The following is a 144,179-nucleotide window of genomic DNA, read 5'->3' as shown; positions in this document are numbered from 1 at the left end:
CTTTCATACCACGACACCATGTCATACACTGACCACCTCTCCGCTTTTTCCAACCAGTCCCAGTGTCGGCAAATTATGCATGATGTGTAATTCTCTGGGACGACATTCGTAGAACATGTCCAAGCCACCGAAGTCTGTGTTTCAAGATGGTGACACCAAGTGCATTATCGTCTCTGTGCCCTAACACACGATGCCGAACCTCTGCATTACTAACATGGTGTTGCCACTGGATGTCAGCAATCCTTCGGAGACCGATGATCGAACACAGAGAGTCGTCTAACATCCTCAACTCAGAGAGGTCAGGTTTCACAAGCATAAAGCGAAACTGCTCTCACCGATGCGTTGTAGATCCCACCTTTTAAAGCCAGACTAACAACACGAAGGCACAAAACATGGCCCAGATTGGCATATGCCGCTCTGGCTTTCACCATACGTGCAGTGATCTCATCACTCACGCCACCACCAGCACTTATGCAGCTATCCAGATACACGAACTTATCGACTACTTCTACCTGCCCACCACTCAGGGTGAGTACAGGATTAGAATCCTGCCAGTCTTGTAGAAGTACATTGCACTTCGAAGGTGCAAAGCACATATCATACCTACGGACATTGATTGCCAACTGATTAATGGCGGATTGTATGGCTTGGGCATTATCGCGTACTCAATGTCGAGAAGTCTTTCTCCAGGCAACAGATCCACACCACCATTACTTACATCCATCAGAGCTGTTTCCAGAATGTCATCGATGGCAAAATTGAAGAGGAATGGTGAGATTCGGCAACCCTGTCTAACCCCACTTGCTCGAATGGAACAATGGAGAAAGGTGGTTGTATGCCCTCACTCTGCCTGAGTTGTTTGTATATAGGGCCTTTAGGGTGTTAATGAACTTCTCAGGCACACCCTTCTTCAATAGACAATCCCAGAGAACAGTCCTGTTCAACGAGTCGAAGGCAACCCTAATGTCCAGAAACACTACGATTGTTGGCCTTTGATAAGTATGACGGTGTTCTGACATTTGGCGGAGGGTGAAGATATGATCAATACATCCTCGACCGGAACGAAACCCAGCCTGCTCCTCGCGAGTCAATCTTTCTCGGGTTTTGAACAACCTACGAAGTATGACGGAAGCCAATAGCTTGGAGGCAATCGGAAGTAGACTTATCGCCTGATAGTTGTTACAGGAACGACGTGAACCCTTTTTAAAGATAGGGACAACTATCGACTCATTCCGTGACGTTGATACAATCTCGAGCTCCCAGACCTTTGTAAACAACGTCGTCAGTTCCTTAGTCACAAAGTCACCACCATCTTTAAAAAGAGCCGGAGGCAAGTCATCAGGGCCAGACTTCTTGCTGCCAGTGGCTCGGATGAGTTGGAAGAGCTTCCGGTAATTACCAGATACAGCTGCTGCTTCCAGCTCATTATCACGCTCCGACCACCAGGCTTCTCGGTCCTTACGCAAGCTTTGCCCAATTTCCTTACGTAACATCCTTCGTTTATGGTCAAACTCACGGTCACCCGGAGTAGACCGACGGGCTTCAATGAGTTGTAAGGAGCCCGAAGAAACCCAGCGCAACCAGCTTGCTAACATCAATCCGTTGATGATGGTCACTTCGTTGTCCACTGAAAAGTAAGGTAAGATTGGTACACACCAGAGCATGATCACAGTCCAGATAGGTACTCCAAAAGGAGCGGCAGTCTTGTACACAACCACGAGAGCGGTAGCTGATCGCGATGTGATCAATCTGAGTCCAGGCTTGAGATGCAGAGGGAGGACGCCAGGTGGCACATCGGCGATGACTGTGCCGAAAGTTAGTGCTGGCCAGAAACAGGATGTGGTCTGTGCAAAGTTGCAGTAGACGGTCCCCGTTATCTGACCTGCGCACGTAAAACAAGCTTTTCGAAGCGACAGATGGAGAGCGAATTTGTAGTACTTCACCAGAGTCTTGAATACGGGTCTCGGATAGACAACAAACATCAATATTAAGACTTTCCAAAGACTTAGCCAGCCCTATCTGTTGTCCGACCTGCATAAGTGTGCGAACGTTGAAGGCAGCCAGTTTGATTGGTGCACGTGGTTTCAGAAAAACTGCTTCAGTACTCATATTCAGTGGAAACATGCAATTTTCAACCGGACTGTGACTCGAAAACGTTTAGATACAGTCGAATTTCCACCAAAGACGAGCCACTGTATATGTATAGAAGAGGGTGAACAATGTGGTAAATAATAATGATAATAATAACAATAGTGATAATAACAATAATAATAGTAATAGTAATAGTAATAGTGATAATGATGATGATAAGAATAATAATAATAGTAATAATAATGACAACAATAGTAATGAAAATAATTTGAATCATTTGATTGTTATTCGAAGCGAGAAAAGTAGTTTCCGTAGATATAGAAAATTCATCATTTGCGTGTGGGCTGCGATACTGCCCGGGTGCCCAGACCTAAGCAGGTGGTTTTCTTAGGGGTCCACACCCCGAGCCTTTGACCTAAAGGTCTGATCCACAAGGCAGTGGAGCATCGTAAGGAGATGCAATCCCATGGTAGCCGGTGACCAACGATTGGTTCATACGCCATTTGTTTCCGCAGGATACTGGAGCCCATGTGCACCATTGGTTTGGGATCCGGTTAAAGGGCCGGACATTCGCTTTTCGTCCTCTCGTTTTTGTGAACAACACCCCCGCCACTAGAAGGCAGTGAGTAGGATTTCCCTGGCAGAGGCTGTATACGCGTGGCCATGTGAGAGTATTTCGAGAGGGGGCGGGCCCACCCCACTATCGGCCCTACCAGGGCATTCGGGGGCTATTTGGAACATGAGCATCCCAGAATACCAAAAAAGAAAGGGGCTCTAATAGCTTCGATAATAAAAGGAAGACAGCCAATTGTATATCACAATACTGTTTCTAGCACTATAAAAAAATCTGTATCAATTTGATCTTGCCTGTAAACTGGCATGCCTCATGTAACAAACTGTTATTTGAGAATAAATTATTATTATTATTATTATTATTAATACTGATAAGGAGCCGGCAATACCCGGCATCTTTTGCTTCTAGAAGATAGTTATACAGGAATATGGAGGACGGAGCAGCCACGTTCCTACGATCTTGCTCGGCAGCACACCTGTCCAAGAGTTTATCGGTGTTGGTGATTTCATAGCGCCCGGTGAGATTGTCTATAACCCCGAGATGCCCAGTTGGAGTCATCTGTAGGATATCAACCACCTACATAGAGTACGATGATCTCAATCCAGAGAGATAATCACGCTTTGTTTGTCTCAGACGCATTCAAACCTTGTTTTATGAGACCTTAATCTTCCTAAAGTCAATCCCTCTGAACGAAAACACACTGGAAGTGAAAACTCCAAGGATGCTCGGTTTTCAACCCTATTGAAGATTTGAAATTATTCGAAATTTCGAAGTAAGCAACTCGCTGGAGAGACAGTCAGATGCCATCACGCTCAGATTGGAAACTAGGAAATAGGAATTCCCAATAGACAACCTCTCAACACTGTCTCCTATGAGTAAAAAGAACACACCGACATAGCCTTCAATTTTACGGCAAAACTGAACTAAAACATTCCACAGACAAGTGTTGAAATTTGAAACGGTCAAATGTATAACTTCACAGGAAAACATACGACACTTTAATTTAGACGCTCGTTGGTAATTCTTACTGCACACAACTTTATGTGATAAAAAACAGTCTGTCATGCGAACGGTTCTAGAAAATTACAAAAAAGTACAGTCATCAAACATCAAAAATTCGAATGCTAAAATGCAAAAAGCATTACTTGGCGGGATATAAAAGCACATATAGGCAGTTTAGACCAGCATGGAACAGATCCAAAACGACAATAAAGCTAAACGAAAAATTTGTTTTCAGTCCGAAATGCCTATTCTGACAGGCTGAAACTGGAGTTCCTTAGTCGCTAAGTTCTAGAGGCCCAACCAGCAGCGGTGGCGATTACAACGGAAACTACAGCACCTAAAAGAACACTTTCCGTGGTTCAGATATGTTTCATTCTGCTATAATGATGGAAGCAGCTTCAATGTTGGCAACACCGCTTAGCATGGTGCTCTCACATTAGCTAAGCCGGGGCACATTACCAGAAAACTGGAAGCTGGCTTACATCAAACAAATTTTCAAAGGAGGTCGACTCAGCGAACCTTCAAGATGCCGACCAGGAGCAGTTCTCACAATACCCCTAAAAATTACGGAGTCTCTGATATGTGATGGTATACACGACCATTTATAATCGTTTCAAAAAGAGCAGTGATTTTTGTACTTGTTGTGATTATACTTGCTTTGGGTACTTATTGCACTGAAAAGCATTCTTGGTCTACTTTAACTAAAAGTACTTTGGTTAAAGTTTGAAATTTTTTTGCTAAATTTTGTCCTAGGTACCCTTTTTTACTCCTAGGCTAACACTTGTGTTCACATTGTGATCATTGTGTGTTTTTAAACCTTTTAACTCGAATTACAATGGTTGGTAAGACTCATAAATGTGGGCAGCCAAATTGTTTGTTCCCCGTTGAAGAGGGAATGCAGTGTGACGATTGTAGAAAGTGGTACCACGAAATGTGTACACGCCTGAGTCCAACGGCTTACAAAGGATGCTCGAAGCCTAACTCGCATTGGCTTTGTATGTTCTGCTGTACGGATAAAAAGGGGGGCTATGGGCCTTTTGGCTTTGGGCTGCAAGAAAAACGATGACGGAAGCACTGATAACAAGCGCGCTGACGGTGAAGAATGTGTCAGTGTAGTAGGTGCTGCTACTGGACCCGTTAAACACCTGACTGCAGTTGACGGGAACGTGAAGTCTCCGTTGACATTAACGAGGAATGAAGGGTCGCTTGGTATTGACATCGGCAGTCATACTTTTCTAGTCGAAATAGAAGATCCGGATAAAACTGTCACCGTTCCACATAGTCCAGGTGTGGCTGTCGTGAGTAGTGACAAATGGACTTCAGTAAGGAGAAAAAGAATTGGGGAAGAAAAAGGCTGTGGGCAAAACGCAGCTGGTCAGCAAGGCATTGGAAGAGATGTTATCAGAAGAAAAATCCTCACTGCGTGAAAAGACAGATCTCCCTGAGAGATCAGTCATTTTTCACAATATATGAGAATCTTTAAATACAGAACCAAAGGCAAGATTTGAACACGATCTCAATCACATTAATACACCATTAAATAAACTACTTCCAGATACAGTTTCAGGAGTTAGTATTTGTAAGCTTTATAGAATAGAAAAAAAGGTGGATTCCGAAAGTCCTCAGAAAAACCGCCTCCTAAAGGTTACATTCAACACGGTGGAAGAAATGAACCTGATTCTAAGTAATTCACGTAAAGTGATTGGATCTGGAATATAATAATAATAATAATATATATATATATTTATGCATGCGCAGGCATACGCCATTTTTACGGGCATGATCTATAAATTACAACACTTGTTGGTTCACAAAATGCTTCGCAACTTATTAAGTTTATAGTTGTTATAAAGTGTTCTCGTAGGGCGCTTGCTGTAAACCGTGACTTTGAGGAGACACGTGCGTCAAGTTTGTTCCAGACGTCAGAATTTTCATAGCTGTGCTCTCAGAGCATATTTCTGAAGAGGGAAAAAAAGAAAAACAGAAGAGCAGAAAGGCACTTGGATATGAACGCCAAACGTTGCTTAACATTGTGTAGTAGAACGGACAGAGGTATAATAAATTAGAATAAATTCATATTATATCTTATTAGAGTGAAATGAAGTCAGAGAATGTAGTAATAAAGAACAATGAGTTGCGTCGTTCAACGAGTTGTAGTAAGCTCAAATGAAGGAAAGGAAGTCAAGGCTGGTACAAGGAAAGAGGTTTATTAGAAGGGTGTGTATATAGAGGGTGAAGTGTTAAGAATTTTAATGACTATATCTTTTGTTGTCTAACTTTTTCCTTTTTTGTTTATCCGATGCCAGCCACACAATCCTAGTGTAAAAGTCCGAGTTAGCATGTAATAGGTTGTCTTAGTAGAATAGCTAATCCAGCATAATATTGGAAGCATGTGTCTGAGTGGTGAGCGTAGGAAGACAATCTATATCTCAGATTGACTGTCTTACTCTCAATTATAAAGAGCCTGGTACATACAAAATGTTCTGTCCCCACAAACACGGGTGGATTGAAGTTATCGCCCTCACCATCAATGCTTGCTGGTCAGTAACTCCACCCTCCCTTCTTTTGTGATGTTAGGCTCATTTAAGCTTATTTTTGTATATACGTCATACCTCACACAATCCTCTGTTTCACAACTTGTTGGAAAGCACTATTTCTATAAGTACCATTTTACAAGCTTATCAGGCAGTTACAAGCTATGGACTGTGGGTAAGGCGTCGATGCAGTGCTTTTGTTGACTATAGTATAAAGTATAGTTTGCCAATCAGAGTATAAACATTAAGAAGGGTATAATGTAGGATGGTTGTTTATTAAAGCAGGCGGAAAAAGTATACAAGTATATGAGTTGTGGATAAGGGAACGAGTGGAGAAGTAATATTAATTGCTAGTCAACATAGTGTGCAGAAGAGTAAAAAGTTAATACAGGATAAACAGGTAGAAACTCATGGTAACTTGATGCTGATGTTATTTTGTGTTGTTCTAACCAGTTGATTGGTAACAGGCTCCATAGATGCAAGACCACTGGTAGTAGGCAGCCGATTGTGCGGTCCTCTTGACTTTTTAGGGTGGTAGTGAGTGTCCCTTAGCGACCGAGTTTAGTTGAACAGTATCGATAGGTTCAGTGAGTTACCTGTCTACTTCAAGTGAAAAAATGGGTGGAAAAAGTAATTAGTACAACTGCAAAGTAGGAAAACTAAGGCAAACTGAACTTGAAGTCCATTTCGGCCTAAACATGGAGAGAGCCTATGATGTCTGAGTGGGGCGCAGATGTGTTCGTACGTGCAAGATCAGTGCAAGTGAGGGCTTGATCAAGCAGTTTTACAAACGTATGTAATTCATCTGCCATGCGAATTTCGGATGGAAGACCGTTCCATATTATTGCATACTTGGTGAGGAAGAAGTTTTCCCGAGTTTTTGATCTGCATTTCTCAACCTTGACCGTAGATACTTTGTTTCGAAGTTCGTATTCATGTGAATCTCGGGCAAGAACTATCTTACATGTTGAATAAGTAAGGTTTTTGAGTAGTTTGAAGTAGAGAATCAAATTAGACCTAAGCCTTATCTCCCAAAGGAATGCTATTCCTATGATTTGGCATCGAGACCTGTAGTCAATGACTGAGTCGGTCCTAAGTATTTTGCGGGTGAAGTCTCGTTGTATTCTTTCCACCTTTAGTATATCAGGTAGGCGTAGGTTGGAAAACAAGAACGAGCAGTATTCAATGATAGGTGTTACACCAACTTTGTAAAGAAGGATTTTAGATTCATTTTGATAGAAATTACGGAGAATGAAGCCATGCGATTTCAGCATTTTAGATGCTTTGGCTGAGATGTGTTCAGAGAAATTAAGACTGTGTGAGTAATGTACCCCTAGGTCAGTTACTGATACCAGTCTGGGCAGTGTGATTGCTAATTGTTAGTTTTATTTTAAGAGACGTGTTTCCTATGTATAGCCAGCCGCATTCATACATGTTGAGATCTTACCTCCAGCGTTTGCACCAGTCGGCTACCATGTTGAGTTCATGTTGGATTGTTTGCATAGTACTACTTAAATCGCAAACGTCAGTTTTATAGATGACTTTTAAGTCATCGGCATAGAGATAGGTCTTACCTGTGCTAAAGCACTTGCATATATTGTTGATGAAGATTATAAAGAGCAGTGGGCCCAAGACACTTCCCTGCACAACACCACTGGTTACTGGTCGAGGTGTAGATGTTTTAGAGCTAATCTTGGTTATTTGATATCTGTTCGTAAGGAAAGACTTGATCCGTTGCAAAAGGGGATTTATAATTGCAACTGACTTCAGTCTGTTGATTAGAAGATTATGAGATACTTTATCAAAGGCTTTCTTAATATCGAAGTATAGTATAATAACTAGTTTATTCTGATCGCGTATACGAGTAACCTCGTCAAAGAAGTCTATCAGGCATGTACTGCACGACCTTGTCCTAATGAAGCCGTGTTGTGACTGGTCTATTAGATCTTCCTCAAGTAGGTGATCAGATAGTTGATTTTGTATCACTTTTTCCATTATGCGTGATATGACTGGAGTGATATTTATAGGTCTGTAGTTTTCAACCAAATTTCTCGGTCCGGATTTGTGTTTGAGAATAACATACGTTGCCTTCCAGGTTTCCGGATATGTACCTGTCTCTAAAGATAATGTGTATATTTTGAGTAGTAGCGTCTGTATGTCCGGCATTGACATTTTATAAAGGATTGAAGGGATGTCATCGGCACCAGAACTCGCATTTGGTTTAAGGGTTTTAATGACGGTATGTATACTCCTAATGTCGAAGTTTATGGTACTAAGATACCTTTTACCGATGCGCTTAATGTCGATATCTGAAGCATGAGATGTATTCCCATTAAGGGACAACCATTCACTTAATAGTTTACATATGACGGTTTGGTCATTATACGTCACTCCATCGTGCAATAAGGAGTGAATGTTGTGGTCTGCGTTCTTCTTTATACGTTTCGTGAGGAGACGACATAGGGCTTGTGCTTTAGATGCAGCAGCGAGCGCAGAACGTTCCTCTACCTGTTTATGCTTATTGTGTTGACTTTGTACCCCTTCAAGTACAGAGTATATCTGGTTCAGGGCACTGAAGTCTTTTGATATATAGTACGTCCTTTTCAGTTTTCGCAGTTTAGACCTAGTCTTTTGGTTTTTTTAAAACCGATTTTAGAGGGTACAGTAGTGTCTAGTGCAAATTTGGTAGTGGTATTGAATATTTCTAATGTTTCTAAGAGGTTATCACTGGTAAAGATACTGCTACAGTCAGAGTGCTTTATTAGAAATCGAAAGTTTTCCCAGTCAGCGTTTGCATAGTCTCTATATTGGAAACGCGTATTTAATGTCTTTAATTTGTTGCATATGGCAACAATCGGAAGAGTGCAGAGGACTATCTTATGATCGCTGTTGTGAAACTTTTAGCCGACCACCATTGATGTTGGTGTGACATTATGACAGAATATCAAGTCAAGAATGTCGTGATTTTGTGTAGGCATGTGTACATGTTGTTGCCAACCGTGTATGTCAAAGGACTTAAGTATGCTTTCAAAGCACAATGGGCCAGAATGTGTCGTCCAGTTGGTGGTAAGAGGGTTGAAATCACCACATACAATTTTGTAAGTGAAGTCAAGCAAGGCAGCCTGAGCAAATGACTCACTTATGATAGTGTCAGTAAAACTAGGGGTGTTAGGTGCTCGATATATGCATCCGATCAGTATTTTACATTCATGAGTGTGCACAGTGAGCCATATCGATTCAGGAAGTTTGATGAGGACGTGGTCGCTATAGATTTCCGCTCTCAATTTTTTTGTTACATAAACAAGACAACCACCACCCTTCTTGGTGACTCGATCACAGCGGAAGAGCTCATAGGTGTCTACTTGTAGAAATGTGTCTGTGGTATCGGAGGACAGCCAACTTTCCGTTATCAAAACAAGTGAGGGGTTGTTTAAAAGCAATAGGGTGCGTAGGTAAGTCATCTTACTTTGTACAGATCTAGCGTTGATTAACATGTGTCAGGTACGGTGACTGTTTGTCTAGAAGAAGGGTATTGTGTAAACCGAGTGGTTTGTCTGTTTTGCCCTGAGAAAAGGAAGAATTGGGAGCGTTGACTCCATATTGATGAGTGTTTAGTTTATTACCATTAGGGTTAATGCAAGAAGGGTAGTCGGATGTGGTTTTGGTGAAAGAAGTATGTCTAAGAGTGGAAGGTAGAGTCGAATGATTAGGTAATGTGTCCGGGGAATGATCAGGGGGTTCAGTCAAGGAGTTTTCAAGACTAGAAACAGTTATCGAAGTTGAGTAGGATGTGCTACTCCCCATTAAATCGGAGTATATAGATGGTTTCAGAATAGTGGGATTGTCGCCTTCAACATTTGGAGACCCCATAGCAGTAATGTTGAGGGGGATAGAGAGAAAAAAGGATGAGATAGTGTGCATGTCGAATTAGGGGGGACTAAACGTTGTATTGGGTGGCTTGACTTGGATAGTACCTAGAATCTGTAGGTGGGTTCCCAAGTAGGCCAGCGTTATGGCTTCCTCGTGTGCGGTGGGCAATTTTAGTCCTATTGTGGTCAGTTGGGGAGGTTGTATGTTTCTGGTAAGGAATGAAGGGATGCCTGTTACTGTTGCCAAGAGAGAGGTTTCTGTTGTGTATAGTTGTGTGCTGGTCCATGGAGCTTACAAGGTTCACACAATATGACTTATGGGTATCACGTGAAGGTGTGGTTCTTGTCGAGTGTCGTTTCACATTAGGATGAGTGGGTATTGCCAGTTCACCATGTTTGTTGTAAGGCATTCTATTGCTATGAGGTGTATGTTTTGGGTTAGGGGTGCTGGAGAATTGGTGGGTTCTTACAGAGAGTTTGGTATTATTTCGTACAGCGGTGTCTGAGCGTCTGTAGCTGTTAGTGCAATTCCTGGGAGGATTATTTTTATGCTTTTTATCGAGGCCGCTAGGGCAATACTTGGACGCTATTGAGGCATAAGTGGATTGGCATTTTGGGGTAACTGAGTGTTTGGGCTGATGGTGAGCGGTTGCAGCTGCTTTATGTGCGGCCTTGTTCTTAGGAATAATAGCAGCATCCGACGTGCTTCCGTTTTTTGGAGGGGCAGTGTATGGTGTTTTAGGATTAGTGCAGTGACAAGAGCTGTAGCTGCCGCGGCTAAGTAGGCTGGGTTGATCAATTTGTGTTCCATTGCAGATTCGACGCTGGATAGCGGTCCTGTCATGAATGATTCTAATCTTTTTAAATGTTGGAATACGCCTCAGTAATGACTGACTATTGAGGAGGTGATTAGCTTCAGTGGTACTACAAAACTGAAATAGAATGGGAAAAGAGGCTTTAGTGTGTGCTTTACGCAATCTTCTTGTTACGCACCAAGATTGCGACAATCCACATTCTTGTAGTAGAGTATTTTTAGCAATCTTTACGTTCGCACTGTCAGGTATATTATACACAATGACATTCTGCATACACTGGAGTCTTTTCAGCACTTCAGTTGATATGTGGTCAATTACTTTTTCATTTTTTCATAATTTATAATACCACGTGAAAAAAGTTACAACCTTCAAAAGCGCGCGTGATTAGGTTATATGTCTGTGAGGATCTCAGCCTAGCTGATCGTATTAAGAGACGAGCTGCAGAAGCGGAAATAAATGAGCGCCGCCAAAACGGTGAAAGAAACCTCGTTCTTAAGGGTTTTCAAATTGTAAAAGTTCGGAGCAAAACGATCCCCAAGCCACTCTGGGTGGCAAGGGAAAGCTCTCCACAGACTTAAAGATATGCTACACAAATGCTCGCAGCCTCCTAAATAAAATGGCGGAGCTCAAGTCAGTGGTGGATAAAGAAAAACCGGGCATTATTGCTGTCTCGGAAACTTGGTTAACGTCAGAAGTATTAGATAGTGAAACCCAGTTGACTGGTTTCATAACCAGTAGGGCTGATAGACTAAACCGAAGGGAAGGCAGGGTTATTATGTACACGAAAAGTACCCTAACCATAAGATTAGCTGAGACAGTAGCACATGTTTCAGGGACATGTGAACTGTTAAGATGTAAGTTGAAATGCCGACAGCAAGATATTGAAGTATTTGTAGTATATCGCAGTCCAGAATGTGTAGCAGATGATATTCTCCTTAGTAAATTTAAGTCCTGGTGTAACAACGGTAAGTCGTGTAGTAGGCGACTTTAATGCACCATATATAAACTGGGTTAACTTAGAAGTAGGGTCATCGATATCGTCGTTCGACTGCAAACTGTTAGAAACCTCGATTGGACTAGCATTATTCCAACACATTAGAGATCCCACAAGATACGACTTAAGAAACTCTTCTTCTCTTTTAGATTTAGTCTTCACACACGGTGATGACGTTGGTCAAATGGCTTTTCTCGCACCGCTTGGAAGAAGTGACCATGCAGTCATCTTATTCAAATTCATGGCTGAGATTGCTTGTCAAACAATTGCGCCGGCCCGTCCCAACATATGGAAGGCAGATATGCAGGCAATTAACTCCGCAACATCGGCTGAGAACGCTACAGATCGATAAGAAACGAGTGCACAACAAAAATTCGGGAAGCTCAAAGAAAATATGAAATGCAGCTTGCACAATCTGCACTCAAGCAGCCCAAGAGGATATTCTCGTACATAAACTACAGAACAAGGATTCATCACTGGATTCCCAACCTAATTAAAGTAGGAAGTGAATCTGAAATGATAGAGGAAGATCAGGAAAAAGCTGAGGTTATGGCTGACTATTTTGGGGCAGTTTTCACTCAGGAACCTCCTCTAGAGAAAGAACCAGACCCAATTACAGAGTCAACAAACCAGCTGCTCACCGTGGACTTCGACCAAAACGATGTGCTTAAGGCTCTTAGCACCCTAAACATGGAGAAGTCAACAGGACCAGATGAACTACACCCCAAAATCTTGAGACATATTGCCCAATATATCGCGGCACCACTGACCATGATATTTAATGTCACTTGACCAAGGTGTGTTACCTATGGACTGGAAGGACGCAATCGTCACTCCCATACATAAAACAGGTCCACGACAAGTTCCATCGAATTACTGACCCGTAAGTCTCGCCCGTGTTGTAATTAAAATACTGGAAAGAATAATCAAACGGACCATAACGGCATTCATGGAAACTTGCTGAACATGGCACAACATGGTTTTAGAAAGAGTCTATCCTGTACAACGAACCTTCTTATAGCTAGGAAGTTCTGGATTAATGCGCTAGACAACGGAAAGTCAGTGGATTTTGTCCACATAGATTTCAGTAAGGCTTTTGACAAGGTGCCAACTAATAGACTGCTATTGAAGTTGGAAAACCTTGGTATTGCCGGACCTCTTTTAAAATGGATTAAAGATTTCCTAGTAGGTCATAGACAAAAAGTAAGATTAAGTTCCAAGTGCTCCATCTGGAGATCAGTACTTAGTGGAGTACCCCAATGTTCCGTCCTAGGTCCTTTACTTTTTATATTGTACGTTAATGATCTTACAAGTATAGTACAGTCTCCAATGTTATTATACGCTGACGATGTAAAAATTTGGCGAGTAGTAACTGTAGACAAAGACGCGTTTACTCTTCAGGCGGACTTAAGTAATATGATAAACTGGTCTAAGGAGTGGCTGATGCCTTCCATTCCATCCAAAACCATCCGGAGCGCTGTAATATCACCACCCGTTGACAAATCGAAAGTGGGTTGGATCTTCTCAAGAGATTATCGTGATTATTTTTTCCTCCTAATTCTCGAAGGTCAGTTTCCTTGTTATTCAGCACCACGTTCTAGTTTTCACGATTTGTTGAATATAATCCAGATAGAACTAAATGAAAACATATCGGAAGTAATGAGCACAAACTAAGAGTGGTGAATAGATCTAACGCCTATTAATGCAGCGGATTGAACTATTTGCTTTTAGTTTTGACTTCGAGACTGTTTTATCCTCAGGCTTTTTTCACTGCTGATTACAGTCTATTGCTTTCTTTACTAAATGTAAATGCATTATACGAGCTTGCTAGGTCTCCAATTTTTCAGCTTCTATTCTCAGTTCTCTTCACTCACACTACTTTGCATGCTATGACTGAACAAAAAGTACCATCTGACCAAACTAACCCACAACAATAGCCCGCTCGTTTTAGTGTTTCCAATCGTAACCTTGAGTCCTCTTTCCCCTCTTATCATACATGTCGTTCGAGTAGGTTTTTCTGCGTAGAGTTTTTCTTTCCTTAGTTAAGATTGATAAACTTCTTGTACACTACTGATGTATATTGTAGAATCCAATTAGGTTTTGTTGCTAAACTGACATATGTCAACTGAAGGAAAGGTATCTTTTTTTCGCCCTATATATAGGATCAGAGTGAACTATTAAAATAGTTCACTTTCAAGGGGATGATGAAGAGAAGCAGTTTGTAGAAGCTGATCTTTATTCCTATGTCGTGTCGCTCTCTACATTTCGCTTTATTCACTCTTGGTTAGAGGTGCATCTCCTTTTGCACCTACCCTCTAATCAATACCTAATGTAAACAACACTTCTCAACTCTCGACTAATGGGAAGAAATCTTAGACTTCGGTTTTCTGATTGTCACAATATACATATTAAATATATGCGTTTTGAGTAGTTATGTTGACATGACAAAGTTTACCTAGTTTATAAGAAAATTGCAACAACGGTTGTTTCCAACTATTAAGTTATATAAATTTCCTATTTTTGTTTTTGTGTTTATTTACAAGCCACTTGTAAGTTGCAGATAAAGGTCTTAAAGAAAACCTAGTATCTTTATGATGTGACTCAGTATGTCTTTTGTACTCGCTATTGAATGCTGTATATATATAAATCTTTCAGCCCAATTTTCGACTCGCAAATTATTAGTCTCGTGCTCTTTGTATTAGGGCGTCTCAGTCTTCCTTCGGTTAATTATGTCTGACGTATCTTTGCTTTAAACAGTTGTTCTACTAAAACCATCAAGGATGGGTTTTCGTATAGGTACAAGAAAATGCTGGCAACAGTTCATATTCGAAATTTAGTGTCCTATTAATCGAAAGTTCTAATTATTGCTTGAATTGTTAGGATTTATGTTGACCTTAGTACTTGACATTTATATATTCTGTAAAAAGTGCATTGCATCCAATTCATGTTTGAGTCAGATAAAAAAGTTATAAAACGAAACTTTTCAGCTACGAATCTGCTCTTTCTTCACGAGAATCGGATGGGGTAGATAAGGAATTGCAGACATTCATACAAACGATACAACAAAGAGCGGAGTTTCAGAATCATGTCAATCATCTGACTTCTGTGTGTTGGGATAAGTGTGCTGTTGGATACCCGTCTTCGAAAATGGATGCGAAAAGAGCAAATTGTATCGAAAACTGTACAGAACGTTACTTGGACGTTTCAATGCTTCTTCGTAGTAGGTTTCAATCTATGTTGGCGAATTTGCAACAGTAACATGCTTTAACAAGTGAAATACTTTGCTTGTGATCATATTTGGACTCATGTACATAGTGTAGTAAATGTCTTTATTTTCTTCTAACCAGAAACCTTGTTTGTGTACTTAATTGCACTGGTCATGCAGACATTTGTTCGTATGTTTAATTGTAAAATCTAGTTATTAACTCATGTTTTACTTTTCTATATAAACGGAAGTTTATCTGATAAAAATATTCCCGTTTTTGTACTTCAAGTGGTAAATACCCTAACGCGGTATCACATTCAAAAATTAGTGAACAAAGGATGATTTTATCTTCAACACGCTGATTCCATTAAGCTTGTAGCCGTTAAATTAAGAGGATCTACCTGAGGTGCTTAGATACACTAGTACAACCTGAAACAAGAAAATATTGGGTCTTATTTGATTCGTTTCTAGTCTTCTATACCAGCTGATAAAACACAACAGGGAGACCTCAACTAGACACTTAAATACCGGCAGATAATGGTTTACAACAGATTTACTACTGTTGCCTAGATCTATACACGGCATAAACGTTGTTCTATTTTTTTTAGTAGATTTTCAGCCAGATACTGGCAAACTGCGAAAATCCTTCAATGTATTAAGATCGCGCTTAACATACGTAGGATGGTAATATTTAAAGGCAATATATTTACCTGTAGATATGCAAAGTCTGCTATATATTGCAAGTAGTTTGTTTTTATAAAAAGGAAGTAAATGCTTAGCGATGAATAACTCAGGAAAGCTTGAGAATCTTAAATAAATGAATACATGGAGCGCTGGTTTGGTAGTCAAGGCATTTTACTGAGTTCCTAAGTCACAGCTCTGTTCTACCTTCTTTGGTTTGGGCAGCTGGTAAGTATCATAACTGATGAACAAGTTAATTATATTTAGTATCTAGATATCAATCGACGTGTCTACCACCATATGAAAGCTGATAAACTACCACCGTTTAGTATTAGACATAAAATCAGTTATAGAAACCCAACGATATTACAAGTATAGACATTTTTTTTACATGTATATTGATTACAAGTAGTGTTCTCTTGAAATAAAGTGAGTTATGTACACCGATATAAAAGTAAGAGTTACTTGTTGTCTCAGAATTGTGACTGCGCAGATTTCTCTTCGCATCCAAATCGTTTCGAATTTTTGGTCAGTTTGTCATGTTCTCTCAGTAAGCAGAGCTATAAAAAACGAGGTAATAGCACAACATGAACGTGTTGCAAAAATGTTAAAGATGTGATAGGACACCAGGATCGTTTGTCAAATTTATGGAGACTGTTCAGTAGTTACATTTCAAATTATAAATCCAAATGATCCTTAAGAAACCTGCAGATTAAATTACTGGTAGCAGGTATCTAGGACTACTGTGAGAATCCAGATAAGGGTACTTAGTCTCTAGGAAATTAGCGATCCAGCGCAATCTCCTTGCTAGTGAGAGACATGACAACTATATGATTATTTTTCTCTTGGGTATCGGCGAACTTGAGTCATTAGAATGGTGAACTTCTAAAAAGCAGTAGGTCTAAGAATAGATCATTTGGATTTATTTTGGCCTCACAATAACTGGAAGGCTGTTTCGTACAACGCTGCACGACAGTACGCAAGATCCCGCTACCGACTGAACTCAAAACCGAGGTTTGAGTCTATCTACTCGAGTTGTAGATCACAGTCGAGATTTAGTAGTACACACTTCCAACTTCTGTCAGTTTCCTGATGTCAGCCCTTGTAAACAATATTCTGATTGCAGAAAATCTACACACCGTCCATCTTAATGGACGGATTGTTATTCAGAATGGTGCTCTTCAGGTTTTGCTAAATTACCTTTCACTGTAAATCAATAGTTGATTGGGATTATTACATATAATGGACTTACATTGATGTGCGTTAGCTGAAGGTTGTGTAGTCATATCTATCCACCTAAAATCAAAATTAATATGAAAATGTTGAAAAGTCAGTTAGTCTTATGTAACTTAGAATCTAGCATGTATGTCCATTGCTTTGAGTTACCATCATCACAGCGGGATAAAATTATCAAGACAAATCACGAAGAAGTAGAAAAATTAGGTATATAAAAAGATGGGAAAAGTATAAGGGGATCTCTGAACTCAGGTTCTGTAACAAGACAAAGAGTGAATACAACTGTACCATCACGAAAGGTTCTGAGGCATCATCCAAAGTCTAGCCATTGTTTACGATATCCCGAATCAGGTAGTTTACAACTCTCGACATAATGGTTTATATTCGTGTCGGCGGATTACCGGAGTTTTAGTAGGAGGATGTGGAGCTAAGCTATGTCGGGTGCAAAGAAGGTACCCGCCGAAGGTAATGGGAGATGGTCGCGCAAAGTCATGAATTGGTTGAAGTTATGCTATCACACCACTGGATCCGGGCTCAGTGAGCTGAAGGTCCTGGGTTCTGTTCCAGGTTGTGGGGTCTTACATACCCACTGCTCAGGAGTCGCATGCTTGAACGAAACGGCCGTCCAGGGCTTCAGTGGTGATCTAACTTAGATGGGTTTGTGATTTCAGTGAAGTCCAGAAATCTTCACGACCCTATACTGACAAGTTAAAAAGATTGTATTTGAGTAGTCAATATCTTTACACAGTCTGTCTAGATTTACACTAAAGACTAGAGAACTGGTTTCATAAAAGAAACGTATTGACTGACTTGTTTCGCAATGGTGATAAATCTTACATTATAGTAGTATTTAGGTCTGTTTTCATGCACGTTTGAAGCTATCATACTAAAAAGTCAGACTTATTCGATACAAGGAACAAAGTTAAAAATTGTAGTATTCTGCTGTGTAGTACAAACTACTGGTCATACAAGTTAGTACTTCGAACAACTTGTAGCTCTGGCTAACCGCATCTACGAAATAAAATACGCTGCAAACAAACTTAGCAAGTCTCTTCAATCTGTTCTTCCATGGTTCACAGCAAAAAGTCGAAAAATGAGAATTTCCAGCATCAGCCTTATCTGGAACATTGTTTTGTAGAGCGAAAGGTATTGCCAAGGATAATTTTAATGCGAAGTAAATGTGGTTATTTTATATGAGGAAATAATTCCAACATAATTAGAATGTGAATATTTTATCTGTTTTAGCTAGAGAACGAACTCAAGTTTCTCAGTATCATTAATCCTAATCATGATTCTTACTAGTTATGGGCGACCATTGCATAGATCATTAAATCCATAAATTTGTTCGGAAAATAGCATTATTATCTTTGCAAAACGATGCACCTTGTATTGTTTTAAGGATATTTTCGTGAGAAAAATATGATGGTCATAGGACCCAATTACTGATAAGATTTCATTTGTTCAAATATACGTTGGTTGCACATGTTTATACAGTGTAAACTCTTTAAGTCAATGTATCAATCTCTCACTGCACAATTTAACCTGTCCCCAACTTTTGTGAATAGTAATCGGGAAATACCATTAAAACGGTGCAATTACACATTTGCATAGCTTCTCTTATTGGTTTGTTATCGTGGCAGCTGACACCTACCTGTTGACCCTAGTTGGTTTCAACCATTTTTATTGACAAGAGAAATGGCATTTGCAAATATTGTATTCTAGGAATTCGGCTTTATGCAAAAAAGATGCCTTGTCACTTTTCATATACTTGTACACTAAAGCTAAAGAAGCTTGGGAACTAAAGAGCAACGAATGTCTTCATTCTCAAGCGAGTTTTCCCACTTGTGATAAACGTTGGCACTATATAACAACACTAACTGAATTTGAAAATATTAACTGTTAGATTCTGACTCAATGGTTAAATGGTATTGTTTTCAAAGACAAGATACTGAATATTCGAAAGTTAAGATAGTTATCAGATATTACGCAGCTATCAAATGAATTTTTATCGGATGTGTAAGTGAATACTCAATATATTTTATTCTAAACAAAACTCGAAAGATTTTCTAGATCACCACTTACATCATGATCTTTACAATCCTGAATAGGAATTTCTTTCTTAATATACAAACACCCATTATTTCCTGAAGTTTATTAAACACGGAGTTTTTGTGAAGTTAATTTAACTATTCATCCTTTTAGACTTCATGAAACTGTATAGTACAGAATAACATTGATGAAAAATAGAGCCTATTCCATGAATCATTTTTGTGTTAGAAATAGATTAAAAGCACTTAGAAGTCGATAAGTTCTCGAACGTTTCACCGTCTTATAATGATGAAAGATACTTTCATTATTCAGCTGGAAAATGTTATCAGCTACAGCTTCAAAAAATCAGTTTAAAATAATAATACAGCTGACTTTATTTTTAAGACAAATAAAATACTGCTGATCAAACAAAGGATATAAAATGTTTACTACGAAAACATACATGGTGTAATCGTCATAACTTACGTTTGCTCTGTTTTGCGCTTATGCTTCCTTTGTTTGCGAATAACAAATACAATAGTTAAAACCAAAAGAATAAGTCCAAAAATTGATACTAGAATAATACAGAAGAGAACATGATATTTACTATAAATCAGTAGGGTGATCGGTAAAATAAATTGTTTTAAAACATAGAATTTAAACTCAGTTAACTGAAGTAAACAATAATACATTGCATATCCCCATAGAAAGTGACTTGGATTGTGAGAATAACAAATATAGCGGTATTAAATACTAGTTATTTATTTTATTAGGTACTTCACTAGTATTCTTTGTTACAGTACCTCATAGCTGAGATAACAATAACAATGATGTATCCTTTGAAACGAAGATAAGTACTGAATTATTATTGTAGACTATGTGGCAATTCAGTAATATCTATATACTGGACCCACAAATCCCTGAGAATTGATACTCTATTTAAAAATTTATGTCCCACACAGTGGTTTTCTTAAGTTATGCTAATGATAACAACTGGATACTAGTTGTAGTAGTGTCCTGGTGATTGCAAAACACCCACTTTCTTGTAGGATTGCATTCAGAATAATTTACAATAGAAACTAGAAATAGGGTACATGAAACGAAGTTTGAACAAAGATTGATTAGTGCTCAAAATATCATGATATATAGCAGTATATATTACTACTGTACGTAATTAAATGAATATACTTTAAATAGGATTTCTCTGTTATACGTAAACTAATAGGAATTTGAAAAAGTCTGAATAATATGAATGTTATTCTGATTCACGATATGGGGTTTTTCTAAATTTTAAAGTATGAGTAAGTTGATACAGCTATATCTTGAAATGTTACGTGAATGTTTAACAGATTCAGTTATCAATGAGCTGAATAAGTCATTATGTAACCATCAAACGAATGATATATATATATATACGGTACATTACGGTCTTATTGTAACGAAGTTAGTATTTCAATTATAGTTTCCTGGACTGAATTATCGTTTATTACAACACAAACTTATCATATCAGGAGTTGAAATCTAATTTGTACTGTCCTTTTTACTGTCAGTTGTAGCTTTTTTATCCAAATAAAGAAGGTATAAAACAAACAGACAGAATTATTGAATGTCAGAATACTATGTTTAATTATTTATTTTAATTTCAACCCGTTACTTACTAGTTATAATAATTGCAAATAATGGAATAGGGATACCGTTGATTCTTCCAGTACCTATGTTGAATGGAAAAAATTCAAAAATTCGTCTAATCACTAACTTTTCTTATAGTCATATTGTGGATCTTAAATCTCAATATAATCTATTAGCCACTAATTAAGGGAAAGATTATGTATTAATTTTAAGTAGGATTTCTATCCATTTGACCTTGAATTGATTCAATGTAAACTTCTACCCAACATAACAATTTTTATTAACTGATACATCGTGATTTTTCGTTCACTTTAGCTTTATTAAGTATAATATTCAATGGTATTTCGCGTTCAAGTAATGGTTGTTCAGCTTGATAATTTCTATGATTAATAACCACTAAGTTGGATCAGTATAAACTTGGTTTTGATTTAAATCTTCTGGAGTCTTTACCAAAACAAATCTTCCTTACGAGACGTTTTTCTCTTCCATTGCGCAGGGAATTATTTATGGAACTCGTTTCGAATTGGAAGAATATCCAATAAAACTACACACCTAGCCAAATCCTACCAAGCTGAGTAGTTTCCAATTCTGTGAGTGAAATACAAAAAGAAATGATCGATCTTGGACGTAAACGTGAAATGTTAATAGACTACACAATTACGATCAGATTCACATAATTTAAGAGCTGTATACATTGTTTTTAATGGATCTGGATCAGTGGCAATCATTATACCAATTAGTTAAGAGGTAAGAAGGTTGAAGTCCGATCAAAATGAAGGGATATTTATTTGAACGGCTTGAAAAACATCATTTGCTCATTAACATTCATTCAACACCAAATAATATATACCAAGGTATTCACGGCAATCAATAATTAACAAACTTCAATTAACAAAGATCAACTTCAACATTTCGTTAAAGCTAATCTGAATATTAGAAGAATATATTTATTAGCAGTCGAACAATTCTCCACGAGTACACAGTTTAACATTTAAAACATTCCACTAGTTGATGACATAATCTTTAAGTCAGAAGTGATGTGAGAGTCATAAATGCGTAAAGTAGCATTTGATTAATTCAGTTGGCAAATTCTTAATATTTTTCACTCATATAATCAATAATGTGAGTACCTTTTTGATGAAGACCCATCGAAATTAATCTTTAAATATTCATAGAATAACTTGATTCGAACATATTTTTATTTTACAAACTGACTATAATCCATCCAACACTAAAAGATACTGATTAGAATTATGGGTTTTTTCATAACATCATTACGAATTTTATTAAGTAAACTATACTAGTAAAAAGATGAGAGAAATATTCACTACTATACTACACTTACACAAATAACCATTTTCATCGGATCCATCATGACAATTTGCAATTGTGTCACATGTCAGAGAATCGGGTATGCAATTAGTAGCCGCATCCCAACAACGAAATGTATCTGATGGACAGTTATATGATGGTCCTAAAACTGTTAATTCATGTCAATTATAAGAAGTTAACGAAGCGATTAATAATAAAATTTATATAACAATAACTGATAAGTAGTAAATTATCCTGTGAGATGAACTTCCTGCTGATGTAAAAAGTCAATGGAAAAATGTATTTAATTATGTAATTTTTTGTCAGTGGGACAAGTTATATGATGTCGTTATAGTGACAACTGAATGCACTGCTTTTAATTTTACACACGGGATTGGCAGTTCCTATTGGTCGAATAGAAGCAATTAATTTCATCCGTTTTTGTGGATAACCGGTTGAATCCCATCATATACTTTTGAAAAAAACCCATCATGATTAATATATAAGTTAGCAATTTACCTTTTATGACAAAAACATTTGGTTGCATGAAAATATACTAGATTTCAGACTGAAATCATTACACGGCTACCATACTACTTGAATGCAATAATACGTCAGGCATTATTCAAGCAATTATTAAGTTATAGTTTTATTCTGATCAAAAAGAGAAAATATAGGTGGATTTATTAAACTTCTATTCAGTATTTATCAGTATAGGATTGTGGAGATGGAGTTTTAATTGAGATTATGAATCCATCAATGTTAAACCACCAATTCAAGATATTGAGCAATCATCTTCCATTGTCTTCGGTGGGTAACTACCTCACAGTCGACATTGTTGAACTTCATACTCTAGTTAAGGTCTATAAACTTGAGACAAATAAAACGTAACTGAAAACGAATTTTCAACAAGATTCATTTTTCCGGGTGAAGGCTGACAAGTTTCGTACGGAATGGGGTGCTGGGGAGTGAAATTTATAAATTTCTACCCTTTCTATTTTTTCGAAATTTACTCATATGGTTCGATCTAACTTTCTTATTATGTGATCCAGACCAATTCAGGTAGTCTATATTTCCCTAATATCCCTCCTTTTTTTGATCGGTTAAGTTCTATGGATAATGCCTCATTTTCATTGGATGGTTCTAATCGAAATAAACAAATACGCCAGTAAATTATTATAATTAAGAATTTAGGAAATCAATTGGATGTCGATATAATCGTTTTGCTTATTATCAAAGCAATAGTACATATAATGAAATCACATAGACGCAAGTAGTGATAGTAAATAGCATGAAAGTGCGTTGTAATGTCACTTAAAATGAACTAAAGATATAAACATTGTTTACCAGTACAAAGAATTCATTTGATCCATTATGTTTAATAGTATTACTCTACTCAAAAGCAACATTTGAATGTGCTTGTACAAACGATTACTTCAAATACAATTTTTTATAACCATTATCAACTAATATCAAAGAATATATTGTCATATGGTTAAAATATCTTAATTTTCGAAACTCGAACTTTTATGCATTAATGACAGAGAGGTTTTAGGATTTGACAAACCTACTACGGAGTATTACTAAACTGTGAATGAAAGACTGATAATAATTACTAGAATTAAATGAAAAAGATTGCAAGAAATAATACTGTATGTTGTGACTTTTGGTCCGGCCTCTTATCACGTGATTAATCCACCAATCAAAATACGACTTATACAATCTTAGCACTGTGCCAAATCAATGACGTTCGACCGGTATGGGCAGCCCAGCGTCTTTATTGGTCCTATGTCCGCCTAGCCCGTCCACTTGAGTCCAGAACACCAATACCAGCTCCCGCTATGCGAATCGAATCATTTATTTCAGACATACTGGGTTTATATATCAACCAAACAGACCGCAACGCACCATAAAATAGGAAATAACATTCATACACAATAAAGCCAAAAAATGGCTGTGAACGTGGGAGGCAGTAGTCAATAAACTGAACATAGCTTAAGAACAGTAAATCGTACAATAATAAATCACAGGTCAAAATAAAGCTTACAATAAGAGGAATATAAATATACATAATCTAATTATTGAATAGTTATACCATAAGAATATATAAATAATATTAGTCCATTAATAATTCTCAGAAGTTATTCGTGATTTAATCTTCGCTCGGATATAACACTGTAGAACAAATATTTCAATAAAAAATAGTAATTTTCATTATCACCAGTCATTCAGACACTGAACTCAGTTTTTTCAGTTGTGTAGTTACTTCTAGATTCTCCCGCTAAGAAGAAATTTAAATATTACTTAAATATCAACTGAGTCACCAGAAATATAAATGAGATAGAAATAGGGGAGATCTAAAACTACTCAATTGTCAACTGTTGCACAGATAAAATATGCATAATGCCGAAATAGTGTAGTACAAGTTTTCAGTGGAGAATATACTTCATGCAAACGAATCTTGTGAAATTGGGAAGTTCATTCTAAATAAGTACAATTTTATAGTGATCATAGATACTAGTTTGCCTGAAAACAAATTAACCCAATCAACAATAGGTGAAAACTACCCCTTTTTAAGAGAGTTATCAATGAGACGTTCTTTACTTACACCATCTAAGCTAAGAACAATTAAATGATTCGAGCAAAACTAAAGGTCCTGGGTTCGAATACCGCATGCATGTTTGTGGATTCATACTGCTGAGGAGTCCCTTACTAAGACAAAACGGCCATCTAGTGCTTCTAGATTTTCAGTGGTTACCTAGCACTGATCGGTTCATGAATTCAATGAAACAATAGAAAGAATGTAGACGTTTCAGTAAAGGAAATGTTCTTTCAGACAATGGCATTTTTTAAACTGTACAAACGTAATTACACATAATTTTATCATGTGTAGTCTATAATAAAATATGATATTTACTTGTAGGGTGTTATAAATTTAATTACGAATTTAATATACAGTTCTCATTTCGTTATAACGCTGATTGAATCATGTAAGTGTAAATTATTCATCTAATGTTGCAGTAGAATGATTCATGTAATAAGTGCGTACTATTGTACGCACGAAGAAGATTTATGAAATTTACGAAATAAGACTCTTATTAATATGATAAAAAGTGTCTGGAAGTTCATATGCTTCTCATTAAAAAGTTCATGTTTTAGTGATCAGAATATTTAAAAAATTTATCCAAGTCAAATGATCCACGTTTTTTTTTATAACAACCAGACGAAATGACTCAGTAGCGACCTATGAAATAAGATGTTTTTCTTTTAAAAATTGCTAAAAGTTAAATAAATTTTGTTTAGGATTTTTGTGTCGAAAATCGATAATAAAATAGTGATGCGCAATTAGTTTAAAAATAATTTTAATGAATATTTTGTTATATGCGGACGAGAATAAATGAATGGCAACCGTCAGGAATTATTTATGGACTAATATTAACATATTTTCTTATTGTATAACCTATTAAGTAACTATATTATGTCCATAATTATATTCATTTTATCATAAGCTTTTATTTGACATATTAGTTACTGTTATACGATTTACTGTTCTCAAGTTCTTTTCAATCTATTAGTCACAGTTTCTCACAATCACAGCCTTTTTTTGTTCTTGTACAAATGTTATTTTCTATTTTACGGTGTGCTGTGGTCTGATTTACTTGTATATAAACCAAGTATGTTTGAAATATATGTGGTTCGATGGAACGGAGGCTGAGATTTGTGTTCTAAACTGGGTTAAACGAAAAGCTACTACCTCAAGAACCAATAAGAACTCAGAGGTGACTCTCGGCTGCTCCTGCTGACTTAGGCGTCATTGGTCCGGTCAGTAGGTTTGTGACTCTAATGAGCAACCGTATCGCGCGATATATTAACAGGGCTATACCAGTACACAGATCTTAGTTATGCAACTACAAAGATTCATAAATCAAAGTGTGCTGTGACTTTGCATTTTATGTTGCTTATTCAAATGATAAAAATGCTTATGACCTAGCTATCTGACTTCCTGATATGCTGATCGAAAGTGTAAGAAAAAATTGAAATAGCCTATTGATAGTGCGGTGAATACAGTAATGGAGTTGGTATATTTGTTGATAGTGGCTTAAAAAAGACAGGACTATGTGATTTACATTTATTTGTTGAAGGAGACTAATAATTTTAAACATACAAGGTTGGTGACTCGTCTTTAAAAGTCAAACTTCCTATTAAAAAAACCCCAGAAATTACGGAAATTTTTTCACTTTTTTACTATTTATTTGATAATCGAATATTCCCATAATATTATGTGGTAAACATTAAATGTAGAACAGTGTTTAACATTGAAGTTATAGATAGATGATCTGTTTTATTTAGGAATCAACAGCTAAATAAATATGCACCCGAAGTTCATGGTTCCAATGAGTCTCCAACCCTGTATCGAAAATAACAAAACACGGGGCGGTTATCATAAATTCCATTGCTAACTACTATCCAAAATCTAACCGAGATGTGAATGAAGGTAACGTGAGGGTATTTATCAAAATCTATAAGTCCTGAAACAAACTGAGTAATATGGTCCTGATTATTGACAACCGGAAAATCAAGTCCATGGAACTGATAACCTCTTAAAAGGGTTCAATGTTTACTATTTACTTGAAAAAATCAGAAGCTTGATTCCCTGATTCGAATCGCGTGAGAAGTACCTTGTCTGAAATAAAGCAAGTTCAGTTCTTTTAAATAAAAGTAAGTAGTTAGCGAAATAACCGTAAATCGAATTATACAACTTTTTGGTTTGTATATAAGTTAAATATTCAAACACTTTCGTAAAGATGTGATGATGATGTCCAGGTTGGTGTTAAAGCGTCGGTAAAAACAAACACTTCCACAAATAACAATCTATATAATTTTTTCCTTATTTGTCGTCCTTTCAAGCTGACTGGAAAGTGCATATACTGTCATCCTGATAAACCTGACAAATAACAATTAGACTTTAACTTATCCTATAACTTCATCAGTTCAATAATCACGTTGTAGCACACTCATTTTATATTTACGATTTGTTTTGATAAATCTAAAAACATGTTTATTTTCTAAGCATGAAAGAGTATGATTATTTTAACCATTTCACAAATAAAATACAGAAAGATGCAATTAATTATTTATTGGATAAAGCTAAGTGGATAAATTTACCATCAGTCTTCTAAATTGTGAGCTTAAAATTTCTTTCTACTTTTCATTCTGAGAATTCATTCTCTCTTCTCGATTAGTATTCTCAATAATAATTTTTAATACAATCGACACTACAAATGCTTCTACTACTTTCATATTCATTTTAATGATTTTATCTTGTCGTGATTACATGACGTAGCGAATTGAACATGATTAACATGCCTTCCGTGTTTTAAGTTACTTATGACTGACTGAGTGAAGAAAACCAATGATGGGGTATAAGGTATATGCGTAGTATCGAGTTGCATTAGAAGAGAGTTTTTACCTATTTATACTTAGAAGATAAAGAATGAAATGCTTAGATAAGTTATTTTAGAATTAGTCGAAACTATCTCTCTAATTAATGATCGATTCACAAACTCTATTATGTAAATAGATAACGAAATAGTTTAAATTACCGTATGATGATATTACAAATTGATAGGCAACATCTGATGCAGCAGAATTAGCTGGGTCAAATAAAATTTGTATTTTTAGATTTGATGATGATGTATGCACGACCTTATCTAGCATAGAAGGATAATTCGTACAGTTGGCTTGAAACTAAATACACACAAACACACAGAAAAAGAAGGGAAAGTATTTGGTCAAGGCACTGCCAAATAGATATTCAATATTAGATAAGTAATCTAGGCTATAGATGGTATGATTACATTTTGAGTTTTGGCTTGCCATGGGAAATAAGTATTTTTCATCTTCTTTGAAATTCGTCGGTTGTCTGTACCTTCGCCTCAGTGTTAATATTCACATTAAAGCTCGAGTTCAGTACCCATTGCTTCCAAACCCTACAAATTACCTGATAAAGCAAGATCAATTACTTCTCTGTATATGTACTTCTTCAGTTTTGTCTATTCATACGGCTCTTTGATGTTGCAGTATAGTTATTACTTTGAATCGCAGTATAGGATTCGTATTAATTCTTCGAACTCAAAACAAATTTCTCTATGTATTTAGATCTATTCGTTAGATCAACACCATAACTTTTATCAAGTTTGATCAACACTAAGCTATCAGTATTTAGTATTTTTAGAGTAGAGTCACAGAGTGCTTATTCACAGATTATGGATTGAAGGGATAGTCTTATGTTCAACCGATTAACCAAGTAGACCAGTTAAGACTTGAATCATAAATTATTGTTGTGTGAGCTCTGAATAAGATAGAATGTAGACTGTTTTTCTATGGTATCTTTACTGTAGAATTCGCAAGGGTAAGATGTAGAATCAAAGCGGAAGCTTTCATACTTATTTTTATTCAGATTTATAATAGCTTAATTAAACATGCTTCTATAGACTGTCAGAAAATGTTTCATATAGATCTATGCGTTGCTTTTGTTGTACTTGATTATAAATCTTGTAGAAAATAGACATATTTTCTTGAGGATAAAACTGTAAGGTCCTCAGTTGGATTACTGAATCGACTGGAATTTCGTTAAAGGGTAGATATCACTACATAATTTATAATGAAACTTGGAAATTCAGATTACATTTGTGAAACAAATGAGCGTTTTTGGCAAAACTTCCTTAATCAATTATCTGTCTTTTAAACAAACATCATATATTAAGGTATGTTTTGAAATGAAATTACCCTGAAACATGACCAATAAACAAGAATATAAGACCTGTAAAACTATTTTTGTTACCAGAATAAACACTTACAATTAACTTAGTATCATCAGGGACTTTCATTGGTATAATCATATTTACGTCACTATTATCAATTAGTTCATCTCTAACAGATGTGAATTCTTTGATCTGTATAACTGGACACGTTCCAAATTGGCTAGGTAATACTAATTTCGTAGGATAAATACTCAAATACTGATTTTGTTCTGACGGTTGGAAATAACACAGAGTTCTGCCGATTGCGCGTGTATGTGAAACCACTGCACCAAAGATAATGAATGGATTTTCTGGCAATCCAAAACAATCCTGTGTGTCAACTGTTTAGAAAAAAAATAACTTAAAGTAGATTTTTAAAAGCACTACTCTTGAAATTTATGGTAAACGTTGAATAGTTTTAGGGTTCTTTATTTGACTTTGTATATATTCTACGGAAATAAATTCCATCTAATAAATGAGCAGCAGTGATGTGAATTTTCGAGATAAGTTACTTCATCAACGTCCAACGGAAAATTATAATTTTCTTCGATTCCATAATATTTACAAAAATATAATTGTACGTACAAAATTAAAAATATTTCTTCATAATTACTAGATGTGTGGTAAAAATTCTTCAAACAACTTGATAGTGTCAACTGACAAACAATAAGTCATAAATGAATCATATTTCTATGAACCTTTAGGCGAGAAAATTCCTAACCGATACTTAAATATGGAGCTCATATGCACTACTTACATTAATTACTGTTTTGTACAACATAGGTGTGGTAAATTTACATTTAAACCTTAAATTCTTGGGTCAGTACACAGAAGAATTGTTACATATAAACGTTATCGATAGAAAATTCTAGGTCCATCAGTTAGATGTAGAAGTTACAGGCATCAAACCAACTAGATATCTTCACTAAAAATTGTTTCGTTTAATAAGTAACTAACTGACTTGTATCAAGTAAGGTAATTATGAACCACTGGTAATGAATGAACATTGCCATATGGCAGAACTTGACTACATCAACATATTTGTCAACATGATTTGGCCGTTCATATAAATTAAGACAAATAAACACCATACTTGATACTTTTTGTAAAGCAAATTAAACGATCGGAAAAGTTATCATGTGATTTTGAATAACTGGTCAATCTCATACTTAAATGAATTTATAATAGCAAACATATTTCTCTCATGAAATCAGACATATTAAAAACTTTTGGTGTATAACTGTATATTTTAGATTTCATTACAGGAAAATAGATTGATGTGCTTGATCACTATGAATCTTATGTTAGCAACAGCGCTGTAGTTTAGCGTCCTCTTAGAAACTTATACGAAACCAAATAACGATGAAAGCTGTAAAACCTTAAATACTCAGCGATAGCGCATTACGGTATGTTTGTTGATGCATTCACAGAATAATGATGATTTAGTCTAAACTAATATCTTGAACTAAGGTTTCTCAAAGCGAAACTCCGTTTCATAAACTAACAGCTTCCTAAATTTGAAACTGCAAACCTTATCTAATTTGTAGTGTATGAATCTCCCACTATTTCTAAAAATGAAGCTCCAAGAAAAAAGGAGCCAAGATAATAAATATAGGCATAATCCTTAATTTGGTTTGGTGAAATTTTTCGGATCCTCAACTAGAACTCATTCCCAGTAGGCAGATAAACTAAAAACTCCCTTGCTAGGAGTATTAAATATTTTGCAATACTTTACGTTTATGATATATACATAATTTGTGTGGGTTCTGCACAATGATTATCTGTCAGATCAGCAAATGCATCTTGATCTATCACTTTGCGGAGCAGATAGTTTTTTCAGCTAAATGAATAAAATATCCACTCATCACTTTGTTATCTCTTTTAGTAAAGATGCATTTAAAGTTTCATCTAAAGTAATCAGTAGGCATAACATAAACTTACTTTTGATTGTCTTCGACCTCACAGAATAAATCCACAGCAGAAAGGCATATATATAAGTGGACAGAAAGCTGTTCATTATGATAAGTCACGCATATATTCGAATTATAGGGCGAGATATCAATAATTAACGGAAATCATAGACTAAAAACCAATAAACACAAAGCAAAATGATTTGCAGCATAATTTAGCGAAAGAAACAATGAGAGAAGAAGACCAGCTGAAGCGGTAATTAATGGTTTCGAAATAAACAAACAATGGTTCAAGTGGCTTTCAATACTCATTGGCAAACATTCTGATTTACGAATTTGAACGGACCAGAGAAGTCATTAATCAGCATTTAGCATGCTTGTGAATAGTCAAAGAAATATTTTCCTTGTACCAATCTACCGTGTTCAACTTTTTTGATCATATGAATAGCAATAACCAGACGATTTTTACACGGTGGCTTTCGTGTTTCTCAGCTTTCTTATATAGAATTTCCTGGGTCTGATAAGTCAACCATAATTACACAAACACAAAAAAGCGTTTTATTACACTGGTTTATGATAACTATCTGACAAAATTAATCAGATTAAAATGCGTAATGTCAACCGGCGTCCAATTTGAGAAATACAGTGCAGTATTTCATTTACGAATACGAATTCTTGAACCAGTATTTTTCTTTAAAGGTGTACAAAGCACAGTAGGGAATAACTTGTGACAAGCGGTTCTTGGATCAAATAAATTTATTGGCAATGCATGTTTAAGTCTACTCTGTGCTAAAAGTAAAGAATTTTCGAGTGAAGTTATAAATCCACTTTTTGAATCGTCACACAGTGATGTGTAGTCTGCGAGCGATTTTTCAATAAAGTTCATGAAGTATACCCAAAGAACATGCGGAAGATTATCACAGTAAACTAGTTAATGAGAATGATATTATAACTAACTCTCTTATACACTTAAAAAACAACTTTCACTGGTATTTCAGATGGTTGATAATAGTAGATATTTGGATTGCAGTATTTCGATTGATTCAAAATTAGGCTTCGAAAAAATATGGATCTCGAAGCAACCATAAGTCCGGGATCAGTAAGCTTTTAGTCCAGCTTTGGACTTTGGTACGACATTTTACACCATAAAACTTCTCGACTTATGAAATGGTACTTGCACTTAGGTAGACTGTCTTTAGTATCTGTTAGTTCAAATTTTAAATTTTTTAACTACAAAATATGCCCGTTCTACGAATACATGCATTTATCCAAGTACCGCCATACAATTCTATGTTTATCATAAGGTAAGAACAAAATTCAGAACTAAGAGTTTGGTCAAAGTGATTACCAGCACGATAAGATTTTTTGCGTCTCAATGACAAATATATGCTCAAGTATTAATATATAGATGCACTTTTTGTGCATATTGCGACTACTGAGAAAGGAATGCTGGGAAAGAACGTGCAAAACTAGAAAGTGATTTTCAATCTATTGATTAGAGCGTCACTCTACAACAAACGAGGTAACAGGAAAATGAAATGCATATGACAAAACACCAGAAACTCTGGTCTCCGACCTAATACGAATTAGCAGATTGAGAGAAAGGAACTAATGCTCAAAACCGGAGCACACAATTGTTAATTTAGCGTAATTGTGATTATGTTATTCATGGATTTTCGACATTAACATATGTTAACATGTTTCATAGATTTTAAGGATGGAAATTAATCAGGTAATGAATACTCTCTTTGTATAAATTTTTCCAATAAAACTCAATTAACCTTTTATTATCAATTTTGAGTTAGAACAAATTAATAATTATTTTAAAGTCTTAACTCATTAAATTTAAGCATATACACTTATAAAGCAATATATTAACATCCTAATTGCTTTTGTCGAAGATATTATAAGAATAGTAATACAAAATATTTTAAGAAATGAAGTGAAGTAAATGGATATATAACAAAACAGCTGGCACAGGAAATGATGTCTTCGGAAAACTCAAATCAAGAGACGCTCTGTGTACAAGGTCATGAATCTTGTGCTACCGTACGCTCTAGCTAAACTGTGAAAAATCTAACCTTCATTGGCCAAATTAAAAAAAACAATTTTTCCTTTGGACGCCAAGTCTGCAGGTTGTTGACTATAGAAACGTTATTGTTTTGTTATGTTTCCTGCTAAACTAGAAGGTTAAAAATGACTTGTTAACGTTAGTAAATTCAGTAAAATAAAAACAATATAATTCTCTTTCAGTGACCAGAGAACTAGAAGTACTTTGAGCTTACTTCTGGAAGATTCAGTTGGAGATGCTTTCATCAATCTCATCAGTATGAATTCCCATAACTTACTGAAGAAATATGAATGTTTAAAAACGTTTCGATCTGAGTGCACTTTATTGACGTAACGTACCACAACTTTATCAAGGTGCTGAGGATTACGGACGACTCGATACATCAAAGCCATATCCTGCCAACAATTATTTGGCAATGGTTGCAAACTTGCGTATTGTAGGGAAAATTATAAGGGCTTTATTCTTAGTCTAAGCGCTTTACGATTTGTTCTCATTTAAACATCTTTCGAAAAACCAGCATTTTTTTTAAAGTAAGAAAACTTGATACAATTTTGAACCTCCAGGTTAGATATTAGCAAACATTGAGAACGGTGTTGAAGAAATCTGTAGTCAGGCTACCCAGTATTCAAGAAAGAGGCCCACGGATGAATTGACTTTCTAAGCTTCCAGTTGGTAACAGAACGAGAAACCTCCGGCACCATATAGTACACTGCCGACGGTGAAGTGTATAATGCACTGGGATTCCCAATTCGATCGTTTCCTCAAATATAACTTGTCGATCACTTCTCAACATTCAACCATAACAAAAGTCCCAAATCCATATGGATGCCAACATAGTGGTTTGGAGGTTAAGTATTCGCGCGCGAGACTGAAGGCCTCAGGTTCGAATCCTGCGAGCGGGATCGTGGATGCGTCCCACAATAGAGCAAAACGGCCTACCAGTGCTCCCGTATTTTGGATGGTTGTCTTACGTCAGTCGGTTCCTGATCTGAATCAAAAACTTGATAATCTCCACAACCTTAATCTGATAAATGTATGAACAGTCAGTAGAATGTGTGGTGTCTCTGGAAATATTCCGTACGACGTTAGACACTCTGTGTTTCTCTAGTAACAATAATTACTCACAAAATATGTCGATATCTGAGGATCAATACTGTACACCATTGGCATTTTTTCATTTACAAAACCTGCAGATATTCTATTTTTGTTTGTTCGCTGGTGAATTCTGTTCAGAAAATCAGGATATCAGTTAACCAGGGTTTGCATTTTTAGATCTAAAGAACATCAGTGTTAAGTAGTCTTCGATTTTCTAGAGAATATGGTAGTTTAGCAGCCATTTTGAAGATTTTGTGTATGTATGTATACTTGTAACTTGTCCCTCTTGATTCCTCTATGTGTACACTCTTCTTATCATTTTGTTTCCACTTGAGATGGTACTAGTGTTAGTTTTTGCCCTTCTTACGCCTTCACTGAGTTCAAATATTTTTTATCGAACTGCATTTAATATGTTTTAACTGATACGTAGTTTATACGGCAGCCACTTTTTATTATGCTGCTTGCATCGACTGGGATTATAAAATTTTGATTGTGTATTGGGTCACTCTTACAGAATTGAAAAAAATTGTGTTATAATCGAACTGAAGATTGGATTTATTATCCACCTGATTAAGATAGTTTGTCACAGTTAACCAACACAAACGTTCGGAATCCGAAAACCTTATGCGGTAGAACATAATGCTATTCTATTCTTACAATTTCACATCTCTTTCCTGGTCATTTGCTATTAGCGTCCTGTCAGTGACACACTGGTTTGCCAATCTCAATGACTAACACAGACATTTCAAATCCATGCAACTTGATATACGCAATCGGCATACGAAATGTGACATCATGTCATTATCAAATGTATCACTTCATTTCCGTTGACCAACATGTGCGTGTGGTTATTTGGAAATATTAATCAGTTGTCTGTCTAACAATCTGCAATTTCATCATTATTTCAAGCTATAAATATTCGAGACAAGTCGACGAATAGACATTGGACAACTCTAACACACTCAAATACGAAGCAGATTATACCTGTTTGATAAAATCTTGTATTTATTGCCCTATAACACAATTTCTTATTTAGCAGACGTAGTATCATTGTCTAAATCCAAAGCGAAATACCATACAGTTGACTGCAACCTACTGCCAATCCGAAAATTGTGAATAAATAGAGACACAGGGACCAAACTTATTAAACGATATCGATAGGTTCCATGAAGGCCTTTGGACCGCAACAAATTATTATTGCTACTATTATTCCAGCGCAGTACTAGTAGAAAGAGAAAACATCCTAACAAAGGACAAATGGTTGAAATCTGGAGCAGGAGCTGTCGGAGTTTCTCAACAAACCTGGAAGATTTTTTGTTCCATTTGAAGTGCATTGGTCTTTGCTCTCAGTGAATCGACAGGCTTATATACCAACCAGACAGACCACACTGTACCATAAAATATGAAACAACATTTGTACAAGAATCGGACAAATGTGGCTGTGAATGATGAAGGTAGTAATTAATAGACAGAGCATAATTCAAGAATGGTAAGTCGTATAATAATAGTTCACAGGTGAAAATAAAGCTCATAGTAAGAGGGACATGAATATGAACAGTTTAGTTGTTTACCAATTATACGGTAAAAATATACGCACATTATTGGTCCATAAATGGATCCCAAAAGTTACTATTCATTATGCTTATCGATCAGTTCATCCTGTGGACCTAACAGGCTGCAACTTAATGATCACTGCCTGGAAACTGAAGTTATGTAGATCCTGTATATGTGGATTCATAGTGTGGGAAAATTAAGTCCCTTTGGCCCGCTTATCTAGTGGCTTTATTGAATATCGGTCTACATCCGTTTCTAGTGTCTAGGGATAACGAGTTTGCTTAAATTAACAGCTAACCTGAATAGTTAAGAGGCATCAGACCAGTAGTGAGGTTAAGATTTGGTCCTTCATAATTTATGTAGACAGAATCCGCAATAACTGACAACACGATGAGCAAAGTTCTTATTAATATTGGCGAGTAATATCTAAATAGTACTTACTAATGATGTCACTACTGTATATAAAAAGTGGATTGCTAATAGTATTGTGAACGTTGTAATTCAATTTTTCTCAGATTTCATATTACAAATTGAAGTTTCTTCGGTAATACCAAACTACTAGGCGAAGTTTTAGGAGGGTTAAAAGATGAAGTGCATTGTCTACAACAAGTAAGACACTTATGGGTACATTCTATTAGATGCAATTTCGTTTACTTATCGAATTTGATACTGATAACGAATTTTAATCGTTTGTTTAACAACTGATTTGTTGTTTTTCGAAATGCCGTTAAGCTAAGGTTTTCATACGTTTTCTGACATGCCATTTATGGCTTTTGTCAAGTAACTGAAAGGCTCAAGTCTTTCTAACAATTAAGTCTATAGCGGCGAACAAGTTGGCGAATTTCTGAATACGGAATATTATGTAAAGAAGCAGTTTACGAGTGACGATAATTGTGTTTCACATTGTTCAGATATATATCATATATATCATGTTATTCACTATATATTATTCATCTAGTGGATCACTTAAATGCGAATATAATAACTAAGCCAAGTCTTTTTTACTATAAATCTTGTTAGTATGTATAATTATAGTTTAGTTCCGTACTAATACTACTTTGATAATAGACCTAATCTGAAAACGATGAATTTGTCATGTAATTGCCCAATCTGTAAGACCTTACGTGAAAGTCGCATCGCTATCTTCACTGACTCCTCGTATCATGGTAATTAACAGTGATACTTAGTTCTTTTGAACAGCACATTTGGGATGGGTATAGAATAATATATTTAATACGAATGGTAGTACGTTACATATAATGACCACGTCTGCAAGTTTGGGTTATGCCATATGATTGAATGAATGTCTGCACGTCCATTATTGCCGGCCCTCTTCAAGTGTTACACGTCAAATATACATCTTTTCAGTCATTATATGCTTGGTTTCGAAGACCACGTGGTCGAGAAACTTTGCTATTACGAGTGTCCATCGGAATATACTGTCATAGCGAAGAGAGATATATACAGCTCAATATTTTACGATAACATATAATCTGGTGCAGTACTACAAGTTTTCGTAACAAAAGTAGTACTTATAAAGCAAACGCTTAGTTATTTCCAATTTTCATAAACACCAGTTAGGATTATCTGTATATCTCCCCATAAAACTACGAAGAAGACGAAAATAAAAGTTCAGCAAAACTTTATTGATGCATCAGTACTACTGTTACAGGATGAGCAACATTTAATGCAGAAAAATCAGTTCACAAAAAGGATGTATAGTTAAGTTGAAAGTACTACTAAAAAGAACTTCTTACAATAAACAGTTCCTGTCACGTGTCAACACTTTTCTGTATTCCGATCCACATTTTCTATCGTAAAGAATACTACACAAAGACAAGTATTAGAGAAACTACAATCTTGCCTGCTTGTTGATGTTCATTAGGCAAAAAGTTGCTTCCTTGATTCTGTAAATACTGTCTGCCTTGTCTGGGTAGTGATATTGTTTTTATTATGGAAGGAGTGAGTGTTATCTATATTCCACCGACTTTATTATCCAAGAATATGGTGAACTTTACTGTTTATATTCAGTGATTGATCGAGGTTACCTCTAAGAGTTAGTTCTCTTATGTATTACGGTAGCATATGACGGCAAAGACACCGGCATGCAACAATTTATCCACAATCCACGTTGCATATGCTCGCAATCCTTTTTCTTCTAGGCAAGCAGAACAGGACAACTCCAGCCAAAATCATACTTTATAGCTAACGGCAATAACGAATATCTACAAGGTAGAAATGATGACAGTCTACTTTCGGCATGAATGTATTGAGTATGGATAGTATGAGAATAAAAGGAATATTCTACCATACTTTCTGGAATTTCTTCAGTACACTGTCGAATTCACTCTAGCTTCCGAAACGCCTTTTCAATATTATACGTTGAAACGCCTTCCCTACGTCGACTAAAATATATTTTGAACATGAAGCACAACAAACAGCACTGGGTATGAAAAACAGGGAGATTGTGTGTTCTAGGCAGTACTGTCATGACCACTAAAATGACTGAACCCACCAGTAGATCACGGTAATTAACCTAACTGCCTTATAACGTTTCAGAAGCCGTTTTTTGAGGGGTTATAGTTAAATTAGTATACGTAAGAGGTGAAAATGTGTTAATGTACGCGTTTTAGACTCTGGTGAGCTTATACGAGATATTAAAAAAAAACAAAGTTACCTGCCGGTACGCATTAACTTTAAAATTACCAACAATATCTAAGTTTCTGAACACAATGCACCGAGTATACAAGACACTAGGATAATCTCAGTATAATACGTCATGCATATGGAATAATCACAAAAAACCTACCACCTGTGTAAAATTGTTACCAATTTCAGAGTTCACACTGTTGACGTAAGACATAGTAATACTTATGAATTCTATCCAATAATTATCGACACTTTAAATGGTTCGGAATCACTTCGATCGACAAAATTCGTTTATAGAATTTTAATCTTGTCTGTAAAGCGCGATCCTTTATGTAATGTTATTTGAAAATAGATTGTCATTAACATTTTTATCGTTAGAGAAAGATGTACAGCCGATAAACTGGAAGATCAGCTACATTATCCTAAAATACAAGACTGAAGGCAAAGTGAATGTTGCTAGTCAGAAACTTTTGAATATTACTCTAGTCATTTCACAGATCATGAAAAGCGTTGTAAAACTGTATCTCTGATTAAACGCCTACTAAAAACCTTAACATTAAATCATAACACAGTCGCTTTACATATAGGCTGTGTATAAATTGTGGACTATAGTTTTTTGATCACATTACCCAATATAAGTGACGTAAAATAGCTGGAGGTTTTAATTTCGATATCTCTGATTCATTTGGCTAAGTATCCCACAATATTTTATATCTTAAACAATATCCCGCTGAAATTCGCTATCTTACACACAGTCAGGCTTAATGATTCCAAGGTGGTCGGCACCAGATTACCAAATTTGACTAAATGACATAGGGTAATTTGTTGGGTTATGCATGAGACCGTTCTATTCGAAATATATCAACATTTGTAACTGCTTTAACTTAACTAAAACTTCTCCATACATTTAATACATGAAAGTGATGCATTCATGCCACAGGGATGGAATATATGGCACTTATAATTTTATTAAGCAGAAATTCCATGTGTCGGGTGTACGGTTTAGAAATTACTAACTTCGGTTAAATGTTAACAAATGTATCTGGTTTAATATCGGACACTTTAATGACATAAGGAAAGTACTATCAATCAGATTGGATACATGTCAACTTATGGGGTGTACGATTGATAATATCCTCGGGCATAAGTCCGGCCCATCTTAAGTTGAAGTCTTTGTTCCCTCCCACTCGTTTGTATTTAGTATTCGTCGTATAAGTTCAAGTTGAAAATCGAATGAGTAAAGCGTCACTTCATAACAAAACCTAGGAGTGGCTTGTGATTAGAGAACCGTTGCAGGGTGTGATAGATTAACGCTTGATTTTCCATTTTGCTTCAAACTCATTCACCGATTACAAAACGTTTTAAAATTCAGTGTTAGGCTTCGTCAAATTGCGCAAACATAAACTAAGAAAACAAAATAGACTAGTTAAAATACAGTGTCGTAGATCAAAAGTTTGCCTACATAAGTTTTTGGTCAGTTAAAATAGGCTGGCAGTTGAATTACGTGAAGCCGACACTGTAAATATATAGTTAATGAGTTGAACAGACTATCGAATGACTCCAAGAAACTAAATAAGACAACAGTGTACTCGAATTCTAACGCTGGATGCTATCCTCAGTTATACTGACCTCCTGAGTCTACCTGAAGTTCCTAAATATCTAAATATGAAACAGTGCTCTGTTTGTACGTCACCAAGAATGTTAACCTTGAGCTGTTGTATCTGTTATCTTGAGAAACTACGTAAACACCATTATCAGCTATACGTAACACAAATCCGAAACACGTGGCATCAGTGCTTGTGAATTTTTAACAACTATATAGCTTTTGAAACACTTGATGAAGTGTTTCTTCGACTATTGTAGGTTGTTTAGTTTTATGTAGCTAAATAAAAGTTCTGTGTTGCTTTGGTGCTTCCTACCTATGGTTAATGGTAGTACTAGTGCGTCAGCTAGTTTTAATACAATCTCTGTAAACTCCGATGTCCTTTTTGACCAAATGCTCTTAAGTTGTGGAGAATTTGAACATGGCTGCTGTGATTTTCATTTGTTGAGCGAAGCTATGTTTTCGTAAATGCACATGATGCATAATCATTACACCTATCTGTGAAGTAAAGGATATAACATTGTGCGTCTGAAATGCACAAGTGTTTTATTTTAGAATTTACATTCGATGTCAAGAGACATCGCGAATTGCTAGGCTTACTGAAAAACAATGTAGGTGAATGTACGCTGGTTGTGAGTCTGTGCTTTGAGTAGCTTCGTCTTTTAAAATGGTACTAAACCATCCATGCCTTCCAAGATTTATGGTTAGTAATCCGTTGAATAGATTATGAGATGAATAGAAGTAAAGCGTAGCTTCTCCAAAATAATAAATATTGGTATTGAGCAGTGTAGTCGAATGTGTTAAAAATCGTTTTCACAAAAACGTCCACAATGTAAGCTTTAGGACCACTAACAGTAAGTGTAAAACTAAATATTACTAAAATGGCCGTCCGCAATCTGATACCCATTTTGTTTCAACTTTTGTTTCTCAGCTCTTCACAAGACCAGAATCCTTTAATAAACCTCAACAAACTTCTTGCAAAAACATATGGCATTCTATATTTGTGGAAACAGACATAAAAAACTCCAAAATTTGATTTATAATGGACTATGAAAATTGGTAGACCAAACATTAGCTAATATCATTTTTACCCAAAGATGAAGTAAATCGACAGGCATATTAGCAGCCTGCAACTACTCTTTAGATTATGAAACATACGCTTACACAAAAGGCCGTCCAAAAGTTACGAATTATTTACTTTTGTTAAGTACAACTAATTATTATTTGTTGGATTAGGCCAACCTTTAACAACAGGCAAATAGACCAATCAAAATTACACCATATTGCGGACGAAAACAAAGTGTTCACAACAGACAATGGGAGACTTTAAGAAAGTAGGCTACTTTTGCTTAATTTTATTTTTCAGGGTGACATTGTGACGTTTGTAGATCAGGGTTCTCAGTCATTCGGAGAAATATTGTCAGTGAGAAAAGATGATTGCGACGTGAAAATACTAGTTGATAAAGAGGTAGTTTACCGTATAATGCATTGAATTATCTTTCAAGGAAAGAGTTATGCGAGTTCTGCGTTCTCGGATGCAAAAAAGTGCCAAGATTATTGCTGAGGATATGGATAATATGGTGAACCTGCCGTAGGTTACTTTTTTAAATTTTTGGAAAACGTTTGTAGAAATATGTCGGCGATTTCTGTGTTACAAACCCTTAAACTACGTTACTCGCGATCAAAAATTTATGTAATCTGCTATTTTCTTAGTTTGCTTTTTAGACATATATTGGAAATATAGTTGTTTCTGTAAATCCATATAAGGATCTATTAATTGATGGACCAGAAGTAATGGTGAAGTATTTTAATCGAATGCTTACAAGTGTTCCAGCGTAAGATTAGATTTATCGTCTGAGCCTTTAGGCATTTATACGGACTTGCAGAAACGTTATATCAGACTGCCTTAAGAAATGAATGCGACCAAATTGTTGTCATAAGGTTTGTTATTAGTTCATTTCTTCTGTTAGTTTTTCTCACAAAGTGCATGATAAATAGCCGCCGTTAAATGTGGCTATTATATATTTATATATACTCTCTAATAATATTTACCACCATAAGGAACATGAAGCCTCAGGAAATAGTTACCCGTTTTCTGTCATCATATTTTATAATTGACTCTAGCTGGGAAGAATATCTGTGTATTTTCTCCATCCGTTCTGTGTGCGCAGTTTTGGCGTCAGTTTAGGACAAATAAAGAGCTGGTTGGCCTATATTAGTCTGATGCAGCTTTCTCAGAGCGTTGACTCAAGTTTCATCGTGTTTTGAGTAAAGGGTAGTTGATGATTTGACTAGAAATTGACAGATAGCAAATAAGTGAACATGAATTAATGAAAATGTCTGAACTGTCCTTGTAAACTGTTTGCTCTGGAAGATAATGAATTTGAAGAGACGTTGTTTGCAAATTAATACTACGGTATTTGAAGATCGTGATGATGTTACATTTAACATTTCTGCATAACAAGAATGATGAGTTTGGGTCAGAAAATCTGTTATCTTACGATAGATTTGAGGTTCTCAGGTGTGATAGGTTTTTCAAATCATTTCTGACATTTCACTGTCGTTCCCTTAGTTTGTTTGCATGTATTCACTACTCCAGTTTTGGCTGGACGAACGTCATGCACAATGCACAATGCTAGAATTGTGTTGACACGTATTTGAAGACTACGTACTGACTAAAGGGTTTTAAAAATTTCCACAGGTGTTGAATATGAGTGTGCGGTGTCTTTCTTAAGAGTGGCGTATAACAAAATTGATTATGATAGAAGACTAGGAAAGTCGAATGCAGGATCTATCGGTCTTGCGCCTCTGAGGAGTCCCATAATAGAACGGAATGGCCGTCATATGCTTCCAGGTTTTTCATGGTGGTTTAACTTCGATTGACTCATCAACCCAACCATTAAAATTACTATAGTATCAAAAAACCCCTTCTGATACTTGAAGAGTCATTAACATATCTGAGAAATAACGAGTCTTCGAATGTACACACTTGTTGCTGAATTTCATAAAACCCTTTTTTTACCGTTAACTATCTAGGACAAAACAATAAAACGTTTTGAAATAAAATATGTTGCAATGAAACCTTGTTACGATACTAAAAACACGACTTTTCAAGCGTTTCGAAAGTATTTTCTCTACTTCAATTTCTCTTACGAAAAACTAAGGATTCATGTCCTGAATTATCGTGGTAAGGAATAAACTTGTATTCTTTACGACTGACAATTAATTTAGTTTCTTTTGCATATTTTAACCTATATGAGTACATTTTTACTAACTTTGAAACATATTTCTTATTAGTGGTGAATCTGGCTCAGGAAAAACCGAAGCTTTTAAAAGAATCACTCAGTATCTTGCATGTACAAGTGAGCAAGGTAAAAACAGCCTGAGTTCAGTGGCCAGGCGAGTTTTGGAAAGTACTCCTATTCTTGAAAGTTTTGGGAACGCTACAACTGTTCGAAATGATAATTCCTCAAGATTTGGCAAGCTGGTGGAAATATTCTTTGCAAAGTATGCTTCAAGTTAGTGTGTGTTGTTATCATTTTTTATTGTTGCTTTTAATATTCATTCACTTAGTGGTGTCAGACTACAGCCGGTTTAGTCTAGGTAAATTACACATAGTTTTTAGAGCTTCATAAATGTAATAAACATGGTTGATTGATATTTATTTTACAGTATAGACTGTTGACCATGCGAAACTTTATTAAGTATATTTTTTAGTCTAATGTTACTTAAAAGGAATTAACAATTCTTTCCCAACGATTTTACTTCTAAGTTACCAAAATACTACGTCTGGTTTGCTATTTCACCATCTATAAATATTCAGATTCAGATGACGCAGTATATTGTAAATTTTTATACGTCATTTAAAATTATTGTTGTTTTAATGAGTTGTGGGAAATATATGTATTGATGTTTGGTAATCATCTACTCTAATTCAACTGATCTTAAAGCTGAACGAATATTTGCTCAAATAAAGACTCAATCAAATATATCAGTTGCATATGTGGTGTTCAGTTTTGCTGCATTTGTGAATTACCTAAGTGATCTCTAGTTCTGAAAATGTTGAACCGATTTTTATATATATTTCTGTTAAAAATTTTGTAAAACAACTGAAGCAACTCATAAGGGTTTACATAAAAGCTATTTGGAAAATGACTAGTTGATCGTTTATACAAAGATGTTTTACAAACCATGCCAAAATCACGAACTCGGATGTAAAAATACGTTTCATCATGTTAGTTCAACAGCTATTCACAATGTACCAACTGGTGAGTGAAAACTACTTTCATACTTGTAACAGCATGTAAATAATCAAACCTCATTATAATCATTTAAAATAAAAAACACCTATAAATTCATCAATCCACTATTCACACACTTTTAAGCGAAGTTCATAGTTCATCTGTAAAACAGATATCTATGTTATATCAAATCACTTGAAGCATATTAACTAACTTAGAGTTTGTATAGTAACAAGAGGCAAAATGCTTTTTAGTAGTTATTTTATGCACTGTCGATCAACGCAAATAACGTTTTGGAGTAGAGTTATTTCAAGTTTGCAAGTCTTCTTGTTTATTTTCAGAGTTTACATGTCAATAGTGAGAGACATCGCTAAGCAATAAATTTTATGTTGTACTTGATTATTTAAGAATACTCCAAAGTTGGGCTATTAAAGCATGCTATTTGTTATTACCTGTCTATTTGTGGTTAACAAATATTATTCCTGATTTATTCAACTGCCTGCTAAGCTTTTATAAGGTTTCCTATCTTCACTGTGACATAAACAGATATTTCAGTTTATTACATATACAAAGTAACTTTTTATCCTTACCTAAGTTATTAGCTGTAATAGAACTTCAGTGATAAAACTTTTACGGCAGCCAACTTAGAAAAAACTACCTGTTTTGAGGTTGCTTGTCCATCAATACTAATATTTCATAAAATTACTTCATGGATAATAAATAATTGTATTAAAGGTTGCCGATTGTTATGGTTTATGGTTTATTTTGATTTGCTTGTTTCCTGGTAAATATGTACAGTGTAAAAAGTTTAGTAACGCCTTGTTGTCAGTTTTCTGTTTTCTGTCACACCACCACGCATTTCAATCTTCAGTAGTGTGCTTATATAACAGATAAACTAAGATTGTCTTTTATGTTTGGGGGTTCACCTCAGTAAACGTTTTCTAAACGACTTCACATTAGTGTCATTATTTTAACTACACTGTTATATATTTTTGTTCATTCTTCCTACAAATTCTATTAAATAGGTTAACAACAGCTATCTAATAACCGCATGTTAATTATTTAAAATGTTACTGATGGGTTAAATAAATTATGTTGTTTACGCAAGTAATGTAATATTAGACATCCTGATTCAACTGTCGACTGGTCATTGAAATTGGTTTCGATATATATAATTATAATAGACGTGTGCTGAATAATTTCTTAAATGCTTCAATACGCAAAAATAGTCGTTTTTTAGCATCGTTATGAACGAAAACTTTTAAAACCAGGCAACAGGGCATGAAATTTTAATGAAGGATTAATAACAATAGTGATTGTTAGCAATACATGTGTATGGTGGTAGACAGATGTGTAAAACTTTGTGCTGACAGCGTATACATTGTAGGAAAATTATATTTTCTTTTTTTCTATCTAACATTAAACGATGAAGAATAAGCATTACAAAAAGAAAAATAATAGCACCAGGAACGGTCATAACTAAAATCAAGGTGAAAAGCTAAGAAAGGTAGTAAATAACAAAATGTGAAATGTCGTTACACCACATTCTAGTTAAATGATCTCATGAGAGACTGATTTTTGCAATGTTGAATGGGAGCATTATTAACTTTAAAATAACATCTATGAAGGTTGAAGTTATCTCTGAATAATATTATTAGGTGCAGCCTTCACAGTCAGTTGTATTTCCTATACTACAGTACTTGATATTTATCTCTTTTGTTGCTTTGTGTTAAAACAAACATCACAATACCATCGAATTTTGAATCAGTATTCTCAAAATGTAACTATGAAGTAATCTATAATTATTTCATTATTATTATATCATTTAGTAAATTATAGATCTTATGACTGTTGGACTTAAGTCTAAGTAGAACTGTTCTATCATTAGCCTTCACAAAATAGATCTTGCAAGTGGATTTGAAATTGACAGCTTAGTTCCATCACATTTTCAGGCACCTTTTTGAACCATGATTATTAAACATATTATTTCGGACTACGCAAATCATATATATTTAGCATGCTTATTCTAGTTACACCATAATTAATTAATTAATATCTCTGAATCGATTGTCATTTTTTCATTTCAACAGTGTTGTAGATTTCATGTATTTTAAGACAATTCGCATCTTTGTTTACGATTTGTTTAGGTCAATAATTATTGGAGCGAAAATCACTAATTTCTTACTTGAGAAATCTAGAATAGTGGGACAAGTGAGAGACAAAAATTTTATGCTCTTTTTTCGTATTCTTCTAGTTTCCTAGTAGTTTTACATTTTCCCGAAACTGGAGAGTTTGGTTGTAAATCTTTGTCATCATTAGTTTAAAGGAAATCATGATTTTGGTGATTACATTTACTATTATTATCATCATCAACTATTTTGAGACGTGTTACAATTTTTTCTTTGTATATTTCTTATGATGTGGTCAGTTGGTTTACTAAAATTATTGATATGATTTAGGTGGTTGAAATATTCGTTTAGTGACGGGATCGATCCCTAAATATATATTTTAGAAGATGAAACCATAGACCAGATGATTAGCTGTTTAGTTTATATACTAATAAATGAAAGCTACTATTTTTATTCAAGATCACGTGTGAAAATGAGTTACTTACCAACCAACAAATTAGTTATAAAGAGCGAACAAAAACGTTGCAAAAGAGACCAATAACCGCTCGTTCCAGGTCATCGCAGCAGTACAAGTAAATTTGGCATTTGGGAATTAATCTGGTTTCTTATTTTTTATTGATGATTGATGGCCCCAAGCGGTAGTCTATTCCTAAAGTAACTACATATCAGATAACTATAAAGGAAGACAATTCGTAACTCAGCTTCATATTTAGTATTTTAACGTCTTTACTGTAATCGCATCCAATTCAACGTTTATCAATAAAATCTCTATTATCCCATAAAATGTTTATATTACCTTATGTTACAGTCGAATATTAGTTTTACATATAAAACAATTTTCCATTGTTAAACAAAAATTTACACGGAAGGAAATACAAATTAGATTTCAATTTTTTCTTTACACATATTTCTTGTGTTCATGCAAACTACATAATTTTTTTTTCCCGAGCCTCAATAATTATATATACATACTTTATTAACAACTATATTTGTTGATTATTAACAGTCTGAAAAAGAACGTAACTATCATGTGTTCTATGAACTATTAAGTTCACTTGATAATGAGAGTAAGGCAAAACATCATCTTAAAAATGTTGAAGATTATCAATATTTAATGAAAGTAAGTTAATAATCTATTAATGTGTATTTTGCTTATTATTGTCTCGATTACTATATTATATTTAACATTAGCAACATTAAATGCATTACAATAGAAAAAATATGATTATTGCATTACCTATCATGTAAATCTTTAATTTCTTGTTTAGTTGAAGGTCACAGTGAAAATAAAATCATCTTAGTCGCAAATCGACTCATAAGACATTATTCTTCTCTATGAAGAAAAACTGTTTATTTGGGTATTTAAAATACGCTCAAGTAAACAATTTAGCCCCTGTACACTTCGATAAAACACTCTCAATACCAAGTCTATTTTCAGATTAGAATACATACATTAATTTGAAAATTAATTGATTCAGTAATGAATGACTAACCATCATAATTCGAAATTAATTTTAGAATAAGTTTCCTGGTATTTTAGAACGTCTCATGATGGAAAAGTTCATGTTTGTGAATTTGTCAATCAACATGAAATTGAATTTTTATAATAAACGATCATTAAAAAACAACTGACCGCAATTCATTAATAAGATATCAGATATCTCTTGGTATTACCATGTATTTTAAAGCACACGCTATTCCACCTTATTTTAATATATGGAGGAACATCTATGACAGCCTTTCGAAATACAGATTTTTATACCTATGGATTCAAAGAAAGTCTTAGTCTTGCCTATAACAAGAGCAGCACATTAAATGTTTACGTAATTGTATCGCTATATCAATAAATTACTTGGATCTTTCAATTAGTTCTCTCATATACTAGCCTGCTTTTTCATATTGACAATACGTTTTGTCATTTTGGTATTTGATAATCACCTTTTATTGATTAACTAGCGTACTTTAATCCTTAGTTGGGAAAACAAAGATTCAAATTAGAAGATAATTATGCATATCCATATTTTTTAATTCTACAGGATTCAAGACGTGCATTTAGTACACATTCTGATCCTGACGGTTTATCAATGTTACTTGAAAGTTGGCAAACATTAGGACTTCCACAAGATGAAATGGATTTATGTCTTCGTGTAATATCTGCTGTATTGCATCTTGGAAATATAACTTTTAAAAGTGATAATGATAAGGTCGGTCTTGCACAGTTTATACTATTGAATGTAGAAAATGAACTTACCGATTTTAGTGAACTTTAATTGTTTTTAAAATATGCTCTAGTTATTTTGTTACATCAACTAAAGTTTATAAAATTGATTTATAATTTGGAAAAAGATTATACAAATTTTAAAAATGAGTAAATGCATTAGTTTACTAGTGTATACTCAACGTATTTTAACTTGTCTCTAAGCTATTGTATGAAGTGATTTAGAAGTCCAGATGGGATCTGCTTAGCCTATGTTGAGTTTAAGGTGAGAAATAAGCGTTAGTTGATAGGTTTGCGAACTTTTATTGAATGAAGTATATTATATAAGTACATTAAACTTGTTGGACTGTATGACAATTAGTAGAGATTACGGATGTATACTAGAGTGAACAATAGGGCGCTAATTGTGTATTAGATGAACTAAAAGTTTTGTAAACTGAACTTAATAACAGAATTAATATGAATTCCAAACACTTAAAATAATGACATTAGTGACTGGAGTAAACAGTAATAGTAAACTATGTAATCAATCTCACTGTAAACTATACTTTATGCAATTTTTTTACTTTTTACATTGACTATTTTTAAAAGTTTCAATCACGAAAATTATTTCATATATGACACGGTGGGCTGTAATTCTACTAACTAGTATCGATTAGAAACAGTAATTCATTCGTCTGGTCCAAAATCGGAACACGAATTGAAAGCAAATCAAAGAAGATACAATAGTAAAAACATAAGAGTTTATGTAAAACTTATGATTCGCCTAGGATCTTTCTAATTCATTCACTAGCCCCGGTTGTTTTAAAAATGGAATTCGACAAGTCAACTACACTGTTACTGGAAGTTATGAAAGTGTTAAAGTTGTCTACTAATAATAGGCCCTGGACAGAATATAGTATAAAGTTGATAAACAAACGCTCAAACTCAATCTGTGAACAAATTTAAGAACAGTTTTGAAAGAATGGGTCTGATCAAGATTCAGTTAAGACTCACTATTATACCGATTACCAAGGTAGCGAACAGTGGTTGTACAACCTAAACTTTGCACTCAAAATTTTACACAACTACTCGTCTCTACCTTGGCCATAAATGTAGGAGTAAATTTTAGCTGAACTTCGATTTAACCCATTTCTCAAAAATGTTCAAATAATTTTCTAATTTCCTTTACTTTTGTATTTTTACATATTCTCAACATTCTTCTCTTGGTTTCTATATAAGTGCCAAAATTAAAAATATAATTATGAACTGAAGTACTTAAAGAAATCAGTCCAATGTTTAAGGAAAGTAGTCACTTGTCTCACAAAAGCGATTTAATCAAATGGTTAATTATGTAATGGGAAAAAGTGCATTACAAACAATAGAATAATAATCATTACAAATAAAGAAACACAATTACAAATATCATTTATTTTTATAATTCTCATATCTTTTAAAGGTTTACTTTATTTATTAATTAATTTTGTGGTTTATAGTTTGATGATCCCAATGTAATTCATTATTTTCCATCTATTCTTTTTTTGTTAGGATAACACATTTATTACAAATCCATTCGTTGCTGAAATCGCGGCTTCAGAGCTTGGTGTAGGTTTGACTGAATTAGCTAAAGTGATAACAATGAAGTTAACAGTAAGAATTATGCTATCGTTTAAATAATGTACAGTCTGATTATCATGTTGTAGAAAAATTTTAGAATTTCTATAAATTTCTGTAGTCCAAAACCATTGTTTTATTATTTTCTTAACTGTATAGTATTATCACTATACATTACCGGAATTATGGTCAATTGTATGCTTGAAAAAAAGATATATTTTTCTACCTTCTTGATATTATTGTACAGGTTGAACAGAGGGCTGATGACTAGATTATTCTGAGATATTGTATCACCAAATATAATGAAATTTTAGTGCTGCCCATTGTAAAATAGTTCCTTTTAGCTACCATACAATCCCACTTGTAATAAATATCCCCAATATATGTGTTTATATTTAATATGATATGCAAATATGTAAACTACTTAAAATATTTCAAAAATAACAACTTAACAGCATCGAATGGATAGCTCTATCGAAGCGATCCGAACAGGATACACGTATGTCAATAAGGATCTATTAAAATCCAGCCAAGATTATTAACAGCGGGTTGACACAAATCCTTTCTAATAATGATTTAAGTTTAGTTACATATTTACAACTTACTTAAACTTACGCCTGTTACTCCTAATGGAGCATAGGCCGTCGACCAGCATTCTCCAACCCACTCTGTCCCGAGCCTTCTTTTCTCGTTCCATCCAATTCTTGTTCATTTTTCTCATGTCTATCTCCATTCCCCGGCGTGATGTGTTCTTTGGTCTTCCTCTTCTCCTTTGGCCTTCAGGATTTCATGTGACGGCTTGTCTTGTGACGCAGTTGGGTGCTTTCCTCAATATGTGTTCTATCCACTTCCAACGCTTCTTCCTGATTTCTTCCTCCGCTGGGATCTGCTTTGTTCTCGCCCACAGTTGGTTGTTGTTCATAGTGTCTGGCCAACGGATCCGAAGTATTTTGCGTAGACAACTGTTAATAAACACCTGTATTTTCTGGATGATGGCTTTCGTAGTTCTCCAGGTTTCCGCACCATACAGTAGAACTGTCTTGACATTTGTATTGAAAATCCTGACCTTGGTGTTGGTTGACAGTCGCTTTGAGTTCCAGATGTTCCTCAATTGTAAATATGCTGCTCTTGCTTCACCGATACGCGCTTTCACATCTGCATCAGACCCACCATGTTCATCAATGATGCTGCCCAAATATGTAAAGGTTTTCACATCTTCCAAATCTTCTCCGTCAATTGTGATTGGGTTGGTGCATGCTGTGTTGTATCGGGGAATCTTGCTTTTCCCTTTGTGTATATTGAGACCTACTGCTGCTGAGGCTGCTGCTACACTGTTCGTCTTCTCCTGCATTTGTTGTTGCGTTTGGAATAGAAGGGCCAGATCATCTGCGAAGTCTAGATCGTCCAACTGCATCCTAGATGTCCATTGAATCACGTGTTTTCCTTCAGATGTTGACGTATTCATGATCCAGTCGATCACCAGGAGAAAGAGAAAGGGTAAGAGTAAGCAACCTTGCCTAACACCGATCTTCAATTCGAACGACTTTGTCAACTGTCCTCCATACATGATTTTGCAGTGTAATCCATCATATGAGTTCTGTATGATATTGACTATCTTCTGAGGCACGCCGTAGTGTCGAAGATGTTTCCATAGTGTTGTTCTGTCCACGCTGTCAAATGCCTTTTCGTAGTCAATGAAGTTGATGTAGAGTGATGAATTCCATTCAATTGATTGTTCCACAATGATCCGTAGAGTTGCAATTTGGTCTGTACACGATCTATCCTTACGGAATCCTGCCTGTTGGTCACGAAGTTGGGCGTCTACGCAGTCCTTCATCCTGTTTAACAATACCCTGTTGAAGACTTTGCCCGGTGTTGAGAGAAGAGTGATGCCCCTGTAGTTATCACACTTGCTGAGATCGCTTTTCTTCGGTATTTTGATCAGAAGTCCTTCTTTCCAGTCTGTTGGTACTTGTTCCTCATCCCAAATCTTATTGAAGATAATGTGGAGTATCCTTGCGGTTGCCGCTACGTCTGCTTTTAGTGCCTCTGCTGGGATGTTGTCTGGTCCTGCTGCTTTACCACTCTTGATTTGCCTGATGGCCATGCTTATCTCTTCAATTGTTGGTGGGCCAACATCGATTGGGAGGTCCGTGGGTGCTGCTTCGATGTTGGATGGGTTCAGTGGGGCTGGTCGATTCAAGAGTTCATTGAAGTGTTCTACCCACCTGTTTCTTTGCTGTTCAATGTTGGTGATTACCTCACCTTCCTTACTTTTCACTGGTCGTTCTGGTTTGCGGCGATTTCCAGAGAGTTTCTTTGTTATGTCATACAGTTGTCTCATGTTTCCTTCTCTTGCAGCCTTTTCCGCCGTCGTTGCTAAATCTTCCACATATTTACGTTTGTCGGTTCTGATGCTCCTCTTCACTTGTTTGTGTATTTCCGTGTATTCGGCTTGTGCCTTGGCTTTTTCTGCTCTTGTTCGACTGGTATTGATTGCTGCCTTCTTGTTCCTCCTTTCTTGAATCCTATCCAATGTATCAACAGTGATCCATTCCTTGTGATGGTGCTTCTTGTGGCCCAGGACCTCATGATATGTTGAAGTGATTGCCTCTTTGATCCCCTTTCAGTTGCTCTCCATAGTAGTTCCTTCTCCATTGAGTAGATCATGAAAGGCCTGGAACTTATTGCTGAGGACTATCTTGAATTTGTTGAGTTTGTCAGTATCCTGAAGAAAGGCCGTATTGAACTTCTGTGATGTTGTCCGCCACGTTGTGCAGTGCTTCTTTAGTTTCAATTTCATCTTGGCGACCAGCAAGTGATGATCTGATGCTATATCAGCTCCTCTCTTGGTTCTCACATCTTCCATCGTCCTCCTGAACTTTTTGTTGATGCAGATATGGTCGATTTGGTTCTGCGTAGTGTGATCCGGTGAAGTCCATGTGGCTTTGTGAATGCGTTTATGTGGGAATATGGTGCCGCCTATGACCAGTTTATTGAAGGCACATAGGTTTGCAAATCTCTCACCATTTTCGTTCCTTTCTCCCAGTCCGTGTTGTCCCATGATGTCTCCATATCCAGTGTTGTCCGTTCCAACCTTGGCATTGAAATCTCCCATCAGAATGGTCAGGTCCTTTGTTGGGCACTTCTTGACGATTGACTGCAGCCTATTGTAGAATTGATCTTTAGCGTCTTCATTGTAGTCGTTGGTAGGCACATAGCATTGGATGATGTTCATTGAAATGCCCTCTTTCTTTGTTTTGAAGGAGGCTTTGATGATCATTGGTCCATGAGAATCCCATCCTATACGTGCGTTTTGTGCTAGTTTGGACAGCCTCAATGCAACTCCTTGCATATGTGGAGCATTTCCTTCTTCATGGCCGGAGTATAACAGGAGTTCTCCTGAAGTTAGTCGTAGTTGTCCAACTTGCGTCCAGTGTGTTTCACTGACCCCAAGCACCTCTAGGTTGTATCTCCTCATTTCTGCAGCGATTTGGAAGGCTCTCCCGGTGTCCTACATTGTACGAACATTCCATGTACCTAAATATTTACAACTAGTGATATTTTATTAAATTAAATTCATTTATATAAGGATGAGTTTTTTTAAAGCTTCAGTGGATTTTATGTAGTAAATACTTGCAATTTTGTTCATTAATAAATAATACTTTTGATTTATATTTAAACTTATTTTTCTTTTAACAATTTCCGTTCAGGAAACATCTATTGACAAACTTTGGAGTCCGGTTAACGTTGCTGGTGCAATTGTAAATCGTGATTCTATTGCGAAAAGTTTATATGCAGAATTTTTCGATAGATTAGTGGAGAAAATCAATATGAAAAACGCACCTCCGGATTACATGGATTCAGACACAAAATCATCTCTACGTGCAATCGCTTTATTGGATATTTATGGTTTTGAAGTAATTATTGGTATTGATTTGGAATTGACGCTTTTCAATTTCAGACTTATTCAATTAAATACCTTTTATACAATTTTTGCTTATTTGTTCGATGGGTGCTTTGCTTATATGTTTTATTGTTAGATATATTTTTCTTCATCATCGTTTAATGAATTTTGAGTTTGATTTAAAGGCTGTAACGAAATAAGTGGTAACGATATAATGTTGTCAATCTTTGTTTCATACATTTACAACAATCACGGTTGTAACCATTCTTATAATCTACCTAGTGTGTTGCTTATTGAAAGTATTGTTTCTTTTAAATATTTTTTGTCGAATGCATCAATCACTTGTGGAGCCTAACAATCAAGGTGATGTCCAGTCGAGGTTTTTTTCTGATAGTTATAAGACAATGAAATCCTTTCACTAAAACAATTATTTTAAAGCTTCTTCAGATAATTTTTGGAAATATTATAAACAAAGGAGTAAACAGAAATTTAATGAATTTTATTGTGATGATTGTATGTTGTACATTTTGATGGTGTAATTGCATGAATTGAGGTTACCGGACATTTCTCCATTGATTTATTTCCGAATGTTTCTGGGATCTGGTGGTTTATGTTAAAATCACTTACTTTACTTACGCTTGTAACCCCTCATGGAGAAGCATAAGCTGGCCACCAGGATTCTCCATCGAACTTGTCCGGGGCAATCATTTCCAGTTGTTTCCAAATGCTATTTATTCTTTTGATACATGCCCTTCTTGGTCTACCTCTTTTTTCTTCCCTTCTGGACTCCAAGTTAGGGCATGCCTCGTGATGCAATTTGTTGATTTCCGCAATACATATCCTATCCACCTTTAATGTCCTTCCTGGTTTTTTCTTCGACTGGAAGTTAGTTTGTTCTCTCACACAGTGGGTTGTTGCTGTTGGCATCCGGTCAACGGATCTAGAGTATCTTGCGTAGCCAACTATTTATAAATATCTGTACCTTTTTGACGATAGTTATAGTGGTTGTCCAAGTTTCCTCTCCGTACAGTTAAAACAGTATTGACTTTCGTGTTGAAAATCCTGACCTTGATATTGGCTGACAGTTGTTTTGTGTTCCATACGTTCTTCAATTATAAGAATCTTGCTCTTACACTATCAATCTGTTGCTTCATATCTGCATCAAATCCACCTTGCTTATTAATGATGCAGCCCAGGTATATAAAACTTTTCACCTCTACATAAAAGCAGAACCTAAAGAAAATGTAATAGAAGTTAAGCCTTTCATTAAAATTTGTACACTTAAAGCAGTCCATTGAGTATACTATAGGCCTGTCAACTAATACATATCTGCTAGTGAATGGCAAAATAGGTAACCATAATAAATCTAAGTTAGTTCGAGTTGATAAATTATCAGTAAGCACTCTCCTACTTCATCAGAAAAGGTTATTAAGAAACTACATTGTAACACCTTCTATACGAAGCAAGTTACACTCAAATTTTTCAGCTAGTTATTAACCTTAAAAAAACTTTTAAAATACTTTAATTTCGGTCAATGAACTGTCAATAAGGTTGCGTAAAGACCTCCAATCCACACTGTCAAATACTTTCTCGTGCTCAAGAAACTTCATGTTTAGTGACGAGTTTCATTCAATTCATTGTTCAACAATGATCCGTAGTTTCGTGATTTCGTCTGTGCATAACCAATACTTAAGGAATCCAGCTTGTTGTTCTCGAAGTTAGGCTTCTATTGAATCTTTCATCCGGTTCAGCAACACTGTTGAAAAACGTCCCTGGTATCAATAGTAGATTGATGCTTCTATTGTTTCCACATTTACTCAGATCTCCTTTCTTTGTCCTTGACCGGTCTCTCTGGTTTACTATATTTCCCTATCAGTTTCTTCGTCGTGTCATTTAGTTGTCTCATATTTCCTTCGCTTGTTGGTTTTTCCTTTGCCGTTGCTAGTTCTTTCACGTATTTATTTTTGTCATCCCTAATGCTCCTCTTCATTTGCTTGTTTGCTTCCGTGTATTCAGTTCGTACCTTGATTTTGTCTGTTGTTGTTCGCCTGTTGATAATTGCTATCCTCTTGTTCTTCCTTTCTTGAATTCATTGAGTTGGTCGTAATCTCTAAAGAAGGCTGTATTGAGCCCGTGTAATGCTGTTTTCTGAGTTGTTCAGTGCTTCTTTGGTTTCATATTGATCTTGGCAACCACCAGGTGGTGATCCGAAACTGTGTCGGCACATCTTTTCATTCTCACGGCTTCTACTGACCTTTTGAATTTTGTATTGATGCAAATATGATTAATCTGGTTCTCTGTAGTTTGTTCCGATGAGACCCATATAGCTTTGTGTGTGTGTGTGTGCACACAGATTTTCAAATCTCTCTCGATTGTCGTTCCTTTTTTCCAGTCAGTCAAAGTCACCCCATGATATCTCTATAACCGTTGTTGTCCATTCCGAATTAAGTGTTTAAATCTGCCATCAGGATGGTCAGTTCCTTTCCTAAGCACTTTGCTATGATTAATTGCAGCCTCCCATAAAACTGATTTTTATCATCGTCATTGCTATCATTGGTGTTTGCATAAAATTGGATAACATTTATTGTGATTCCCTCATTTTTTGTTGTGAAGAATGATTTGATAATTCTGGATGCATAAGATTCTCATCCTGTAGGTGCTTTACGTGCTTCTTTGGATAGCATCAGAGCAACTCCTTGAATGTTTGGGGCATTTTCCTCTTCGTGACTAGAGTGCAGCAGCATCTCTTCTAAGTCTAACCCTTTGTGTCCAGCTTGGGTCCAATGGATTTCACTTATTTCGAGAACCACCAAGTTGTATCTTCATTTCTGAAGCTTTTTGACTGGTCTCCTCGGCTTCCAACATTTTCCGGACACTTCATGTACATATCAAAATTGTTGCTTTCGTTATTAGAAGGGGCACCGGTCTTGTGACTTACAAAAAATCTCAATTTTCACCATGTTGCATCACAATTCTTCTGAATGAAGATCGTTCAACTAGGGGGAAGAATTTAGATTGTTTATTCTGTTTAGGACTTTTTCAGCAATGTTGTTTCCCACGGGATGGGATTGCTGACCTCATTCTTAACCCTTCTTCTGTTCGAACTTGGGGTCGGGTGTAAACCTAGAAGGCCTAGGGGTGGAGTTATGTTAAAATTAACTGTTTGTAAATAATCAAACAGAAATAATTAACAATATCTTTGTCTCGTTTATCAAACCTGTTACTTTTGTCCTAATTAGTACATCATTTTGATGACGTCTAGAAACCTCACAATCATTCAAATATATCCGGATTAACGTTAGATGTTTTTGTCGAAAATTATCAATTTATGTTACTAGAGTGAATTATAAGAATTAATCCTTGAGTTAATTTCAAAGTTGTAGATGTATTTATGAAAATTGGATTGAGCCATTTATTTTTCAAAAAATAATCATCAAAATATCTATACCTATTGGAAATTCATGTAAATCAAAAAATGATGAGGTACACTCTCCATATATTATCATACAGTTATCCTTTGGTGTTTACCTTCGTTCCGATTTAATAGTTATTAAACTTTCTTGATTCATGAACAAAAGTTAGACTGATGTTGAAAGAGTTTAATAATGTAATCCTTTCGAAATGATAGTTCTTGACCTTTCGACTTTTAAATAGAAATATAACATTGTTCAAATTAATCGTATGTTTTATTTCTTAAACGTTTCTAACCCTAGTTGACTAGACATCTGAACAAATTGCCAAGTGACTATATCTCTGTATTACATAAAATATAATAATATATCGCTAAATTTGGTTTCACAACCTGATGTCTTATACTCTGAAATAAAAAAATGTGGCAGGTAGATTGTTACTGGTTCATCTTTCTAACTTTAAGTTCCACTTTTAATTTGTGGATGAGATTTTAACTCTGGAATAAAACTGTTAGTTCAAATTTGGGTATTGTGGTCAACTAGCTACTACTAACTTTCATGAATGGGATTTTAGAATACGAGCTTTGATGCTTCAACAAACAGTAAAACTAAGCGTTCTCAAAGTAATAATTTTGTATTACTTTTCTTGTTTAAATTTCTAAATAACAATGAAAGACGAAAAAATCACCTAATAAAACATACTAACGGACAACGAAGTAAAATCATGTTGCAGTTGTTAATAATAATAATGACAACAATGATGCTTCTTCATTGATTGTTATTTCTCACTACTAAAATGAATTGAGTTATTCTGAACCAGAATCTTCTTATTCCATTATGATTATTTTGTAGAATCTTCCAACTAATTCACTAGAACAGTTTTGTATCAATTACACAAATGAAAATTTACAACAATTTTTCAATCATAACATATTTGAATTGGAACAAGAAGAATATCGAGCAGAAAATATTAGTTGGCAATATGTTCAGTTCCCGGATAACCAACCCATTATTGATTTAATAGCTGGTAAACCGAATGGAATAATGCATTTATGCAATGATGAAGCCAGTTTAGTCACAGTAAGTCCACGAAGTATACAATCATTTACTAAATTACTAGTTGAAATCTTCACAATCTTCAATTTTCCTAACCAACTGATTAAACAAAAGATTTGTCTTTTTTTTGAAGTACTCGCGTATCACAGTTTTCTATGCACTAAAATTCTGCATAATTGAAATAAAATTTATTTATTTTAATGGCATAATGAAATGGGATTTGTTGCTATTTAATGTAGTGAATTAAAAATGAATAAAAACATTTAGAAATCATGATGAAGCGATTTAAATAATAAATATCTATTTATCTCAGAATATGTCATTATCGAATATATAATCGTTACGATTTCTATGAATGGAACATAAACAGTTTTGAAACCTATAAATTGTATAATAATAGTAGTCACAGCATTAGTTGTTTGATATTGAATTCTGTTGTGATTAAAGTTTATTTGGAAACGAGCATACATTTTAGTGGCCCTTTATCTGACTCCGATTAAATCGTATGTATGATTGCTATCGAAATATACATCCCGGCTACCATTGGATATAATCATGGATTTAAATCGCTCAAGTGGATAACGGAATTAAAATAAGTCAAATACGAGAATGAATTTTGAATACGTATGTTTCATACACTCGTTGGTCTGAACAGACAATCAGGGAAAAGAATAGAAAATAAATTACAGACACGTGATGAATAGGGTAATCAACTAACATACACACGATCATATAAAAAACAGGATTAATAAGCGAATAAGTAGTGACGTGAAAATATGACCTGAGAAGAATAAATAAATTGCTATGTCCAGAAGCTAGAATAATCTATGCTAGCTTGACATAGTACCAGCCACTACAAAATCATTATGGATGATTCTCCTTTATATTTTACCTAAACTGCTATCGGAAGACAATCAATGTTATTTCCTGTATTTGGTGATTGCAAATTAATAACTTGGTATTGGTTGGTGAACTAGATTCATATTTTGAAGTTTTCATATATGGTGGTGGTACTGTCAGGGTACCGAAAAAGACGAATATGGGACGTGGCTGGACCTGGGATCCAAAGTTGATTGTTTTAACTACCAAACCATCTTTCTAGCATATAATTGTCGATAATGACTAGAATTTTATCTAGGATCCTTACAGTTTGTATTACCAGCTATGAAGGCTAAAAAGCATGGCATTAGTTGTTACCTAATAACAGATTATTCTTTTTAATTCATAACTGAAATAATTTAATGATAAGCTATTTAGTAATATTTACTAAATGTTTCAAAGAATCAAAAGCTGAAAGTAATTTTAAGAACTCTTTAATCTTGGTCATTGGATTTGTATTATGATGTAAGTGTATTTATTACAAAATCCATTTCACTTATTTTTTTCTTAGATTTCTGTGAGATTCAGTTTGTTGTGCTTTAATAATCAAAGTATTCTACATGTGTTCGATTCTGAAAGAAATAATTCACTTATATTCAATAATAATGAACTTTCCAATACATTTTTGTTCTCCAAACGATATCATATAGTGATTAAGCATTGAAAAATTAGGTTAATATAAAAAAGTCCTTCCGTTTAAGTAAATTAAGGGTGAAGTTAAGACGAAAACGAACGCAAAAATATATCTATTGAAAATCAAATTTAAAACAAATACATCCAGCAGGTAATTATTGTATTGTTCTAAAAAAATGTACAAACGTTTTCATGATAATGTAGAGCTTTATAATTCGTATACAATAATGGTTAGTAACTGCGACATATCTCATAAACACACAGTTGTTCCTGTTTAAGTCCCTTGGATACGGAGTTATCAACAAGAAAGCTAAATAAGGTTTTTTTATAGTTGAATTTCTCATGTGTTCAAAATGCTTCAAGTAAGTGGACATTTTTGATTTTCATGCTATTGTTTTTTAGAAAACTAGTTCCATTTTGTCATTTGAGTACTTATGTAAAAATCTGTGGGCATCAATACAAATATACTCTCTACAGTATTTTTGCTTACGCATACAGTGGTATGTGATAGCATGAATATAAATCCTTCTGATACACATATTGTTTGGAACCAAGGAATTTATGAAATTGAAACTGTTAATTATCTGTTAAATTAATTTATGATATTCTTATTGCATAGCAATTCAACTGAAGTTCAAAAATTTCTATTTTCTACTTTTTTATTAAAGGGGACAGATAAGTCGTTTCTACGACAATGTCAATATCATCATAAGAATCATCCAAATTTTAAAATGAATAAGATACAAGGAAATAATTCGTTTACTATTGCACATTTCGCTGGTGAAATTGTTTATGATGTGAGTAAGAATAAAATGACTATTGTGGCAAATTCCTTCATTGATCAGTTGATTATCAAAATGTCCTGTTTTTTCGTTTAAATACAAGTCAGATTCGCTTGATATTTACATGTCGAGATCTATATATCACTAGAAGCTACTTTAAATAAGTAATCATGTTCAGGAAAATGTGTTTATAAAAACGGCTTACAATAGAATTTCATCAGTTTTCGTTTTATAATCTCATCAACTAACTATTAATTTAAACCGAAATTTGACTGGTTGTACAATGGGGTTTTTAACTTCCCTTAATTTAATCCATTTTTACCCTGCTAACTGTCCGGTAAATATTTATATTTGTGAACTTCCATATATTTGTAATACTGTGACTATTTCAAAGATTTGATTCACGAATCAGTTCCAGTTAATGAGTTACTTGATCAATATGTTATACTTCAAAATGGCAAGCATAATTCGATTCATTGATTCAGTCCTCTTGAATTGTATGATGGTCTTAGAGTCCGTTATGTCTATGCTTTATTGCATAAGAGATTTTAGGTTATTTGAAAATTTTGATATGAAACTTAAAAATTGTTTAGTAATCGATAGTTTTTGGATCATTTTCTATTAGTGTATGTTTATTTAAACCACGAAGTGAAAAAATTTAGTTGTAGAACTTCCTTTATTTAGTTGACATTTACTAAAAGTAGCAGGAGAATAAATGTTCCAGGTATTTCTTAAAAGAAAAACCAGTGAAAACTTAAAATACCAAGAGTCTTTGAATATGATTCTACATAACAAGTTGTCTTCAAACTCAATTCTATCGATAAGTTTTATCTCTACTGTTTAATAATATATCGAATATCTAAAACTACTGTACTTATTGTTACTAACAGTACTTAATTACTAAAAAATATAAATTAAAAAGAAATCATAAATCAATAAATATAAATCTACAAATTTATTGTAGGTAAATGGATTTGTTGATAAAAATCGTGAGAAAATTCGTGGTGAACTGCTTGCTTTATTAACTAAAAGTAAAAATTCTGCAGTAGCGACTATGTTTCGTAATGTTCAAGCTCAACGCACTGGTGTCAGTGGTACAGGTCCAAAATTGAAAACCTCTTTAGTTTTAACAACAATGAATAATTCACTGCAACAGTTAATGGAGAAAATGAGAATGTAAGTATCGGTGTTCAGTTTTCTTGTAGCGACAAAGTTATATTTTAATATTATTTTAATTTTAAGATTTTTGCTTTTTTTCCCCAAAAATGGGTCTATCACACATTATGAAAATAAGACCAGATATCAAATGCTCCAGACATTTTATTAACCAAATTAAAAGCCAGGAATCAGATCAGTTGTAGTTGTTTTATGTTAATTGACTAATAAAATATTTTTATTTTTTAATAGCATTAAAAGATACTGAAAACCATAATAGTTAATTTAGAAATATAATAACGTTTATTATGTATGGTGTTGGTAAAATGGGCATAAACTGTCTTTTGTTTTTCATGAATTATTTTCATTAATTTTTTGCTGACTATCTGCTATTTATTCGATTATCTAAAACTACTTTGAAAATATTTCACCAAATCTCAAAATTGATTGGTGTTAGCAACAGAGAATTGTGTAACTGTTTGATTGATTTGGTGAATCTACAATAGGAAACTAAATAATATTTTTTAAAAAAACTACATATATTCTTTTTTATTTAATTGCTTATAGACTACAGTTAATTTACATTTAGAAGCCATTCAGCTTCTAAAGTGATGAAAGTCATATACTATGTGAATACGGAAAATTCCTGTGTTTCATTTCAAAATTATGTGACTTGGATGACTGTGATTTAAAAATTATCGCCGAATGAATAGAAAGGAAAAAACGGATAGTTTTCTATATCCCCTGAGACAATAAGATATTTTTTATGTTTTTACTATTTCTGTTGCTGATACATGTTTTCGTACAGAACGGATTGTAAGCATACATATGAATATATGAAAACTGTCCATTCATAATTAAAGACAGTTTTATATTTATTTGTTGTTTGTTCGTTCATCCATTGTTTACTTATTCCCCTTTTACCTTTTAATCAAATAATTATATTAAGGAATAAGCCAAGTTTTGTACGTTGTATTAAACCGAATATGAAAAAAGAGCCAATGGTATTTGATGATGCTGTTGTTATGGATCAATTACGTTACGGTGGTTTACTAGAAACTGTTCGAATAAGAAAATCTGGTTTTCCTGTCCGTATCAGTTATGAATATTTTATCGAGCGGTACGTATGTCACGAACATGACATGTAACTGTATCTCGATTCTTAACGTTTTATACTTCTCAGGATTTTATTATTCTACAGTTTGGGTTCATATAATAAACGTATAATTAATTTTTGCACACTGGGTTTGTGTTTAGTTTGGCATCTACAGAAATAATGATCATATTACGTCATGTATTTTACCTCATACTGTTTCACATTGCCAACTTATGTCTTGCGCACTTGTCGATTATCACGTGACAAGATTGTTTATCAGAATAACATGTCAACCGGCACCAGCAGCCTTACGTCTACTCTGGATCCTTACTGGTCCTCAAAATAGTAACTTCTAGACTAGCCCTGCCTGTTGAGTCCAGAACTTAAACTCAACCTCCACTGTATGAATAACATATTTCAGACATGTTTTTTATATACAAGCAAACCAGACCGCATCGCACCGTAAAACAAAACAATAGCATTTATACAACACTAACAACTCATTTAAATTCCCCTGATCAGTGAAACATTACTTCCTTTTTCGCTATCATGGAATAATAATTAGTTGAACGTTTTAACTAAAACGTATATTTCGCGAATTGTCCTTTTGTGGGTCATTTTGGTTGGGATGGTGGAGATTTTATAGCTCAGGTGGGTGATTTTGATGAAGTTTTTGTTCTCTGAGCTGGCTGGTTTGGTCGTGGAGCTTTCATCGTTCTTCTGAACGACACCATCAGCACAAAATTCAGATAGAAGTGAAGTGTTCGAATTTCTCTATATGCGTTTCACAGCTTGTTCTGTACAACTCGATGTTGATTGGTTCTTATTGACCTTAAATTTGTCATTGTTTACTTCCTTGTTTTGGTTGTGTCTCCTATTGTTTTGATTTTTGCTCCTATGTTTGTGCATAATTTTCCTCATTTGTTGATAAATTGGGTCGATTTCAGTATGCTTGTTGATTGGTGATTGACCGGAGTACCAGGCTTTTAAAAATTTTCTGGTGTTTTTGGAATTTTCTCTGTCTAAGATTTCCACATATTTCCAACTGAATGAGTGTTGGCAGTTGTCCACGTGCATTGATATAAGTGAGGAAATATCATGGCGTTTGACTGCTAATTGATGTTCATGTAGACGAAGGTGAAGGGGGCGTCCGCTTTGTCCGATGTAGTGTTTTTCGCAGTTGGCACGATTTATTTTGTAGATGATGTTTGATTTGTCTTCCTTTGTTATTTCATCCTTTGGTTTGCATAGGATTGATTGTAGTGATTTTGTCGGTTTGTGTGCCACACTTATCCCGAAGGTTTTCAGCAGTCTCGTTGCGGTTTCTAATATGCCTTTTATGTATGGTAGGGCGATCAACAAAAGGATCATTTCGGTTGCTTGTGCCGCTTATGATGTGAGCTCTATTTTGTTCACCTCTCAGATGGTGATTACACTGCTAAGAAAATCCACTGAGTTTTCCTGTAGCTATGAAATATGGCCTGTCAAAGAAACTTTTCCTGTCAGTTTGAGGTGGCGGAGATTGTTGAATTTCATTGAAATCATGTTTTGATCTAAGATCACCACTGAAAACCTAGAAGCAATGGACGCCCTTTTCGTTCTCGTGTGGGACGTTTGTGTATTGCAAGTATATAATCATACACCGAAGTATAAGTAGTGTAATATAGAGTCGTCAAATAGGTATCGCTTAAGTAAGGAATAAGATCTCAAATCGCTATAGTAACTTGATTTATGAGAGTGAGAAACGACATCAGTATATGTATCTGTAGCATGTGTTGCCAGTAACTAACTACTTATTACTCCAACTAGCAACTCAGAATGCTACGGACTAGTGCCTGACCCTGCGTTTTATGTGATCAAAGATTAATGTTTAGATTTGATGAAATCTATGTTTAAGTTTTTTGTCAGTTTTACAATCAAATTGACGTGTTATTTATTGTACAATTAGAAATTGGGTAAATAGTATAAATGCGTTAAAGTTTTTAATCGTACCCATATTTTAAAACAAAAACTATCATGATAGATTTCTTCTTAGCTAACTAAATAGTCTCAATCGTCAATTGAATACAAATGAAACATGTTTCTCATATTTTCAAAATTATATCCTCTAGAAATTCAAATGAATATCTTTTTAAAGACAATAGTCAACAGTGGAAATATGTATGAAAAACTGTTTACATATTTAGCTAGTTTCTTTGTTCAGTAAAATATGGTCTTATCAGTAATTAAATTATTTATCAACCATAATGGATGTTTTTAATTGTTAATTAATAACTATTACTGTTTTTTTAAATAGTTACTTGTTAATCTGCGTTGTTTTCTTAATTTTTTTTCCATGGAATTTTTCCTGATGCTTTAGTTATTCATTTTTACTGAATTATGAAAAACGTAAACAATTAAAGAATATAGTAGATACTCGTGAATCAACAGCTTGGATATTAATGAATATCAATATTCCTTTTGGAAATCGAACACCTATACAAAAATGTGTTGACTATGAATTTGGTAAAACTAAATTATTTCTACGAAATCAGTTAGCTGTGAATTTGGAATCGCTTCGTACAATTAAAGAGTTATGTGCTGCTAGAACTATTCAACGAGCATGGAGACGACGTGATAATGGATTGATTGAAAGAGCACGTCGTAATGCAGCTAGAGTTATTCAAGCATGGTATAGAGGATGTATGACAAGGTGAGATATGTATTACAAAAAATAAAAGTGGTTTCTTATTTCAGAATGTTACATAAACGAAAACTTTATTATGAGCAAAAGCTATAAATCAAGTATTTTGAAGATGTTTATCACTTTGATTAGAGTAAATCCAACTTTGTTTTGGCCAAGTGGTTTAGCTGTAAACATGGTTAACAATATTGTTTATTTTGTAACGACTATCATTCGTTTTCACCGTACCTACCTGTTTTCAGGTCGTTAGGCGATACATATTAAACATTATCTTATCTCATACGGTTATATTTGTTAAGTACTCGGAAGTATCTCTTGATTTAACATATTAACATGATTTCACGGTTTTTATATTTACCAATACTACTAGAATAACGTAGTTGTTGGAAATAGTATTGTTTTTTTTGTTATAAAATAACCGTTTTATTATGTAAGCGGGTCTCTTGTGAAAGATCTGGTTCCTATACTTACAAAAATGATTGAAATTCACCCATTCTCTTTTGATGTATTAATTTGTAAGTGGAGTAAAGCGATTTGGTTTACAAGTTTTTATATTACTAGTGGCAAAAACCAACATAATGGCAAATATCAAATAAACTTCATCATTTGACACTAGTTGCATATTATTATTCGTTTATTGTACTAGTAAAGTTAATGATTTGTAAGAATTATCATGTTTAGTTCATTTCTCCTATAACCTTGAAAAAATAGTGTTATAAAATAATGTATTTTATTGTTTATAATACTCTGTAACTAAGCCACAACAATACTCTACATTATGTAACTAGTACACTTTGAAATTGATAAATCATATTGTTTGAATGCTTCTTGTTATACTTAGTCGTCGCCGGTTGTTGTGTCAGAAGCGCTTATCACTTATACTCGGAACGGGGGACCTCTTCTATTCCCATGATGCGAAAGTAAGAACACAAAGACTAGTATAAGTAAAAATTTATTAACTCTCAAGACACGACATTGACGATCCTAGTCGTTAATACACTCATTTATATATTGATTGTACACATACTTTGATTAATAATTAGAATGAAATCACATATATAAAAAATACTCAGTTATGACAAATCATATGCTGAGCATGGTTCATGTCAATTGAATACACAAATATTGTATGTTATACAGAATAAGATATCATACGAGAAAACGAAGCAAATACTACATTGAGTAATCATTACATTGAATCATAACGGAAGTACGGTTGAACAAAACTCATTATCAGTAGATCAATCGAATTTTGACTTTTCTTCCCATCATATCAGAAATAGTTAACTACTGTATTATTTTTAAAAACATTTCAAATTTGTTTTAGGGATACTGTAGAAATTTATTTTTAATATCCTAGTTTCTGTTATATCAGTAGTTAGCTGATATGAAATAAATACACAGAATGAGTATCCCAAGATCAGTTTTCACACAAATTCCAAACATCTTGTCCATATGATGTTGATCTAGTTTGATTGGTTGAAATACTTTGTAAGTTGTTCGTTTACTTCTTGGTATTATTAAACCGTTTGAGATGCAGTTATTTAGATTTGAGTGATCTCATAAAAAGGATGATTTGACGAGATTGTGAAAGCTGATGTTGTGATGTGCAGGATTGATCAACACTTGACCGTTTGGTGATCGAACCATTAGTTCATGCACATCAACCACTCCACTATCCTACAAATATGGATTGAATCATCTCAAAAAGATATTAATTCTCATGATAGACTGATATCGTATTTAACAACGCTGAGGTTGGACTTATTAGTCCCAAATAAATTGAGCATTGAGTAGAAAGTAAATAATAAATATATTTTTTGGTATATCCCAATAAGTATTTCTGACGTTTCGTGACTTAATGTAAGCCACTTCTTCAGAGTGTATGAACAACCGAAATAAATTAACACAAGTCGAATCAGTTTGTACTATTTGAACTTTTAATTTATTTCGTTTATTTTTTCAATCTGAAGAAGTCGCTTAAATTAAGTCACGAAACGTCAGAAATACAATTTTCTACTCATTGAGACATGACAAAAAATATATTTATTATTGGTACCATATGGTTCATAATTAAAAACTAGGGAGCAATCGACGACCGTTTCGCTTTTATTTGGTAAACTCTTCAAAATATTTGACTTCTTGTAAGTTGATTGTTGAATGATCCGATACTATGTGGAAGAAGCTGTCCAGTACTTTGTCGTTTTCGTTAATACTAGACTGTTGTTTATGTTTCATCATCATATGCGTTTGAGTGATATAAACTAATTCATTGTCGCCGAAAAATCACCTTAATGTCGTTGATCTATCCTGCTATGGAAAGAAGTAGGTTTTTTATTCACTTATCATGTGTACACTACTACATAGGTTAATTTGAAATTCCTCAACTATGAGATCGGTTTTGAACTAAACAATTACGAAATCTCAGTGAGTTGTTAAAACTATACTCAATCAACATTTGAAAAAACAAAATAAATTATTCATAAATAATATGCCGTATGTTATATAATTTTTTTCTCAAGTGGACGAGTCACTGACTGCTTTTCTAAACTCAGTTATCACACTTTCACTCGTATGAAATTTGGTTCTCTGTGAAAAGTAGTTCTCAATAAATGGAGAAAAAATATATATTCACAGTAAATACGCAATACTGATTTTTATTATTTATAGTTGACTTTTGCTTGAAAGATCGATTTCAATCAATGATCATCCAATTTCTAGACCTGAAAAATTCTTTGGTAGTTTTAAAAACAATCTATTCTCTTTTTCATTAATCAATAAAGCGAAATACAATGGAAACTCATGTTACTGTAGTCGCAAAATTACATACAGTAAATATGTGTGCACTCCCACACACATGAATATGTATCAATTGATCAATAGGCATGAAAATCATAACTATTATAATGTGCAGTAGAGATGTTGGTAAACGTTTTGTTTACATAAAATTTAGGAATGTATCTTCGTGTTTTACTTTACCTGATACCATGAGTAGATGAAAAAGTTTTTATTAACCATGAAAACGTTATCTAGGTGAAGTCGAAAAAGCATAACACAAACAGACAAATAGTTTGCGAACGACATTAGTGTGTATGTTTAAACAGAAAAATAATAATAACCTCTCTCTCTCTCTCTATATATATATATATATATATATATATATATATATATATATATATATATATATATTCATTTATTTATTTATTCAACATTACACAAAACACCTTAGTTACAAATTATGTATCTATTTTCAAAGCAACTTTAATTTATTAAAAGATGGTGAAACTTAGTGGCAAAGATAATATTCAACTCTGGATCTCTCTTTAGAAGTTCAGTCTTTTTATGATTCAGTACTAACACGTAAAGAGATTTTCACGAAATATATTTGCATGATCTATCCTTTTCTTACTTACTTTTTGACAAAAAGAAGAATTATCTCACTCATTTGTCTTGGTTTCGTTCATAGTAGCACAATAAGTATCTTTCCTTACTTATCTTATAACATTTCAATACGTTTCATTCGTTGACATTTTTTCTCAAATTAAGCCTTCTTCTTTTACATCATTAGATCGTCCTTTTTTTCAGCATCGTATGTTCTAACTAACCTCCAAGGTCATCAGGGATAATAAATTTTAATCACTGAAAAATCCCCATTATATTAAAATACAACTGTATGAACGAAGAATATTCTTTTCAATATTTTCTCATCAGGTTCTACAATTATAAATCCAAATTAATAATCCATAAAATTGGCCAGATTTAAGGCAGAGTACATCCTTTGGAAATTGTAATATGTGAATTAAGAATTGTTGTTTGCTATCAAATCAGATCGTTAATGTTAGGGCTGACTAATATGAAGTTGCTAACTTGAATCAGTTTATAAGTGAAATGAAATTGTGCGATAAATGATCAGAATAAATATGGTCAACATGGGGTGAGAGAGGAAATAATGAAATAAAAATCGGGAATTAAGTAATATGTAGGATAATATGAATTAGGTCAGATACAGTAGATTTAGGGGTGGATATTGAATAAATTCCTCAAAAAGGTTATCAAGTGTAATGATAATAACAATAACAATGATAAAGATGATAATCACAGTGGTAAAGATAATAATAATAAGTTTGGGACATAAAATGAGCATTGATCAAATTTATGCCACCATATTATAAAATTGATTATTAACTAGTTGGTGTCAAAGTTGGCCAGGGTAAAAGGAGTTTCATGCAATTGGTTCCTTTTATGAATTTAAATAAAGCAAGAACAAATATTGGTGCAGAATAGTATGAATTCATATTATTTCGAGGTTTCTCGTCAGCTGCTTACAAACCAAAAAATGTGATAGAATTTTTACATTGAGATAGAGTGAAAACAAATGACATAGATGAGTGTAAATAACTGGGTTACAATAATAACTATATATATATATATATATATATATATATATATATATATATATATATATATATATATATATCCTTTCCAGCTCCTTCCAGTTGTAATTCATCTTTTTCATACCTGCTTCTATTATCCGACGTAATGTGTTCTTTGGCCTTCCTCTTTTTCGCTTCCCTTCAGGATTCCAAGTTAGGGCTTGCCTCGTGATGCAATTTGACGATTTGCGTAATGTATTTCCTATCCATTTCCATCGTCTTTTCCTAATTTCTTCTTCAGCTGGAAGCTGGTTTGTTCTCTCCCACAGAAGGCTGTTGCTGATGGTATCCGTCCAATGGATGTTGAGTATCTTGCGTAGACAGCTATTTATAAATACTTGTACATGTTTGATGATGGTGGTTGTTGTAGTTCTCCAAGTTTCAGCTCCGTACAGTAGAACTGACTGCTTTGATGTTCGTATCGAAGATTCTCACCTTGATATTGGTTGAAAGTTGTTTCGAGTTCCATATGTTCTTCAGTTGTAGGAATGCGACCCTTGCTTTGCCAATCCTCGCCTTTACGTCTGCATTTGAACCTCCTTGTCCATCGACGATGCTTCCTAGGTATGTGAAGGACTCTACATCTTCCAGAGTTTCGCCATCAAGAGTGATTGGATTGCTGTTCTCCGCTTTGAATTTGAGGACCTTGGTTTTCCCCTTGTGTATACTGAGGCCTACTGATGCAGAGACTGCTGCTACACTGGCTGTCTTCATCTGCATTTGTTCGTGTGTACGCGATAGGAGGGCTAGGTCATCTGCGAAGTCCAAATCGTCTAATTGATTCTGAGCTGTCCATCGTATTCCGTGTTTTCCTTCAGATGTTGAGGTCTTCATAATGCAGTCGACCACCGGAAGAAAGAGGAAGAGTGAAAGAGTAAACAGCCTTGTCTGACTCCAGTCCTTACTTGGCGTGCATCTGTCAGCTGTCCTCCATGCACGACTTTGCATAGTAGTCCGTCGTATGAGTTCCGTATGATGTTGACGATCTTTTCAGATACTCACACCATAGTGTCGAAGAAGTTTCCATAAAATCCTCCTATTCACACTGTCAAATGCCTTCTCATAGTCAATGAAGTTGATGTACAGTGTTGAGTTCCACTCAATTGATTGTTCGACGATGATCCGTAGTGTTGCAATTTGGTCTGTGCACGACCGATCCTTACGGAATCCAGCTTTTTGATCTGGAAGTTGGGCGTCTACTGCATCTTTCATCCGGTTCAGCAACACTCTGTTAAAGACTTTCCCTGGTACTGACAGTAGAGTAGTGCCACTGTATTTTTTACATTTGCTCAGATCTCCTTTCTTTGGAATCTTGACGAGGTGTCCTTCTTTCCAATCCATCGGCACTTGTTCCTCCTCCCAAATCTTTTTGAATAGAAGGTGAAGCATGTTTGTAGTTACTTCGATGTCTGACTTCAGTGCTTCAGCTGGTATATTGTCGGGTCCTACTGCTTTCCCGCTCTTGATTTGTCTGATGGCCATTCTGATTTCTTCCGTCGTTGGTGGGTTGACATCTATAGGAAGATCTGTGTGTGCTGCTCCGATGTCCGGTGGATTCGCTGGAGCCGGCCTATTCAGGAGTTCCTCGAAGTACTCTACCCATCTGTTCCGCTGTTCTTGAATTTCGGTGATTGGCCTGCCTTCTTCGTCCCTTACCGGTCTTTGTGGTCTATTATATTTCCCTGCTAGTTTCTTCGTTGTATCGTAAAGCTGTTTCATATTTCCTTCTCTTGCAGCTTTTTCCGCCGTCGTTGTTAGTTCTTCCACGTACTTCTTCTTGTCAGCTGTAATGCTCTTGCTCACTTGTTTGTTTGCTTCAATGTACTCAGCTTGTGCTTGGACTTTCTGTGCTCGTGTTCGGCTGTTGTTAATTGCTATCCTCTTGTTCTTCATTTCTTTGATCTTGTCCAGTGTTTCTATGGAGATCCATTCCTTATGATGGTGCTTCTTGAGGCCCAAAACCTCTTGACACGTTGAAGTTAATGCTTATTTGATACTTTTCCAGTTGCTCTTGGTCGTAGTTTCTTCTTCTTTCAATAGATCCTGTAAGGCTTGGAACCTGTTGTTGAGAACTATCTTGAATTCATTGGGTTTGTCAGTATCTCGAAGGAAGGCTGTATTGAACCTTTGTAGTGCTGTTTGTCCAGTTTTCCAGTTCTTCTTTAGATTCAGTTTTAAATTGGCCACAACTAGATGGTGATCTGAAGCTATATCAGCTCCTCTCTTGGTTCTCACATCTTCCATTGTCCTTCGGAATTTTTTGTTGATGCAAATATGATCTATCTGGTTCTTTGTAGTGTGGTCCGGTGAAATCCATGTAGCTTTATGTTTACGTTTGTGTGGAAATATTGTGCCGCCTATGACCGATTTGTTGAAGGCAAACAGATTTGCAAATCTTCCCCCATTTTCGTTTCTCTCTCCCAGTCAATCCATGTTGTCCCATGATATCTTCATATCCGGTGTTGTCTATTCCGACTTTGGCATTTAGATCTCCCATCAGAATGGTGAGGTCGTTTCTTGGGCACTTCTCTATGATTGACTGCAGCCGCTCGTAGAATTGATCTCTAATGTCGTCGTTGCTATCATTGGTGGGGGCATAATATTGGATAATATTCATTGTGATCCCCTCCTTCTTTGTTTTGAATGATGCTTTGATGATTCTGGATCGGTGAGATTCCCATCCTACAAGTGCATTTCGTGCTACTTTGGACAGCATAAGAGCGACTCCCTGAGTGTGTGGAGCATTTTCCTCTTCGTGACCGGAGTATAGCAGCATCTCTCCCGTATTTAGCCTTTGTTGTCCAGCTTGTGTCCGATGGGTTTCGCTGATTCCCAGTACTGCCAATTTGTATCTCCTCATTTCCGTTGCTATTTGACTGGTCTTCCAGGTCTCCCACATTGTCCGTACGTTCCATGTACCTATAAAAATTGTTGCCCTGGTTGTTAGAAGGGGCATCGGCCTCGTGGCTTCGGAAGGAACTCGGCTTTCACCATGAAGCGTCATAATTCCTCTAAATGAAGATCTTCTAACTCCCAGGGCAGAGTTTAAATGGTTTGAATTATTTTTTCTGGTAAGCGTCTTTTAGCGAGTTAGTTTTCTACGGGATGAGGTCGCTAACCCCATGCCCAAACCCTCCTCCTTTATCCGGGCTTGGAACCGGCAGTAACTCTAGATGAGCTGCAGGCGGAGTGGCTGAACATATTTTTTTTGGATGCAAAGCTCTGGCTTTTTGATCCGAATAGCAATTGCTTCAGCCGTCTATAGGATTTAGGTAGACTTCTGTTAGCATTATCGATTATCGCAAAAGATTGCTCCATGTTGGCTGTATATCCTATCTGAACTATATGGTCTAAAATGGAGCTGTTGATCGTTTTGACTACACCTTTGCTTAACCATACGGGGAGGTGCTCACGAGCCCGAATGTACAAATTCCTAGAACATCTTCCAATATAAATGGCTCCACAGGAGCAGTTGAATTGATAGACACAAAAGAGGTGGCTAGTCTACGTAATTTATCTTTCAACCTTGGAATGATTATTGATCGTGTAGGGAACATTAGTTATAGTTTACCTGTGTTAAAAGTCCTTTGAATTGATCTGCTTAACTTAAGTTTTAGCATTTCACTCGGTGCATCGCCTCTGAATTGTAAGCGTATATACAGAACCTTTTTATCTACAGTTGGGCATTCTCTATGCTATCTTCTATTGGTTATGTTTTTATTTATAAATTTCTCGGGATATCCATTTTACTTCAGTGTTCTGTATAATACCTTTGTTTCATCTTCAATCGTATCCACAGAGCATATATTCTTGATTCTATGATGCAATGTCTTAATAAGGTTCCTTTTGTATTGTTGCTACCTTGAAGTGGTGGTCGGGCTTGCCTATCAGGATGAAGCAACCGAGCTATACTGGCTGGAACAACCGTTCCTCAAGGTCCTACCATGTCAGACAGGTCGGTTGAAGAGCGGCAAGACTAAAAGCAACAAACCCAAGGTCCGAAGGCGAAGCCGTACTGCTGACTGTACAGGGGTGTGACAGCAGTAAGGTGTTTCCTTCAGACAACCAGCATGACAGCGATGCTGCCTTCCCACAAGGAGGGGTGGGGTTAGAAAAGGTCGACCCTAAAAATCCACACCTTGCTTTATCCCACGGATATCCGTCTCCGGCGGTAAGGTCCCAAAAAGTACGGAGCTAACACAAAGATTACCCATAAAAAGGTGTGTGACCGACCTCAAGCAGTTGTTCCTTGGGCACTTCGGTCACGCTCTCAGGTCACTAAGACTACCTCTAATCAAATTTCCTTTTCAGGTACCTCCAGAACAACCCTTCCACGGTGTGGGCAACCGGGAAGTGATAGCCGCCCTCATACCTCTAACAGCACTCAAGACCACTGTATTCCTAATCAACCTCCGTCTTCACTTCCTATTACTCCTCGTACATCGACTTTCACCTCTAAACTTCCTTTTTCGGCTTCCTCCTCAAATGTCATCATAGCCAACGATTCTAGTGCTCAAAACACTGTCCCAGGTCCACTGAAACCTCGCTCCAAACTACACATTGGAGCCTTCAACGTACGCACCCTATATCAAATCGTTCAACAGGCTTCCTTAGCTAGAACCCTAGAATCTTGTACGATTGATGTATGCTGTGTCTCCGAAACACGCATACAGGATTCCAGTGTGGTCATTCACTTGACCTCACCTCGACAAAACGGAGAGCCAACGAGATACACCCTCCGTGTATCTGGTGACCCGACGGCCAGCCCTCATGGACTGGCAGGAGTAGGGATAGCACTAATCATGAGGGCGGAACAAGCACTGTTAAAGTGGATCCCCATTAACAGTTGTTTATGTGCTGTTCGGCTAAACGGCTCCGTAAGAACTCGGAAGGATAGAGACACACGTCGTTGCCTTTTTGTCGTTTCTGCCTACGCTCCCACCGACTGCAGCTCAGATGAAGTGAAAGATGAATTTTACAGAAAGCTATCTGAACTTCTTCAGAAAGCTAAACGTTCAGACATAGTACTTGTAGCAGGTGATTTTAATGCCCAGATAGGTAGTTTAAACCAAACAGAAAGGCATTTAGGTGGATATTTTAGTATTCCGACACAACGAACAGATAATGGTGATCGTCTGCTGCAACTATGCTCAGACAATCGTTTATTTTTAGCAAACGCAAATTTTAAGCATAAGGAGGGACATCGTCTAACATGGCGACCCCCTACACCAAACCAACGATGGACTTAAATAGACCATATTGCCATCAGTCATCGTTGGAGAGGGTCGGTAGAAGATTGTCGCTCATTCTGGAGTACGTGCTTGGACTCCGACCATGCCCTAATACAGGCACGCATCTGCTTGCGCCTCACTCGACGCAAAAATGCCACAGTAAAAAGACCCATTAGAACTTAATTGAGTAGCGAGAAAACCAAAAGTAGGTTCCAGGAACAACTGAGGTCACAATTAGGTAGTTCTGAAGACGAGGCTGACCCAGATGTTGCTTGGGAAGATATACAAACAGCTGTGGAAACAGTAGTGACATCTATCAGTGTTTTAAACCACAGGGTTACAAATAACCAATGGATTTCCTCAAGGTTTATTGCACTGATGGATTCTCGTAAACTCATCCCATCAGGCTCTGAACACGATGAAGAGCGACAACAAATCAGATCTAAGTTAAGCAAAATTCTAAGGAACGACCGTGAGCAGTGGTGGGAAACGAAAGCAAAAGAGATGGAAAGGGCGGCGGCTATAGGGAACACAAGACAGCTCTACAGACTAATAAAAGAAACTGGAATTAATAAGTCAAGTGTAAGTGAGACTATTTCGGAAAAAGACGACACCCTCATCTGCTCCCAGTCCAGACGTTTAGAACGATGGGCGGACCATTTCAGAGAACAGTTCAACTGGCCTTCAGCTACTCTACAACTACCCTCCATTCCCAGACAGTGAATGGAACACTGAAGTAGGTCCCCCAACTCTTGCTGAAGTTCAAAAGGCTATAGTTAATCTGAAACGAGGAAGGGCAACTGGTCCAGATGGATTGGCTCCAGAGGTCTTTAAGGATGGTGGTCCAATTTTAGCGATTAGGTTGACTAATATTTTAGCTAAGATCTGGGAGTTAGACGTTATTCCATCTAACTGGTCACAATCACTTATCGTCCCAATATATAAGAAAGGGTCAAAATCATCCTGTGACAACCACAGAGGGATTAGTTTAACTAATATAATATCTAAAATACTAGCCTCGATAATTATTAGACGCCTAACTAAGACTCGTGAACAGCAAACACGAGAGAATCAAGCTTCAGACCTGGTCGTGGCTGCATCGACCACATATTCACCATTCGTCAGATTCTAGAACATAGGCATACTTATCGACGTCCGACAATGGTGGTCTTTCTTGACTTGAAAGCAGCATTTGACTCGGTAGACCGCGAGATTCTGTGGCAGTGTCTGTCATTGAAAGGCGTACCTCAGAATTACATAAACCTTGTGAAGGCTCTTTACTCGAACTCTACTAGTCGAGTCAGAGCTTATGGCGAACTGTCGTCTGCTTTTGCAACCTCAAGTGGTGTCCGTCAAGGCTGTCCACTTTCTCCATTTCTGTTTAACTTGATCATAGACCTACTGATGGAAATAACATCCCCGTCGACTGAATCCTCGGGTATTGATCTCCTACTAGGAGGTCCACTTATCGACTTAGAATACGCAGATGATATAGTCCTGTTTGGTGAAGACGCTGATAGAATGCAGTCTTTTGGTTGCACTAAGCAACAATGCCAGAATGTTTGGAATGCTCTTCTCTCCCTCTAAATGCAAGTTGTTGCTTCAGAACTGATCTGCGTCAACACCTGAACTATGGATAGGGAGTGAAGTAGTCGAACGCGTCGACAACTTCACTTATCTTGGAAGTCTGATCAGCCCAAATGGGTTTGTGTCTGACGAAATCTCAGCACGGATGTATAAATGTGCCTGGTCCTACATTTTAGTTGACTAACTGTTTGTATATTGACCCGTCCAGGTAATTTTCCTATTTATGTTTCTTTTTAGCGACCCGTCTTTCCTCCTTGTAAGTAGAACATCTAGAAAGGCTATTCTACCCCGATTTTCCTTCTCCCATGTAAATTTTATGGACGGGTGAACAGTATTGAAACGCTCTAGTGTTTCTAGGATGTCCGTCTGGTTGTTACAAAGGATGTATCATCCGTATATCGGTAGTAAAATGAAAACTTATCGATCTCTTGTGCTAGTTGGCCGTTTTCTAGTTTAGAGAGGAAAATGTCTGCCAATATGGGACACAGGGCTGAACCCATCGCGACACCATCTATTTGTATGTAGATTTCACCATTGAATTTGAAATGTACAGTCATAGTACATTTTAGTAATAATTCTTTGATGATCTTCACAGGATTGTCGTTTCTATTTCTTGTTCTCTAAGTTGTTCACAAATATATTCAACAGCTTCTCTGAGTGGAACATTTGTGAACAATGATGTTACGTCAAAGGACATCATCGTTTGATCTTTCGTGTTTATGTTTCTTATCTTTTCGACGAATTGGAATACATCCTTAATACTATGTTTGACCAGGCGTTTATGGAGAGGTTTCAAAACGGTTACTAATCACTTTGCTACAGTATGATATGCGGAATCGTATTAGCACTTGGTCTAAAATTCTGTGATACGCGAAACCGCATAAATCAAATTGATACGGATATCCAATTTCAAAACCTAAATCGTCGTTTTGAATCAGTTAACAAATTATCAGAAATCATGCCACTTGATTTCGAAAATTTTGAAATAATCTAAATAGCAAGATATGTAATGGACACTTTTGGTTGCAGCGTCAAATAATAGTTGTTAATTCTTTGTGAGTAAAGAGCAGTTTTCCAAAGTTTTTAAATATTTCTTTATCTAATATTTGCTAAGTACGATACACTGTTGAAGGTATTTTTATTAATTTTTTTGGAAGTATACAATATAAGTAGATTTATCCTAAAGGAATGCAAAATTAATGAAACGTTTCTGGATTTATCAACACATTCATGAATCTACCAACATCAATATTAGTATTCAGGGAAAAATTGATTCTGAACTGAAATTACCTATAAGATTTTAACATTTTATCACTAATAACTTAATGACTGCAGATATAGAGAAATAATTCTGGTATTTTTTACAGAACTATTTCATTCACTTTTATTTTATTAACTCGAATAAACTTTTCTTCATTATCAAACCTGATTTCCTGTTCTTTATTTAAGATAATGAACCAGAAAATAAATTATCATTTATCGTTTCATATCCCTTTAAGTTTCGTGTTGATTTAGATTTTCGACTTATCACTTGTAATTGATTTTTTACGTTTTGTTTTTTACTTCTGTGTTTCAGACGTCAGCACGCCGATATCGTTCAATATTTAGCAAATAGAAGCAAGGTAAATATACTTGTCATACTTTATTCCTGTCTTTTTTGTTTGAATCTTCTCATTGATGTTTAGGACTGCAATTGATCAGTCTCTTCTTGACTCATGTGCATCCTGTACGGATTGCCTGGATATTTCTTTGAGTCACAAGTATTATAAGCAAGAATGGATGGTGTTAAGCAGTGGAAGATTCAAACAACCAATACAAGGATGAATTAAACTTCACTCCATTGCATAAGCTTGTGAGTATATGGACTCAGGAGTTAAGTGGATAACGCAATGGGTTCGAGTCTCGGAGTGAACGTAAACTCTGGATTGCAGGTACATCTACATCCAGCTGACCACTCCCAAATAGGACGAAATGCACGTCCTAGATCTCATTGCTAGTTACCATCCACCTCTACTTATAATACTTTTACATTTTTATGATTATGTATTACATTTAATCAGTTAGATAACTAATAAATCTATAGATGACTTTTGTCAGTTTTCACTGTCACAGTTAATTAATCTATTAATTTTGAAGAAATGTTAGAAAAGTACATATATAATATCTTGATGTATAAACTCTCGTTTGTGATGTAAATTATAGATTATAATCATATATTGAAAGATGATGAAGATTTACAACTTGAATGATTTATTCTTTCAGAGAAGTGGTTTTCAGTTGCGAGATTTTTCTTGTTCTTAATGATTTTGTCGTTATAATATGAATATTTTATTTAAGCTTTAAATAAGAACATTTAGAAGATACTTTTGATATGAAAGTGAATCAACACGACTCAATACATCGAATGGTTAATAGATAAGAAAACATCAACGATGATAATCGTACTCGAATGAGAAACGAAAAGACAGAAATTTTTACAAACGTATCATACTTTAAGAATAGTCATTGGGATAAATAAATATCAAAATGTTATAGTGTTGTACAACACAAAGTAGCAAATAAAGATGTATGTCAGTTACATGATGGTGCCAGATTACAATGGTCTTAATATGTCAAAATGTAAAAAGTTCTGATGTTAACTAATATCGTTCCAACTTCAAAAGCTACCAAAATACTGATTTCAGTCAACGCTAACAAATGACCAGAATAGCAATGAATTTTTCACCCTTAAACTGTTTCACTTAGTGAATACAGTACTACCAAGAGATCATGTTTATTATAGATTCGTGACTTTAATTAATAGCATAATTTGTTGGTTGGCTAAATGATTCTGTTTCCTTATTTTACGTAAAATTCTTATTCGAGCAAGTTATTTAATGAGATATTCAGCGATTATATTGTTATATCTATGATATGTAGAAAAATTAATAAACTTAAAAGAATAGATGCGTATTAACTATATTATCGAGTCTGATGAACTATTTATTCATTAATTTTCATCCAGCACTATTTGAACTGAATGTAAAATCTGGTAAAACCCATTAATAAAATCAAATTTTTTAAGTAGAAATACCAAATAGATTTATTGACTGTTTTAATTGAAGCAAGAAGTCGAATTTATAAAGCCTAACTGATCCAAAAAAGGTTTAGATGAATAATTCATGTACAGCCGAAGCTTTAACAATTCACCATTTCAAACTCAAACTAATCCTAATCACTTTAATTTAATTGCTACTCGTAATCTATAGAAGATGCTTACGATAAAATATGCTAATTCTTAAATGTTCTTAATCATAGGAGCAACAAATCGGTGCACTAAAAGAAGTGAGTTAATCACTTATAAATTTACATTTATTTGTTATTCATCATTCTGCTATAACAAAGTAGCTTTCGCTTATTGTATTGGTTTAGTAACTTGAAGAGTAAACTTAAATATGATTACTGTCCAATTGCAATAAACTTATTTCCAAGATTGGTGAAACATTAAGTTTCTTCCAACTCTCAAAAGCAATCTTTAATTAACAAAATTTCAATCTTCTGTTATCGTATTTCTTGCAATCTAAACTTCTTCATGGTTATTTGATATGGATATGCTGGAAAATTCACTGCTCCTAATTTTCACTTTTATTAAGATAAGTGAATTAAACAAAGTTACAAAGATAACGCATAAGATTTGGTAGAGAGGTTTTATAGAGATCAGAATTATTTGTAGATAGTATTAGATACGAAGTGACTTCAGTTGGGATATCAATAAAAACTTGTGAACAATAAACAGCTGTCTATTCTCAATATGGAATTCCTTAATGGTACAGACTGGTGATCCTGACAAAAGTTTAACCTATCCCTAGCTTCTCACATTCTAATCTCACTTCTTTCTTCAGAACTGTAGTTATCATGTTTCAATATCTGTCAGAGGTGAAATTAATTTCTCTCCTTTTCTTGTCATCTATTTAACTACTTTTCTCATATCGATTTATGACTTGTCAAAGTTAGGTTTAATACAGATTCGTACAACGTCCTACTAGCTGCCGTTTATAATTTAGAATAATTTAATTAAAAATGGCATTTTCTAAAATTTTATCATTATCCTTCAATTAATTTATTTGTTTTTAGGATTATTCGAAAATCGAAAAACCTGTTAAATCGTTAAGTGAATCTGAAATAGAATGTTTAGAAGTCCCGAGTGATTTAGCTTATATCTTACAACATCGTAAAATATGTAAGTGATCCGTTTTTCTTATTTTTCATATTATTTTATTATTAATCCGTATGTAATATGTTTTAATTTATTGATGTGATTATACTATCTACCACAATAAAACTTTCAGTGAAAATAGTCAACGCGTATACATACCATATTAACTTGATAATTCATGTTATTTCAAATGAAATTTGTTTATTAATGAAGTTTGATATGCGGTAGTGTTTATGAATAATAAATTTAATGGTTTCCGTAAATAAATGACTAAAAGACTTATCAAATGAAAAAGTTGCCAAATATAACAGTATTAAATTAAATAACATATAACAAGGGTGGTAGTTGAATGATATTATGAATATAGTGTGCAAAAAAGAACGGAAATAAATCTATTAATAAGCTGGTAAAAGTTGCCTTATGAGTACATTACGTTTTGATGTTGGGACCTACTCTAAAAATCACCGGAAAGTTGCTTTGATTTTTTTTAAATAATCAGAAACATTTAAGTTTTCAATAATGAATCTGTGTGATCTCTTGTTTACTTCTTTACGTAACGAACCATATGTATTAACAAACCTGTTTACCTAAGAAGTAATTCGTTAGTACATATGAAATATATTATTTGTAATTTGACATAATGTTCTTACAAAGAATAAGGTTTTAAATGGCTTCTTTCGACAATATTTAATATCAATCAAGTTAATGGTCATACCTAATATTTCATGTTTAATTGTAAAGTTAGGTTCATTTCAGTTTTGTTTAAATTGTTTTGTAGTGTCTTAGCCTCGTTAATCGATCACCATGATGATCGTTATTATAAAAACCCCAACGGTGTTTGAAATCAGTAGGCAATAAGAAGCAGAGACTACAGTGTATTAGCGAATAGCACACACAACCAAGTTATAAAAAACATCGAGTGAATTTGAAGCAGAGAGGCAAATATGTGTGTGCGAGCAAATATTGTCAAACCGAATAAGGCGCAGCTAGGCAAGACAAAGGCTAATAATATGATTCGAGTACACATACACATGTGGAATGATTCATCAAACGATATTTTAAGTGATCAACATTTTAGCTAGAGTCTGTCATGTGATCAAGCGTACACGTTTATACAAATATGGTAGTGGTCATACTAGTACAAAGAAGTATGCAAATTGCTACCGTTCGGATAACATTGTTAAGCTCATAAGAGGGCTTAACCAAGATTATTAGTTATTTTATATTGAGATCATGATCCTATCAATGTTAGACCACCACTGAAAACCTGGAAGCATTTGACCGCCGTTTCATAATAGCAGGGGACTCCTCGTCAGTGCACATCCATGATCATGACGAGAAATCATAGTTTAGATTTATTGTCAGTTGCTTTTTGTAATTCACTTATTTTACGGTCAAATTTATTTTTAACAATATAATTATTCAGAGATTTATGTTTGAATCTTTTGTATAAAAATATCAATAATAATGTAGCCCAAGAATGTTGGCTTCGTAATCATAAGGTAATTAAACCTTCCGGCAGTATACGTCGTTTTGCACCAAATTATGTTTCAACTTCTTGGCAAAAATATGGTAGACCGTTATGGCATGCTGCACCTATTTCACACTTGCTACAAACATCTAGTTCAATGGTACGCTGCGAATTGTAATTTTTTAATCTCAAATATTATGTAATTTCAAAAACGTTTCTAGTTATCTAGTATATTTGAATGTATAATTCATTATTATGAAAAAACGTTATATTCTTACAATTGAGATATCCATCTAATGCATGAAAACGAAAGACAAAACACTTTTATGCTAATTATATCCAATCGTTTCTATTTTGCATACAATGTGAACTCAGTTTCAGCATATGAACTTTAGTTTGTTTTTCGATATCTGTTATGCTAAGTGGTGTAGTGAATGTAAAATATTAGCCAACTGATTATGATCTTTATCATCTAGAATATGTATAAATACCAAACTTACTGATATGGTTGAAATTTTACTGTGCATGTAGTGTATACTTCATAAAATTATCAAGTGTATGAAATGTACAGTGATATAGGTAATTTGTTACGTGAACGTATAATTGCATCATCTTGAAAGTAACAATTTAGTCCATTGAATGTAGCTGCGCAAAGTGACGAGAAATTCGATTATATATAGCAGTGAAATGAGAAGACGGAAACGTTTTTGGACTTTTCTTTTACAATATTAATCATTACATAACAATGATGTAATGCTATTGTAACATGTATTTAGCAATAAAGGCGTTCGAGCTATTTACAACCGACTTACTTAGACCCGTTATTTATCTCGAGGCACAGATAACCGGCCAATGTTCTACAGACAACTCTGTCCTGTGTTCTCTTCACTAGTTGTTCGCAGCTGCCATTCATTCTCTTGCTTTTTGCCTCCACTTCCTGGCCAAATGTATTCTTTGTCTGCCTCTTCTCGTCTTGACCTGAAGATTTCAAGTTGGGGCTTGCTTCGTGGTTCAGCCTGATGATTTCCATAAAGTGTGTGACCTTAGTACTTCTAGCGTCTTTTTCTGTTTTGAATGATGTTTTGATGATTCTGGATCAATGAGATTCCCATTCCACAAGTACTTTTTGTGCTTCCTTGGACAGCATCAGCGCAACTCCTTATGTGTCTAGGGGATTATTATCATGATCATAATACAAAAGTCCCTCCAACAAAGCTGATCTTTTGTTTTCAGATTGTATACAATCGGTTTCGCGTATTCCAACTGCCACCAGGTTGTACGTTTTCGTTTCTACCGCTATTGGAATGATCATTCCAGTTTCCTTCATCCTCTGAACATTCCACGTACCTATATTAGTCGTTTCTATAATATTTATTACCACTTTTGTTTTTGTTATCATTGTATTCCTCTCCGATTTAATCATCTCTTAATAGTCGCAACTTGGCTATCGTGTTGCGCCACGTGAAAGACCAATATTCTTGACTCGACCAACTGAAAAATTGGCTGCAGCTTGTGTAGCTGCTTCAAAACTTGTAAGTTGAATATTAAATAAAGGTTTTATTGATTATTAACACCATTCGTTTGTTTCCAGTTTATCAAGTTGATTGTTAAACTTTTTTGGATATCAGCACTTTCTTAGTGCTGACTGTGCTTTTTTATACAAGTAGGGAATTTGATTAACTAATTTAAGAATATCAACATTTTCCAGTAACCCATCTTTTACTTACCGTTGCTTTATTGATGTTGGCTTCGTTGATAACTCTAAGACATGTATAAATACCTTGGTATAGCGAAGTTGACAATCTATCTGGAATGGTTTGTTTATCCAAGGGATTTACTTGTTCTGAAATGTCTACATTGAATTTTCGGCGAGACTACAATTTATGGACGACATTTGGACGAATCTTGAGTGACCTGGAGAAACATTAACCAATCAGCAAACACTCAGTACAGAGTAAAAATATATTATACAAAACCAAAGAAATAAAGTGGATGCACTTCTTGTACATGGTTCAAAAACTTGTCAAGGTTAGAAAGAGGTTCAGAGGTTCTAAAATCGTAATGCATGCAGCATAGGAAATCATACATATGGCTACAGAATAGTCGGCCTCTGGAGCCATGATAACGTTGCAAAAACTCTTTCAGCCTCGACAACATAGCTTCAAAATTGTTTGTGTGCACTCCGGTTGTTGAGTACACTAAATGCCACTTGTGGATAACGACACGACACACATAACCAAGCCTGGGTAGAAGTCTGTATGCTCTCTAACCATCCGTATATATTGTAGTACCTGGCTGCAGTCAGTGTTATTATTGTCCAGTTCGCAATAATTGTCATAATTTGCCTTAGTTACGAATTATATATAGGGTATTCATCACGAACTGACATCAGCTATAATGCCAAAACTCTACATAGCCAAATGGATGAAAGATCTGTTATCTTATACCTGATTGACTCATCCACAAATTATAGTCCCGCCATTTTATTTGTTATTGCCACTCAATTATCACGTTTTGTATATAATCCCCTGTGCACCAATCGTAAGTTAGCATTAATGTGTGGGCAAGAATGATAATGAATGGTTTTCTGCTGAGTCAGCCGTGTAGATAATCTGACGGGTGTTAGATAAGTTGAATATTCCCCTATACTTTTTATTATTATCGTTGATTGTTCATTGTTGTTGGGTTGTGTCGGTTTTCGGTGTGGAGGTATGTTTACGTTCTATTCAGCCTAATCGCGTAATCTTGATCTGAGTCGTGTTGAAGTCCTGTAGAATAGACGCTGAGAGGGAATCTAGTATAGATATCCGTCTAAGGTAAATTAACGTCCCATACGTGTAAATGTGGGAAACTCAATCGTTATAACAAACATTAAGTACTGAAGTTGGCTCTGTGACCCTAAAATCCCTCAAACGCTCCTGATTGGCTCGTCCATAAATTATAGTCTCGCCGAATTTTCACTTCATTATCAACTGTAGGCTTCACCCTTCTAGATCATTGTGCATTCCATCCTTGAGACTATCATGGTAGTGATAAAAATTATTATCTAGTGTGTTGATATAGTATAATTTGAGCCGAACATCATAATGGCGTGGTTGTGCATTCTTTCGGTTTATTCACCTATATGTTTAAAATATTTCATAATCGTTCATTTTTTATTGCCTTTCTAGTCTTTGTTTAGTAGTAGATCGTTTTTTGATTACGTCCTCTCTACGCAGTCAATGTTTTATTATGTATTTTGTTTACACTATGGTATATCTTTGTGCGTAAGTCTTTATGTGTAGCATCAGTTGTAATGGACATTTTGATCCCATCGCGGCCAAACAGTAGCGTTTCTAGATATTCTTCTTACGAAGAGACCAGATAGACCTTTAAGAAGGAAGTTAAACAAGAAAGTACTAAGACAAGACAATACACAACTTCTCCTAGTCTCGTTTATCCTTATGATCATGATCATACGCTTTTCAGATAGGGTTGTATGAAGAATTCTCTGCATAATACTCTAGAAGACAATCGGTACGACTCAGCGAAGTCAATGAACGACCACTTACTTACGAAAGTGAAACAACGGGAATTCCAAACAGTATATAAAAATTTCTGTTTTTGCATTTTCTATTCAGAAGTTATGCATCCAGTGAAATATTAATGCTTCGGTTGCATAGAACAACTTAAAGAACACCCATTGCAGGAAATCTACTGTTACGGTTTTTAACGCGTCCGAAAATCTTACCAAATGTGACAGATAAATCGGCTTAATGAACAATCTCTTTTTTATCTATAAAATCAGCTGTTCAAGTGGATCATGTTACATTATGAAATGTTTAGTGGATGTAATTTTTGGTAGTCGTGAAGACCTTCCAGCATGCAAATGCACCATTAAAACAGTCAGTAGCTAGATACTCGTCAAGATGCCTGGAGAGATCGTTCTCAATAGTCTTTTGGTTTGTAATTTCCTCTTCAAATACATCAAACTAAGAGTCCTCCAAACGGGAGAAGCTTAAGTAATTTATGCTAAAAAATCGGAGCTACGAACAACCTTAGCCCAACTCAATATTCCGCTCATTATTAAGATGACCTAATTTAATTAATGTACATTTTGCAATTCCATTCCGAATCGATATGAGCAAATACGAGTACTATAGAGAAAAAAACTATTATCGGTACTAGGAAAGGTTTTCAACAGTATTGTTGAAACACATGAATGGTTCAGTAGACACCTAACTTTGAGATCAACAGACCGGATTCCGTGAGGATCAGTCGTGCACTGACCACATTACGACACTACGGATCATCGTTGAACAATCCATTGAATGGAACTCGTCACTAAACATCAGGTTCCTTGCGCACGAGAAAGCATTTGACAGTATGGATAGGAGAATCTTGTAGAACCTTCTTTGGCACTATGGTTTAGCTGAGAAGATCGGAAATATCACACTGAATTCATACGACGGATTACACTGCAAAGTTGTGAGTGGAGAACAGATAGCAGATTCATTCCAAGTGAGGACTGGAGACAGACAAAGCTACTTACTCTCTCCCTTCCTCTCTAGTCTGGTGGTTGACCGGATTATGAAGACCTCCACATCTGAGAGGTGACACGGAATACAATGGACATCTTGGATGCAACTAGACGATTTGCACTTCGCAGATGACCTGGCCCTTCTTTCACAAACACACGAATAAATGCAGATGAAGACAACTAGTGTTGCAGAAGCTTCAATATATATCAAGGAGAGAGAAAGGTCCTCAAATACAACACGGAGATCACCGACCCAGTCACACTTGATGGAGAAACTCTGGTAGAGGTGGAAACTTTCTCGTAGCTGGTCAACAGCATCATCGATGAACAAGGAGAGTGTGGCGTAGACGTGAAGGCAAGGATTGGCGAAGCAAGGGCAACATTTCTACAATTGAGGAATATATGGAACTCAAAAAAACCGTCAACCAACATAGCAGTCAGAATCTTCAATTCGAATGTCAAGATAGTTCTACTGTACGGGGCTGAAACTTGTAGAACTACCACAACCATTATCAAATGTTTATAACCAACCAATGAAAAGCTCTGTGCAATAAAATGGCTACATCTTCCTTTTTCTTCACATTGAGATAAACTATATATCTAAATTACATACATGCATTTGTAAAGTAATTTGTGTGTGCTCATGTGTTTTACTTTTTTACATTTCCAGATTCTAAGGCTACTATTTTTGCCTGAAATTTCGCTGCATGAACAATTTCTGGTTGGAAGTTTTTTATATCAACTGGTTAGTAAAATTTGTATGTGTTTATGTTGATTTTGGTATTTTTTTCCGATTACCTCTACCCACAGAGCATTCATCCGTATATTGATGAATTAAAGCATACAAATCGTTTAATATCACTATACACCTGATATGAAAACATTTTTGCATAATTATATATATATTGGACTATTCAAGACAACAGAATCAATTTATTGGTTTATGTGAAATCAATACAAAGCAACCACGTACTTAGATTTGAATGCAGCTTTAATAACGCCAATCGACGTTAGAATGTTTGGTGTATGGCGAAAATGCAACCTAAGACGTGCGTCTTGTCTTATTCAAGACTTTAGGGGAAATACTGAACTGCGCTTTTGTTCATTTGAATGAGCTAGAATTTTTGAGCATTGAGATTTAATAACTCATCAAAGTCACTGTGTTTATGTGGTTTTAGTACATAGGTTTATGTATATATTCTGATATACTGTTTAATATTTCTTAACAGTAATCAAGAATCGCAGTTTTGTGTCTAATTCCTTTGAATATTCTTATTGCACACTTGTTATAGAGTTATCATCAACGGACATAATATCAATAATGAAAGTTATTATGATTGATAATATGATCAGCTTTAATCAGGTGATATTCTCATTTACGATGACGTTCATCTACTTTGAAAAATCACACCAAAATATTTCATGTATTAAATGTTCCTATGACCTTATACTTTCCGTTATTTTAGATCAGCCTGCTTATTTATTTATTTATTTATTTATTTATTTATTTATTTATTTATTTATTTATTTATTTATTTATTTATTTATTAGTTTTTCAATAATCTATTTAATCTATTGTTACGAACTTTTCACTCCTTATGCACTTGCCTACTGATATTAACTACTTACACATTACATTATTTCTCGCATCAGTATGAACTACAAATGTATTTAGTAGAAACACAAAATACATTTGTATCGAATCAATTTGTTTAATTAATTCACATCATTTTATTGAAAACGAATTTTCTTATTAAAACAATAACTTTAAAATAAATGTGAAGTCATTTTTCTCATGAATTATTAAATTGAAGAAGAGATTCGCAAACATGAAGCACCAAACTAATTAATCCTTTTGATTTTTTTCTTCAATTATACATTAAAATTTCTTTCTAATAAATAATCCGTTAAAACAGTAAAATAAACAGTTTAACTATGAGACACTTATTAAGCACTACATAAATTTTACAATTAAGTGAGAATGAATAAGGTCAATCTTCGAATAGGTATCTATATAAACAGTATACATACAAGAAACAACTGTTGTAAATATCAAACCAGCATTTTAATGGTGTTTTTGGTTTATTTTGCTGAACTTATACCTGCTACCCCTCGAGGTAGCGCCTAGAACGCCCACCAGCATTATCCATCGAACTCTGTCCTGGGCAATCCTTTCCAGTTGCTATTCATCCTATTCGTGTCTGCTTCTGATTCCAAGTTAATGCTTGCCTCGTGATGCAGTTGACAATTTCCGTAATGTATGTCTTATCCACTTCCATTGTCTTTTCCTAATTTCCTCCTCACCTGAAAGTTGGTTTGTTCTCTTCTACAGTAGGCTATTACTAATGGTATAGGACCAACGGACATTGTGTAGACAATTGTTTATCAATACTTGTACTTTTTGATGATGGTTGTGGTAGTTCTACAAGTTTCAGCCCCGTACAGTAGAACTATCTTGACATTCGAATTGAAGATTCTGACTGCTATGTTGGTTGACGGTTTTTTTGAGTTCCATATATTCCTCAATTGTAGAAATGTTGCCCTTGCTTCGCCAATCCTTGCCTTCACGTCTACGCCACACTCTCCTTGTTCATCGATGATGCTGTTGACCAGCTACGAGAAAGTTTCCACCTCTACCAGAGTTTCTCCATCAAGTGTGACTGGGTTGGTGATCTCCGTGTTGTATTTGAGGACCTTTCTCTCTCCTTGATATATATTGAAGCTTCTGCAACACTAGTTGTCTTCATCTGCATTTATTCGTGTGTTTGTGAAAGAAGGGCCAGGTCATCTGCGAAGTGCAAATCGTCTAGTTGCATCCAAGATGTCCATTGTATTCCGTGTCACCTCTCAGATGTGGAGGTCTTCATAATCCGGTCAACCACCAGACGAGAGAGGAAGGGGGAGAGTAAGCAGCTTTGTCTGTCTCCAGTCCTCACTTGGAATGAATCTGCTATCTGTTCTCCACTCACAACTTTGCAGTGTAATCCGTCGTATGAATTCAGTGTGATATTTCCGATCTTCTCAGCTAAACCATAGCGTCGAAGAAGTTTCCATATCGTTCTTCCACACATGCGTGAGGGAACAGGTGTATGGAAATTAATGTATGAATTGATATACATATTCATTAAAATTTCATTTAAAATTATATGTTCGCGTATTTATAAACAAAATGAACGATGTTTAAAATTTCCATTGTGTAGTTTGGAAGTGTAAGTTGCCCTCAAAGCCCTGGTACGGCCGAGAGTGGGGATAGTCCGCTCTCCCTCTCGAAATGCTCTCACATGGCCACGCGTATACAGCCTCTGCTAGGGACGCCCTACTCACTGACTTCTCGCGGCGGGAGTGTTGTTTACGAAATTGACAGGACGAAAAGTGAATGTCCGGCGCTTTAATCGTGTTGGTGGACATGGAGAGTTCACCTAGTGGAGTTGGAGAACCCTGATTTCAAACCAATGGTGCACATGTGCTCCGGTATCCTAAAGGGCCAAATGGCACATAAACCAATCGTTAGTCACTGTTCACCATGGGACTGCATCTCTTTACGTTGTTCTACTGCCTTTTGGACCAGACCTTTAGGTCTAAGGCTCCGGGTGTGGCCCCCCTAAGAAAACCACCTGCTTCGGTTTGCGCACCCGAGTAGTATCACACCCCTCACATATATCAAATGAGATTTGTGTGGCGCTTATGTATTTGGTGCCTCCTTGTACCAACATCTATGTGTTAAAATAAATAAATAAAATAAGAAGTGTTCGTTAAAAATATTTCCTCGTGGATAACCGCTTTTATTTTATAAGTTAATCTAGTGAGTGTAGTTATACGAATTCCAGTATGTAGGGCTGATAATTTGATCACTTCTATTTTCACATTTGATTCGGATTATTAAAGAAATAGTTATCAATGATTTCATTTTGGTAGTGTTTTTGTAATAAAGGACACAATTGACCATTTTTTTCATTCTTTTTATAGTAATTTAGTTAATATGTCAATGTATTCGCAATCAGTTTGCTAATATTTTATTCTGTAATTTAGTTATAATAATTATATTTACTACTATTTGTTGAATTTGAACTGTTTCTTACACATACAGGCTCTTTGTCAAAAATCTCTTCATAAAGAATTTCTTATTCAATTATTAAGTATGACTGTAAATTGGCCTAATGCAGCAGAAGATTTCTCTACTTCGGATCCAGAAGATGAGCCAAGCGAGTTCGATCCAGAAACTAAACGAGGTACTTACATTCCATCAAGACCTAATGGTCCATTGATTGTTAAATCTCATACTAGACAGTCTGGCATACAACGTCGAGCATATAGACGTCTTTGGATGCATATTGCAGGAATGCTTACATGTGGTCAATTATCGCAAACACTAACACCCACTATAGTCCGGTAAGAAATTTTGTTAACATTTTCTTTTTTCTAAAAATATATTTGACTCGTCAGTGCCTCACGTGTAAACTTTTTCTCCTTATCAATTACAAATATATATACTTGAGTCATATATTTAGTGAGAATACGGTGTTGAGGGAAGAGGATTTTGTAACATATATCCTCACACACTGATTCATGAATTCGTGTTTTGAACTGTCGATTGTATCCATTACTGGTCCTATGAAGTTATCTAAAACAATTTAGAGGTATACTTTTTGGTTCAATATGCTTTATTTATTTCGAAATGCCTTGATATTTGTGTAAGACATGGAGGAGACTAGTAAAGTGGCAATGTTCGAAATGTTTTCTCTATTTCTTCCTTATTATTATGTCATAAATGTAGACTGATTTCTCATCTAATAATCAAGCCGGAACGATGCATTACCACTTAATAGTAAATTGACATGGTAATGATGAATAAATGTTGAAGTCTTTATTCTGACTTCTTACTTCATTCTAATATTTCTACGAGTTGCTTTTTTAATAAAGTGCTGAACCACTTGGACTAACTAGTGTTTTAGTTTAAATTCTAAATATTTTTCTACGTATTATACAATCCTTGAAGACATGAACACTATTTGTTTCAACTATTTTAGCTTGTTCACTCATATCAGTCAGTCAGTCAGTAACATCGTAGAACTTCGTACATACGTACATCAGTTCGAGTTGCCACACCACATTAGCACAGAGATGCAGTGGTCGATTCGAATCCCGTAGTGGTAGAGGTAATAAGAGTATAGGCAGTAATCGGGAAGATTAGTGTTTGGAGATGTTATTTAAAGAGTATAATACAGTGAAATAAATTTGAGAGGAGAAAAAAAAGAGACAATGAGGAATCAGGAGATCAAAATTTGGAAGGACACAAAGAGTAGATGCATCTGCGCAATTGCAAACGATTTTGAGCCATGTCATTCAGGGTCTCTCACCATCGGTTGCTATCATCTTGTGGTCCCCAACCTGGTAGTTTACACCTACCAACATGACTCAGTCCACTTGTCAGTGACTTCATGGACTTGTGCCATGTTTTGGTCTGGCCTCCCCTAGCTTTCTTCCAACCTACTCCTATACCACTGAACATCGCACGTCGAGACAGTCGGTCGTTGTGCATACGTAATACGTGTCCAAGCCATCTCAGCTGATGGAGTTTCACTACTTCATCAATGGATTTGCCAACCTTACCTAGTACCCGTTTCCTAACAACTGTGTTACTTACTCGATGGTCCCATGATATACGAGCAATGTTTCGAAGTCACCTATGATCAAATACTTGTAACCTACGAATATCTTCTACTCTTACCGGCCATGTTTCACTGTCATAAAGTAGGACGGAACGAACTGCTGCACAGTAAACCCGTCCTTTGGTTGATAGACGGATATCTCGCCTACGCCATAAATGACGCAAGTTGGTAAAAGCTAGTCGAGTCTTCTGTATCCGTGCTGAGATTTCGTCACACACTAAACCACAATGGCTGATGAGACTTCCAAGATAAGTGAAGCGGTCGACACACTCAACTACTTCACTCCCTATCACTAGTTCGGGTGTCGATGTAACCCAATCCTAAAGCAACATTTTGCATTTCGAGGGAGAGAATCGCATCCCGAACATGCTTGCATTGTTGTTTAGAGTGGTCAGAAGACTCTGCATTTTGTAAGCGTCTTCACCAAATAGAACTATGTCATCGGCATATTCTAAGTCAACAAGTGAACCTCCCGGTAGAAGTTCAACCCCTGTAAATTTAGATGAGGAAAGTGTTGTCTCTAAAAGTACGTCAATGACAAAGTTAAACAAGAATGGAGAGAGTGGACAGCCCTGACGAACACCACTTGAGATAATCAATTCTGATGACGGAGTCTAAACATTAAATCAGGTATTTTAATATGAAGTTCAAACAAAGTGATTAGGTTAGAAATCAAAGCTCTATTCATTGAATTTAAATGTGTATCTAGTAATGTATGTTTCAGATTCTGTATTTCTATTTACATATGTAGTTTTATTAGAGAAAATGCACCCAACAGATCAGCTGAACTGTGTGAAGATCGTGTTGTACTTGAATCTTCTGTACGTCGTCTATACCCACCTTCTCTGTTAGAATGGCGGATAAATTATACTGGAACTCATATGGGCATTAAACTTACATTCCCAGATGGTAAGATAAAGTCCATTTTCAGGTGTCAAAGGTACAAGTATAAGTAATAAAAGTGTTAATTCATCATTTTGATTTAGTATATTCTTTTAAATATGGATCATTAGCTCTTTCATTTCAATACCAGCAAACCAATCGAATAAAAGTCATTCATTTGGTCGAGAGAAATATGTTAGTTTTTTCCGCATAAAATTTCACGTTTTTATGGCTCGATCACATTTTAGTGACTCTCAAATTATGTATCTATAAATAAACACTTTGTTCTAACTGTAGTTGTACATCCTTTACATTCAACGAATACTTACTACACATTCACCATGGTTATTCATTTGTTTATGTTGTGCTTATTTGATAAGAAGATAATGCTTCTTCAAAGATGAATATCAACTATAATTGAAGTTGATTTTTAACGAGAAATTAATTCTTCATTTCTTTCGTTTTGAAACTAGTTCCTTGCAGATTTTGATATTCAATTGATCTATGAACGTACGACTGGCACTTATACTGTGAGAAACTGCTATATTAGGAAACTGAGATTTAACATTAATAGTACTTTATCCAAACGCTTTGCTTTGTGGTAATTACAGTGTTTCTTGTTTCTAATTATGAGCATTAGGACAGCGGATACAACGTAGGTATAATAGGGACAAAACATCGGCAATCTATGATTACTGACTGGAATTTGTTAATTTTACGCATTCCACACAATTTAGTAACCGCTCGTCAACAAAGTTATTAGTCTAGCCCATTTTAATTCCATAAGTTTACTTCCTCCGTCTACCGATAAGCTTTTATGGATAAGTTTATTTTAAATGTCCAAAATTATAATCATTTAATACATGTTTAATATGTATACAACATTGAAATAATGTCTGTTCACCAGTTAACAGATATAAATTGATTGAAGCTCCTATTTATTGTGTATATCCATTCATGTTCCCAGATGAATAGGTACTTCATGTTTGTTTTCGTTGAAGAATAAACTAGTTATTCACCTTCGAGTTATTCTTACTGACTTGGTCAATTTTCCAGGTACTTCTAATTAATTAAATTTTGTAAAGCTTCAGAACCATCCGTTTTCTTTGAACTTTGAAATAAAGAACCACGGATTCATATTCAACGTTGATTAATGTGCTTAACAATTTCATATATCCAATTTTCTATCCGGAAAGTGAACGACTTGGAAGCCTTATAAATATTAAATCAATGGTAATGTATCAACGATGCAGAAAATCAGTAATTTACAGTAGAATATATTACTTTGAATGCAATTTTACAACTATTTTTCAATCATGTTATTAGAAACAAGTGGTTTGTTCTAGATGTACAACTCTCAATTAAAGACTCAACCTGTAGCTTAGACGTACTTTTTTATCATAATGTTATTAATAAGAGCCTTGCGTGCTTATCTAATCTTGATCACGAAATTGTAGACAAAATCACTGAAACGATTGATTACTTTCTATCTCTAAATTAACGTTTTAAAAATACTTCATTTCATTTTAGGTATATTGTCAATTTTTCATGTTGGCAGTTTTACGCGTGCTGAAACATTAGCTGGTATGGCTTTAGCATTAAGGTGAGCATTTATTTTCCAATGTTTATGTCTCGCTTGTTTTTTTCACAGTAAACTGATCACGTCGAGTTAGATGGTAGCAGATAACTTTTATCCATCAAGACAATTTTTCAGTAATAGTACCTTATATGTTAAGAAAAGGCTTCATTATCAAAAAATGTAAATCAAACAATTTAACGATAACAAATATTGTTACTGATTATATTCAGAAAAAGTATTAATCTTCAGTATCTCAGTTTAATTGTTTTGGGTAATTTTTTCAACACTTTATGATCATACTAATTTGTAGTGGTAACGTAAAATGCTTTTTGTGGAAAAGGTTCCATTAATGTAACTTATTTATCAAGTCCAATTTTATGTACTCGGTTTTGAGCCAAACTGTGTATGTTACGGCTAAATGGAATACGATTTAAACTACCAACCACTTTGCTGAAAGCCGATTCTTCAAAAACGTTTTAGTTCATACAAAGGAGTGTGTCTAATTAGATTGTGTTCTTCAATTAGGTATACCAAACATTTTTACGCGAGAATATTATGTTCTTATAAATTTAAAATGGTTTTGAGCTAATAACCTAATGTTAAAAAAATAAAAATCTCAATATGAATATTGGTTATCGATTGAAATAAATTCTGTGATCGTAAAAAACTTGGTTTTACAAAATACTTATTATTATAGCTTTTACCACTGGCGGGGCTTTCGTGAAGTATTTTTCATAATTTATATTGCATGAATATTGACATTAGGTGAAATCATTGTTTTTAGTTTATTTCTCATCAGTACCGGATTATCTATGTAACCCTGAATTTACAAACTCTCAATAACGAGAGCTTTTCGCAAACTAACTTTTAGTTTGTTTGTAGCCACTGAGTCTTTTATTCAATCATATAGTGAAATAATAAATATATAATTGTCATTTTATCTAATATTATCCACTTGGATTCAACTGAAACTAAACACAAAAAATAGTTAAAGAACTATTGGTTAAACGAAAACTCCGCCTGGAGTCCCTCGGGAGACTACTACCGGTCCCAAGCCCGGATAAAGGAGGAGGGTTGGGCATGGGGTTAGCGACCCCATCCCGTAGAAAAATAACTCGCTAATAAAACGCTAACGAGAAAAAATTATTCAAACCTTCTAAACTCTGCCTTGGGAGTCAGAAGGTCTTCATTTAGAAAAACTATGACGCCTCATGATGAAAGCCGAATTCCTTCGGAAGTTACGAGGCCGATGCCCCTTCTGACAACCAGAGCAACCATTTATTTAGGTAAATGGAATGTTCGTACAATGTAGGACACCGGGAGAGCCTTTCAAATCGCTGCAGAAATGAGGAGATACAACCTAGAGGTGCTTGGGATCAGTGAAACACACTGGACGCGTTGGACAACAACGACTAACTTCAGGAGAACTCCTGTTATACTCCGGCCATGAAGAAGAAAATGCTCCACATATACAAGGAGTTGCATTGATGCTGTCCAAACTAGCACAAAACGCACTTATAGGATGGGATTCTCATGGACCAATGATCATCAAAGCCTCCTTCAAAACAAAGAAAGAGGGCATTTCAATGAACATCATCCAATGCTATGCGCCTACCAACGACTACAATGAAGACGCTAAAGATCAATTCTACAATAGGCTGCAGTCAATCGTCGAGAAGTGCCCAACAAAGGACCTTACCATTCTGATGGGAGATTTCAATGCCAAGGTTGGAACGGACAACACTGGATATGGAGACGTCATGGGACAACACGGACTGGGAGAAAGGGACGAAAATGGTGAGAGATTTGCAAACCTATGTGCCTTCAATAAACTGGTCATAGGCGGCACCATATTCCCACATAAACGCATTCACAAAGCCACATGGACTTCACCGGATCACACTACGCAGAACCAAATCGACCATATCTGCATCAACAAAAAGTTCAGGAGGACGATGGAAGATGTGAGAACCAAGAGAGGAGCTGATTTGGCATCAGATCATCACTTGCTGGTCGCCAAGATGAAATTGAAACTCAAGAAGCACTGCACAACGTGGCGGACAACATCACAGAAGTTCAATACGGCCTTTCTTCAGGATACTGACAAACTCAACAAATTCAAGATAGTCCTCAGCAATAAGTTCCAGGCCTTTCATGATCTACTCAATGGAGAAGGAACTACTATGGAGAGCAACTGAAAGGGGATCAAAGAGGCAATCACTTCAACATATCATGAGGTTCTGGGCCACAAGAAGCACCATCACAAGGAATGGATCACTGTTGATACATTGGATAGGATTCAAGAAAGGAGGAACAAGAAGGCAGCAATCAATACCAGTCGAACAAGAGCAGAAAAAGCCAAGGCACAAGCTGAATACACAGAAGTAAACAAACAAGTGAAGAGGAGCATCAGAACCGACAAACGTAAATATGTGGAAGATTTAGCAACGACGGCGGAAAAGGCTGCAAGAGAAGGAAACATGAGACAACTGTATGACATAACAAAGAAACTCTCTGGAAATCGCCGCAAACCAGAACGACCAGTGAAAAGTAAGGAAGGTGAGGTAGTCACCAACATTGAACAGCAACGAAACAGGTGGGTAGAACACTTCAATGAACTCTTGAATCGACCAGCCCCACTGAACCCACCCAACATCGAAGCAGCACCCACGGTCCTCCCAGTCGATGTTGGCCCACCAACAATTGAAGAGATAAGCATGGCCATCAGGCAAATCAAGAGTGGTAAAGCAGCAGGACCAGACAACATTCCAGAAGAAGCACTAAAAGCAGACGTAGCGGCAACTGCAAGGATACTCCACATTATCTTCAATAAGATTTGGGATGAGGAACAAGTACCAACAGACTGGAAAGAAGGACTTCTGATCAAAATACCGAAGAAAGGCGATCTCAGCAAGTGTGATAACTACAGGGGCATCACTCTTCTCTCAATACCGGGAAAAGTCTTCAACAGGGTATTGTTAAACAGGATGAAGGACTGCGTAGACGCCCAACTTCGTGACCAACAGGCAGGATTCCGTAAGGATAGATCGTGTACAGACCAAATTGCAACTCTACGGATCATTGTGGAACAATCAATTGAATGGAATTCATCACTCTACATCAACTTCATTGACTACGAAAAGGCATTTGACAGCGTGGACAGAACAACACTATGGAAACTTCTTCGACACTACGGCGTGCCTCAGAAGATAGTCAATATTATACAGAATTCCTATGATGGATTACACTGCAAAATCATGTATGGAGGACAGTTGACAAAGTCGTTCGAAGTGAAGACCGGTGTTAGGCAAGGTTGCTTACTCTTACCCTTTCTCTTTCTCCTGGTGATCGACTGGATCATGAATACGTCAACATCTGAAGGAAAACACGTGATTCAATGGACATCTAGGATGCAGTTGGACGATCTAGACTTCGCAGATGATCTGGCCCTTCTATCCCAAACGCAACAACAAATGCAGGAGAAGACGAACAGTGTAGCAGCAGCCTCAGCAGCAGTAGGTCTCAATATACACAAAGGGAAAAGCAAGATTCCCCGATACAACACAGCATGCACCAACCCAATCACAATTGACGGAGAAGATTTGGAAGATGTGAAAACCTTTACATATTTGGGCAGCATCATTGATGAACATGGTGGGTCTGATGCAGATGTGAAAGCGCGTATCGGTGAAGCAAGAGCAGCATATTTACAATTGAGGAACATCTGGAACTCAAAGCAACTGTCAACCAACACCAAGGTCAGGATTTTCAATACAAATGTCAAGACAGTTCTACTGTATGGTGCGGAAACCTGGAGAACTACGAAAGCCATCATCCAGAAAATACAGGTGTTTATTAACAGTTGTCTACGCAAAATACTTCGGATCCGTTGGCCAGACACTATGAACAACAACCAACTGTGGGCGAGAACAAAGCAGATCCCAGCGGAGGAAGAAATCAGGAAGAAGCGTTGGAAGTGGATAGAACACATATTGAGGAAAGCACCCAACTGCGTCACAAGACAAGCCCTCACATGAAATCCTGAAGGCCAAAGGAGAAGAGGAAGACCAAAGAACACATTACGCCGAGAAATGGAGATAGACATGAGAAAAATGAACAAGAATTGGATGGAACTAGAAAAGAAGGCTCGGGACAGAGTGGGTTGGAGAATGCTGATCGGCGGTCTATGCTCCATTAGGAGTAACAGGTGAAAGTAAGTAAGGTTAAGCGAAACAAAATAACACTACCTGCTAAATTGCCTTTGAAATCTTGAAATGAATGATATTTTGTGTTAAAATCAAATAATTTATCTGAAATACAAAGCGATTTCCTACATCTATATAATTGATCAGTTTTTTTTAGTTCAGTAAAATAAGTACGTAATTACAGCTTATCAGATATTCCTCTTTGTCTACATTAATTTTAATTTGACAACATGTTTCTGTTTAATTTTATTTTAGAACATATTCAACACATATTCTTCAAGGCTGGACAATAAGTGTACATAAGTCATCAAAAATATTAGATGTACCAGGTTATTTTTATGTATTGGATATATTTAGTCAACAAGAACTTCCGGAAGAATGGTCACATTTAAATAATATTCTTCTTCATCATGTATTACCATGTTATGATGCTAAATCAAAAACAACGGAATATAATAGTGTTTACCATTCCCATTATGCCAGGTGAATTATTTATAATCTCTTTTAGTTTAACGTTATTATTACTAATTATTATGTTCATATATTTACACAGAAATTCAGTTTAACTAGTATGGGTAATTGAGTAATTCATGCCTTTACATCTACATCACACTCTCCTTGTTCATCGATGATGCTGTTGACCAGCTACGAGAAAGTTTCCACCTCTACCAGAGTTTCTCCATCAAGTGTGACTGGGTCGGTGATCTCCGTGTTGTATTTGAGGACCTTTCTCTCTCCTTGATATATATTGAAGCTTCTGCAACACTAGTTGTCTTCATCTGCATTTATTCGTGTGTTTGTGAAGGAAGGGCCAGGTCATCTGCGAAGTGCAAATCGTCTAGTTGCATCCAAGATGTCCATTGTATTCCGTGTCACCTCTCAGATGTGGAGGTCTTCATAATCCGGTCAACCACCAGACTAGAGAGGAAGGGAGAGAGTAAGCAGCTTTGTCTGTCTCCAGTCCTCACTTGGAATGAATCTGCTATCTGTTCTCCACTCACAACTTTGCAGTGTAATCCGTCGTATGAATTCAGTGTGATATTTCCGATCTTCTCAGCTAAACCATAGTGCCAAAGAAGGTTCTACAAGATTCTCCTATCCATACTGTCAAATGCTTTCTCGTGCTCAAGGAACCTGATGTTTAGTGACGAGTTCCATTCAATGGATTGTTCAACGATGATCCGTAGTGTCGTAATGTGGTCAGTGCACGACTGATCCTCACGGAATCCGGTCTGTTGATCTCAAAGTTAGGTGTCTACTGAACCATTCATGTGTTTCAACAATACTGTTGAAAACCTTTCCTAGTACCGATAATAGTTTTTTCCTCTATAGTACTCCTATTCGCTCAGTTCTCCTTACTTCGGAATCTTGATAACTTGTCCTTCTTTCCAGTCTGTCGGCACTTGTTTCTCCTTCCAGATCTTCCTGAATAGAAGGTGGAGCATTTTTGCAATTGCTCTTATGTCTGACTTTTGTTCTTCGGTAGGTAAATTGTCAGGTGCTTTTACTTTCCCACTCTTGATTTATCTAACGGCTATCCTAAAATTCTTCGATCGATGGTGGAGTGACATCTGTAGTAAGGTCTGTAGGTGCTGCTTCGATATCCGGTGGATTCAATGTAGCTGGTCTAATTAAGTGTTCTTAAAACTGTTCCTCTCTCCTTGAATTTCAGTGATTTGCTCGTCTTCGTTATCACTGACCGGTCTCTCTGGTTTACTATATTTCCCTATCAGTTTCTTCGTCGTGTCATTTAGTTGTCTCATATTTCCTTCACTTGTTGGTTTTTCCTTTGCCGTTGCTAGTTCTTTCACGTATTTATTTTTGTCATCCCTAATGCTCCTCTTCATTTGCTTGTTTGCTTCCGTGTATTCAGTTCGTGCCTTGACTTTGTCTGTTGTTGTTCGCCTGTTGATAATTGCTATCCTCTTGTTCTTCCTTTCTTGAATTCATTGAGTTGGTCGTAATCTCTAAAGAAGGCTGTATTGAACCCGTGTAATGCTGTTTTCTGAGTTGTTCAGTGCTTCTTTGGTTTCATATTGATCTTGGCAACCACCAGGTGGTGATCCGAAGCTGTGTCGGCACATCTTTTCGTTCTCACGGCTTCTACTGACCTTTTGAATTTTGTATTGATGCAAATATGATTAATCTGGTTCTCTGTAGTTTGTTCCGATGAGACCCATATAGCTTTGTGTGTGTGTGTGCACACAGATTTTCAAATCTCTCTCGATTGTCGTTCCTTTTTTCCAGTCAGTCAAAGTCACCCCATGATATCTCTATAACCGTTGTTGTCCATTCCGAATTAAGTGTTTAAATCTGCCATCAGGATGGTCAGTTCCTTTCCTAAGCACTTTGCTATGATTAATTGCAGCCTCCCATAAAACTGATTTTTATCATCGTCATTGCTATCATTGGTGTTTGCATAAAATTGGATAACATTTATTGTGATTCCCTCATTTTTTGTTGTGAAGAATGATTTGATAATTCTGGATGCATAAGATTCTCATCCTGTAGGTGCTTTACGTGCTTCTTTGGATAGCATCAGAGCAACTCCTTGAATGTTTGGGGCATTTTTCTCACTGTCTCCCACATTTTCCAATGATTCCATGTACTTACTGTAATTGTAGTTAAATAGGGACATCAGCCTCGTGAAGTTTTATCCTATCCTTAAGAATAATAAATGATTTCTATGTAGCTGGACACTTTTATACATTAATGTAGGTTCACTGATTTCATTAAACATATACAGAATTCACTAAGATGCTGAGTTATGGTAGCATTAATTTTGAATATTGAAAGATGCTCGTTGATACATGATAATTGTCAATGCAGTTGTTTGGTCGTCATTGACTTCCAGAAATTACAGTTTTGCTTGAAAATTCTCATTACCAAACTTTGTTTTCCTTAAGAATGTCATTTATCTATATTGTGTAGAGAATATTATTTGTACTTTAATGCTAATTTTATTTTTTTTCCTTCATTAAGAAATGGAGTAACAGGAGTTATTGACGATTCACCGCCACCTATTTTGAATAAATATAAGAACTATAATTATCAAAAATTGGCTAATTCAATACATGGCATAGAAAACAACGTAATGCTTTTTTTTGTCAAATTATATATATATATATATATATATATATATATATATATATATATATATATATATATATATATATATATATAATATTATATTATATTATAACACGATTGCTATGTGCATAGTATTTTAATGATATAATCAATGTCGTTTTGTGTTTTTTTTTGTCAGTGCTTTCATTTTTACCTGGCTTTGACAAATAGCAAACAATTATAACTAATTGCTAAATAAGAGATGTTTGGTTTTTCAAATTATTAATTGTAGTTTAGTATTTCCAAGTTCAGAGAAATTTGAGTCTGCTCAATTTTTGAGCTTTGATTTATTATTGTTTTGCGTAAAAACTGTCTTGATCAACTGTCATTATTGACTGAGACATGAATAACTATATGTTCGTTAAGTTTCTATTTTTGCTACAAATTAAATATTGGCTTGCTTGTTCATCAATGCTTATTGATTATGATAAAATCTGGAAACATCTCAAATATTCATTTTTTAAACTTTAATGAGTAGTATATATGTTTCGAGTGACCTAAATACAGTATAAAATTTACACAAAAATATTCATAATTAGATATTTTATAGTCCTATTAAGTAAACTTCACAGTTCATGTGAAGCTTGAATGTATAGTTAAATGTTTCAATGATTAATTTAATATCTAATTAAATATGAAATACACTTCCATTGATTCACTTTAAATCAAACTGAATATTGAAACTTTATTGTTAGAACAACGTTAACTATTGTAAGAGAACTATGATAAATGGCAAATATTGATTCTGTGCAAAATGAATAATTAAGAAATTGTTATTTCAACGTTTAATCCTATTTATACACTTACACGTAATTTCAAACCTTTATTGACTAGCAAAAATTTACATTATTATTCTCAATATCATTATTAGTATTAATAATATTTATCCTTTTAGATGAATTCACACAGTCGTTATACAAGAGCATCGAATATAAATTCTTTAAATCACCATCGTCGTCCTAGTTCTCAAGCTGATTGGTTTAAAGCAGTACGGCTAATGGCTTCAAAACGATTCAGTGAAAGTACCAGGTCACTATCATCAATTAGAAGAAAGAACATTAAAAATCAGAAAATGTTTAATTCATTCCATTCACCTAGTGTTGGTTTCCCACGATCCAAATCTCCAGGTGATATTCTTCAAGATAGTCGACTAACAAGAGCATCTCCAACTGGTTATCCTTGTAAAAGAAGTTCAAACGCACTACCGCATGATATGCGATACTATATTTACGATCTTGCACCTTGGACTGTACAACTTAGAAAAGAAGTAAATTGTTGTTGTTATTGTTGTTTCACTCTTAATAATTTATTTACTTGGTTTGATACAAGGAAATTTCGCATTTTCAAATGACAAATAACTCAGTTTTAATAAACATTGCATTTCTATGCTATTTACCTCAATCAATTTAAGGGTCTATATACAATCTTAGTTAACTCTGTGAAGAGAGAAAAGATAGTAACCTTTACATACTTAAATTTAAATTAATGCGTTTTAGTTTAATGCATAGTAAGAGAATATATCGAGTAGTTTGTGTAATTGACGTTTTACAAATAGACTGCTTACACAGTTTTATGACATCTAGAAAAAATACTGTATGAGGGTACAAATAAAGTAAATGTAATTTCTCCAGGAATATTGTGGTGTATACTATTTATGTCAAGTGATATAAGTAGTATGTAACACCAAAAGGAGGTTGAAACTCTGTTGGCAGAAGGCTAAGAAGACCAAGTTCATAAGAAAACAAAAGTGGAAATAGAAAGGAATTGTGATTTGGAAGTATCATACAGAATGTGGATGACAAATGATGGAATTCTGCAAATAAAATATCCAATGTATGGTTCTCATACTTTACCAAGAGATTCTGTAATTTCGTACTAAAGTACAATAGGTCGTTCCTACACGTGTTTATTCATTACACTATTACCTCATTTAACGGTATACTAGAATTCATAGACCTTTCAATATCTGAGTCATCTCCCTATGAATATTTAACTAAGATATATTCTGCGTTACTTCCTTTAAAAAAAATCAAAATTACTGAATTACATTAATTGACACTCAACTTCACCTAAGTAGTTCAAATACTGCCTATGTTGCAGAGTAAGTTAAAGAACCGTTTAGAAGATCTTTTAGTTTACTTCAGTCTAGTTTCTCAATAAAAATGGTCCATTTGTGAGATTTCATTTTTCATGTGACTAAAGCTGAATGGTCCAAAGAAAGTCTTACAGCTACATGATTTTTATTTGATTCTTTAAATAATGTTACTTTGAAAAAAAAACATTGTTAACTAGTTCATTTTTTAATAATGATCGACTAAGACAAGTTCACATCAAGTCAAAATAATGTAGGAAGTGATAAGAATTTGGTTGGACAGTAAATGTAACAAATTGTTTTTCACTCCATAGTTTTTCGTCGTTTACTTAACAATTGTCATCCAAGTGTTCTTGTGAAAGCACGCATAATGGAAATCTGACTGCTGTTTTTGTCTAACGGGAAATTTTATGAGTATTTTGCAGTAATATGTACTCAAGAACCACTGAAGCGCTTAGAATGATTGAAAAACAGATAGAAATTTCCTTATTTTCCTTCAAATAAATTGGTGTATATTTGTATTTTGATGGATTCACTAGAGTAATAAGAATCGGGACGAAAGTTTCTGCTTATGTAAAATTAATAGTTAAGACATCGAAATTTTATGGTGAATTTAGGTAAAAATATATATAAAGCCTGTGACTTCAGGCAATATCGAGGCAGTCCGCACAGGATGCACATATGCCAACAAGAGATTGATCAATCGCAGTCCTAAATAACAATGGGAAGATGCAAGTAAACAATACCAAGTGAAAATATAATTCACTTGTGCAAATGAACAACTGATATATATTTGTGTTATCTTAACGAATAGAATATTGGGTTTTTGAATATTTGCAGCTCATAAAGATCCGATTCTTCAGGGGAGAAATAGATTTTTGAAATTATCACAAGTTCAAATAGTACACAGAGTAAATCGAACATCTGAACATATAATTAAGATCAAGGGTTATCCCATGCAACTTATACCTTTTATGTATATCCAAGTTTACTGTTGTTGTAAACTTTTTCTGATAATGTAATTATTTGAAGTGATGCAGTCGAACTTCAGTAATAATGCTGCTCATTACTAATCGGATGAAATAAAGTACTTATATTTTGACAAGTTTCATCCATCATCAGATGCTTATCAACTATTGTTTAACTTCAATAAATATTGATAAGTCAAGAAAGGTGATTATTACTTAACATCAACATTGAAGTCTTAATCACGTTCAATTATATGTTAGTACTATTTTGTTATATGACTAAGTATTGTTAGGATTTATTGAAAATTTCTTAAATTTTTTTTCTCATATTTCATCATCCCAACATATACCATTACTACTATACAGTTTATCACTCCACGTGAACGTATAAGAACAAATTTGATATTGAATTTAATTTTTCATCAAATCATATCAGATATCCATGATGAAAGAAATTTACGTCTTAATACAGATGATCGTAATGAACTGTTATCAGTCATCGGTAAGCGGTTGTTTTTAGTATATATATATTAAATGAAATTTTCATGAATGCTGGAAAAATGCCAATGGAATTGTATCGCAAATTTCAAGGTTGTAATTCTCTTGAATATGTATATGGAAATTCGTAACAAAGAAATTTTACGATGAGAGTTATTGGTGGTAACATTTTGAAAAATTAATTTGATATTGACCAAACCGTAATTTTACTCTTCAGTGTTCCAACTTCATGTTTTTTACATAGTACTCTATTTACAATAATTATTATCATCGAGATTCAAGCTATTTATTAACTATTACTCCTTTCGATAAATTTGGTTAGTGTGATGAGAACATAAAAAATATCAGAATTATATGATACATTTACGCTGTACATTTCAAACAACCTGATCACTGATACATTTGTAGAAAAGTAAAAGTCTAACCAAACAAATTATGAAGTAATGGGAAACAAAACTAATAATAAAGTACATAATGCAAAGATGACCAGTATTCCTAGGGTAGGTTGAGGATAAGATTAAATTGTTTTTGATCATATTAAGGGGATTTCATTTTCTGTATAGCCAAGGCCTCAATGAACCATAATACATGCGTAGGGTAAGTTCTTTTCATCATATTATTCAAGCTAACTAATTAAGTGTCTTATTTCAAATAACTACATTGATTCAAGTAATTGTCCGTATTAGCACTTTTAATATTTTTCTTTGTTTCATTTTCTTGCACATCAGGTAAACATAGAAATCTTGATTCCATTGAATCTGTTCATGAAATTCCAATGGAAGTGAAAAAGAAGACTTTATTGACTTCTTTGAATTTGCCTATTTATTTTGGACGATTTTATCCAGTTCAAGTAATTTGTTCTACATGTTATTTAATGTATTTTGTTAAAAAAAAATCATTTTTTAAAAGTCAATTAAAATAAATTTCATTATATTTTTATCTGTTAATGTATTATGTCAAATAAAGTAGATATTTGTTCTGATGAATGAACTGAAATTATTAAATTGTTAAGGATTTCTTTTTTAAATTGAAATCATGAATAGATCTATGTTAGACCATCATTGAAAACCTAGATACACTGGGAGGCCGTTTCGTCCTAGTATGGGACTTCTCTTTTTCGTTTGAAATTTTTCCATGATGTTTCAGATATATAATGTGAAATTTCATGTTTACTTTAAAAAATTTGCACTTACGAAATGATGATATCATTTATATTATGACTGTATTGATTCTAGGGATAGTTATTAATATCAGTCAGAATTAATTCAATAAAAGTATTTGACAAATGAAGAATATCAGTAACTCTATCATCAGACTTTACAGTTATGGGCCCATAATTATGATGTTTTACAAAGGCAATTAGACAATGTTATATGTTAAAAATGGTAAACATTTGCATCTGTTACGGCATAAATATTTCAAAATTGTACTATTTGTAAATTAGAAAGGTCACTCAATAAAGATCAGAATGATTTAAAGTGTCAAGTTTTTGAATATACTCGGATGTTAAATCTAGCATTCTATTGCATGAATTTTTAGAGTGAATGCGTTTATCTAATGATGTATATTATATATTTTTAGACATAGTTCACTGCACAAAATTATAATTTTATTGATTCAATAAACTAGAAGCAACGGTACACAGAGATGGTACATTATATAAAATTAATAATGAAAAAGGGTTTATATTGATGTTAGTTTTACAAATTGTATTTAAGTCAGACAACAATTGTTTCCGAAATCTTGAGTTTAGTATTTGTTAAATTAACTAATTATTTTCAACGTATATAATTTTTATTTATAGTCTTAGTTTCTTAGTTACAAACTGAAAATCCATTTTCTTAATTTCTGTTAAAAATAAAAATGATCGAGTCCATAGACTGTAATCAGAAAGACTTTGTAGAGTAATGTAATACTTTGTATGTTTTTGAATGATCTCTTAGAAAATATATCGTTTTAAAATCGCCAAACATATATTCAAACAATATTCAGATGTGCATTGTCAAAAAGCCGTTGACCTGTCTATTATCTTTAGATATAACTACATAATTTACTATACACAAGCAGTCATTTATAGTTTCAGCTACTGTGAGCAGTCTTTTATAGGTATGTGATCAGCTTTGCTCAATGCTCATATATATCTGTCTAACAAAAGTGACATTCAAAGGACCGATTAATGTCGCATTATGACCTTTGATATACACTATTAAATTAAACGCAATTAACATTAATTAATTTGTTCGCCTTGGACACAAGTTGGATCTTCAAATTCTGTTCAGTTTATTCTGTCTCAAATGGATTTGTTTATTTTTGAGCAAGTATAGATGTTAGTTTTTTCTGTTATACTATTCAAAACGATAAATATTAGGTTGAATAAAATCTCTAACCAGTTTTATTCCAATGGCTTCTTACTTATAATTATCAAATGAAAATAAACTATGTTCACTTTCTTCTTGTGAATATTTGCTACTTTATCGAGCACTGACTTGTGAATGTTAAGTTTCTTATTCAAAACAGTGAATTTGTGAAAAAAGACTGTCGAATATAACTTTTTTTCAAACTGGTTTGTTACTGAAATAAGAAATAATCTCAGATGATTTATTTATTTGTATATATGTGGTAAACTAATATTATGAGAGGTGACAATAATGCTTACTATTTATAATATTAGCTACTCGGGTCGATTTTGATTAAGAATGGAATTAAAATATCTGTGTAGGTTTATTTTTTGGTTGTTTACAATTATTGTACGACTTTGATGTTTTGTTTCCCCTCCCACAACCTGCAGTAAAATATTTTTTATCCACTGCTAATTAGTAATTTTGCTTCGAAGATTCATAAGCGAATCTATTAGTTTTGAAATGTTGTAAAAAGTGTGCAACTCAGATTTTGCTGGAGTTTTGTTCACTGACCAGAACGATTTAATTCTAAGGCTTTTGTCGTCCTCCTAGTCATCAACAACACAAACTTAATCCAACTCAGAGATCCAAACCACATCAAAATAGTTTATTAATGCTCTGTTGTGTGAAACAAGTGAGGTAAATATAAGAATCACTAAGTATTAAGGCCGTATACTTGATGTAAAGTACTACAACTGTGTTTTTGATGTATTTATTGTGAATAATTAGAATTTGATAATCTTTCTTGTTGTAAACTAGTCAGTGACTCTTAATCAGTATCAAGTTAAACATAAAATAATACGTTTGGATTAGGAAATAACACTTAAGTTAAGATGGTGTGGTTCATCAGTTGCTGTTATGACAGATGATTGAAACTACAGAGTCAATTTGCAAATATTATCAAATTCACATCGCTATTCATAATAAGACATTCATCAATCAAAAGATGCGTTACTTCTTTCTGTTCATTTCAGTCGCTTGATATGAATGCTTCTCCAGATCTTAGTCAGTGGTTAGTGGTAAGTCATCACGGTATCAGGTTGGTTTTGCAGCCAAAAGATTGTGCAGAGGTCAATATAAGAATTATCTCCAAGCTTGGTGACGTAAACAAAGTAACTTCATCGCGGACATCCAACAGACCACGGTGGCGATGTGGAGATCAATCATCAATCAAGGATTCTCAAAGTACTGATTATGGAAAACCTTCAGATTATCTTAAACCACCATTAAGTCGATCAGTCAGTACAGTAACCTACAATCTTTTGACTCTAAATCACGCTGCTGGGATAAGTCAGTTTTATACAGAAATGGTAAGATTTCGATAATGCCAGAATGTGTTTTTTACAATTTCACCTTATTATAAATTTGAAAAAGTTACCAGTGACATGAATAAATTTAAAAAGATGTAATTCTGTGAGTAACCAAAATGTGTGAATTATTAACATTTAAAGTTTAAGTATAATTTAAACCAGTGATGACGTAGTAATTAAAGATCGAATAAGTATTATTATCGTTTTCTGGTTATCCCATACATTTACTAGAGTTTCTATATAAATGGAATAAGTTAGTAGAATTCACATTTATTATCTTATGAAAAGTGTTTGGTATTAAATCTCTTTTTTGTTAATGCAACAAACACTTCGTATGTTTCTCTCTTATATGTAATAAAAAGTCCGAAATTGACATATATCGTTTCATTTATTTACTACGTACTTTAAGCTCAAGATGCTTGTGAATTAATAGCAATATCAAGTCAATCCGCGCTGGATACATGTATTCTAAAACTGACGGATCAGTTAGAGTCCTAAATAACAAAGGAAAAACCCAAATAACCAATATAAATGACATTAAACTTTTTTATGTGTAATAAGTGTCATGTTTCACTATTCCTTGGTACTATTCAAATTCTAGTCGTTGTATAAAGTGATTATCATACACATCAGCTTAATAATGTTTATTTACTGGCTAGTAAAAAAATTTTTAAACAATAAGTGAGATTTAACCATTTTGTTGTGCTTTCATCAGCTTAAATGCTGTAATTGTGATTGTTTTCACTTTCATCACACTATGAAAATAATATTATATGAAATATGTTTCTTAAATTTTAATTGTTTATATCATGCCAATTTTTTTCTTGTTTAGGCAGAAAAGATTTGTGAACTAATTGAACTATTCTTAAGAGAATATAAAGAAGAGGTAGTTTATTTCTTATCTAACTTGTTATTGCTATTGTTAGTAGTATCATTATTACTGTAACTATTAGTAATATTAGTATTACATGCGTTTTTATAAATGAAATAGCAGAGGGCTAAAAATGATAAAGATGCTCTGAGATGCAGGTACATTCAGCTGAGGTGTTCTAAATAGGACGAATTGCGCGTCCTGGATTCCACTGCTAGCCACTATCCATCTTTGCTAATAATGCTTATAAATTAAGGCAATATCGGGGCAGTACGCACAGTATGCACATATACCGATACATACTGATCAATTGCAGTCCTAAACATCTATGAGAACATTCAAGTAAACAATACCAAGTGAATTCATTGTAAATTTAGTTTATTTCCCATCATAAATCCTTATTGTTTTCTTCAGAATTGTGTAATTATCTTGAGTTATATATTTTACACATAATGACAACGGAACCTAATTAGACCATATTAAAAATAATATTTTCGATTCGTTTATCAGTGTATTTTTTCAAATTGAGATTTTTGTTTGAAACATCTACTTTTTCTTAAATATACTTTAATATTTAAAATGGTAGTTGCTCAAAGTCTAAAGTAATATTCTATATCTTTTCAGAATCAGTCCACACATTCAAAGTTTCTTCTATTTTTTTCATATTGATGCTAGATGAAAAATAGTTTACCGCAATTTTTTATATTTTGCTAATGTATGGACAACAATTTCTGTTGTAAAACGTATAGAGCCTGTGATGGCTTTTCAACTGTACAGTTTATTTAATAAAAAGAGCTTCGAATCATTATATGAAAGGTGTCTTTGGTTGAGGTAATAATATACTATTTTGACGGATTAAAACAGAAATATAAATGTAATAGAAAAAATGACTGAGGAAGTAGTTGTTTGACATTAACACATTTTCAACGATGTTGTATCTTGAAAATCCTTGACAGGTATATATTGTAAAAAAAATAAAATTTATTTTAGGCTGACCAAATGCTGTAAATTGTTCATTATGATTCGAAGGACATTTGTAGAACATTTCATATTTTAAAATGGCGAAGATAATTTTCTCTTTCACTTTCTATCTATTAAGGAAATCAATTTCTGATGAATCACGTCTTAGAAAATAATGAATATTCAAATTTTTAATTAAAAAGGCTAGTGTGTATATTTATTATACACTTGACTTTTTATAGACATAAGATAGTCAGGTATGCACGACCTCGAAGATAAAACAGTATTCACAAAACATATTAAAGGTTTCATTATTCTGGAAAACTGTACTCTAGCAAAATATTGGTGTGCATCAAAGACATGTGTTGCACTTTTTAAAATAGTTGTTTTTCCGTTCGGAAGAATATATCTGTCTCACTACAATGAAAAAATTGTTTCGTTCAGTTTCCACTTCGAAATATTGGGTATCATTACCTTGAAACCATATGTCTTAATCCATGATCTATTATCTGAATTTCTTCCTATACAAAATCTTTTAACTCTTAGTCTACTGACCTCGATTTCCCTGTTTTAATTTAGTTTTCTTCCGGATAGTTTACCTTTTTCTATATTGTTCACAGGTTTTGTCATTTGCACCAACTATTTTCAATATGTTCCTACGTTATGTTTGTTTTTAAGTGTACAGTGACATTTTCACTTTATTCAAGATCTCAAAAATTTAGAGTAGGTGATTCGTTTTCAATTAAATTTTGTTCACTCTACAATCTATGAAATCTGTTTTCATACATAACCGAAAAAGATTACATATTACTGTAAATATATTTTGAAAGGTTTATTTTTGTGGTAGTATATTCATCTATTACATATTGTTACATAATCTGTGTGTAACTTCTTAATGTAATTTAACTAATTCGTAGTTTACGTATAGACTAAACAACGGGAAGCGTGTCCTATTTTGCTGAAATTGTATTCTCTTTGTATTGTCTCCTCTCTGTTTTTACACTATGAAGTTTACTATATTTATCATAAGCTAAAATAATGTTTATTTATAGCAATTTATAACGTGTTACTTCTTATGTAAAATTTATGTTGTTCTTATTTAAACTTATAGATGAAACGTCTTCAGGATGCGAAACATTCTGCTTTCAGAGGTCGTTGTAAGTGCATTTACTCGTACTTGGTTATGTTTACAATTACGTTTTATTGTCAGTTGAAATAGTTTTTTTGGTTTTTGATTAAAGTGATTACCTTACTTACTTTATTTAAATCGCAAATTTAGAATTTTCCTAAATTCTTCGTATCTCCCTTATGAAAACATCGTTAAAACTTTTGTTAGTGGTGAAGTACTGTTTCAAGTAAAGCGTTTTTACGATAAGCAATGCATTAGAAGTAATGTATGATCTGATTATGGTAAATATTAGGCTGTTACTAGACTAATGTTAACAAAAACTACCGTACTATTCAAGTATTATCTATATCATAATCGTCATTTCTTCCACGGTCGAATTATTGACATGATTCTCTAAAATAGTGATTGGATTACTTGTAGTATCATTAATTGTTATTAAATACTCAAACATTTCGTCTGAATTCTGATAAGCACACATTATCTATCTCAAAACGTGGTTGAAGATAAATTTCCACAAAGTTATTAATAGTTCTGCTGTTTTTTTCACCTTCCAAACAGACAATCAGAAAACATGAACAAAGAAGAATGAAACTTATTTTGAATAAGTTTTCTTATTGAATGTGAATGTCTTGATTTCTAACATTCATTAGTTGTTGTGCTTTACTTTCATCTGGACTTTAACATATTCATCTTTTTATTTTGTGGCATATGTCTTAGTGCCAGTTGTGTACTAACAATTCTTTAAAGATTATCTTGTTCAAGAGTGAAATAAAGTAACCATTAAAAAATAAATCATGAATTTTTTATTATTTATTATTAACACGATATATAAATATGCATGAAGTGAAAATTATTCCTGGAAATTTTAATTAAGCTTGTCTATCGTCCTGTTGATTGCACAACTATTGTCAGTTTCAAAGTTTCATTCTAAAGAATTAAGTTGTTAGGTTGTATTACTTCTGTTATTATTATTGGTGGCTTTATTCAATATTATGTTTTTGGTACCACATAGAATTCTCAGCACCAAGTATTCCAGCACGTTTCCGTTTTTTGTTTCTTGGTCAATCCTGACGATAAATGTTGAGTGATCTCCAGTTAGATGTTAGCAGTTCAGAAATCGACATCTGAATAATGCTCAATCTTTTCGATGCATATTGTCAGTCGTCATGATGTCTCTGATTGTACTTATTTGTAAATTGTACAGCGAAAAATTGTAAGCTTTTCATAAGCAAGCCTGAATAGATTATGCAATTAATAAATATTATGTGTTAAAACAAACCAAAACGGAGAACGTGTTGAAATATCTACATGAAAGAAACAGGTAGCCCAGATATTCAAGCAGGCTTCTTGCGTTAACTGTTAAACAGTTGCAATTGAAGTTATTTGAATTAGGTGATATCTTTAGTTGGGTGCTCCCAAAAATCTTTAAACAAACAGGAAGACATTTATAATGCCTGAAGGTATTGATTCCCATTGTGTTCGACGCTCTGAGAGAGACGTCTCAGACTGAAACGGAACAAATATCCAGTTCTTTGTGAATTTCATTAGGTCTCTTGTTGTTATGTATTTGTGACACAAACTACGTTCTGTTTGAAAACACTTTAAAAAAGCCATATATAAAAAACGGGAGGCTAAATCACATGCAGTAATTTTATATGTCTTATATGTACATTGTATGCAATACTAAATCATATGTGTACAATAAGTGCTAACATATTCATTTTCTTCTCTCTGTAAATATCAATTTAACTAGAAATAAAGCATTCATCCAAGAGGAATCGAGCTCAGAGGAAAACTTTTGAAATACAAAAGTTTTAATAAAATTAAATATTTTGCAAAAAAGCTTTCTACAATTAATTTGTAAATAAAATGCTGTGAAAAACAAGAAAATCATCAAGATAGTTTACTTCATTGTTCTACTTCCCATATTAAAAATTTCCACGAACAACGTAATAATATCATTTGTTCACTTTATGTATAAAAATTATCAACACTTGTTTTGTATACGTTTCTCATGCATCGCGTTGTATCGAATCATTTTAAAACTTTTAGATGACATACATCCGGTCAATATCCCAGGAATTATAGACTTATTTCTTTTACAGCATCTCCTTGTAAAATGATACACCAAATAATTATTGATTATCTTGTTTTTCCGCAATTTCACTTTTTGTACACTATTAGATTTTCAATAAACTATTCTACAACTATATATATACATAATTTACTTATTCATAAATTGTTATTTACATAGTCAATGCATCAACTCCTGACATTTCAAGTACTCCAGAAGTTGTATATCGACTGGTATGCAGTCCTGCTTTACTTTCAAATGATTTGTCCGAACCCTCATTTAATTCAGAGCAGCAATTTATAACAAAAAATGTTACAAATCTTGATACGAAACCTCCAATTATTCCACGAAGACGTAGTCATGTTTCGCATAAATTTGATAATTCTACGAATAATAATTCACTAGTTGACAGTTCTGATTCATTATCTTCGGATTCAGAATTACATTCACCGAATCCAATCAGTCGATCAACAACACCAACTATAGCCAAACATACACGATCATCGAGTGAACGTAATCTCATTAGTAGTGTGAACAATTTAGGATCTGGTGAAGATACTCCAATTGGTTGGAATCCACCATTTAGACGAAATTTGTTTGGTGATTCACAAGGACAACAGTTTAATGAACATCCTCTTTTGCCATTTGCACGTCAAAACTTTTTAAATGAGTGAGTGGATTTTGAAAGTTTTATTTTATTTTAAGATAAAATTATGATGAGAATGACAGTGATCAATATCCCGGTATTGGTTTTTTAAATATTGAAGTCAATTTACTTTGCTGTTTGATGAATCACTTTATCATAATTTGTTTTATCCCAAGTTTTTGTTTAGAAATATATATTATACAGTGTAAAATCAGTTAGCATGTTAAGACACTCAGTAGTATATTTTGAAGTATAAACTTTCCTTTCTGCTTGGGTTTTTCAAAGATGGATATCGTGCTATTGTGATGCTAACTTTGTCACTACCTGTCTGTATAAGATGATTAACGATAATCTACTGATAATTGGTTTTTGATCATCAATTAAATAAACTGCCTGTTTAAATATCTATTTAAGAGTGTGGTATGTTTATGGGAAAACCAACCTTATTACAATTTATGTGATTAAACACAGACAGACCCAGGTTACAACGTTTCTCCCATATGCATGCTCGATGTATATGTAACTATACTGATAGTCTGTATCCCATGTCCTCATTTTATGTTCATACCCAGTCAATATTACTTCATGTGAGTTTTTTGAAGATTTTTCTCAATGCAATCTTACAGAAATCAAAGCTGAATTTTCTTACAGTGATTTTATATTTTGGCTTATTGTGATCCTTTGTAGATCAGTTAATTTGCTCATAATTAAATGGTTCTGTAACAATAGTAACTTCATTTTCACTTGATATGCTTTTGGTGTATACTAGATTTCTAAAATGCTTATGTGATTAATTTAGTGTCAATTAGTGTGCTAAATGAGGCATACTGTAATAGCAGATCCTTTATTTAACTTAGTGTACTCCTCTTACACAATAGTATCATTTACTAATCACAGCCTCTTTAGTTTACCGGTAAATAAAGAACTCTTTCACATAGCTTCAATCTTCAAAGTATGCTAATGATTGATAAGGACTTAAGTTGAATTATTTACTTGTTTTCTTTCGTCAAATCTTCGCCAATTGCCTTAAAACCATAATCACAAGCGTAGTACTTATACAGATGTTTTCAGAACCTAATACGAACACGTTATATTGTGGTGTAATACAGGTGGAAGTGCAATTACATAGATTATTTCAAATCAATGTCATATAGTGAAGAACGTTGTTCAACATCGACTGAGATATTATCAGGGGAATGAACTTTTCTATTAGAAGTACCTCGATGTTTTTTTGCTTTCTTTGCTCTAGACAACTTCATCAGGAAACGTTTACGACCCTACAACTATGAAACAGTGTGTGTACGGAGTTAAAACAAATATATCAAACTTGATTAACGGAAGAAACAGCTTTCTTCATGTTTTTGTTTTTACATAGGATTGATAACACTACTTTTTTTATTTCAAAACCGTTTTTAAAATCTGTAGTTTATAATAGATAACTAAAAATAATCCAAACAATTTTACTAGTGTTGTGTTAATAGATATAAGTAGTTTTATCACCAGTCAAACATGGAATGCCTGGCAGCAGATAGTTGGGAAAATCGAAGAGAAGGGAACGAAAACAGAGTGTGCTTGGTAGGGAAACGAAGGAACAGCAAATTCTTAGACAATTGATGGGTGTTTTGCTAATGAAGTATTACTGTATGGTTCTCAGATTTTACCAAAATATTTCGTAATGTATTAAAGTACATTTGATTGTCCCCGCCTGTGTTCCCGTTCACTACACTAGAACACAGATTATTATGTAAGCTTTTGGGAAATAATCTAGATATAAAGTTTATACTATTTATTTTTGTTTTATTAAAAAGTGAAATAGACGTTTACTTTAGAACAAAAGTGTTATATCTCACGAAAGTTATGGATGGTAACTTGTGAGAACTATTTATGAACAAATATTATACGTATATTCTTTATGTATTCAGTAGCTAGATTATGCATATCTATACTCCTCTAATTAAAGGCTTTATTTTGACAGGAAGAAGGACTGATAAGGACTCTAGAATGCTCGGACGGGTTTATGCGTTATTGGTCCGGTCGGCAATTCACTATTCGCTAATTGGCAGTATCATTACATTATACATTATTAGGGCACTCGGCCACAAGTTATAACAAAAAGTGTATAAACTTGTAGTTCTGTTGGCTGGAAAATTATCAATGCTTAAATTTTACTATTATCACATTGAAATTATTTCATAACTAATAACTCAGTTTAAATATTTATCGCTTCATTGATAAAAGATTACTGATTTATTCAGAAGTCAAAGTGATGTCTTTTGTTAGAATACCTAATGATTTAGAAAAAATTGTTGATCAATATTCTAACAAATGAATTAGAGTTCAAGTCATGATAAGAACTGTGTTGATAACTTAAATATAAATAGATATGGGACTAATGAATTGCATGAATTAGTGTTGAATTGTGCCGCTAAACATTTTCAGTGATCATCCTTTTTTGTTTTTTATTTTAAAGTCTAAAGACTTTTTTAATCAACACTAATTTACATAAACATTGTAACTAGAGAAGACGGTTAGTCATCTTTGTAAATCAAATATTGATGAAATTGAATTAATGACCATATCCTTTAAGTTGTTCGATTTCCAAATGGTTTTTTTAAATGTTTTCTGTTGTTTCTATCTACTTTTTTAATGAAGAATAAGATTTCTCCGTTTGTATGTAATTGTAATATAAGGTTCTTAAAGGTTACATTGTGACTTCTTTACTTTATATTAAAGAAATGACGTAATCCAGCAACTTAGTTGGGAGCCTCAACCACCTGAATCTGGATCTCTGTTAAAACATCCAGATAGTGTGGATACGGAAGTGTCAAGGAATATATTTACACGTATGTACTGCAGCGAAAGTAATCTGCTTTACTAACACTTGGTAGTTTACACCTAATTTTACAAAAAAAATCAGTTCACTTTTAATATAATTTGATACAGTAGTCGACTATTTATGTGCACATTAATTTGAAGCCACGTTAACAATTATACATTTTTGATATTTTCCGCTTCTGTACATCCGATTCTAACATATTCCATAAACTATTTTTAGAGTCATTTTTACAGCGCTCCTACTTTAACTACATTAAATTCATTCATTGCATTGTTTTTCTTTTTTTCAGTCAAATGTGTGTTGAAATTAGTACACTGTTAAATAATTCTCATCACAATTCCATAACATTTTAAATATTAACTGAAATCACTACAAACAGGACATAGGTTTTATCTTGTTAACAAATAAATATCCATAAGTTCTGTCTATTGATACCCTGGAAATTCTCAAGCTGATTGGGTGCTACAACCAATTCGCACCTACATACCAATAAGATTCGAACACTAATATTTTCGGGTTCTAAAACAAAACACGTTTTATGTGATAATAATGACAAGTAAACGACTTTGAATAAATTCAAGATTTATCAAAAATTCATTGAGTTATCTAACTATCATTTCATTGATTTAACAAGATACATTATTATTACCATAAGGTTAAAAATTCTATCTATTTTATTGATTCTATAGTTGGTTTTATAACTATCGATTGAATGAATGCTCCGTCTACTATGAATTGAATTTTTTTATTATTTCATTCATATCCTTATTGTTTGTAACTTTTAAAATTCTTATAATGAACAGATTAGGTAGAATTTATCTTGGTCATCGCATCTTATTGTTGAAAATAAAATAATGTATATGAAGGATACAAATTTACATCACATTATTATCTGCACCTTGTCCATTTACTAATTAAACCTCAGTAATCATTGAGAATAGAACAAACATTTCAATTGTCATAACTGATTATGCACTTATAGTTTAAATGTTTTATAATTTTATATTTTCATCATATATGGTATGTTAATTTTTATATATTTCTTCATATTAAAATCTTTTAGATCCATCTTTATCTTAATTTTAAATAGATCAACAAAAACAATAAATTCTAAATCATCATTATCATTTTATTATAGTCTGTTTACTCTGATTCCACATTTATTTCAATCTAAATTGATTTTAATCAAATAAACAAAAACAAAAAAAGAAACAGATTTTTTTTCAGTTTATCAATCAGTTTTTTGAATATTGTTTAGTTGAAATGATCTGATTTAATTTGTTTTTTTTTTAAAAAAAAACAGAATTATTTAATTATCTTTCATCACATATAACATTAAATAAATGATGATGGAATTTTCTTCCTGATGGATGAAAACATTTATTATATTTTAGAATTATATCTAATATCTTGTTAAATGCTTAAATATTTATTCACTAAAACAAAATACTCCTTTTAAAGTTCCATATGTACATAGATGTGTAGTTTTGTTCATTTCAGCGATATAATAGTATACAATGACAATCCACAAAATTTATTTATCTGATCAATCAATTCTGTCTTATCTAATAAGTTGATCTTCATTTTGTTCAAAGATATGAAAAAAAAAATTTTTTTTTACTTAACTAGTTACCTTGACACAAAAACAACATTGATAGAACAATATGAACACATTTTATTTTTAAACGATGCGTCGACTACTAACGTTTCAGTTATGTACATAGGAATCAATTAAATTGGATTAGTCTATGGTTACTTGTAAACTTCATTCATGTGAAATATTGCAATGTTTTGCTAAAAAAAGTATAAAATGATCAACTTGTATGACTTCAGGTCATGCCCATTGATGTCTGCTTACGTCAGCTAAAAACAAGTTATCATGGTACATCGGATTTTTTTTTCATTGTTTCGCTCTACTCAGTGCTTCTTTATATCCCATATTATTGGTATTCATGCTTGGTTTTTTTTTAAAGCTGACCTTTAGAAGGTCTTTTTGATAAATGGAGTCCAACAAATTAAAGTATATTTCATGATCAATATTCCTATTTCAAACTGATAAACACTATATATATACATAGGATGCAATAATCAACTGGACATTTCATGATGTCTATTTCTTATTTTTTTTAAAGTTTTATTGTTCAACAAATGACTGGTTCTTACCATTAGAAATTACGTCAAGTTATACGAATAGACCGAATATTATAGTTGGTATTTTTAAGTTTTAAAAAACACAACTGGTCTTTTCAAAACAAATAACGTGACATCATTTTGATTCTTATGCGTTCTATGTTGAAATATCTAGATCTTCATAACTTCTGTTCTCAAAACAAATCAACTTATTAATTTAGAAAAAGTTAACTAGTAGTAATCACTAACTAATCATTTCTTAAGCTTCTTTGTTTTTTCATTTATTTAAAATAGTCATTCAATGTTTTGCCAAAGAAGTTCCATCGAAATACCCACAGAGTGTGATTATTAAATTATTAATTGAAGTAAGTATCAGTAAAACGTTATGCTCCCTAAATTGAATTTGTGTATACATTGAGTTCATTTTAATGAAATAGTAGTTTAAATTACATTACTGTTTTTTTTGTCTCAATCTTCATAGATGTTAAACGAACGACCATGGCTTTCTGATGAGTTGTACTGTCAACTTGCTAAACAAACATATTCATATAATAATAGGAATAATCAGTGAGTTATTGATTTGTTCTGCTTTTCGTTGCATATCATTTTAATTATATTCAATTAAATAACAGTAATGTTTTAAACAGTTTGTTGGTTGAAGTTCAATTTTGTCCCGAATTGATTTCAACTCTAGAACCACTAAAAAATAATGAAGAATGAAAAGCTATTTCGACTCTTTATGTGGCTCCCCTACTTACTCGACTGTAAGTCAACCTTATAACTGTTGCAGTGAACGAAACAGAGTACTTTCATAAAATATGAAAACCATACATTAAATACTTCATTTGCAAATCTTCCATCAATTGTCCCTTACTTCATGCTTCTTCCCGTTCTCAATTCATTTATGTGTCTCCCTTTCTGTTTTCAGTTCGATCTTTTCAACCTTCTTTTGACAGGTATTCCACTGATGTTTTGTGTTACATACTACTTGTGTCGACAGATATAAGTGGTATACACCTTACTGTGGGTTCTTTCAGTGGATGCGTCACCTTTGAACCAATAAGTTAGAATTCACTAGTCCATGCATCTAGTTTACGTTAATCCGATACATAGTGCAACATCTTTCAATTCTTTTCTTCGATAAATGTCGCACGTACGACAATAAAGAATACCTCTTACGACGTTTAATTAGAACCTAAGGAATTCATCGCTCTGAAACCAGTCATTAATTGTTATGTATGTTGCACCTTTAAGTCCGGCTAATTATCACGTGACTTATTCACCAATCGGAACATGACTTATACAATCTTAATTTAAAATTTACTTTATGACAATGTGATCTTTATCATCTAACTCATTATTGGAAATGTAGATTCTTTAAATGAAAGTGTCCATCTAGATAACTACATTTTAATTTCAATAAATATGCTGGAATACAGTGGTAAGATGCAGATACTAATGATTTCGTGATTTATATATAACATAAAAGACATCTACAGTGTTGGTATGTTAGATATAATAACTTAAATGAAATCAGTCTTTAGAATACCTGTATTCACGAATGTTTATAACAAGTGACTAACATGTTCGCATAATGAAGATAAAATTCTGTAGACACCTAAATACTGATTTCAAAACTCGAACTGGTTATTGATCTATTTTATTCGTTACGAAAGCGAATTCGCGTGAACAGAAAAATTGATGAAACGATTGAAAATAATACTTTATTCAATATAGACATTTATGCAATACAACTGTGAACTTCATTAGTACAATTTCATGAACTGTATGAGGTTTTCTTTCCGTTCATCAGTGTTCAGTATTCAACAGTTTCTAGGATTTTTTTTTTCGTTCATTTATTGAGTGAATGCGATAGATAAGATTTTATTTCAAGTTATCAAAGTCTGTTTTCTGTGCCTCCTAACATTTCAAATTAACAACATAAATATAGTGAAGGTTAGGGCTTGAATTGAAATCTGAAGTGAAGGTTTCACTCTTATATGCAACACTCTCTTACTACATGAAGGGGAAAATATCCTAAAATACTATATACTGAATATTTATCGAGTATCGAAAAGGGAACAGATAATGTCACACCATTGATCAAGTTAGATAACTGATTATCATTTGAATTAAAAAATCAAACTCCTCTACAAAGATTTCTCTGTTAACGTTTTCTTTCATAAAGTTAAGCTTAGATTGCTACTATTTTCATGATTAGTGATTATTTTCTCTTCTTAATTTTGTTTTTATGTATAGGGATAATTCTGGACTTGTGTGGTTATTATGGAAATTATTAACAATTTTCGTTCCAACATCAGATGCGCTTAGGCCATATTTAATTAAATATATTGGGTTTCGACAGGATATTCAACACCACAAATTACAAGGTAGGCCTGTATATGGAATTTTCAATTCACTCATTTAGTGTTCAAAGATATATACATCTGAAAAGACTACATTTCCTGTTGCTACAACAAATAAAGAGAATCATTTTAAACAAACTGAGACTGGTTAATGATAAAATGAAACATGTTTGCTTTTTTTTTTCATTCACTCGTGAAATCTCATATGCAATAATATAAACAAGTGATTCAGAGAAACAACATTTATTGTTAGGATTATATTCGTGTCCTACGGTACATGTAAAATGCACTTCATATGCTTAGAAATTATCCTTTAATTTAAGGATGAAACACATTACAGTTTATAGAAATAAATTTTTATGTCTGAGTTGTTGCAACATAGATTAAGTAGTATTGATAACAATTATACTATCATTACAATCACGATAATTCGTAAGTGTTACGTCCTCTACTCAATTACCGCACAATACAATATACAACTAACGGCACTTGAACATATAGAACCCCACCGTCGCGAATCAGAAGACAGAAGAAAGCAAGAGATGTAATTGTTGGGTAAGAATCAAAAATGTACGGAAAAACATGTGTATTTATAGTTACTAGAGTTGGTTATAACATCATTATAATTCAGCTAATCCACAAGGAGACAATTTATGCTACCGTCAAATCATAGCATGCCACGTTGATATTCTAGAAAGGTCCATCAGGTTCCGATTGGCTGCAAACCCTTTGGCTGTTTTAGGGTTTCTGGAGGCTCCGTTGTGCCTCTCGAAAACCATCCCAAGACCTCCCCTGAATAAGATTTCCTCCTTGGGTTCACTTGTAGCCTGACAACTGGTTTGCAGTGCCATTCTATTTTTTGTTGGCTTTCTTGTTCGAGTCCTCAACCTTCTGTTGTTTCCGGTATCGTTGGACGTGTTTGCCGTTGACTTATCTATGATTAACACTAATGGAAGATCCACCTCCGGAGTACATCATTCTTTTGTCTTTTTGGGTTCGGTTCGTGCGTCTGATACATGTCCCAAAAGCTCCTCGGACTTTATACAAAAGTCTTCCCGATCTTTGTGCAATTGTTACTGGTTCCCATCGATTCTTTCTGAGGTATGACCTGACGAACACGCTATCGCTCACATTAAAATATCAGATGTTCGGATTTCGTCTGTGCTCACCCGCTACTTTAGGTGGCATCGTAGCGTCGAAGATAGTGTGGATACGTCTTTCAAACATGACTTCGGCAGGAGACTCCTCACCTGGGGTTGAGAGTAGTTCTCTAAGCTGTTAAGAAGTTCATATTTACTTGACTTGTCCCCTCGTCTCTCTCTCTTTCAGTAATGCTTTTTTAAATGTGTCGACATAGTTTCCTTCCTTTTCTTTTGATCGGGAGTGATAAGGCGGAAAGCGTATATGTCTTATTCCATTAATACTGAAGAAGTGCTTGAATCTCAGCACGGATTCGAAAAGCTCGCTTGGCTTTTGCCAACTTACGTCGCCTATGGCGATGGCGAGATATCTGTCTATCAATAAAAGGACGATTATACTGCGCGGCAGTCCGTTCTGTTTTAATTTACGGCAGCGAAACATGGCCATTAAGAGGGTTTTCCAACTCCCCTAGGTGGACTCTCCATGTCCACCAACCCGGTTAAAGTGCCGGACATTCGCTTTTCGTCCTCTCGATTTCGTAAACAACACCTCCGCCACGAGAAAACAGTGAGTAGGACTTCCCTGGCAGATGCTATATACGCGTGGCCATGTGCGAGCATTTCGAGAGGGAGAGCGTACTCTTCCCACTCTCGGCCGTACCAGGGCATTTGGGGGCGCTGTGTGCTTAGTGAGTTACTCAGTTCGGAAACTGTAATCATTGTGATCGATCAACTTAAAAGTATTCTTAATGTTATTAAAAACATCATCAACAGAGCTCCCATCAAGAAACTCGACTTCTCACCCTAGATAGCGAGGCAGGGAGGAAAAGGATAGAAGCAGTCTTGTTCCCAGTGTTGGGACTGAAGTTGCAATATATTGGCTTGGTGCAATAACATGTCAACCTACTAATAGGTAGATTTTGATTGGTATATATATAATGGTAATTTTAGGATTGTAGTATCGAATCCATAGATAATTTACTAACTTTCAACTAGTCTTTTAACTGTACCATTGACGTTTGGAAAGTGTACACAAGCGAGTATTTCACTAATGACAGTGTGTTAAAAACAAAAAATTCGAAATTCAGACAACTATGGTTCACTTAAGGAGTTAGTTGACCACAGATGCCTTAGAAATATTGCTGGCGTCTGCTGGGATCACCGGGTAAGTAATAGTGAGGCTAGACGCAGGGTATTAGAGGATGATGGTAAGTCAGTTGATGAGGTTGTGAATCTTCATCGACTGAGATGGTTGGGCCACGTGTTACGTATGCCCAAACACCGATTACCACGACGTGCAATGCTAACCGGTGTTCGGGATGGTTGGAAGAAAGTTAGGGGCGGACAAACCAAAACGTGTCATCAGTGCTTGAAGTCACTAACTACTAGTCTGAGCCATGTTGGTAGATGCAGACTACTTGGTTGGGGTCCGCGTGACTGTCGTAACCAATGGTTGGAGACTCTGTGTGACATGGCTCAGAATCGATCACAATGGCGTCGGTGTATACACTCTCTGTCTTCCCTTAAACTAAGAGATTAAAATCGCTTCATATCTTTCTTTCTACGAACTAATTCTTTCTTCCTGTACTATATCCTTATTGCAATCTTTCTTTTATATATTACCACCTCTGAATTAACTACTTTTATGAATCCGGTGTCCATCTTGTTGTGTTAATGAGGTATGACAACTTTTACCGATGCATATATGTGCCTGGTCCTACGTTGTAGCTGACTGACTGACTGAGTGCTTGAATGATCCCGAATTGAATTGTGGGCCACTGTCGATAACCAAGGTTTATGGAACTCCAAAACAGCTAAACAAATCATATAACTTGCCGACCGTTTCATTGGCTGTACAATTTGACATAGTATACATTTTTAGACATTTCGTCAATGCATCCACTGTGGCTCGAAACGTTTTTCCTTGTACTGGACCAGAGGAATCTGCTTGAAGTCTCTCCCAGGGTCTAGCAAGCTTAACTCCTGGTGCCGCAAATATTTTTGAGTTTAAGAAATATTAGGAGACAAAAATCCACCTGTGTCAAAAGAAGCAATTCATCTGTGATTGAGAAAATCTATTATTTAATAAAAATACAACTCTTTATATACTCTACTAGCTAAATTATCGCTACTATGGAAAAAAATTTGAGTAGTTTATTCTGATTGGTATGACAATAATAACGAGAGTAAAGTGAATCATAATGTGCTACATCAGTTAGCAGCTTTGAATATTGATTTCTGAATTAGCCAATCTCTATCAGAATGTATGGATATTTCTAAATATTTTACATTAAACTGAAATATTATCGAATTCCTTTTATTTTATTTTACAGCTTGCTTAGATACAATTATTCAGAATATGGAAATCGTTTCCCGTTATGGCCCTAGAAAACACTTACCACCTGATAATGTTTTAGAGTCCTTTATAGTAAGTCAAATGTATTTCTGTTAATCACTTAGTCACATAACTCTACGTTTTCATATTCAAGTGATTTCTCGGTAACGTTTACTGGTTAACCTTATCAGTTCACTTATTTTTAACTAATGAGAAAATTAACTGAATAAGTAGCATGAGAATTTTTTAGATGAAGTAACGAAATGAAGCGTTTTTAATGCATACACTGTTACATAGATTAATAAACTTATCTTTTTAAGCAGCTTATTAATAATATACCTTACTTAAAATAATGAATTGACCTAGTATTTCTGGAGTTAATTGTCTGTGTCTTCAGCTCTAATATCATCCATTTGGTTGAAAGTCAGGTGATGGACTTTTATCCTGTCACTAAGAAAAAAGCAAGGAAACCAAAATATTCATCTAGCAGGTTTATTATTATTGGTGGCTTTGTTCAATGTTATGTTTTTGGTACCACATAGAATTCTCAGCACCAAGTATTCCAGCACGTTTCCGTTTTTTGTTTCTTGGTCAATCCTGACGATAAATGTTGAGTGATCTCCAGTTAGATGTTAGCAGTTCAGAAATCGACATCTGAATAATGCTCAATCTTTTCGATGCATATTGTCAGTCGTCATGATGTCTCTGATTGTACTTATTTGTAAATTGTACAGCGAAAAATTGTAAGCTTTTCATAAGCAAGCCTGAATAGATTATGCAATTAATAAATATTATAATGTATACGAATATTCGTCAATCTTAGAACGAATAGTTTGACAAAAATTGGGGGTCGAGTGTATGCTTAACCGATAGGATGGTATTCAACTAGCAATGGCAAGTATTCGTTAACATGTAATTGGATCCATTCTTTATCCAACCTGTTTATTTCACATGTTTCGTTATTCTGACTGAAATTAATGTAGGTTATTTTAGCAATACGATTATGTATTTAATAATTCTCATTTTACATGAACATCAATGATTCAGAAACAATTTTTCAACCTTCAACTTGCACTTTTATTTTATTTTTCTTCATATAGAGACATATCAACACCCAATTTCAACTATTAGTAACTCAATCTTGCACACATACACATACACACACACGATTCGTTCAGTCATTTATTTTCACATCGTGAACTTTTCACATGATTCGCATTTAACTGATTCGTGTTATTCTATTTACTAAAGTCAATATCCAAATATCATTGGATTAGCACAGTATAGATTTGATTTGATCTGATATATTTTTAATGATTTTGATTATTACCCTGAAGAAGTCCAGACAAGTTTGCTGAATGAAACGTTGGGATTATTTAACTTTCAATCGCTGAGATTATTTCAAATATAATTTTCACATATAGTATTATAATTTGTTAAAACAAAGCAAAACAGAGAACTTGTTGAAATATCTAGATGGTAGGAACAGGCAGTCCAGGTATTCAAGCAGGCCGGCCGATGGATTGTTGGAAAAATATCTAAATTCTTTTAGGAATCAGATATCCTGCCCACTTTGAATGCACTTCCTCCCAGAGGTCACTGACTAGTTATTCGGTCATAAATGGTTTCACTTGATAAGCATCAGTTCTCCCCAAATTTCAGTTACATCTTACTAACGAATAGTAGCTAATACCGATACCTTCGTCTAAGAATTTTTGTTTAATAACTTTTAACCACCTAATATATAACATACAACTTAATAAAATGTATTGGAAATGCATTTTACTAGTCGAGTTCAAATTATCTTTTTTTTCTGATTTTAGGACGGTCACATGATTCGTAGACAAGAAATTTATTTTATTAATAATAATAGTACAAGTATACCACTTGGACAATTATGTCTTGTTCAAGACGTCATTCATAATGTAATCAATAAACTAAGTGCAAGTCTTCTTAGTTCAGCGACTGATTTCGCATTATTTCTTTGTCATAAAAATGGGTCAATTAACAGTGAGTCAATTTCATTTTATGAACATGTCAATTTTGTTGTAATTACTACTGATTGTTAGTTTTTTCTTACTAGACTATAATTAGATCAGAGCTAAAACACCTAGCAATGCGGAACCATCAGATCTGTTCCAAGACGTATAAGTTGATTAAGAAGACTGAAAATAGTCTATTTACTATCTAAACACAAACCAAATGAGAAACATCCAACAAGTAGTTTATCCGACCGTCTATAGATGATATCTCAAAGATTACGACCAGATTGTTAAAACTATGATGAACAAATGTAGCTCAAAACCCAAAAGCATTCCTCTAATTATTATCATGCTTACTGAAAATCCTGAAGAATAAAAGCCAAATATTTTCTAAAAAGCAAACTGTTTTAATTGCAAGAAACACTAGCGTGGACAAAGCCATCCTGTTCATATTCGACTGAGCAAACACCAATAAACTGCTAAAATTACAGTGTATCTGCTAAGAAGCCAGTATATATATATATACATTTATAATCAGAAAGGGGTTTTGTTGAGTTGATTGAAGCTAGACCACGATGGAGAACCTGGAAGCACTGAACGGCCGTTTCGTCCCAGTGTGGGACTCCTCAGCAGTGCGCATCCACGATCGTAAATATAATTTCTACTGGTAGATTTTTAAGTTATTAAATAGAAATAACACAAACATTATCGGAAAGTTTCTAAAACCTTTGTATTCAAGTCACTTTACAATCAACAAATATATTGACTTAGACTGAACCTATCAACGAGCGATAAAGACAACTACAAAAGCTGTTGCGGAGATCTGGAAAGTTCCTCAAAAAAGGCTCAGGAAACTGAGAAACATCTCATCCAATCAGCATTCAATAGAAGTTTCTCCAGAAAGACCTAGAAAGTAGAAAGTCAGTAGTCACGTTTCTGATGTGATGATTATCTATACTGCTACTATGTTTAGTAGCGTTCCGGAGATTTCCGGAAGCCCAGGGCTATCTAAAATGCTATAAATACCGTAGATTTTCCGCACATAAACGAACCTTGTAATAAAGCGTTTCTTCCACATTTCACGCCTTTTCTCTCGTGTTCAGGTTGCTGTGTAAATTTAACCTGGGAGTTACTAGAAGAGCTTAGGAACCGAATCTAGCGTTCAATTAGAAAACCCATCAAAGCATGATAAGAAATGCAAATAACAGCAGCCCAATTCTTGGGACTCATTAGTTAAATTCTATGTTAACAGAACACATTATTAACTGCTCACCTTTTTATGAAGCTTGTGCTGATAATGTTGCCTTAGAATGGTAACAAAAGCTTCACGATGAAGTCAATTAACAACACTACCAGAACTTTGCTTTGTGTTTCGCTGACTCGAAATTCATGTGTTATCTGAATATATTGAAACTACTATTAATATTTGTTAGAATAATTCAAATTAATTCAAATATATGTAGTCTTATGTAATTTTCATCAAGTGAACGTCGGTTTATTGACTTTAATCTCTAAAGTTAGTTTCTGTATTAATCGCATTTTCTTAAAGTGATTACTTTATTAGCTTGTAGTAATGAGCCGCTGATACCTTTACTACTGGATACATACATATTCGACTCTCCAATATACCATGACGATTTGATAATTCATTTTCGAAGAATATGTTGGACTGTTCCACTGGAATTGCAAAAGCTTCCTCGCGCTTATTTGGGTTTTTTATTTGATCAAGTAAGTAAGAAGAAGTCGAGTGGAATGAGTATTTTTCTCTAAAGATAATGATATTTGTTGAGGAGCTAATATTTTCTAATGGAGTTCTTATTTTATACCAATTTATTTCTAATTAGTAACTTTGGTTTTTTTCATTATTTATTCCTTGAAAGTATCTTCTGGTCAAGGGTAATCGCTTGGTGGCGTCAGACATATGAATTAAGGATATATCCTATTGATATTTCCGATTTAGTCTGGACCTAGAGTAGGACTAACGCAAACTTTGATTAATTAAGCTGAAAATCTCTCTTAATCGACTGGATTATTTGTCAGCAATATAGCCCCTTTTTCACATGATTTTTGTTCGGATCCCTAAAATGAAAATACCTTGTATCTAAAGATGTTCGGTAAGGTGTTTGGAAGTCGGCGGCGGTAGTACTGAGACATTTAAACTTTGTCTGTCAGCTAATACTGTGCTTTATACTTTTTCTTATTGCCAAAGACATACTTTTCCACTAAATTTACTAGATTTACTATCTTCATTGGTTTGCTATTGCAATACTATTTTGCAGTGTACCATTTATAGATAATCTGTTGTTTTATACTCCTTGGTCGATTCATTTATGTTCGGTTCATATTGTGTTAATACATTCTTATTGCTCTACATAACTAATACCTACTGAGAGAGTCTTTGTCGTTCACAACTAACTCTGAAAGGAAGCGAAGTTTATTATCATAAGGACAGTGGCACAATAACTAGTGTCAAGCCATCTAGTCCCAAATTCAGACTTGAAATGTGATCATTTATTTAAAGCAACCAGGAATGTGATCTAGCCAAATTATCGAAGAGGTCAATCACATCTTGTGCAACCATGACTGATATACTTTCTAGTGGTGTAAATCTAAACTTTCGATCGGTTCCGGTGACTTTTGAATCTAAAACAGAGTAAAATGTAAGCCTGAAATTTTTGAGGAAGAAGAATTTAGTTTTTCTTAGAATTGTTATTGATTTGTTTGATGATACGAACATGATATATTAAAGTACAAACTAAAATCTTAACACACACTTTCTCATATAAGACTGTAATGTAGGTTATATAACAAGAATGTTCACTTTCAGTGGCCTCCCGATTAGATACCGATAAACACGCTTCATTTACTCCATGCAAACGTGGTACGTTAATGAGAAGACCCAGAATATTTATATAGCTCTATTGGCATTCCGAATCAAAATCTACAAAACTGATTGATACATGTACATAAATGACATTGAATAATAGCATGTCTCCCTGAGCACACTAAGCTCTTGGATTCGTCTAACCTATCAAAAATCGGCTCTTGTACTCGTCTTTCAGCCACATGGTTCGTGTGAGAACTAGAAATTCTACTTGTCTCCCAAACCGAAATGGACTTTCCTGAGGATTAACCTATGACATACAGGTTGAAACCTATATTAGTATCTAGCTGTGTATTACAAATTAATTGAATACCACTTAATTTAAAGTGTGTTTTGATATTTTATTTTATAAAAAGAAACAATACTTATGTGTCTGAGTTTTTTTTTGTCTTCATTATTTTGCGTCAGGTCGTTGATGAGTACCTTTCGGGACACTGGTTACCGGATAAACTCACCTATGATTCAAACGAATTATATGTAAGATTGATAACATGTAGTAAATTTAAGATCACTTGTTTTAGTACTATAATGTTTACAAGTATCCTTTTTCTTATTGTAGAATAAATGTCTTCATCTCTCTTGTGTTTTACATCAAAGTCATGAATCATCTGTCTCTATTAGCAGGTGAGTGAGGACAAACAATCTCATCGATTTTTCTATTTATTAGCAATTAAATAATATTTTGATTCCTTTTTAAGGGTTATCAATAAGCTAGATGGAACAAAATTATTAATCAGGTTCTAAAAAGCAATATTATATTCTTTAGAGTTCATCCTTAATAAACATTTATACTGGCGTTAAATAAAAACTCTACTAACATAAATGTTTGTTTTAATATCGATGGCGTTTTTTTTCCTGTGATTATAAGTGACAATCGACATTGAAATTTTATTTTTACGTGATTTTTATGGTGTGAAAAGGTTTGTAAGCTCGTATGTATAACATAATAGTTTGTGAAACTAATCTTTGTCTCCCTTTCTAACCTAAAGAAAAAACTCAATTTCCGTTAGGTTTCACCACTACGTCAGTGAATGGATTTATATAAATACATCACATGAATAATAACATTCATATTATGATATGTGTCAGTTTACCGTGAAGAACTGTTAATATATGTAATAGCATGCCCTTTACTGAATACGCCACTGATGTAGTGGTCTCAACTCCTTTAAATTTCATAAATCAAGAATGAACTTGATTACAGAATTGCTTTCTCATTTTTAAAAAATGACCAAGGAAATAAGTGTTTTCCGCACAAATTTTATATAAAAAATTTAATGCTGATTTAATACTACTTTATTTCAATAGTTGAGATCATGAATCAATTGAGCCTAGACCACCATGGAAAACCTGAAAGCACTAAAGGGCCGTTCTGTCCTATTGTGGGACTCTTCATCAGTGCGCATCCATGATCTCGCCTCGCGAGGTTCGAACACAGGACCTATCAGTCTCGCGCACGAACGCTTAACCTCTAGACCACTGAGCCGAAATCTAACGGCGTTTGTTCCTACTTACTTACTTACTTACTTACGCCTGTTTGAATAGAAGGTGAAGCATGTTTGTAGTTACTTCGATGTCTGACTTCAGTGCTTCAGCTGGTATATTGTCGGGTCCTACTGTTTTCCCGCTCTTGATTTGTCTGATGGCCATTCTGATTCCCTCCGTCGTTGGTGGAGTGACATCTATAGGATGATCTATGTGTGCTGCTTCGATGTCCAGTGGATTCGTTGGAGCCGGCCTATTCAGGAGTTCCTCGAAGTACTCTACCCATCTGTTCCGCTGTCCTTGAATTTCGGTGATTGGCCTGCCTTCTTCGTCCCTTACCGGTCTTTGTGGTCTATTATATTTCCCTGCTAGTTTCTTCGTTGTATCGTAAAGCTGTTTCATATTTCCTTCTCTTGCAGCTTTTTCCGCCGTCGTTGTTAGTTCTTCCACGTACTTCTTCTTGTCAGCTGTAATGCTCTTGCTCACTTGTTTGTTTGCTTCAATGTACTCAGCTTGTGCTTGGACTTTCTGTGCTCGTGTTCGGCTGTTGTTAATTGCTATCCTCTTGTTCTTCATTTCTTTGATCTTGTCCAGTGTTTCTATGGAGATCCATTCCTTATGATGGTGCTTCTTGAGGCCCAAAACCTCTTGACACGTTGAAGTTAATGCTTATTTGATACTTTTCCAGTTGCTCTTGGTCGTAGTTTCTTCTTCTTTCAATAGATCCTGTAAGGCTTGGAACCTGTTGTTGAGAGCTATCTTGAATTCATTGAGTTTGTCAGTATCTCGAAGGAAGGCTGTATTGAACCTTTGTAGTGCTGTTTGTCCAGTTTTCCAGTTCTTCTTTAGATTCAGTTTTAAATTGGCCACAACTAGATGGTGATCTGAAGCTACGTCAGCACCTCTCCTGGTTCTCGCATCTTCCATTGTCCTTCGGAACTTCTTATTGATGCAAATATGATCTATTTGGTTATCTGTAGTGTGGTCCGGTGAGATCCATGTAGCCTTGTGTATACGCTTGTGTGGAAATATTGTGCCGCCTATGACCGATTTGTTGAAGGCAAACAGATTTGCAAATCTTCCCCCATTTTCGTTTCTCTCTCCCAGTCAATCCATGTTGTCCCATGATATCTTCATATCCGGTGTTGTCTATTCCGACTTTGGCATTTAGATCTCCCATCAGAATGGTGAGGTCGTTTCTTGGGCACTTCTCTATGATTGACTGCAGCCGCTCGTAGAATTGATCTTTAATGTCGTCGTTGCTATCATTGGTGGGTGCATAATATTGGATAATATTCATTGTGATCCCCTCCTTCTTTGTTTTGAATGATGCTTTGATGATTCTGGATCGGTGAGATTCCCATCCTACAAGTGCATTTCGTGCTACTTTGGACAGCATAAGAGCGACTCCCTGAGTGTGTGGAGCATTTTCCTCTTCGTGACCGGAGTATAGCAGCATCTCTCCCGTATTTAGCCTTTGTTGTCCAGCTTGTGTCCGATGGGTTTCGCTGATTCCCAGTACTGCCAATTTGTATCTCCTCATTTCCGTTGCTATTTGACTGGTCTTCCAGGTCTCCCACATTGTCCGTACGTTCCATGTACCTATAAAAATTGTTGCCCTGGTTGTTAGAAGGGGCATCGGCCTCGTGGCTTCGGAAGGAACTCGGTTTTCACCATGAAGCGTCATAATTCTTCTAAATGAAGACCTAACTCCCAGGGCAGAGTTTAAATGGTTTGAATTATTTTTTCTGGTAAGCGTTTTTTTAGCGAGTTAGTTTTCTACGGGATGGGGTCGCTAACCCCATGCCCAACCCTCCTCCTTTATCCGGGCTTGGAACCGGCAGTAACTCGAGGAGAGCTACAGGCGGAGTTGCGTTTATGTCTAACTTCACTTAATCCACGAAATCGAGCGACACATCCTCCATTGTCTTCAGTTAGTTACTATCTCACAACAGACCTGGTTGAACTCCACTAGTCACTGCTTCTCACTAGAACTCCAAGACATACCTCTTAAATCCAGTCACTAGTGAGCGTATGTTGACTCATGTCAGAAAGGGATTTTGTGAATATTATAGTAATTTCAATAGTTCAGATGATGAGTTAATTGAAGTTATTTTATTTCTAAAAAATTTATCTCCTTTCAGTACAATTGCTACTTCACTTAAACCAAAAAATCTACAAATTTCAATAGAAAAATGGTCATCAGAATTAAATGGATTACTTAAGTCAACACAAACAAAAGATTCAGAAGATAGTCAGAAAATCTTTTTATGTAAGCAAGCCCTTTTCAATTTGGGTTTTTTTATTATGGTGCAAATTGGATTTAGAGATATTATCAATATAGGAATTAATTTTTATCATATAACCCCACAAATTATTCTCATACGATGAAATCTTGAAATTTTATCAACACAACCCTTTATATCTGTTAGCAGACATAAAATAAGCTTATATGGACAGTTGGCTATTGACCCATAAATAATACAGTCCAGAACTGATATTTTGCACGATTGTACTGTTTACAGGTAACCCAAACCGTCATTTACGTGGAACACTACTTGCTGAACATCATAAATAGGATCTTACTAATGTTTATTACTGACAAAGAATAATTTTAATCCATTCTTTTCACCTACTAACTGAATGTTTGTTTATTTTATGGATTATATTAGCTTCAATCAGAAATTGGCCTCTTTTTGGATCATCTTGTTTTCTTGGTTTGATTGAAAACGGTCCATCTGGAATCCCAACTAATTGTGAGATATTAGTTGCTCTATCTCATACAGGAATTCATATATTAGATTCTTCAACTCATGAATGCTATTTGGTTTTTGCCTACGAAAATATTGCAAGTACAAGGGTAAAATATTTTCAGTCTCTATTTATCATTTATTTGTGTTATTTATTTTCGCAGTTTTGGGAAGTCTTCATAATTTAATTGATTAACTTCATCGTAGCCATTGAAAACTATTGAGCCTTAGAGAGCTGCTGTCTCGTTTCAAAATTTCCCAACAGTACATTTTTACAATCACACACATAAGAACGGACTCAATAGTAATATTAATAATAATGGCTTCATTCGAATCTAGTAACTTGGTTACAATACATGATTCCCAGCTATCGGAAGTATTTCTTCATCTAATATATTTGTCTCATTTCCTCAAATGATAGATAAAAACGAAAATATCCCAAAAATTGCCGAGTTTCTGTTTGCATTTTTTAGTATTTATGATTACTCAGTTCAAGCAAATGTAAAACAGGTAAGTTAATGATTACAATACTTGTACAGTTAGAAGAATGCAACCCAAACATTTGAGGAAACCACTATGTTCTCAGATCCCTCAGTTAGCACCATATAAACTGTTATGTAAGACTTTTCCCTCGGATCCACCTGAAACCTGGTTACCGTATTCCTCTTGCGGTCCATCACTCTCGAAGGTTGTGCAGCTTTACCAGTGTGTCTTTTATCTCTTCTACATTCGCACTCCTAAGGGTTTTCCCGAGATGAATCCACAAGCAATTGAAACGGGAGTCGGCTTTGTGGGACCAATGTTCTGCCGTCCCTTTGAATTTGGTTTATGTGTCTCATACACGTTCCGACATTTCTCCAGACTATGTACAGTACATTTCCGATCCGACGTTCCATGACACCTAGTTCCCACTTCCTATAGCCTTGATACAAAATTGTTTTCTAAAAATTTCAGCTCATCGAAATGAAATTAAATTAAATTTGTTCAGAACATTTCTCATCAAAACCTTTTAATATAACTTACGTGAATTAAGACAAAAGAACTACCATGAACAAATTAAGTGCTTAACCACGATGTAATAACCTGTTTACAGCCCAACTGAACCAGTATTAAACCAACTGAATAACTTGCTAAATAGAACAATTTGCTATTTTTTTGACCGAAAAACTTGGAAACAAAAACGAAGTGGTAACTAACTGAAAGCCTTCTAATAATCACATAGTTTAGATAAGCGAAAGTCGAATAGGGAAATATGAAACAATAATCTCTACTAAATTCAAGGAGTGACAGAACTCGTTTCATCCCAGCAATCACATCTAATTTTCAGTCGTGAAGTTAAAAAAATGACCAAGTGAGGTGAATCATCTTTCTAAAAGTAAAATATGATTTAGTTGATGATAAAAAAGTGTACGTAAAATGTAAGAAAAGCGAATTTCTCTTTCTCATTATGGCTTTTGTCATTTCTCTGACCTTTGGATTTACCCGCTCATTCACTTGTATACGTTAGATTATGGTAATTTGTTCGTCAAACAGACCTGTGATGTCTTATGGATTTCAGTCAAAAAATTTACAAAACTCAAATGATTTATGAGTATGTCAGTTACCCCTTTAGTTTTGCCTGACTAACTGCTTTTGGAACCACTAGCTTATGCTACACTAGAAACCATTTGAATATTTGTTAAGTGCCATCCAAACTAGCTATTACATCTTTATGGTCCTACTCGTATGTCCACCAATCATTCATAAATTTGTTAATTTTATTTCGAAATTTACTACTTGTTATCCCCGAACCAAAAATAAATGAATGGTAAACGCTAGGAATTATTCATGGACTCTTATTACATGTATTCTTAACGGATAATTAATAAGTATTTAGATCATATATATTTATATTCCTTGTATCATAGGTTTTCATTTGACCCATTAACTACTGTTATACAGTTTACCGTTCTTGATTTATTCTCAGTCTGTTAGTTACACCCTCCAATACTCACAGCTACTTTTGGCTTGATCTTGTGCAATTATTACTTTTCATTTTATGATATGATGCCATCTGATAATACGTTACTTACTTAGCGTTTTTCTATCACGGTTGTTTTCTGCGGGGTGGAGTTGCCGACCCCACTCCCAACCCTCCTCCTTTTCCCGGGCTTCGGACCGTCAATGTAGCCCTAGAAGGACTACAGGATGAGTTGTCATCTGGTCTGCTTGTACGTTAACTACGTATGTCTGAAATGTATTATTCATAAAACGGAGGCTGATATTTATTTTCTGAATTGAACGGGTTTGGCTAGATCAGAGGCTACTCAATTGAGGACCAATGCAGATTGAGAGTTGACTCAGGACTACTTGTGCTTGCTGACGTGTCATTGGTTTAACACAGGAAAAAGGTCATAGGAGTGTATATTCTGATTGTGGACTTTGTGACGTGATATTTGACGCGCCATAGGACATAACACTACTTATTAATGCAATTTATTTCATCTACGCAGTACAATTTTATGTACTCAACATTAGACAACAATGTTTTTGTTATGGCTAGCGATACCACGCGACTGTCGCGACCAAAGTGGGTATAATCGAGTTCAAATCTGTCATCTAATTTTGGAAATTAAAGTACTTCAATCACTAAGCCATCAGCCCAAATATCTGACTTGCACTAAAACTTATGCTAAAATACTTGTAGTCAACTCACTTTGTCAACTTTAAATGACTATATCTTGCAACAGTTCAGATCAAATTACATATATTCGCTTCATGGGTTTGTTAGATTTTTATTTTGTATGCGTGAACGAAGGTAGAAAACGTTACCTCTATTCATTTTTCTCTTAGGTTACATATAAAGATAATAATGACTACAACTGTATTGGTTCTGTGCGTCTTACAGCTAGTAACGGTCAACAGTTGATCCTGTCTTTAATGCAAGTATGTAAAACTGGTTTACAGTCTATTTTTTACCATGTCTATGTTTATTCTGCCAAATTTATCATCCTCATTAATAGGCATTCCCCTATGTAGGTCCCCGAAATGCCCTAGTATGGCCGAGGGTGAGGAGAGTCAGATATCACTCTCGAAATACTCTCACATGGCCACGTGTATCCAGCCACTGTCAGGGAAGTCCTACTTACTGTCTTCTCATGGCGAGTCTGTTGTTTACGAAAATGAGAGGACGAAAACCGAATGTCCGACGCTTTAACCGGATTCCAAACCAATGGTGCACATGGGCTCCAGTATCCTGTGGGAACAAATGGCGTATAAACCAATTGTTGGTCACCAGCTACCATGGGGCTATATCTCCTCACGTTTCTCCACTGCCTTGTGGATCAGACCTCTTGGTCGAAAGCTCGGGGTGTGGCCCCCCGAGAAAATCACATCTCTCGGTTTGTGCACGCGGGCAGTATAACAGCCCTCCCATAAATCGAATAATTTATGTGGCGCATATGTATTCGGTGCCTCCTTGTACCAATATTTATGTGTTTAAATAAATGAATAGGCATTCCCATCACTTTTAATTTTTAACTTGATTTTACCATAAAAATGTATTAATTTAATCTCATTAGTTCGTACCAAGTTACTTATCGTCCTTCGACTGTACTCTTTTTATATCCAACAATAAACTAATGATATAGAATGATCATGTTTGTTGAAGCTGTTCAACATTTTGCAATCATATATTCGTAGAAATTCGTCATTGTTAGAATCGACTCTTCAGTTCTCAGTGTTGTAATCAGATATTTAAGAAACAACTAAATCAAAGTCTTTCCCCTGTTATACAACATCTTGAGACTTTGATATGATCATGTTTAGCTTGACGATATAAAGCTTATATTTATAATTCCAATAATCCGATTCAAATGCTCCTAAGAAGGTTTAAATACGATCTTCAGCAATGTATTTTTCCCTAGATTTTGATCAGTGTTTTTCTCTGATCAACTGATTCCATTTCACCTGACTTCGTAAAAAATATGTCTCAATAGATGAAGTTATATAAACGTTTCCATTTTTTATTCCTATTTTTTATTTTAGGCTAGAATGTTTGTCTTCATCTTAAGTCGATATCAGTATATACTATCAGCAAATTTGTTAGCTTTTGCTTGAACTATGTTGGAAGCTAGACACCTCACCAATATCATACAATCCGTAGATATAATTGCAGATATGAAGTAAAAATTACTTGGTATTCAGACAAAGACTTTTGTTTTGTATTTACTCATGAGAAAAGGGAGAGAATCAGTGACATCTTTGATACACTTATCTTCATTGTGGGAAAATGTTTTCATTTATTGCATAGTTCAAACTTCATATTCATTTAATTTGACAATAATCATGTATAACTTCAATTATTTTTACAATGACAAAGAAAAATAATTATGATCGACAACCAACTAATTTTTTCCTCAAAACTCTTTAGATTCAATTTTATCAGTCAAAACATTATATGAAGATTATAATAATTTCATATTATTGATTATGTTTATCGTGAGTGACGTTTTTGAATTATTTCTTCATAATGGGTCAACTTTTAATCAGTATTCGGGAATGCATGCATATAAGGCCTGTAATTCTCAGTAATTGAAAGCGTCTGTTCTTTACTTTTTCAGATTTTCTCAGGCAATAAATTCGACAACTTTTGTTGAATCATGAAACAGTTTTGTAATTGTTCCAGTTCGTTCCTAAACCTTTGATCACCAGCATATAGACCTACGCAGATGAGTTCCAGAATATTATTAATCATCCACCAGACAAGATTAATGTCATCCACTATCCCAACTTGTATAATTCCATTGCTTGTTGTTATGTCATAGATATGGATATACTGAGTCTATATTTCAAACATAACTATTCACTATCAGATGATCGGACGGTTTTCTGATTACCATGTGAGATTAAGCCAACTAAATGGCAATAGGTTTCAGCAAATAGAGATGAGTTGTAAGATATTAGACAGTCATTTTAGGGAGCATTTTGACGATTGACGAGGTGATTTTTACTAAATGAGAAACAAAGCAAAGTAATCACAAATATTTCAAAAATATTTTCCTTACACGGTGCTTTGCCACAATTCCAAGTGAAATGTTACTTAGAGGAAAATGGTTATTAACTATAGCAGTCTCTATAATCTGAGGACTCATCAATTGAAACTAACATGAAGTGACTAAAGTATATGTCAAACCTTCGAGCTGTTGGTCAATAACTTTAATTTCGATTCATGGGACTTGGTGATTTAAGTTACTCCATAGGATGATATATTCAGTCTTGTCGATCAATCGACGTCATTTTGGAACTTTTCATTACTCATTTAGACTGTCAAAAGTGTATATCGTCATCTAATTATTAGTTGTACCTAGAAATAGGTCTAACGTCCTAGTTAGACATTCCTTCTGCTTAGTGAGACGCGACATAGAGGGCGAAGTCACACTTTTTGTCTACTATCTTCATTTTTCTGTTCAGTATCCTTCACTGTGTTAATCCACTCGGCGATGCCATTATTAATATCAAGATGTTTATTCACAACATTGTGTAACGAAAGTACATGATGAGATAGACTTCACATCGTAATTATTATAAATTTCAGCTAGTTGTTCCGCCTCTAACCATGTTTATTATCAATTTTTGTAGGTCTAACAAGTCTACTTTTATCGTAAACGTTAAATTAGTTAAGATTATTAGGTGTGATTAAACGCAGATAACCAAAGCAGCCTGCATTCTGACGGCTCAGTAAGACACTTCCACCATTCATCAGACCAATCTATGACTGGATCTGTTAGGTAGAATATTACCTCTTTTCCAATATGAGTCAAAGAATTTCAGTCGAAAATGCTAATAAAAAAATTTAAGGCAGTCAAAAGATTCTAAAAACAATAGTTCAGTTCATGTTCTTGCAAATGTGATCTCAACAATAATCAATTTCTAGTATCAATTCTAAAATCCATTGGAAACAACAACCTCTGATGCATTACTCCTAATTATTGTATTCACAGGTATATGAATTGTAGTATGAACTAACAATCCCAGAAATAACGCAATTGAATCAAGAAGTATGGCATAAGCACGAACGAATGTATTGTATCTAGAATTCGAAATCGAGCATTCAAAAAGTACAAAAGAATCATTAGCTCGTTCAAAAACCACATCCGCCACAGCTTAAATTGGAGTCTAGGTGTTTGTAATCAATCGTACGTCGTCTTCTCAAATTCATCCTGAGTATTGGATAAAAACTCTGTATTATCTAGAATGCACTCATTAGTATTAGAATTAACGATCGGAATTGGAACTGACTCACCTGGTTCCTGAAATTGTATTTGATCGACATGTCGACTGTGTGTACTTAAGTCATTGATGTCTAGAATTCGCATCATCGACTTTCCGACATTCTTTAGAACAATACACGTAAATGGTCGAAGATCGTTTCCTCGACAGTATGTAACTTCTGCAGACTCCAAAGATCTCATATTCGACCGAGGAATTCTTCCTTTCAATAGCTTTGATGGAGTCTCCTTCGTCACTGAGTGTCTGGCATTTCTATATTGCAGTAGAATGGTATCTACTCCGCTCTCCAGCTCATTAAATGTTGAGGCGGCTATAGAATCAATAGCAGTCTTTAATGTCCTGACAAAATTTTCTGCCTGACCATTAGAACACGGATGTCTGGGAGCAGTAAACAGATGTTTGCACCCTATACCATTCAAACAGGTAGTGACTGCATCTGCAGCAAAATGAGAACCATTATCAGCCAGTAACACCATTGGAACCCCTTCTCGACCAAACATCTTTCTTAATGCTTGGATTGTGAAATCAGAATTCGATGAAGTTGCGAAAAAAATTCACCAAATTCTGATTTCGAGAATGAACGAGGGGAAAAATATATATATATCCAGAAACACGAAAAAATATCACAATGTATAAAAAATTAAAATAAGGCAATGATTTACAGAATCCTAAAAAGGAGCAGACTCATAGTTTACGATTTGGTGTACAAGTTCACGTCGGGTTCACCACTTAAGATGCCACAGGTATTCAGAGTTTGACAACGCTTTAACCAGTAAAACCTTCTAATATGAATCGTACCCACCAAGTAAAATCAGAAGACAGAAGCAAGGAGGTTCGAGGATATATTTGATAGGCTATCAATATGTCGAGAATCGTTTGATCTAATCTGGCTAGCGATTGCAGGGGATGTTGAGCACGGCGTTCCCACTCGTGATCTTGTGCGGATGCATGACCGCGCTCCTTCACCTAGGTGAGTCCATTGAAACTAATGTGATCAGCATCTAATGTTGGAAACTTACAGAGCTATTTATTTTAGGGATTTATTTACCGCTACAGACCACCACCCCCCTAGTGGGCTGGTGATGACCCTAAGACATGGCCAGCCAGAAGTTTAAACTCAACGAGTTTTGTCGTTGGTAAACACTCTTCTGATAGCTTGCTAGGTTTAGCACCGTCTGGTCGTCTTTTCTTACTATAAGGGACTATGAAGTACAATATAGTGAAAATTTTTGGTTCCTCGTAAACCTCATCGTTCTTTTTATCGTCTTTTCCTGCCGTCCTGGAAAAGAAAAAAAGAGTATGTAAGCGCATGTCGAAATAAACTCGTATACGCTTTAAGACACGAAATGGGCGAAAAAGTATAAATAACGTAAAAGCGAATTTTACAAAATGTCTTTTTTATTTTTTTTAAAAATTTTTTAATATACATATGATAAATGATAAATATATATAAATATAAGCATATAACATTTTTTTATATTATATATAATGCCATGGAAAATCGAGATGAAACGAAGTGCTAACTAGTATCTTATGTGCAATAGTCATTTAAATGTTCTGGGAATCTTACTCTTCTTCCAGAACGCATTGTTTTAAGTTTATTTTCAGATACTTTCGAAGTATCATCGTACGTGTTGGTTGTCGGATGAGGTATTATAGGTTTCGGAGTCGTGTCGTTCGATTGTACCGAAAGGAAATCGACGTAGATAGGATTTCCTTCTAAATACTCTGCTTTGAAGCGATCGATGCTGATGCTATCGTTGGTTCCGTTTTTATCCATTATATAGTACCAAGGTTCGCGTTGAACAACTTTGAAAGGTCCTTCGTATGCTGATTTGAATGGTCGTCGATGCGAGTCTCGACGTACAAAGACGTGTGTACTATGTCATAAGTCGGGTTGAACGAAAACATCAGTTGATTGAGGTCGAGTGGAAGCAGGTTTAACTGAACGCATTGCATTTGTAAGCTTGTTCGCGTAGGATGTTAGATCCATGTTCATTGAAGAGGATGGAGGATCCACGAATTCTCCTAGGAGTCGAAGTGTCGTTCCATAAACGAGTTGAGCCGCAGTGTATCCAATGTCAGCACTCACTGCACTGCAAATATCTAGTAAGACGAGTGGAAGAGCGTCAGTCCACTGTGAAACGTTTGCAGCTGATAGTGAAGCTTTTAGTTGTCGATGAAAGCGTTCTACCAACCCGTTTATTTATTTGTTTATTTATTTATTTGAACACATAAATATTATAACAAGAATGCGGCAAATATATATGCGCCACACAAAACAGTGAGAATTTAAGGGGAAGGGAAAAAATGAGAGGATAATAACGAAGAGATTGATGTAAGGTGGTATAATAAGAATGGTAAAAATGGTGAAACGGAGAGGTACAATCAGAAGAAATCTTTCAGTTAAGGAAGAAACAACCACTTTTATGAAGAAAGTAAAAGAAAGTAACAGCAGGATCGCCACTGGCTTTTATTCTGAACCATCTCTCGGACCTCAGACAGGGAGTCGTGAAGGACCGACAGGAGCCAGCCCTTTGCAGCTTTCTTTCATACCACGACACCATGTCATACACTGATCACCTGTCCGCTTTTTCCAATTAGTCCCAGAGTCGGCAAATAATGCACGACGTGGAATTCTCTGGGACGACATTCGTAGAACATGTCCAAGCCACCGAAGTCGGTGTTTCAAGATGGTGACATCGATTGCATTATCATC

The 144,179-nt window shown here is 34.6% G+C and overlaps 2 protein-coding genes across 5 annotated transcripts; one reads left to right on the top strand and one right to left on the bottom strand.

Moving 5' to 3' along the window:
* Positions 1-15,800: 15,800 nt before the first annotated feature.
* MS3_00005321 (uncharacterized protein) lies at positions 15,801-32,825 on the bottom strand. 3 transcript variants are annotated; one of them, XM_051213375.1, is made up of 8 exons: positions 30,714-31,166; positions 28,830-29,113; positions 27,573-27,717; positions 20,786-24,250; positions 20,688-20,741; positions 19,516-19,603; positions 17,018-17,061; positions 15,801-16,325 (listed from the first exon to the last, which is right to left on the bottom strand). In XM_051213375.1, the coding sequence occupies exons 1-4, from the start codon at positions 30,787-30,789 to the stop codon at positions 24,198-24,200; spliced, it is 558 nt and encodes a 185-aa protein (XP_051069348.1). In that variant the 5' UTR covers positions 30,790-31,166; the 3' UTR covers positions 15,801-16,325; positions 17,018-17,061; positions 19,516-19,603; positions 20,688-20,741; positions 20,786-24,197. The 3 variants fall into 3 exon arrangements, with proteins under 3 accessions (XP_051069348.1, XP_051069347.1, XP_051069346.1); XM_051213374.1 differs by having other exon boundaries at positions 22,004-22,138; XM_051213373.1 differs by lacking the exons at positions 15,801-16,325; positions 17,018-17,061; positions 19,516-19,603; positions 20,688-20,741; positions 20,786-24,250 and adding exons at positions 25,358-26,377; positions 32,764-32,825 and having other exon boundaries at positions 30,714-30,854.
* Positions 32,826-40,891: 8,066 nt separating this feature from the next.
* Positions 40,892-140,672, top strand: MYO10_3 (Unconventional myosin-X). Of its 2 annotated transcripts, XM_051213370.1 has the most exons (48): positions 40,892-40,988; positions 41,021-41,122; positions 41,160-41,245; positions 41,284-41,347; positions 41,380-41,489; positions 41,521-41,595; positions 42,952-43,161; positions 46,043-46,106; positions 47,031-47,144; positions 48,061-48,228; positions 49,770-49,871; positions 53,549-53,755; positions 58,005-58,232; positions 60,389-60,517; positions 61,467-61,678; positions 62,607-62,777; positions 65,113-65,445; positions 78,264-78,309; positions 79,985-80,011; positions 80,801-80,906; positions 82,356-82,513; positions 83,787-83,885; positions 87,543-87,617; positions 90,960-91,261; positions 93,293-93,450; positions 94,954-95,026; positions 99,463-99,690; positions 102,190-102,298; positions 103,232-103,603; positions 105,763-105,898; positions 106,623-106,744; positions 109,268-109,603; positions 110,436-110,489; positions 112,546-112,591; positions 114,818-115,307; positions 118,017-118,126; positions 120,544-120,614; positions 120,731-120,816; positions 122,509-122,639; positions 126,088-126,182; positions 127,913-128,099; positions 129,636-129,799; positions 131,364-131,432; positions 131,515-131,579; positions 134,585-134,712; positions 135,113-135,300; positions 138,023-138,115; positions 139,217-140,672. In XM_051213370.1, the coding sequence occupies exons 1-48, from the start codon at positions 40,971-40,973 to the stop codon at positions 139,286-139,288; spliced, it is 6,789 nt and encodes a 2,262-aa protein (XP_051069344.1). In that variant the 5' UTR covers positions 40,892-40,970; the 3' UTR covers positions 139,289-140,672. The 2 variants fall into 2 exon arrangements, with proteins under 2 accessions (XP_051069344.1, XP_051069345.1); XM_051213371.1 differs by lacking the exons at positions 40,892-40,988; positions 41,021-41,122; positions 41,160-41,245; ... (39 more) ...; positions 138,023-138,115; positions 139,217-140,672 and having other exon boundaries at positions 86,916-87,617; positions 93,293-94,479; positions 94,515-96,590.
* Positions 140,673-144,179: the final 3,507 nt, after the last annotated feature.

This window comes from Schistosoma haematobium, chromosome 3 (assembly GCF_000699445.3).
Source record: "Schistosoma haematobium chromosome 3, whole genome shotgun sequence".
Classification (NCBI taxonomy): domain Eukaryota; kingdom Metazoa; phylum Platyhelminthes; class Trematoda; order Strigeidida; family Schistosomatidae; genus Schistosoma; species Schistosoma haematobium.
The sequence above is the reverse complement of the archived record's forward strand: the minus strand, read 5'-3'. Positions and strand labels throughout refer to the sequence as shown.

Bases quoted from the DNA above. Each gene is read 5' to 3' on its own strand.
- MS3_00005321 (XM_051213374.1), bottom strand. From the start codon at position 30,789: ATGAACAGCTTTCTGTCCACTTATATATATGCCTTTCTGCTGTGGATT. The intron at 22,139-27,572 runs GTAATTTAAACT...ATGAATTAACAG, and splicing joins ATTTGTAATATCATCATACG to TTTTAGGACCATCATATAAC. The intron at 20,742-22,003 runs GTAAGTGTAGTA...CATTCAACATAG, and splicing joins CGATGAAAATGGTTATTTGT to GTACTGGAAGAATCAACGGT.
- MYO10_3 (XM_051213370.1), top strand. The intron at 43,162-46,042 runs GTATGCTTCAAG...CGATTTGTTTAG, and splicing joins GTGGAAATATTCTTTGCAAA to GTCAATAATTATTGGAGCGA. The intron at 47,145-48,060 runs GTAAGTTAATAA...TTAATTCTACAG, and splicing joins ATTATCAATATTTAATGAAA to GATTCAAGACGTGCATTTAG.